The sequence below is a fragment of the Neomonachus schauinslandi genome, chromosome 3 (assembly GCF_002201575.2).
Source record: "Neomonachus schauinslandi chromosome 3, ASM220157v2, whole genome shotgun sequence".
In the NCBI taxonomy this organism is placed as follows: Eukaryota; Metazoa; Chordata; class Mammalia; order Carnivora; family Phocidae; genus Neomonachus; species Neomonachus schauinslandi.
In genome coordinates, this window is record NC_058405.1 from 158,706,382 (window position 1) to 158,850,560 (window position 144,179).

Sequence of the window (144,179 nt, forward strand, 5' to 3'; positions counted from 1 at the left end):
GGAGGAAAAGGCTCCCTTCCTCCAGCTGGCTGTGCCTGGGGAGTGAAGTGGGGCCTGGATTTCACCCCACTGCCTGGAAGCCCTTGTTCAGGAGTCAATCTGTACAGCCAGGCAGGATGGGAGACAATGAGTGCTGTCAACAGAGGACAGGGCCAATGAGTGTCCCTGACTCAGCTGAGCAGAGACCAGGTGCTGGGATGCTTAGATTTCATCCCGGAGAGGACCACAGGTAAAGAGGGGAGGTTGGGGATGAGGAAGCCAGACTCAGGATTGGGGAGGGGGGGAACTCAGGCAGTGGGAATGCCTTTACCATAGTAGGGGGTAGGCACAGAGGAGAAGCCTCCAGGGTGAGAGGAAGAGGTCAGTGAGGAACACCCATTCACAGGAAAAGGAGGACAGGGTGGGGACATCAGTGGCAACTGGCAAGGACAGAGAAACATATACCATCAGAATTAGAATAGGCCCCAGGGAAGCTCTAACCCAGAGACTCTCAATGGCAAGACCCACCCACCAAGGGGACACATTAAATCTCCAGGGAGGGGCATGTGTACCTGAAAAAGCATGGACTCGTTATTAGAGTACTCTATATTTTGGGAAAAGCTTTTTAAAGTCTATTACTTTCTGAATTTGAAGTACAGAAGATAAACCTCTGGCACTGGCCTGACTAGAAGTGTAATCAAAAAGCAAGAAGTTTCTAAACCTTCCATATCTTTTAAAAGCTCAGTTCCTGCTGTGGATAATCCCTGAAACTTTGGCCAGCTTTGCCAGCCCCACCCACACTATCCCCAGGGCATCTGCATGCTGGGCCTGATTGTCTCCTGACATTTGGCAAGCGGGGCCAGCTTCTGAATTGCTACCTGGGCCTACCCTCCTCCAGAATAGGGCTCCTTCAGGGCCCAGATGGTTCCCACAAGAAAAACCAAGCTCTGCTGCAGAGTTCAAAGCTGCCCGTGAATTGGTCACGGGGGACAGTTGAAAACGTCACCCTCTTAAAAAGAATGAGCCCAGGCAGGCAGTGATTTAGAAGAGGCCAGAGACTGTCAGCCAGGACTGACACATGGTTAATCAATGGTGTTATTTATTCGACAGACATTCTCGGAGCCCCCGCGTGGATCAGTGGCTGAGCCAGGCCAGAGGATACAGCAGTGAGCAAGACAGAGAGATCCACTCAGTGCCTTCCCAGTGGTCTGCCGGCTGGCTGCTCCAGGGATGGAAGGGAGGGGGGTCCCTTCAGATGCTTTTCTAAGCCAGGTCAGTGTGCCCACCCCGACATGGGTTCAGAGTCTCAGAGTATGTTTATTAAAACTCCTCCCTTTTAATTTTGTCTTCTCTGCCCCCAGGACCAGGGAGAGTCAGGAATGTATCTGGGGTTGTCTGTGGTCCTCACCTAACAGACACTAGGACTGCACCTGGCACGGAGAGGGGCCTGGCCCCGACTTGGACAACGAATAACCAATTCAAATGGCCTGTGTGGATGGTCTGCAGAGGTGGCATGGGGTCCCTCCTTGTCTTGTTAATTCTCTGCAACTCCTTCAGACATGCCTAATGTACATGAGGGCAGGGAACATATATTAGTTTAAAGGTAAATTCACAGAGGCTTCAACACCACCCCCCGAGCCCCCTGGCAGTTTATCTTCCGATATATCAACTCAGATTCACTTCTCCACACCTCCTGCCTTGCGAAGAAAAGTGGTCGCTTTTCTTTAAAGAACTTACCAAGGGCCGCCTGGGTGGCTCAGTTGTTAAGTGTGTCTGCCTTTGGCTCAGGTCATGATCCCAGGTCCTGGGATGGAGCCCCGCATCGGGATCCCTGCTCAGCGGGAAGCCTGCTTCTCCCTCTCCCACTCCCCCTGCTTGTGTTCCCTCTCTCCTGTCTCTCTCTCTGTCAAATAAATAAATAAAATCTTTAAAAAAAAAAAAAAAGATTTAAAGAACTTATCAAACTCAACACCCAAAAAACAAATAATCCAGTCAAGAAATGGGCAGAAGGTATGAGAAGACATTTCTCCAAAGAAGACATACAAATGGCCAACAGACACATGAAAAAAATGCTCAACATCACTCGACATAAGCGAAATATAAATCAAAACCACAGTGAGATACCACCTCATACCAGTCAGAATGGCTAAAATTAATCACTCAGGAAACAACAGTTGTTGGCGAGGATGTGGAGAAAGGGGAACCCTCCCACACTGTTGGTGGGAATGCAAGCTGGTACAACCACTCTGGAACACAGTATGAAAGTTCCTCAAAAAGCTGAAAGTAGAGCTACCCTACAACCCAGCAATTGCACTACTGGGTATTTACCCAAAAGATACAAATGTAGTGATCCAAAGGGGCACATGCGCCCCAATGTTTATAGCAGCAATGTCTGCAATAGCCAAACTATGGAAAGAGCCCAGATGTCCATTGGCAGATGAATGGATAAAGAAGATGTGGTATATATATATAATGGAATACTACTGAGCCATCAAAAAAAAAATGAAATCTTACCATTTGCAAAGATGTGGACAGAACTAGAGGGTATTATGCTAAGCAAAATAAGTCAATCAGAGAAAGACAATTATCATATGATCTCACTCATATGTGGAATTTAAGAAACAAAACAGAGGATCATAGGGGAAGGAAGGGAAAAATAAAATAAGATGAAATCAGAGAGGGAGACAAACCATAAGAGACTCTTAACTATAGGAAACAAACAGGATTGCTGGAGGAGAGGTGGGTGGGGGGATGGGGTAATTGGATGATGGGCATTAAGGAGGGCACGTGATATAATGAGCACTGGGTGTTATATATAATTGATGAATCACTGAACACTACCTCTGAAACTACTGTTATCTTGAGAGTTAGGAAGTTAGGATCTCAACACAAATTTGGGGAAGACAAAAACATTCAGTCTAGAACAACCTCTAAACCTCCTTCATCCCTCAAGTTGCTCTTCCTCCCTGAACCTTTCCAATTGTAGCAGGATTTCTTTTCCTTTGGTGCCCGAGGTTCTTGGTCACACCGCTTTGAAAAATGAAGAGGTCGATCCAAGAGTGGTGGGCAGCAAAGCAAGGTTTATTGAGTGATAGTAAAGCAAAGTTTATTGAGTGATGGTACAAAGCTCCCGAAGAGGGAGGGGACCCGAGAGGGTTGCCACCACAGTTTCCAAGTCTAGGGGGTCTTTATGGGCTTGTTGGCAGGCTGTTTTCATCTGATAAACCCTCCCTGTGCCTGTCACCCAATCAGGTTTTTGTCATCTACCTATCACATGGGAAAGGGGGGAGGGCTCCTTCCAGGGCAGTGTGAGGGTGGTTTCCCTGTAGGGCTGGAGGACCCTTGTCCCTGCCTGTCTTTCTTCCAACTATCCTTCATTACAATGACCCAGCCAAACCAAGCAGCCCACATCTGCCCCCCATTACATTTGTGTTCTGAACAACACCATTTCAGTTTGGTTCAGTTCCACAAACACAGTCTGTGTGCCTGCTCTGTGTGAGGTGCTGTGTTGGGCCAAGAGAACCATTCAGAGAACATAAGTCCCCACCCAAGGGAGGCCATAGTCTGGTGGAGAAACAGGGAAACAAGCAATCGCCATACAAGCTTTCCAGTGCCAGGGACTGCACACCAAGGGAGCGCCAAGGACTGAGAGATGTTTTCTCACTCAGAGTGCTTCTAATTCTTTGTCCCCAGCTATACAGACTGCAAGCTTTAGAACAGGCAGCATGTCTTATTTCTTCTGCTTCCATCACTGAGCTTTGATACTCACAAAATGCTAACTGACTGGAAAAGTTTTGAGTGACATGGTGGCTTTAAAACCAGATGACAGGGTTCAAATCCCAGCTCTGCCACTCAAACCAGTCATAAGTGGGACCTTGGGCAAGTTTTTGACCTATCTGTGGCTCAGCTTCCACATTTGTCAAACAAAGAAAATAGGGGACCTACCTATTAGAGTCCCTATATTAAATGAGTTTAACTGTACAAGTGTTTAACCCAGGATGGGGGCACATGTTAACAACTCAATAAATGTTAGTGATGATTATTATCATGATCTTCATGATGACGAGTATTACTCCTCAGCTAGTCCTTTATGCTTCCTCATGTCTTCTGCTTTTTCTAGCCCACAACCCCGTAATGCAGAAGTGAGCAAGGGACATTTGACTGAGTCACAGTGGCATAAGAAGATAGCTATCTGAGGTTTGGCAGAATGCTATAAACATTGGGGTGCACATGCCCCTTAGGATCACTACATTTGTATCGTTGGGGTTAAATACCCAGTAGTGCAATTGCTGGATCGTATGGTAGCTCTATTTTCAACTTTTTGAGGAACCTCCATATTATTTTCCAGAGTGGTTGCACCAGCTTACATTCCCACCAACAGTGGTAGGAGGGTTCCCCTTTCTCCAAGGAAATGTGACTTTGATTTTAGATTTATAGCCTGGTTGTCAGGATTTACCTGACATCCTAAGGGATTTACCCAATAGACAATTTGGGATTGGCAAGACGTCTGGGCTACAGAAAGATTTATGACTAATGCATGTAATTAGTAATCAGAGCCAGGAGACTGGATAAAACTCACCAAAGTGTGACACTGCAGAGAGGGAAGAAAAAAGGAAAACGTGGAAGGGAAGGAGAGAGAGGGAAATAGAAGAAAATAAAAAAGGAAGGAGAAAGAGAGGAAGGAGTGAGTCAAGGACGGCTCAGGGAAGGAGTACCTGAGGGTAGGAGTAGGGGCAGAAGCACTAAACGCCTCAAAACTAAGGATGGGGTGCTTGAGGCTCTGTGCCCACACTCACAGCAGTAACACACCCTCAGACACAGCCCACCTCCACCGGGGGGGGGGGGGGACGGGGGACGGTTAACATTAGCAAGATTTATTTTTTTTTTTTTTGACAGAGAGAGAGAGAGCACAAGTAGGCAGAGTGGCAGGCAGAGGGAGAGGGAGAAGCAGGCTCTCTGCTGAGCAGGGAGCTGGACGTGGGGCTCAATCCCAGGACCCCAGGATCATGACCTGAACTGAAGGCAGCCGCTTAACCAACTGAGCCACCCAGGCGCCCCACCATTAGCAAGATTTTAAAGGCCCCGAAAAGTCCCTTACTTAATGCCCCCACCCCACCCTCACACACACCTACTTAAAAAACCTCTCCTCTTTTGGCCTCAAACCACTCGATCATAATAACCCTAGAGTGGAGGAAGGCACTCCAAAGTGCGGGAAACCTCTGTTAATGTGCCCCCAAATCCAGGGGTGCTCAGGGGCTGGATGGAGCCTGGAAGCCCTCTCTCCTGGCTCTCACTGTCCCCTGGTCTTACCACACCCACAAGGCTACCCCAATGACCACTGGCTATTCTGACCCAGATCTTCCCGGTGCCCAAACCCCCCATCCTGCCCTTCAGTTGTAGCCCGCCAAGGCGGTGCACCTCGTGACCAGGCGGAATCCCCGCGCGCCTGGAAACGTTACCGCTCTGCTCAACTGACACTTGCAGCTGCCTCGCGGATCCGCCAGCGCTCTGCTCTTTCCGGTAGAGGCCGAGGAACGGCGGCCAGCCCCGCCCACCACGCCCACGCGGGAGGCGGACCCTCCGGGCCAACACAACCGCCCTGCACGTGGAGGCCCGGCCGCGCCCACGTGCCCCCGCGCCACGTGCGGAACCTGGGGCGGTTGCGTGCGCACGGCCCGCACCGTTGACCCCGCGGCGCCGCCTCCCCGCCGAGCTGGTCTGGGACCCGTACCCCGCCAGCCCTGCCCGCGCAGGGACCACGACCAGGTGACCACGACGGGGCCCAGCCGCGGCCACTCCTCAGTGCCGGCTCTGGGACCGCCGGGGAGAGCACCCCTGACAAGGATGGCGTTGATCCCTGTGCGAGGAGTCTTTAAGCTAAGTATGTTTAGGCCCTCCGGGCTGTTTTCTCTTGGAAAGCGTCTTGGTAGGAAACAGAAACGGAAAATGGTACGCAGCAGGGGCCAAAGGAATCCACTTTGTGAAGAAAAAGGTCCTGAAACAGCTTCAGACACCTTGATGTTTCTTGAACCCATTTGTCGAACTTTTCAGAAACTCAGAGAAATTCATTTGTGTTTTAGGGATGCAAGTGCAAATGGATGTATATCCTGCTTTCAAGAAATGGATTTTTCTTGTTCGTCTAGTGCCTGCTCGATTCCGGTCCAAGAATTTAATTGGAACGGATACCTGGTTCCCCAAGTGAAGGAAAGGTGTGAGAATTCGCTTGCCTTTAGACTGAGCAAGGACAGAAACGTGCCGGCGTTCATTTGAGGATTTTATTACCAGTGGTCTGGCCTCCCCGAGAATATTGGACAAAGTATTTAACTATTGCAGAAGGGATGTCCTCGTGTCCAGTGTACTGGTTTGCTCTGCCCTGGACAGAACGAGGTGGTGGGCGGGACCGAGGAAATCAGTAAAGAAGGCCCCGGAGGGAATGGCCCGAAGTGCCGGAGGAGTTGCCCAGGAGGGTGAGTACAGTTGGTGTGCGCAGCTTGAGCTAATTAGTCACTTAAATTGTGAGCTTTCTTTTTCGTAGCTCAAGACACTGAATGAACCACGTGGCAGGTCTGTCCGCTCACCACTGTTCACATTACATTCACCCTCTTTCCGTACCAGCACGTGTTCAACTTGCACAGCAAAATGCTGATCTTTGTGTGTCTCCTTAAAATTTTCTGTGTAGATCACCAGAAAAGAAACAGCAAATGATTGTCATGGACAAAATGTGGAAAGCTGAGAGGCTCATTAGCTGGAACTCTGCAAATTTGTTATGCCTGTTTTAAATGTAATGATCCCACCGAACTAAGTTAAGGTGCCTAACAGTGAAAAAGGCCCTCTCTGAATGACTTTCCTTTGTCATGCTCCTTTGCTTGATATATAAAGGAAAGATTTAAAGCCCAGAAAATGTCTTTTAAAACTATGCTATGAAGGGGCACCTGGGTGGCTCAGTCGGTTGAGCGTCTGCCTTTGGCTCAGGTCATGATCTCGGAGTCCTGGGATTGAGCCTGGCCTCAGGCTCCCTGCTCACTGGGGAGCCTGCTTCTCCTTCTCCCTCTGCCTGCTGCTCTCCCTGCTTGTGCTTGCTCTCTCACTCTCGCTCTATCTCAAATAAATAAAATCTTAAAAACAAAAACAAACAAACCTGCTACGAAGACATCATCTTGTGCTTTTGGTTTCTAATGAACAGACAAGTACTGAAAGAATTCAGGAAATTCTGTTCTGTGCAATAAATACAAATTTACTTTTTAGATAAATTTTGACCCTACCAGATATTAGTGAATTCTAGTTATCTGCAAATCTTCCCTTATTTAGATAAAAGATTGGTAAAGGAAGAACTTGATAGCCTAAATGTAAATTGTTTTACCTGTGTGTTCAGCTTTTTGCACCTGTTCCATACCGAATTCTTCTTCAGTTTCCATATCTCTCCAGTGACTACTTGGTTTTAAAGACTACATTAGTTTTTTGGTTTTTTGGAAACCAAAAAAAGATGAGCTCTTTTTAACTTAAGACAACTTTATGCTAATTTGACTTTGCTTTTACTTTATTTTACCTCTCCTTATAAGAAAAAAAATTTTTATTTTTTTAAAGATTTATTTTATTTATTTTTTAAATTTTATTTATTTATTTCTCAGAGCATAAAGCAGGGGGAGCGGCAGGCAGAGGGAGAAGCAGGCTCCCCACTGAGCAAGGAGCCCTATGCAGGGCTCAGTCCCAGGACCCTGGGATCATGACCTGAGCTGAAGGCAGATGTTTAAATCAACTGAGCCATCCAGGCATCCCAAGATTTATTTTAGAGAGGGAGAGCAAGAGAGAGACAGAGACAGAGAACACACTTGAGCAGTGGGTGTCTGGGAGGGGGCAGAGGGAGAGGGAGACAAGCAGACTCCCTGCTGAGCACAGAGGCCCACTTGAGGCTGATCTCATGACCCTGAGATCATGACCTGAGCCAAAACCAAGAGTCAGACACTTAACCAACTGAGCCACCCAAGCACCCCAAAATAATTGAATATTAAACTTGCAAACAAGCATACATGAGAAAAGAAAAATCACATGATTTTATGAGGCTTTTCCTTTGTTTTATATACTATTTATAAAACAAGCTATACACATTTTTTAATAATCAATATGGGTAAATATGCAACTGAAGAGTATTCTCTACCCTTCATAATTTTTTTCTTTGTTTCAATTTTGATGAAAGTCAAGATTTTTTTAAATTTTAAGAATTTAAGAAGTTAAACTCAAGAATTTTTGCTTCTGAAGTGATTGCAGTTGGCTCATGCTAATAAGAACCTCATACAAATTGATACTAATGTCAAAAGACCTAAAATAAAAGGTCAAACATAGAAGAGAATTTTTAAATAAATATATTTGTCATGATTTGAGCATGTTGATTCTCTATCTTTACTGCTATATTGAAAAACAATCTCTTCTTAGCTAGACTAAGTATTGTATTAATCTCTGCTGTATAGTATGTCAAAGAATTAAGAATCCTTTTAATTTATCCACAAAAATAATGAATACCTGTTTGGAAAGAGAAAATAAACTTATACAAGGTAAATAATTTTTGAGAAATAGATTAAGTATTTACAAAGAGAGAAATTTGGGGGCACGTGGGTGGCTCAGGTAGTTAAGCATCTGCCTTGGGCTCAGGTCATGATCCTGGAGTCCCTGAATGGAGCCCCACGTAAGGCTCCCTGCTGAGCGGGGAGCCTGCTTCTCCCTCTGCTCCTCCCCCCCTCTCTTGCTCTCTCTCACACTCTCTCTCTCAAATAAATAAAATCTTTTAAAATAAGTAAAAAGAAATTTTGCTGCTAATTAATTATAGTGGGTTGTTTTAAATTTTTTACTGCTTTTATTTTATTTTATTTTTTATTTATTTATTAAAGATTTTATTTATTTATTTATTTGACAGAGAGACAGCGAAAGAGGGAACACAAGCAGGGGGAGTGGGAGAGGGAGAAGCAGGCCTCCCGCAGAGCAGGGAGCCCGATGTGGGGCTCGATCCCAGGACCCCGGGATCATGACCTGAGCTGAAGGCAGATGCCCAACCAACTGAGCCACCCAGGTGCCCCTTTTTACTGCTTTTAAATCATATTCCTTGTTTTCTGAATTTTTCTTTTAGATTCCATGACTTGATTCTAAATGCTATTGCCTAATATTTGGGGCTCGAGAACAAAAGTTGATTTTCTGAATGACTTAAACACTGGACAGGTCATTAGTATAAACATCTTTATCTCAAATATACAGAAAATTAGGGCAACTCATAAATATTTGTTTTTCATATTTACACAATTTTTCACATTCACATATTTTAAAAATATGTAATCTTCAGTTATTATGTATTAGCAATTATGTTCCTGGAGCTTCAATGAAAACGTGGTGTTTAACATCAAACTTCTTTTTGTCCCAATTTTTATATATACAAACAAGCTGGTTTTGCAAATGGCATTGCCATACACCCACTCAACTCAGTAAGTCCTTTTTGAATTCCCACTCATTCCCTTTCACCTTTTTCTTTTGGGGGTGCTTCTTCTACACCCATCATTTTCAGCACTGGGGCAGCTCATAATGTGGGTTATACGAAGGGTGAAAAGGGTGGCAGGCTAAGCAGGAGTTTGAAATTAGGGAGGCAGTTTACATACTATGCAGGCTGTCAGGAGTTTTTGTTGGAACTATAACAAGGAAAATAACAACAAATAAAATAATTACCAGTATTTGCATGCCACTTTCCAGTTTACAAAGCATTTTCTGCTCCTCCTACCTGAAGCCTCAGAGCAAGTTTGCTTTGGGGTACTTAATAAAATCTTGCTTTGTCATTTTTACTGAATCATTATATGCAACTGTCAGCTTCTTGAGGGCATGGATTGTGTCTTGTATGTTATAAGCATACACACACATATAAAACCCTCAGAAATAAACATTCTTAAACTGACTGCCAGGTTGTTAAAAGTAGATTTGCTGGATTTGGTGATGAAGGAGCTATTAAAGCCATAAGGAGACTAAGGACACCATCAGAGAGGACCATAGGAAGATCTGTGGTGAAGGGGCCAAAGTCAGCAGGCTGGACACAGGGAGAGAAGACTCTAGGAATCCCCCTGGTCAGGGTTAATGCTGGGCCAGAGCCCTTCACATCTTGTATATAGAAATCTTCATTATTTTTTTAAATTTTTTTATTGTTATGTTAATCACCATACATTACATCATTAGTTTTAGATGTAGTGTTCCATGATTCATTGTTTGTGCATAACACCCAGTGCTCCATGCAGAAGGTGCCCCCTTTAATACCCATCACCAGGCTAACCCATCCTCCCACCCCCCTCCCCTCTAGAACCCTCAGTTTGTTTTTCAGAGTCCATCGTCTCTCATGGTTCGTCTCCCCCTCTGATTTCCCCCCCTTCATTCTTCCCATCCTGCTATCTTCTTCTTCTTTTTTTTTTTTCTTAACATATATTGCATTAATCTTCATTATTTTTAATGGCTAAATTGTTTTCCATAGTACCCTACATACCATAGTCATCTATTTTTTCCATTGAATTGCATTTGTCCTAAATTTTTGGTAGTATGAGCAATGCAAACTTTTGGCATAAAGTTGAACGTAATGGTTATATCCTGGTTCTTATTCCTAATTTTGTTTATTTGAATTTTCTCATTTTAAGCATACTTATTAGATATTTAAATTACTAGATTTTCAAAAAAAAAGTTTTGGTTTTATTTATCATTTCTACCCTTTTTTCATTTTCTAAATATTTTTTTCTGCTTTTGTCATTGTTATATACCTAGATCTACTTTCTTTTGATTTTTCTTTTCTACTTTCTTGAGATGAAAATTTAGTTCTTTTATTTTTAATCACTCTAGGTTAAAAATAAAAACATTTGAAGTTAAGAAATTTCCCCCTGAATATAGTCTTAGTTGCATCCCATAGATATTGATATATAACTTTTTCATTGCTGTTTATTGTTATGTCTGTATTTTCTGTTTTTATTCCTTGTTTGAAACTAAATATTTAAATATTATCTGTGGCCAGATGTCTTTTTTATCTTTAATTTCAAATTTGGTAACATTGTGATCACAAATGATTGTTTAAAGGGAAAATGAGTAGAAAATGAAATAAGGAACAAACTGGGAGGGGGGAGGACAAAAGCATGAGACATAGCATTAATGAGCAGAGAAAAATAAAATGGGCATAAATAAGAAGAGGAAGTTAAAGGGCCCAAGGCAGAGCAGAGGACTGAGTTTTGAGAGTTACTGGCATGGCAGTAGGTTTGGATTGTTGTATAGGGTACATGATACACAATCATGTCAGGAGACCAGAAAGATAGAGGAGAGCAAGTGTATGGGAAGAAATGCACAGGAAAGACAGTCCTCGGAGAAAATCCAGCTGCTCCTTGGTTGTGACATGGAAGCCTAGCAAGGAATGTCTGGGCACCACATGATATGCTCTGATGGTTTTAGTGTTAAGATTTAAGACATTAACCCTTTTCTGGCATCATTCCTTGATCTTTTAGCTTCTTGGGTGAATTTAATTATTTCTGTATCTTCCATTAAATTAGCAGAATGGACTTCAACACAGAAAATGAGCCAGGAACCCAAACTGAGGAACCCATCCCATTTGTGTTACTTTTTTCATTCAACAGTCTTTTTGAGTTCCTATTATGGCCAGTACTGTGCCATATGATAAACACAAAAGGTCATCATCAGCTTCTAAACATCTAACTTATTTTCAGCCCATATCTGTATGCCAGTTCTTTTTGCTGAGCAGAAAGCAGCTTCTCCCACTTGAGAAAGAGTGACTGGCCCAAGCAGCAATTACTTCCCAGCCAGAAGAAAATTCCATATATCCACCATCTACCTGCAGTACCGCAGTCACCAGGGGAGCAGGAGATGAGATGGGTTCCCTGAGCCACTCCCTAATGACTTCTTTCGTTGACAGGTTTGATTAATGAAGCTACCCAAAAATATCATAGCCTTCACAAGTCCCTAGAGACGCCCTGGTACTTAGCAGAGACCAGCCAGGACTCTCAAGCCAGGCGGCCTAGGTTTGAATCGTGGCCGTACTATTTATTAGAGTCTGACCTTGGGCAAGTTAGTTAAACTCTCATGCCTTGGTTTTTCTGATCTATAAATGGGCATTATAATAGTCCTTGCCTCATTAATTTGATTTGAAGATTAAATGGGCTAACACTTAGAACAGTGCCCAGCACATACTAATCACTCAATAAAAATGAATTCTTATTGTTATTCCAGAATGCAGATGCCCTCACCACTGTGCAGTCATAGAGACAGTGCTGGTCCTGCGGAGAGAATGAAGCTACCAAAGAGAACACAGATACAGGATGCTCAAGTTAAACAAAACCACGGCAGCACAAAGTCCTTCCCATTAGAAAGTTAAACAGACATCTGGAAAGCTGCAAAGCAAACTGGAGGGAGGCCAAGACTTCACTAGAAGTCACTGATGGGATTTCATACTTCATGGCTTTTCTTTGAGCAAGTGCAAAAGCAAAAAGCTGAAGAACTGTCTGTGATGAGCACTAAGAGTCCTGAAATAGAATGGGACTCATAGAAGGACAAGAACAACATAGATCACCCAGAAGAGGGTCCAGAAGGAATACAGATTATTCTCAGCCACACTGCATAGGTTTATCATCAGTTCTTTAGTGAGGAAGAACAAGAAATCAAGCAGACCCACTCTAAAATCTTTACTATAAAGATCTCATTATAGTATGGATTCAGTCATTCTTTAAAAAAAAATAAAAGTGCCAGACATTGGAGACAAATGGTTAACAAGACAAACATAGACCCTGCCCACATGGGCTTTATGATCCAATAGGAGAGACTGGTATTAACCAAGTAATCACACAAATGTCATTGCAAGCTTTGATAAGTGCTCCAAAGAAATACGAAGTGGTCAGTGAAGATAATATCAGGGGCTTTTAGATTTGGGAGTCAGACACCTTCCTGAGAGAACAACAGTTAGGCCATGCCCTGAGGGATGAGGTTTTACCGGGGAAGAAACTGCAGCAGATGGTGCCGAGGGAATAGCATGCTTGAAGGCCCTGGGATGGAAGATGAGGGGTGTGGTCCAAGAACTGGGACGTCTGTGCTAGGAGCATGTCAGTGGGATGGAGAGTCTGCATGGGGCAGGGCCAGACCCTCAGACCACGTGGGCCATGTTAGCATCTTTGTTTTTTTTTAAAACAGGGCAAGTCACGGAAAGACTTTAGGCCACACACAATTGACATTGACATATTCAGATTTGTGTTTTTAATGGATCATTCCAGCTGCATTGTGGAAAACAAGTTTGAGGGACTAGAATGGAAAAGGGAAGTCCATTTGGGAGGCTTTGGGCCTGGCCATTAGAGTCAAGGCTGTGGTGAGCACAACCACATACGAAGAGCCCTTTGCTGTGTGGAGTCCTGAAAGGCTCACATCTCTCTAGCTCTATATCCTACAGAGTGGCACCGAAATCATAGGAGTCCATATGAAGTAGAGTTCCTCAAGTAGTAAAACTTTTATTTAGATTAAATTCAGTTGAATGAAAAGGTGTCAGGAATAACATTTAGTCATATAGCAGTTTGTGAAAAGAATGGGTTTGACCCACTGAAATAAGCAGCTGGGAATGTGGGCAGAGAAATGATTGTGCTGATGTGCCAGAGTTTAAAGAGGTCACCTGGATGCAGGGCAATTGAGCAATAGATAGGGAAGTTACAGGAGGATCAAATTTCTGTACAGATTTTATTAAAAGCAAAGTTGGAGAATTTGGTTTAGGTCTGTGGACAAGGAGTGTTGCAAATATTTCAGCCCTGAATTCAACCTGCCCCAATAGACCAAAGTAGGCCCTGCAATCGGGGGAGATGGTGCAGGATAGAACCTGTTTTGGGGGCTTCTGCCTTTGTGGGCTCCTTCCTCCATAAATAGTGAAATTGTATTTTACAACTGCATCGGTACAAAAACACAATCCAGTTTCATTTATGTTCATTTTTTTCTTCTGATTTTAAAAGGAAAACATTTTCGTGGACCCCTAAACTGGGATACATCAGCCCACCAGAGGTCAGAATCCAGGAATTTCGGGTGGGTGGGTCCTGAGATACAGGAGGGGGACTTGAGCTGAAAAGTGCCAATAGTAGACAGTGTTGCTCTGATAGGGTCCACCCTCCACCAAAGTACAAGATCCAGATGTGTTCTGGTTCTGGATGATCAGATTTTCATACTGACAGATTCATGTTCCCAAGGATCTGTGTACCAGCAGCACTAAGAAATATAGTCTGGTAACCAAAAATAATGTTAATATGTTTTCCAATCTTTGTGTCTCTTGAAGAATGTTCATCGAAATCTGTAACTCATCACAACACTTCTAAAAATCCTATTTCCTCCTAATTCTCTCAAGCCCCCCAACTGGTCTTTCTCCAAAACCCACCAAATTCTCTCCCTAGTTGCAATTGTCTGTCTTCCCCAACTCCATCTTCGTTTTGTTTCTTCCCCACCATCACCCAGCTTGTTCTTACAAAGGAAAGCACAGAGACCAGTGAGGAGGAAGAATGCTCCTCCCTAGGAGAGGTAGATAGGAGGAAGGAAAGAGTGCTGAGGATACACCTACCTCGTCAGTCTTTGCCCTATCACAACTGCAAAAGCTAAAAGCCTTAAAAATGACCCGTTTCATTACAACATCAGTATGAAATGTACCAACAGAAATGCCCTTTGTGGAGACCGGCTGTCTGCAGAGATGCGGGAGAAGCGGGAGCATAGGGGTAGGTGAAGTGCCAGGAGAGGCCGCTCTATCTCTCGGCTCTGACACATCCACAGAGAATTGCTGCAGGAGTCCACTTTTTACAGGAAGAAGTAAATGTTAACCAGCCCTTCATGGGAAAGTTTTAGTTCCTGGAGTAGATAACTGCATGGCCGAAGAATACTATGGAGCTCTGGGCTAGCCACTCGGTGGCAGAACTGAGGGCTCCGTTTTATAGATTAACCAGAATTCAAAAACAAAATCAAGTACAGATTGTAAATTACAGACCAAAGCTACAGAAATGTTGGAGGAGAGCAGTACCTTTTACTGTCCCAAAGAGCCTTATTTCTGTCTGGGTGTTTGATTCGTTACTGGTACTTTCTGACTGGAGAGGGGGAATACAGGATGAGGTCTCCAGACCTGCAAGGTAGCTAAGCTCTGAACACGGCCTGCATTTCTGGGGAGAATGAGACTTCCCACCCAGACAATGAGATGTCCATAGTTTTATGTCTGAGCAAACAAATCCAAGCCTACTGATAATGCAGGTACTCAAGAGCTATCACTCCCATGTATAATTGTCCATTTTGACATAGTAGGAGTGACTGCATCACTATATTGTTACAAGCTTAAAGAACCCTAGGGCTCTGGAAGGATCTCTGTGCTATTAAATCTCTTAACAGCTGATATTCTATATATACACATTTCTAATCATCAGGGAGACACTGCAGGTCCATCTGCTTGGGAAAAAAAAAAGTCAAAATAGCCTGGACCTGGAATTGCCAATACACCTCAGGAGGGTCATACTGGGTCTTCCTACTAAGCATGTCCCATCAGTGATAAAACTAAGCTAAACCAGCTGGTGGCTGGAAGGCACCCAGAATCAGGCCTTAAGAGTTTTTGAAAATTTGATGGGGAAATTGCACTGACATTTAAAAGCTGCAGTTGTCTGCAGTGGAAACTTCATTACCCTGTTAGGGTAAAATATCTAGCATTCCAGGGAAATCAAATTATTCTCTGTCTCACCAGGGGGTTGAGGAAACAAGTGTGTGAAATTTTAGATAGAATTATTTGATAGGGTACAGACTCATGTACAAACATGACTGTATCCTTCTCTGAATGCTTCAGATCCCTCATTTGTAAAATGGAGATTTTATTCCTACCTCAGAGTTTATCATGAAGATTAAATGTGCTAATACAGGAAAGCATTTCCCTTGGCATATACATGAGTGCTAAGTGAGGTTGGCTATTACACAAATGTAAAACAATATAGAGATAGATGTATAGACACAGACTTAAGTTCTATCTCAAGCTCCATTCCACCTGGCAGCAGAAACTCGGTCCCACTCAATTAGAGGAAACCCCATAGTACAAAGTTCCTGTAGTAGATTCAGGACAGAAGCATGGGAAGAGGACACTTGCCTTTGGCATCCCCGTCCACAGCATCCCCTGCCTTTGTTTCTGGTGTCTCTGCCAAGAGTTTCAAGGGCCTTTTTTGAGCCTACATTAGATTTTTTTTTTTTTTTTTTTTTGCATTCCTGCCATAAGGATCCACTCTAAAGGCCAGGAGTGTGGAATGCCCTCACTTATACCTGAAGAATGGGGAAAGGAATGGCCAGGAGGAAGCACATCAACCAATATTTCAAAATATCTTGCCACAAGAAATGTGACTTTTTTTTTCTGGTACTTTACAGTTCCCACACAGTGTGTGCTTACATCATCTATGAGCTAATGATTCTTCAATTGGCTTCTTCAGTCTGGACTTCTCTGACCTCTGGGTCCCTGTATCCAACCGACACATGCACTTGGAAGTCCAATTAACTCAAAGTGAAGAGACCCCCTTGGTTCTCTCTCCAAAATTCATATCAAGCTGTTCCCTTCTCTCCACCTCTGCTTCTACCACCCTGCACCCTGGTTGATGCTCCCATCAACTTCTAACGGGAAACGGAGAAATGGCTTCGGAGCTCGTCTCCCAGCTACCCTCTTATGAGCAATAACTTGTTCTCTGTACAGTGGGATGATATAATACAAATCACACGATCTTACATCTTCGCTCAAAAGTCTCCAGTGGTATCCCTTCCCGCCTTAGAAATCTGCAAACCCCTTGTCCTGGCCCCTACCATCTCTCTGACCTCCCCTCACTCCCCCTTCGTCCTGCTGTTCACAGTCCACCACACTGGCCTTTTAACATGCCAACCTCAGTTCTTTCTCAGGGCCACGGGAGACTCTTATCCCATGCCATCTCCATGGGCTTGCCTTTAGTACTCAGGTCAAAAGCACTCCAGCACTGACTACCCAAAACTAAACTAGCCTCCTAAGTCTCTCTGTATCGCCTTAACCTTTGATCACGTTGCTCACCATCTCCTGAAGTTACCTTGTTTCTCTAATTTATTATCCACCACATTAGAAATACATGTCATTTTATCTAATGCCTTAAGGTTCCCACAGAACTCATGTATGCACACACACACCCCCCTAAGCTCCATGAGAAAAGTGATCTTGTCAGGCACACAAATATTTTTGAGTGAATGATCTTATTTGATAACTCATATTTCTGTCATTCGTTCCCATGCAATTCATATATAAGGATAAAACTACTTGTAAATCTCTGAAACATAATATGCAGTTTCAGACTTCCTTGACTTTACACAAATGGTTGCCTCTGCTAAACATGTCCTTTCTTTGTTCTGATAAACTCCTGTTGGTCCTTAAAACCCCTACTTGGGTAGGGAGCAATCAGAGAGAATGAGAATGGGAACTACGGAGGCATGAGGCAGGGGAGTATGTAGGCATACTGCTCAGTTGGTGAGGTCAGAACTTGGAACTTAAAGGAAGACTGGATTAGAGTCCAGTCTTTGGTGCAGAGGTGAAATTCTGCCCCAAATCTGGAGTCTTCTTTCTCCTCGAGCCAAAAAAAAACACCAGTTTTGAATATCCAGCAACCCACTCACCATCTCCATTTGCATGTTTTTTAGGCTTTCCAAACTTAACATGTCCAAATAGAACTTATGATGGATAGCCTCATCCAACTGCCCAACCCAAAATCTGCGGAGACATCCTTGACTCAGCACCCCCAACACCTCACATCCAGTCCACCGGCAAATCTGACCCCTCCTTACCCATCTCCCCACTGTCACCCTTGTCCTAGCCTCATCATCTCTTTACTGTGCCACTGTCTAAATTCTGATCATCTCTCTTCTTCCACTCTGGCTCCAACCTTTCATTTTCTGCAAAGCAGCCAAAGCAGTCTTTTTAAAACAATCAGATCCTGTCATCCCCTCCTCAAAACCCTCCAATGGCTTCCCATCATATTTAGAAGACTCAACATAACCCTTAATGGACCGACAAGACCTCCCTACATATTCTGGAGCACCTGCTCCTTCAGCCTCATTTCCTACCATGTTTCCATGTGGAGCACCGGACGGAGATTAAAGACACAGACTCTGGAGCACCTCTGCCACCTGTTGCCTGTGTGACACTGGGCAAGTTGTTTAATATCTCTGTGCTTCCATTCCTTTGTCTCCAAATCAAAGATGATAATACCTTACCAAGCTGTTGAAGGATGAAAGGAGTCCCAAGAAGAGACTGGAGCATGGCAAGCCTCTGTACATGTTTATGGTTTTAGGTAGTTTGATGTCATGAACCCTTAAATTTGAAGAAACAAGGTGAGTACAAAAAAAGATTAAGGAAGGAGAATATACTTGCAGGTTGTTATAGTTGAGTTTTAAAGACACATGAAGTCTTCAGTTACATGCATGGTGGAATCTTCCCTTTGCACGGGAAAAATCAAAGAAAGTTTTAGGAGTTTTAATAGCACTATGTTGATTGATGACTTGGCCAGATAACAGCCAGTTTAAAACTCACTTTTTATCTATTAGTCCTTGGCTTTAAACACATTCCCCTGGGGAAACCAGTCAGATTTCAAAAGGGGTGGGCAAAGACACTGACTTGATTTGTAAGAAAGGAGGAACAGGGCACTGCCAAGAACCATTCAAAGTCCCTGTGGGCAGAGTGGGCAGAGAGCCCTGGTTGGTGCTCCTCATGTGGCAGTGTGACTATAAATCACCCCATGCAGTGGGCAAGGCTGATAGTTACCCAGGTTTTTGCTCTAACATATCTGCTCTTTAGAACAAACAAACAAACAAACGTCTATTGTGGTGGAGGCATTCTTTTCCTGGTACGATGGCTTCTGTTCCCAATTCTGATGAACTGATTTTTTTTGTGAATGGAAGAAAGGTAAGTTTATGAGATGATTAATGTGAATTTTTGTATACCAGGGACAAAAGCCAAGCTAACTTTTTTTTCACTGCAATGCCGCTTGTTATGTCTTTATCCTTTCCTCTCTTTTTCAAGGCATATATAGTAGTATGAACCTGAACATTGATCATTAGTTCAAGGTTTGGTGCAGAGTATTAAGGCAATGGGGCCTTTGCTTGCTCTTTGCTTTTCTTTTGGAATCAGTAAGGAACTCTCATTTTCTTTGTTATATTACAACCAAAGTCAATTCTGACACAGGTATGAAAAATTGTCATTCCCCCTTTTTTTTTTTGGATATTAGCTCTACTTGAGTTCACCCATGCTATCTTAATAGAAGGCATATATGACATTAAGGGTAATAGTAGCAAAGAATGATTTTGTTTTGCCTTAATCATCTCACACTAATTAATTAACCTAGAGGCGGGAGCCTGTCTGTCTGAAACATGGAGGACTAATTAAGCTACCTTCTCCAGAACAGATGTGGCAGCTCTAATGCTTAGCCTGGGCCAGTTGTTCTCAACCCTGTACTTTAATGAGCAAAATGAATACATGGAAAGTTTGAGGTGCCTTGGGAAAATTAGAGAAAAAAACTAGTAAATTATTAAAATGAAAAATTATTTTGGACAGTCATTTGGTGCTCATGCTTTTGCTTCTCAAGCTTCAGTTGTTTTAGATTACTGATGTTCTTCCCTAAAGAAAGAAACACAACTTTAATCAAGGCAAAAATTCTTGGGATTTTTGCCTGTCAAATAGCAGGGAAACATCATTTTTAGGAGGCCTATGAACTAAACAACAGAAAGAAAAAATAAAGAACGAAGAAAAAGTCTGGGTTTAGCAATAATGTTTACCTGTAAGTCAGGATCTTGAATGACCTGAAGCCAACTGGAACATCAGAAGAATTATTGCTGAGCGACAATTTGTAGTAATTCAAAAGCTGAGAACTTACTCTGAGTGTGAGGAAAATGGGCTTTGCTGCTTTTCCTTTGTTGGGGAATAAAACCATTTCTCCCTTAATATCACATTAGAATGATTATTCCCTCTCCAGATCTTCAATCTTTTGAAATCACAGCTGATGTTTTGCTGTTTCTAACCTTCTCTGTCTTACAAATTTCTAAGACAAGTTACAGATGGCCAAAGGAGGGAAATTATACACCTCTTTGAAGAAATTGGTTTTGTTGTTATTTTTGTGGTTGTTTTTCCTTCCTTTAGACCCAGGGGCACAGAGTTGAGCAAAGCACACTCATCTCTGGCTGTGGCACACCATCATCACAGTCTGGACAAGGCTCCTCTTTTGTTTTATATTATTTCTTTTTTTTTCTTTTTATGTCCTATCTTTTCTTTATTTCCTTCTCCCATAAGCATCCACTCTTGTGCATTTTAAATATATGTCCTTCCCATCTTCTTTCCATATGGTCATTTAGAAATATAGATACATCTTTGAAATATACAGTGTTTGGCCTACAGAGTGTTGTGCACGAGTGTGTGTGTGTGTTCTTAACTTACACAAGTGGTATCGTGACTTATAAATTCCCGTTGTGACTCATCACTGTTCTTGAGATTTATCCATGTTGCTCTTTGAAAACCTGTGACTTCTTAGTTCTCCAGGCTCTGCACATCCTTCATTCTGCTTATCCAGGACCCTAGCAATAGACACATAGGATGCTTCCAATTCCCCACTACCCCAAGAAATGCTGCAGTGAACATCCTACGACGTGTCTCCTCACCAACACTGGCAAGAAAATTTCTAAGTGAGATTGTACCTTGCCGATTTCAGATGTCCTGCCAAGTGGCTTTCCAGAATCTTGCACAAGTTACTTCTCCCACAGTTCATTGCATGACAGATGCTGTTTCCTTGCCAAGAGATTATTTGCCAATCTTTAATGTGCCAAAACTTGTTATAATCAGACTTCCTAAGGTTTGCTAATCTAATGGGCGTGTTGTCTCGGGGGTTTCTGCTTGCATCTCTCCAATTACTGGTGAGCTTTCCCCTGTTTTCATATACTTGCTAAAAAGGGATTTATTTCCTAAGTGTCTATAAATTACTGGAGGAAACAGGATGTAGCTATATAATTTTGTGAGTGTGGCTATTGGTGTGACCAGTATTTCTCATATGATTACTGAAATATTTTTTTAAATGACTGGGAGTACCATATATTTGATATGTCAGAATTGCAGTTGGCAGCCTTTAATTAATTTCCCAAAGTCTGATCTTATCTTTTTCTTCGTTGGAACCTGAGGCCATGTCATGATTGAAGGAGACAGCATTAAATCAAGTGTTGCACTCATTGGGCAGCTAAAGTGGTTGGGGAAGGTTTACTATTTAACTGAAATGTTGTCTCAGGTGTATCGATGTCTTTATAACACAGAATAGGGTCGTCAGGCTGTGTTCCCCCATTATAGAGACAGGAAGACGTTATATTAGTCCTGGTTTGCACACCATCACTCCCTACCCCCTCTTTTGTTCCCACCTTTGGAAATAATTCCCATAGCCACACAATTAGGGTGTTAAAGCGAATCTAACTCTAATGCTTTGTTTCTGAGATGCCGCTGTACTTAGCCTCCTCCTCATGCTATGATTCTGAGTGGAGGGGTGATAAGCTCATCTCTGGCTGAGTAAATCTAATGAGGACTCAGAAGTTTTGGAAATAGGAGGCAGCATATGAAGAATAATGTGGCCTGTTGCCTTTTTCTGGGGTGATAAAAGTAAACACTTTTAATGGAACAATGTCCTCTGTTTCTGGGCTCATAGCTACACTTCCTTGTAAATTTCTCTCCCGTTCTCTCTAATCTTGCCTGACTACCCCTAGCAGAAGAACTGTCTGGACCAGTGAAAGCAGAGAGTTTTCATCTCATGTGCCAGCTTCTATCTATTGGCAGTAACAGCCAGGAGTGCGACACGAGAGGCAGAGCCAGATTCATGCTCCCTTCTGCTCTTCCTTTGCATAGTGGTGCCTCCACTTCACTAGGGGACTGGGAGCAGGGTATGGGAACAGGAGGGGCTCCCTTTATAACAGACACCCCATGGCTCCATTAAGAAATCTCTGGCTAACCTCTTCTATGACTTCCTATGGCCATGAGTTATCTGAGTCAGTTTTGGAATCTATGTATCTGTTTCCCTATTTGGGCCCTTTCTGGGTAACTATAAGGAAAAGCAATCCAGAATTTATAATTGTCATATATATTCAGAGACATTGAAATAATGCTCCATAATGTCTTTAAAATTGGTTCCAAGTCTTAGAAAGTTTTCCTTTGTTATTTTTTTCCCCTGTGAAGGTACCATCTGTCAAAAACATGCCCCCAAAACAATGGCTAGAATTGCCCTAACATGTTGGTATTATCTTCCTAAAATCCCTGTTCTCATTTCACAATGTAGGTCATAGAGAAGAATGCTGATCCTGAAGTAAACCTCCTGTACTACCTGAGGAAAGTCCATATCCTTTATATTTTACTATAATGAATCTGGACTGGGTGATAAAAAGTGAGCATGCTAAGACTTCTGAAGAAAGTCACCCTGTATTTGCTCAAGGTAAATACCCTTGTGTTCAATCTGTAGAGTCTAGTTGGAATTGACAAAATGCATCCAAAAGTGAGAGATCCATGCTTTATTTGTCATATTTTTCACCAGAACAAAACCAAAAGAATCATCCAGTGAGGCATGAGTGTGCTAACTTTCGAAATAACTTTATGACCCTTTGAGTCTCGTGGCCCCCTGACGACAGTTTTATATTCAAGAGTGTTAAAGTAAAAACATCCAGCCAGCTGCTCAGGGGTACATGGTACCAACAGTGGTCTCCCATGAGGACTTCCCTGACTTGTCACTTAACACCTTTTCATAAGTCTTATTGGAGAAAAAAAGGTTCAATAAACGTATTTCAAAATTCCAACATAGAGCTAATGTACTCTCAGCTCTCCACCTCTGATCTGGACCTTTTTTCACCCCCTACCCCTCCAATACCTTCAACAGACCTGTAATAAATAATTCAGAAAGAATGTCTTGGGTTTGGGGAAGCATGAGTAATTGTGGCAGTGGTGACAGAGCTCTGTCTGTGACATAAAATTGCCTAGAACTGTACATATATGGTATGCATGCATGTGTAAGTGGTGAAATCTGAGTAAGCTCCCCAGTCTGGTTATCAGTGTAATACCCTGGTCACGTTCCCGCTTTTGATGTACTATAGCTATGTGGGATGTCATCTTTGCGGGAAGCAAGGTGACAGGTATTGTCACTGTATTATTTTTGCAACTTCCAATGAAACTATAAATATTTCAAAATAATAAGTTAAAATATATATGCTTATTGAACACCTACTAAGAGCCAGGCACTGTGTTAGGCTCTGGAGATTCAATGGTATACAAGATAATGTTATCCCCTCTCTTCGGGATCTTCACTTCCTTCCCCCACTTCTGTCTTTTTGCCTCCCAACATACCCATCTAAAAACACTACTTTGTTTCTCCCTGTTATTTCCTTGCCAAATTTATCTAAGAGATTATGTATACCTGATGCCTCATTTTCTCTCCAGACTCTGTCTTTCACTACATAACCCCTTGCAGTCTGGTTTCCTAACCCATCATTCACTGCTCTAGCCGGTATTGTCCCTTAATGTCGCATTCAACTCACTATTCTGCCCAAACCAGTTATGACCTCCACCCATGAAATCCTTTTTAAACTCACCCAGAAAAGGCCCCAAGCAAATTTCAGTAGATTCTTATAGAACCTAAAGCAGGAGATTTAATATATTACTTGTTCTCTCTTTATGCAAACATGCAAACATCTTACAGGGAAAAGGTACACAGTGCTTGTTGACATTACCAGTTCAGGAGCCATGGTTATTTAAATTAATATTCTCTAATCCAATAAAAAGGTAGAAGCATACATTGGTGAACAGTGCAAGTTAAGCCTCCCAGAGACGGTTTTCCAAATTTTCCCATGCACTACTTCCCAGCACCTCGACAATGACCCATTGTCCACAACTCTGAATTCAAAAGCCTTTTTACACCTCATTTGGATGGTCTCTCACGAGGCCCTTGGTAGTCTTCCTGTTCCCCATTTAGTGTGAATATCCCTATGGTTCACTGCAGAAATATTAATGTGTTTGATTACAAGGTGCTGCCCTAGCCCCACTTGGGAACACTATCTTATTACCTTTGTAAAATATGGAGATTTTTACATTAGAAATGCATCCGGCCAGGGGAGTTTCAGATAAGGCAGTGTGAGTCTGTAAGGATTTCTTCTCATCTTTCATCATTGAGCTCATTTATATGCAAAATAATGGAACAGCTCTCTAAACAAGAAACCTCCGTGAGACTCAAGAAAACATATTAGTCGTTATCTGTATCCCAGGAAGAACAGCGTAAAAAGCAAGGTGGCCTGCACACCTCTTTTTCCTTGACTCCCTTCCTTCCAGTCTATCTCACAGGCACCAAGTACAGCTGTGGGGGAGGGGGCTGCGGTGCCTGCACCGTCATGGTGTCAAGATACAACCCCAAGACCAAGAAGATCCAGTATCCTTTGTGTTGGGCCAAGCCTGGCCCTAGGCACATCTGGGAAGGACGAAAAGCCTCCTCCTTTTCTTGCCCACAGGCACTCCCCTCTCTTCTTTCCAGGTGTTTATCGCACTCACACTACCTCCCAGCCTGCTCACCCCACAACTTCGTAAGCTCCAGATCTTTCCCATAGACTTTGTTTCCATCAGAGTGTATCTGTCCTGGGTGCCACTCTCTCAGGGCCATGCTCTCTATTGTTATACAAATACTTCTTTGCTTTCAAGCAAGAGATTTCAGAGTGGGGGGGTCAGGCAAGAATGGCTTAAACACAAAGTAGTGATACACTGTCCTGGTAGAAGATTTAGGGCTTTGACATACACTAAGAGGAATTCTTTGCCTGGAAGGGCTGAATGGGGTCTCAGATCACCTTGGCCTAAAATGCAGATTTGCTCACTATGATTGAAAGTGGTGGTGAAGGAGTTGTCTGGCATGATTCCAAGTTCTTGTCTTAAGTCACTGGGTGGTGCTGTCCACAAAGTAGGAAACTTGGGAGAGGAGGAGCAGAGGAAGGGAAAGCAGTAAATTTAGCTTTGGACACATTGCACGAGGGTAATTACGGGACACCTAAGAGGAATTGTCCACAGGCATCGAGATAGACAGTTCTCTCACTCAGAGAAGAGGTTGCATCTGGAGCTATAACTTCCTGGAAGCTATCAACGTAAATATCAACAATGGTAATAAAAATAGCTAACACTTTCTGAATGCTTATCATATATCAGGCAGTGTTCAAAGTAGCTTGCATATATTACCATATTTAGTCCCCAAAGCAACTTTGAGATAGGCCTTACTATCACTCACATTGAAAAAAGAGGAAGCCCAAGGCAAAGAAAGTTAAATAACTGGCTCAAGATCATGTGGGCCAGTTGGTGGTGAAGGCAGATGTTCAGCCCTGGGCCATCTGGAATGTAGCACACTGCAGAAGAACTTAAGAGAGTGCACGACACTGTAGAACAACGGCATCTCACAGCAAGGAAGAGGGAGTAGTCCGAGTTGAAGGAGGAACAACGAGAGGAGAACGTTCCAAGAAGGTAGAAGTGTTCTATAGTATGAGACACCAGGGAGTAACCCAATGCCATTAGATTGCTCCTGGAGCAAGGTCAGTGGAGAGATGAGGCTGGAGGATGAGGTACAGTTGGCACAGGAATGGCTGAAAGGCTGAGAAGTTGTGGACAGCTCTTGAAGAAACTTGACTAAGAAGGGAAAGAAAGATGGGCCAGTAGCTGGAGAGAGACATTGGGTTTGGTTTGGTTTGGTGTAGTGACAGCAAACACTTGAATTTACTTTTAAATTCGAGGGAATTGAGGGAACTGAGACTATAGAAAGGAAAGGTTAGGAGGACTATCGGTGATGGAGCAGGTCCATGGGGAGAGAAGAATAAATGAGAGCAGGAGCACAGGAGAGGAGGAGGAAGGATTCCTTCCCTCCTGGCTTAGAACGCAGGGGAGTGACTGCAACCCTGGGTGAGAAGTGGTGGGCTGGGAGTGGATGGGGCTCATGCTTCTATTTTCCAGATGACCTACAAGGGTAAGACTGAGGAGAGCAATGAACACTGGAAGAGCTGTTGAGAGAAAGGAGAGGGGAGGTTGAGATTAAGAGGGAGGAAGTTACATGTAATATGGGGAGAGGGGGTACTTAGAGGACACGAAAAACAAAAATTGATCCGTTGCACACTCTTTCTCTGTACACCAAGCACTCTCTCAGCGTCCCCCACCAGCCAGCTGGGTGGTTTCCAAACACCTCTGACCAAAAGGCTGGTGGAGCCAAGAGCAGCACTCTTTTTTTTTTTTTTTTAAGATTTATTTATTTATTTTTAGAGAGAGTGAGGGTGCAGGGGGTGGGGGGGGCAGACAGAGAATCTCAAGCAGACTCCTCCACACTGAGCACAGAGCCAGATGAAGGGTTCAACCTCATGGCCCTGAGATCATGACCTGAGCCAAAATTAAGAGTAGGCCACTTAACCAACTGAGCTTCCCAGGTGCCCCTGTCTTTTCTTCAGAACAGCTTACTGTCTTCCAGGGTAGGAGAATAAAGGAAAAATTCCCTAGGAGAAGGACAATACCCCATGACTGAAAGAGAATAGGACTTAGTCTGAGTGGGAATAAAGAGCTAAATTAGACTAATGAGGTCTGGACCCCATTCCCAACCAGTGAGATGAGAATCTGGTGCTAACCACACCCACTTCATCATTAACACAGACTCTACTGTGGGGAAGATGATCAAGGTAAGGGCATAAATGGGTGGCTTCCACACATGGCCGTACATTGGAATTGGCTGAGGAGCTTAAGTGGTGAAGTGATCTCGCCCCACAGATTCTGATTTAATTGGACCAGCATGCAAGCAGAGTGTCTGCATATTTAAAAGCTGCACGTGATTGAAAATAAAATGGGCTAAACTACCCCATGGTGGGGTTTATACAAGTCAGTGTGCTGTCTGAAGAATAAAAGGTTTCCTCTCTCTAGAATGAGAAATACTAAAGAATGAGGGTCTCTTGGAGGTCTTACACAAAACTCTTCATTATTCTTTTTCTCCATTTCTCTCTGCCATTTGATGCCAGCCATGTGTAAGTTCTTTCCTAGAAACTTCTAGAAATCTATGGGTTTTTATCTAGTATTCTCTGTACTCTCAGGGAAATAGAGTCCCTTGACTTCCCTGGACTCCCTGAATGACGGTATTCACTCCCTGTGATTCCAGTGTGTTCTCTTTACAAATGCCCATCGCAGTCACTCTCCAGTTACAGCGTGCCTGGTGCCCATCTGCTCTCTGTACGGCGCTGCTGTCACCACAGTGGAAGGTGTAGGAAGCATTAGCACCAGGATTCATCCCGTGCAGGTAAGATCGTAATGGGCCTGGAACCAGATGCTGGTATAGACATCCCACATAGTCTGTTGTACTCTCACCAACTTTGAAATCCTCTGTGCTTCTAAATTTTCATTTTGCCGTAATCAGTGCTTCCTAACTAAGGTTCTTCTTAGAGACTGGTGTGTAAATCAAGATTCCTTCTTTGGTTTTGATATATCTTTACTTCTAAGCCCCATCCTTCCCCTAAATTAAAACAAGGACACTTTATACTACTAAAATTGATAGAAGCTACAAATTAGACTTTCCCCAGAGATTCGGTTGCTAACCATTTACCATCACATTTACAGCCAGGTTTATATGCCTCATCCGAAGCAACTTGCCATCTAGCAATAAATCCAACACATTTCCCTCTAACATTAGAACAATCTCTGTCCTTTCAGTTGAGGTACAGATGAAGTGTTTGGCTTTCATCTTAGGGGTGAAACATTTGAAAAATGTTCATTTAAAAACATGTGAAGCACACTCAAGCCAGCCAGTTGAGTACCCTGTGAGAGACACATAGAAAAGAAACACAAGAGGGACCCACAGAGTCATGTTCCCCACCTGTTTTTATTGTTTTGTTGTTTAAATGCATTAAAGTTAAATGTGCATGAATTAAATATATGAATGGTACAACACTACTAAGTTACACTTGACAATTTTCAAAGCTTTTATATAGATTTTCTCATTTAGTCTGTCAAAAATTCTATAATATAGATAGAGAAGGCGATGAAAATGACTTGCCAGAGACTAAGTGATTTGCATATACTCGTTCATTTATTCTCACAACCATCCTGTAGGGTAGATATCATTATTATTCTAATTTTAAAGATGAAGAAAAGTCAAGTAAATCACCAAGGCACACAGTTAATGAGGTACAGTAGGGACTAAAACTCACAGGAGTGGGACTCCAAAGCATTTTACTTGTGCCCTAAGCTACACTTCTTATTTCACAGATGAAGAAATCAGTCGAGAGACTAAAGTCACTTAATTAATACCTGCCACTAGGCTTTTCTTGAGAGGAGAAAAAAAAGGCTTTTAAAAATAGAAATATTTTCAAGAAATAGAAATATTTTTCTTCCAGAGCGACATCTTTTCCCCTGCACTCATTTCTGGAAAGTTAAATAAATAAGCTGCACTCCTTTCTAGTGTCCAAGGTAGGGAAACAAGAGGTTTGAAGCATAAATAGTGTACTGTTTCCTCCTAGGAAAGACTTGCCAAGTGTCACGGCACACAGTGTGGCTTCTGCAGCCCAGGGATGGTGATGTCCATCTACACACTGCTGAGGAACCATCCAGAGCCAACCCTGGAGCAGATAACCAAAGCTCTTGGAGGTGAGCCTTCTTAGTCCTCTGTAGGCAGGGCCTAGGGTGGGAAGTGCCCAAGTAACTAGAAAAAGAAATCCCAGCCCATGGAGAGACATTGTGGCACACTTTGAGGTTCCAGGCACCTGGCTAACATGAAGGCCTCTTTAGTGCCTTTAATACTTTCCAGTAAGTATTGCCTTCCTTTTGTGAGCAGTGATGCCAAGAACTGGAGCAATATTGATTTCATTATAAATCTTTCTCCCTTAATGGACCCCAGTGTCCCTCTACAAAGGCATTCAAATAGGCTCTTCCTAACACTTATAATATTATCTTTTCCCAATGTGGAAATTTGGGTAGTGTGGAAGAATGAGATTTTGTGTTTATTTTTAAATTAATCTGTTAGAATCATTCATTAACTCTACTTACTGCAGTTAATTAAAAAAAATTTATAAAGAGGGTAGACTTTCAGATACTTTACTTTTTATGTTCTGGTTGGATTAGGAAGTCATGGGCAGCAACTACTTATCACAAATAAACTTAGTGAGAAATTCAGTCTCCTAAAATGAAATAACTATCAAATTTAATGGATAAACACAATTTTCTACAAAAACAAAACAAAAGCATGTAAACAAATGTAGTTTTCTATAACAAACATACCCACTTTCAAGGTAACTGGCCCCTAGTTCTTAGAAGAAAGCTGTGAAAGTAAACCTCTAAATATTATAAGAAAGCTTTTTGTCCCTTTCAGTAAATAGACCTAGACAGAAATTTAGTATTATGATAAAAAGATGTAGACTAAAACAAAGGGATGCAACTTAGATTTTATGGTAAGTGGTATATAAAATTTCTTTAATATTTTCCCTTGTTTCTCAACAACTTCTTCACTCGAAATTTTTCAGTTTCTTATAAAGTACTACTAAAACTTTGGCCTATGGTTTCAATTATAATTTTAACCCAACATGAATGGATAATCTTTATTCATTGAAATAATCCACACTAAAAGAAGTGTCAATGTTTAAACCTACCCAATCCACACATTTATATTGCTTCTGAAATTGTTAAACTGCATCTGAACATAATCACTTTAAATTAATTTTTACTATAAAAATAACACATTCCTATTATGAAAAATGCAAAAAAATAATTAAAAGGGAAAAAACTCATTCATATTTCTGCCCTCAGGAAACAACCACAGATACTTCTGTTCCCTTTCAGTCTTTTCTATGCATAGTTTTTGTTTTCTTATTTTAAATACTGTAGTTACTGTATATATGATTTTATATTGTATATACAATTTTAACAGTATAACATAAGAATTTTTTCATTTTATTAAAACCTTTTCATAAATATCATTTATACTGGCTACAAAATTTGAATATACTTTGTAAAAAGACAGTCATTTCCTCACCTTTTCCACCATGCTTTGGAAATATTGACTGATTAAAACAATACTAAGTACTTATTGAACACCCATTGTGCTGTACCGGGAGGGTTCATGAAATCTAAGGCACTCCTCGCCTTCTCCAGGAATGTAAGTTCCACTGAGGGAGATGAAGCATGTACATAAATGACTCTACTCTAGCACAGTTGATGATAGGCCTGCAAAAGGATCCAGACAGTGAGTGGTACAGCTCTGGCTGGGTGTTAGAGCAGATGCCATGGAAAAGGAGGCTGGGGCCCTGCAAATGGACATATTCTCCCTAAGAGAACATGTAAGAAAGAAAAGACTGTAAGAAAAGCTTACCAAAGAGACACATGAGATGTTATGGGAGTGGCAGGGTTACATGAGTTAGGACAGGGGTGGGAAATAAGGCAGGAAGAGTTGATTGGAAAAATTATGGAGACCTTTGTGATATTTCAGGAAGAAAATGTAATCACGATTTTTTTGAAGAACATCGCTGTTTCCAAGAGAAACAAAAAAGGAATCTGATTACTAACAGAGCTATTTCACTGAAAAAACGAAGCACAAATAAGGAATATATTTCATTACTATTCCTTAAAAATTGATCTCCTCTTTTTTTTTTTTAAAGATTTTATTTATTTATTTGAGAGAGTAAGCACAAGCCAGGGGGAGGGACGGAAGGAGAGGGAGAAGCAGGCCCCAGGATCATGACCTGAGCCAAAGATAGACGCTTAACCAACTGAGCCACCCAGGTGCCCCCAAATTGATCTCTTCTTAATCAGGTAATTTGTGCCGCTGTACTGGATACCGACCAATTGTAGAAAGTGGAAAACATTTCTGTGCGGTAAGTTAAAATAAAAAATTTTTTTCAGTTGATTTAATACATTAATGAACATTTACATAAAATCATCTATTGCATTCAGTTATTTCTAAAACACCCTCATGTTGGCCTTTCTGACATTGAAAGTTGTTGAATGCCACTGTTGGTATTTTTTAAATAAACCTTTAGCGTGTATCTTATTTATAGTCCTAAAATAGGCACTTTCCTAAGAAGTAAAATATATGGTACATGACTTCAAGAAATGCAAACTCTATTGAACTCTATTCCTTAGTCTGTATTATTTTAGACTAATAGACTAAGACTATAGACTTTTTAAAGAAAAAAATATATACTAAGAAATAATAAAAACATAATTAAAAAGCAAGTTATTAAAAGTTCAATATATCCTCTATACCATGTATATCAGTTTTGAAGGAACATGGATTAAAGAGAATTAATGAGTGGGAAAGGAAGACACAAAGGAAACATTGGAGAAGGGGAGTTTTGAGCTAGGTCTTAAAAGAAGTGATAGGAATGAATGGGTGAAGAGAGGCCAGCAGAAAGTTCCAAGTAAGAAAATGCAATGAAGTAGTAAAAAGAAAGATGTCCAAGGTTCAACTAGGAAACTGATGTAGCCAAAGCATGGGAGCAAAAAGATATTATTCTGGGCTAAGGAATTTAGACTTAAATTCCTTATATTCCTTAAATTCCTATAGGTGGTAACCAATATATAGTCATTGTCTGTTCTCATGCTAGGAGTAACATGGGAACAGTATTTCAAAGGGAAAAATTCTTGGCACCTGCTAGTAAGAAGGATAAGCCTGAAAAGGGATGGGGGCATGACTAGTGCAGTCCTCCATGAATGAGGGAATGAGAGCAGTGTGGTAGATACGGACCCAACAAGATAACTTTCAGGGAGGGGATTGCCAGAATCATAACCTCCAGACAATAAAGGATATAGTTAAGAAGAAATCCAAGTCATCCTCAAAGTTAAGAGATTAAAGAACCAGACAAGATGAAGGAAATTGGAAAAGAATGATTTAGTGTATGGCACGAGGTGGGGGAGGCTGTAGTTTTGAGATATATTAAGTTTTCAGAACGTTAAATATCAACGAGGTTTCAGTTAGGATGGATTTCTAGCACCCATTTTTTTTTTTTTTTAAGATTTTATTTATTTGCGAGAGAGACAATGAGAGATAGAGAGCATGAGAGGGAGGAGGGTCAGAGGGAGAAGCAGACTCCCCGCTGAGCAGGGAGCCCGATGCGGGACTCAATCCGGGACTCCAGGATCATGACCTGAGCCGAAGGCAGTCGCTTAACCAACTGAGCCACCCAGGTGCCCTCTAGCACCCATTTTTTATGGTAAAATTAATTTTATATAATTCTGGTTGACCAAAACCAATTCAAGTTACACAAGTTAATTCCAAATACCAAAAAGTCTTTGAAAAAAAATCTACTTTAAGGCCAGTAATGAAGAATCCGAAAAGCTTTATATACCACAGCTATTTTGAAATCCTGGGTAAGATACCATTCATGTTGAACCATATGAATTGTCAGTTTTCCACCATTTTGACTCACAAAAATAGCAACTTCGTAGGATTCAAGATTCAACCTAATGCTACATGATTATTGTCCTGGAGACCAAATCTACCTATGAAAAGATAGATATTTTTATCTCACTCACTTGGGTTCCCACATTCAGCTATTTGTCATTCGTTCCTTTATTGTGCACAGCATTGTCACAAAATCCAAATCCCTTCTTAAGTCTACAGAAAATTCCTCACAGGTAAAAGTATCAGCCCCCACTTCTGCGGCATTTCCTATGTGTCAGATACTGTGCATACCATTTGCATATTTAAATCGAAAAGACCTGTTTGGGAGGGGTTTTATTTTCCTAATTTAACAAACTCAACCCAGTTACTATGTGTTAAAGCAGGAACTAGAACCCAGGACTCTTTGACTCCATGTACAAAGTCAAACCATAGGTCTCCAAAGCACCCCAAAGCCTTGGGTTGTGTCTACACATGAAAAGGACAAACAAGAATGAAAACAATTAGCTAGAGTTGCAGTAACTGACCAGGGCATTCAGGCCAAAACCACTAGTTGGGGTCTGCATGAAGTGTCCTGAAAATTAAGGTAAAATAGTTTGGGACTTGAGTCACCCAAATAATTCAGAATAGTTCCAATAACACCCAAATAAAACTCAGGTTTTCAGTTTATTTTTCTTTGTGTATAGTAAGTCTTAAAAGCAGTTTGCCTTCCCAGGACTTTGTTAAAGATACATGCTGTATCACTCTTAGGATAAAGAAAAGCCATCTTTTTTGGGTTTTTTTGATGATCACCTTGTTAACTACTCCATTTACCTCACCCTAGTGGAAGCCTTAGCTGCTGACCCCACCTCCTCTGACCTCCTTCATGATCCTCTGGGATTTGAGTGACACATTAACAAGACCCTATCATAGCATGGTTACATGCTCCCTGTAATTTTCCCTAATTGTTCAGTGATGACTGGCTTGTTCTCTGCTCCACCCCATTACAGAGCCCTTGAAGGCAAGACATGCTCTGTTACTTCTTCCATCACTCCTGTGGGGCCTGGGGACTGCAAGTACTGCGGTTGATGTTTTAAGACCTGACCAATGAATTTATTTTAAATTCTTGCATTACTTCCTAAGGAATCAACTGTCTGTGGACTGAAAGGATCAGGAAAATGTTGCATGGATCAAGAAGAGAGGTCTTTTGTAAATAGACAGGAACAAGTAAGTATCTGGTGTTCTCCTTCAGTTGGGATTGACTGAAAAATACCCACATAAATGCAAATGTATTCATTTCCTTTCTTTTCGGTGAGTAAAGTAAAAGGAAGTGAATTCAGGAAGTAAAGAGTCTTAAAATGCTTCAAAAATTAGCAGGCCCATGACTTTCATGAGGCCAATCACCACAGAAGCATTTTCCTTCAGAAGCTTTACAATTTTCTGTGCCTTAATCTGGTTTACCAGCACCCTTCCCCTCAACAAGTACTATGAGAGATGTAAGCAATGCATCTTCATGCTCATGGCAAATAAGTATCTGTTAATAATACCTGAGACCCAGCATAGAAGCTTAAGACCTAATTCCTGATGCCAAATAAGGAAGTAAATCTGCCCAGGAAACCATTACAGTCCTCTGAGGGTGGGAAGAATTCCACTCAGGGATATTCTGTGACTCTGGCACCTCCATTTTGTGTCCGGGGTGTCAGAGGTATGGTCCTGACTCTGAAGTCTCACACTTAGAAATTCCTGTACATCTTTCAGTAACTCTGAAGTTCTATTTGTATTTTGTTTTGTTTTGTTGAGATGTGTACCAAACTGTATAATGAAGATGAATTCCAGCCCTTGGATCCATCCCAGGAACCTATATTCCCTCCTGAACTAACAGTAAGACGCTTTACTTTTGTTGTTTCATAACATGACGTGGTACAAGCCTTTTTGCAGTATGCTCTGGAATTACTGAGTTTTAGACATTAGAATTTGGAAGTGTGTCCAGTGTGATAACCCACGTTATGAATTCTTTGGTTCCACTATAAATAATTTCAAGCAGATAGCTTAGAAGATTGGTACTGCCAGGACCTCAGACATGCTTTGGTTCACCCCTTCAGTCAAAGATCCTGAGCTCAGAGAGTATAGGTAACTTATTCAAGGTCACACAGCTACACTGTGAGATATGTTAAAGATATTTTGTAAAATGATACTTATTATAATGGAATTACATTATTCTTACTATTAGCCTCTGTGATTTCAACTCAGTGGGGAGAAATAGAATAATATAAATAGTGTGTATGTTCATCATTGCATTCCATGACTATGCTCAGAAGAGAACATGAGATGGGGGATATGATTCTACTGGCTTCCCAGAGGGTCACAGTCCCCACACACCCCTCAGAGTGTGGAACTTGGACTCACTATTTATTTATTTATTTTTATTTTTTATTTTTTATTTTTTTTTATTTTTATTTTTTATTTTTTTAAAGATTTTATTTATTTATTTGACAGAGACAGAGATAGCGAGAGCAGGAACACAAGCAGCGGGAGGGGGAGAGGGAGAAGCAGGCTTCCCCCCGAGGAGGGAGCCCGATGTGGGACTCGATCCCAGGACCCTGGGATCATGACCTGAGCCGAAGGCAGACGCTTAATGACTGAGCCACCCAGGCGCCCTATTTTTTATTTTTTTTAAAGATTTTATTTATTCATTTGACAGAGAGAGACACAGCGAGAGAGGGAACACAAGCAGGGGGAGTGGGAGAGGCAGGCTTCCCACTGAGCGGGGAGCCCGACGCGGGACTCGATCCCAGGACCCTGGGACCACAACCCGAGCCGAAGGCAGACGCCTAACAACGGAGCCACCCAGGCGCCCCTGGACTCACTATTTAAAGAGTATACACACACACATGACATATATATGTGTGTATATATAAAGAGAGAGTTGTAAAAAAAAAAAAAAAAAAAAACAGTTTACACTATACCTGGTGAATGATTTAAGAGATTTTTCAAGGATAATTTTGCCTATAAGCAATTTTTGTCGTACCGAAACACCGAATCCCCAAAAATGAGGACCCTTTGAGTCACTGTTAGGGCAGACCTAGAACAAGAAGCCTGGCCCTTTAACTAAGACACTTTCATTTTCATTTTCCATGATGCCTCCTCTTCAGACACTCACTTCACAAATATAGATAGAGTTATATATAAACTCTATATATAGAGTTTGCTCTACTCTATATGTAGTTGTTGATGGAGAGATACCTATTATGATGTTTATTCAGTGGTGCCCACATGGATCTTATCAATCTAAGTAGTTTCAAACAGGCCATCCTTTCCTGATCAATACAAGGTAGGTCACCTCAGAAAACTAAAATGACCCATCAGACCATTTGGACAACCAGAGCAGTGGATATACTCATGGCATGTAGCTCAGCAGCCTTACGCAAAAGCCTGTTGGATTTGTTTCTCTGCAGAGAATGGCAGAAGATCCAAACAAGAGAAGGCTGACATTCCTGGGGGAGAGGACCACCTGGATTGCCCCAGTGACCCTCAATGACCTTCTGGAGCTGAAAGCCAATTTCCCTGAGGCCCCCCTCATTATGGGGAACACTGCAGTGGGTGGGTGGTTTTTAAGCATGTTCCTTAGTCTAGCTCAGGTAACCTAGACATCTGTCTCTCTTTTTAAACTCTTTGGAAATGTAGTTCATTTTAATTAATAGATACCTATGGTATCTATTAGAATGCTTTAGAATGCTACATTGTTTTCTTTTGCAAATGGTGTTGTTTGTGTCACAGTTTTCACTCTGGATTATCAGTGAGCAACATCTGTTAGCACCCATTGACTTCCTTTTCTAATTACTTTAAATGCTTTTCTCCTTAAGGACCCAGCATTAAATTCAGAGATGAATTCCATCCAATTTTCATATCTCCACTTGGCCTTCCAGAACTATATTTTGTGGACTACACAGATGATGGTATGAACCTTCTTTTTCCTTGGCTGTTGATAGGCTGTGAGTAATTATATGCACTGGGCTTATTTGAGCACTTCATAGAATATCCGACCTCATTTATTCATTCAGAAATATTTATTGAGCATCTACTATGTGTCCTCTATGAGTTTTATCAAACTGAATTATTTCAGCTATGCCACTGAGTACTACATGGTCCTAGGAGCCATAATGGTGGGAAGATGCCATGTTGGTTGTCCAGATATAGAGAGATTGACTGAATAAGGAGACTTAAGACATTGGCTGACCTGTAGGAAAGGTTCTTGCCAGATATTAGTGCCTGATTCATAAATTTGCTCAAGGCTCAGCTTATACCCACACATATTCAAAAAAAAATTCTGGGACACAAAATTTGAAAATTTAATTGTAACTATCTTATTTATTTTTATAGTCTTTTCACAATTTACCAAATGCTTTCACATCTCTTGTTTCTTTTAATCCTCATGACAGTCCTGGAAGGCAGAGATAGCAGGTGGTAGCCTTGGTATCTCCTTTCTCCTAAAGAAGATAAAAAATCAAAGGAGTTAAGTAAATTTCCCAACTTCACACAGCTAACACATGATCAAATCAGGACTAGACTCCAGGGTTTCTTACTTCTAGTCAAGTTCTCCTTCCACATAATACACTGAATAAAACTGAGAAACATATCCAAACTCAGCATTTGAATAGATAACAGGGTATAGGAGATAAAAATTTTCTTTTTTTTTTTTAAAGATTTTGTTTATTTATTTGACAGAGAGAGACACAGCAACAGAGGGAACACAAGCAGGGGGAGTGGGAGAGGGAGAAGCAGGCTTCCTACGGAGCAGGGAGCCCAATGCGGGGCTCGATCCCAGGACCCTGGGATCATGACCTGAGCCGAAGGCAGACGCTCAACAACTGAGCCACCCAGGTGCCACCTAGGAGATAAAAATTCTACTTTGAAGTAAGGTTCTCCCCAATGAGTAAATAGAAATCAAATGAGAAATTATCTGCTTTCCCCTCTGATCTGCCAATTTTAAGTCAATCTGCCCATTCATTTTTTTTTTAACCTGTTGGAATGTTCGTATCAGTGGACTCATAGGAAGAAATGGGGCACGGGGAGGCCAGGCTGATACAGCAGAGGGTTGGAAGTAAGGTGTGGAGGTACTTGGTTAGGGTGGGGTGGGAGTGAAGGGGCTGGGGAGGAGGGAGAGCCTATAACACTAAGTCAGTGTTTCTCAACCTTTTCATTATTGCCTCACTAGGGAGCAATAGACACTTTCCCCCTAATCATCCCTCCACGAAATTTTAACACCATAGATAGACCATGTATCTGTTTATGTACAGTATGTATATCAGGGCTTTATACATCAAAAGAGTAAGATTTTCTTCACCCCTTTTGGGCTGGTATTACCTTCCTTGAGAATGTATGAACTAGACGACATCACTACTCAAAGCATTCCCTGAAAGCACACTTGCAAGCAAAACTGACCCAAAGTACAGACAAGTGTCTATTCTTGTTGTTCTGTTAAGGGAACAATATGAAGAGATGGCTGTAGAAGAAGGGCAAATGGGCAATGCAAATGTGTAGGTCACTTCCCATTTAGACTTAATGATCTTTTAAAAGTCTTACAGAATCAGGGTGCTTTGGGTGGCTCAGTTGAGCATTGACTCTGAGTTTCGGCTCAGGTCATGATCTCAGTGTCATGGGATCAAGCCCCACATGGGACTCTGTGCTCAGCTCAGAGTCTGCGGGAGATTACGTCCCTCTCCCTCTCCCTCTGCTCCTCCCCCTGCTCGCTCGCTCTCTCTTTCTAAAATGAATAAATAAAATCTTAAAAAAATAAAACACAAAAGTCTTATAGAATCTTGACTGAAATTTTTATATTTGATCAATTTATTCAGGAAAACACTAAATTGGGAATTAACACAGTAATGAGTTTCAGATATCTGTGGTTGGTATGTCCTAAAATGTGTGGCACATGTGACTGTATGCATGACTGAGAAAAAGAATTTGGTACTTAATATTTGGGAATAAAGCAAATTGCCAGAAATATCTTTACCTTTCATTTTTCTAAGTTAATATAAAAAGAGAAGATATACTTGAAAGATTATTTCTATGTAGTCCATACATCTTGTTATAATTCACCTTCAGTTTATATCCCACTGTCTTATTTTCAGGAGTGACGATAGGTGCAGGTTGCAGCCTGGCCCAGTTGAATGATGCCTTACACCTTACTGTTTTGGAGCAACCAAAGGAGAAGACTAAGACTTACCGTGCTCTCCTGAAGCATCTGAGGACCCTTGCTGGAGCTCAGATAAGGAATATGGCGGTATGCACCCTAGTGTGATATGAAAGACACAGTTATAGACAGTCACACAGTGTGTTCAGTTTAGCAAATGTTACTCTGAAGAGGAATCCCCAATCAATGTCGAACAAGTCCCTACAATGTAAGTGTGAGTGTGTGTATGTGCCCAAAGTGAGAGTTACCACACTGCATGTATGTGTGTATCTTAAGTGAGAAATGGCATATTATATCACAAGATTATGGTACTGGAGTCTGAAGATGCCCAAATTCTAAACCCAGTCTCTCACCCATGAATGGTATGATCCTGGAGAAGCCACTTGACCTCTTTAAGCCACTGTTTTTTTCATTTTAAGAGTTAAGGTTCAGGGGCGCCTGGATGGCTCAGTTGGTTAAGCGACTGCCTCCGGCTCAGGTCATGATCCTGGAGTCCCAGGATCGAGTCCCGCATCGGGCTCCCTGCTCAGCGGGGAGTCTGCTTCTGCTTCTGACCCTCTCTCCTCTCATGTTGTCTCTCTCTATCTCATTCTCTCTCTCAAATAAATAAATAAAATCTTAAAAAAAAAAAAAGGGTTAAAGTTCAACCACATGGACTGTCCAGCCCTAACAGGCTATGAAATATGTCTTATCCAAGGTAGAGTAAGAAGAGCCTACATCTCGAAAATACTCTTTTATGGCTGTTTCTTGTCTTAAACCTTTGCACTGAGCTCAGTTTCTTAACATGTGCATCCCACATATCTATTCTTTGATGCCCCCCAGTTGTCTAGCTTATTGAGGTTTCCTTATTATTTAAGATCTAAGAGTAATTGGTTTGGACCACTGCCCATTCCACACATGACTTTGGTGTGGGGCATTTCTCCTGATTGTCTCTGCCCTTATTTCTGTTGGTTCTCAAAACTCACTATGTGTTTCCACCTTCTGCATCTTCTGTTCCTTTTTTGGACCAGGTTATTCCTCTCAACATCACCCCTTGCCCACCATCCCCTCAAAGTTTCTCATTCAAGCCTATGTCTGAAGCAACTCTGTTGATGGTTTGGAGTAACAGACGGATTCCACCCCACAGCAGCACAGCAAGCATTTTGAGTGAGAATGCTGCATATCCCGGTTCTTTAGAGTTCGCTCAGAGTCCAGTCCCCACTTCCCCGCATGTTATTGGACACTCATCCTAGGGTCAGCTCTCAAAGAAATTTTCTTCCAATAAGTTTGAACTGGGGTCAGGGGTGGGAATCTTGCACAATATGTGGCCTGACTCTATTTAGTTGCCCTAAAACCAGTACCAGATCATTCTATGAAACAAAGAAGAGAATTAAAAAATTAAAACTTACACAAGATCCCTGTACACATAATTCCTTATTTGTCAAGTAACTAGCTTAAAAAATGTTATCTTTTTTTATTTAGACTTTAGGAGGACATGTGGTGAGCAGACCTAATTTTTCTGACCTAAATCCCATTTTAGCAGCAGGAAACGCTACCATCAATCTGATATCTAAAGGTAAGAGATAAGCTTTAGGCATTCTGTTTTATAATTGTCACTGTCAGTTATGTAGCTCCTTTCATAAACCATGAATTAGGAACCCAAGTATATCTAACTTAGACTCACCAAATATATAGGCTATATCTATATTACCTCAAATGTAAGGATGAAATTGAGATCAATTATTCTGTTCTCAGATGTGTTATATCTTGTAGATCAGATAAGTTACTGCACCTGAGAATTTTTCTTAACTATTTGGCCACATTTATATACAGTCCAAATTGTAGTATCAAAGCATTTTTTAAATGAGATGTGTATCTGCAGTTTTAAAGCTTTATAGCACATTTCATTTCAAAGTTTTATAAAGATGGAAATTTTTCTTACAGGATTTTTCATTCTTTTTTTTAAGACTTTATTTTTAAGTAATCTTACACACAGTGTGTGGCTCAAACTCACAACCCCAAGATAAAGAGTCACATGTCTACCAAATGAGCCAGCAAGGCACCTCTAGGACTTTTCATTCTAAACAAAATCAAGTTTGTGGGGCATATTACTCATTACTTCTCTCTTTATTCAGAGACAGCTTGAGCTTTGCCAAGGGAAAATTATTTAAACTTAGTGAAATAACAATAAATGCATATTATTCATAGAGCTATTGATGTAAGATACCCCCTCTTTGATTAAAATCACATTTTTAGGGGCATCTGGGTGACTCAGTCAGTTGAGCATCCAGCTCTTGATTTCGGCTCAGGTCATGATCTCAGGATCATGGGATTGAACCCTGCCTCAGGCTCTGCACTGAGCAGGGAGCCTGCTTGGGTTTCTCTCTCTCCCTCTCCGCCCCCTCCCCCCCCAGCTCACATGCATGCTTGCTCTCCCTCTCTCTCAAAAAAAAAAAGAAAAAGAAAAAGAAAGAAGGAAAGTAAAGGAAAAAATCACATTTTAAAAAGTATAGTGGATCAAATAAGAGAGTATTGTAAACTGTTTAGGAAAAAAAAAGCTATATATCAGGCATTTCACCTCTGCCCCTTGTCCCATCTCTAGCACTTTGAACAGATCATTTAACCTCTCTGGATCTCTGGGCCTCAGTTTTCCCACTTGTGAAACACATTGTACTATGTTCTTTCCAAATAGCTTTAAAGCTCTTCAAGGCCAAAATTTGCGAGTGGTGTATAATGCGTGCTAAGAACCACAAAAGACTTTTCTTTTCTTTTTTTTTTTTTAGATTTTATTTATTTATTTGAGAGAGCAAGCACGGGTGGGGTTAGAGACAGAGGGAAAAGGAGAAGCAGACTCCCTGCTGAGCGGGGAGGCCAACACTGGGCTCGGTCCCAGGACCCCAAGAGAATGACCTGAGCTGAAAGCAGACGCTTAACCGACTGAGCCACCCAGGCGCCCCCAGAAAAGACTTTTCAGATTATCTGGTCCAGCCATGTCGTTCTACAGATGAGGAACCAGAAGCCCCAAAAGGATCTGTGACTTGCCTAAGGTGACCCAGGTTGGACTCTGAAACCAGAAACCACATCTTCTGGCTTCCAGCCTGCACTCTCTCTTTCCACCAGATGCATCATACCTATCCCTTGCTATGTATTCTCCTGTTCGATAAATTCATTCTAATCAAGGTCATTTTCTCTAATAGAAGGAGAACGGAAGATTCCTTTAAACGGCCATTTCCTTGAGAGATCGCCTGAGGCCTGCCTTAAATCGGAAGAGATTGTGTTATCTGTTTATATTCCCCACTCTACTCAGGTAAAGGCTTCCTGCTTACTGCCCACCCAGAGGGAGCTCAGCTTACCCTGCAGGGAGACTTTGGGGCTGCTCTTAGGAAGGGGCAAATTCTCAGAGAACCATTTGTTTTGCTTTCATATCAGGGCAACATTGTGACTTTCTTGGACCCTAGGCACTTCTGCCTTTGTGGCTCCCTTCCTCCATAAAAAGTAAAATAAAATTTTAAAAAATAAGACTTCTTCGTATAAAGATGAAAATAACCCAAATATCATTCAGTGTTATATACTCATTATTATTATATTCATTTTTTCTTTTGTTTTTAAAAGAACTTTAAAGGAAAAAATTTCTTGATATTCTAAGAATATTGTAGAGTGATAGATGGGAGCTACACTTGTGGTGAGCACAGCATAAAGTATAGAGATGCTGAATCACTATGTTGTACCCCTGAAACTAATGTAACATTGTGTGTCAACTATACTGAAATAAATTTTTTTTTTTTTTTTAAAGAATAACATTTCTGTGGGCCCTATCTCTCTGCAAACAGAGAGCCCTTTGTGTGAGGAGTTGAATTTTTGGTTTCAGATAAATATTCATCTTAGCCAAGATTGAGTAAATTTATAATCAGTTTCATCTATAGCAAGTTAAAGTTCATGATCATAAAGATACTTCCAAATCAACCAACATTTATTAACCACTTTAAATAAAAGTATTTATGTATTAACTACCTACCACTCGACATGCCAAGCACAGTGCTGAATCCAGAAGACGCTCCATGTATTCATAAGACATGGGTTCCTGTCCTCAAAGGTCTCTAGATCTGAGAAGAAGGGCTTGAAATTGGAAATAGCTAATCATCTCAGACAGGAAATAGGTGCACAAAGAGCCAGGGCAGTTCCAGTGACAGGGAGAAGTCCTCCTTTGGTGTTGCTCAAAAGGGAGGGAAAGCAGCTAGGGTAGAGCAGATCAGTAGAGAGAAGTGGGTGCTCATTCCAGGCGGGAGAACAACTTGGGGGTGGGGGCTAGGTGGAATGGCAGGTTGGAGGCCAGACAACAGGGCAAGGGGGCTGGGGCAGCCCTGTGAGATGTGGCTGGGAGGGAGGCTGGGGCTCCATCACCAAGCAGATCTATTGTTCCATCAAGGAGTTGGTTTGCACATGTTCTAGCAGACAGCCTTCTTTGAAGGCTTTAAAGCAAGGTAAAATCTTAATGAGAATGGTATTTTAGGAATGCCAATCTAAAATAGAAGATAAAAAAATAGAGGATAAGCTGGTTGGAGGAGAAACTGAAGGTTGAATGGCTAGTTAAGAGGCTAATGCAGTCATGCTGTAATTCAGGTGGGTGAGCATGAGGGTGGTGGCAACAGGAATAGGGAGGAAAGTCCCCACCAGTCAGTACAGTGGACTAAATAGAATCAAGTGTGTCTCAAGCATCTCTTTATCACTTTTGCTTTCTAAATCAAAAGTGTTTTATCTTTGGCAGGGTCCACAGTGGCACCCCTACCCCCAGCAAGATGCTGGCCACACAAAGAGGTTCCCCTACTTCGTGGCTCTAATATTTCACAGTAGTAATGAGATTAAGCCTAGAATGAGAGATTGAAATCTGGAAGGCACTTTGAAGACCATGTGATCCAGTGGTTTCCAACCTTTTTTTTTAAAAGTAAAATTCTTCATTCACATGAAATTTATGTAGAATGCCAAACTAAAACAGTTAAAAGTGGAGGTGTTGTAGTTCATCCTGAGAGGTACCACACCTCCTGATTTTCCCTTACCCCTCTCAGCAGCCCTGGAGGCACCATCTGATCAAACCCAACCTTCTCATTTTTAAAGAAAATTAAGACCCAAACAGTTCAAATCACTTGCCTGAGGCCACATGTGGTGACTCAGATTTGAAAGTAGGTGACCATCAACTCTGGAGCCAGACTGCTTAGATTTCAACCCCAATTCTGCCACTTACTGTATGACCTTGTACAAGTTACATAACCTCTCAGTTTCCTCAACAGTAAATTAGAAATGAGGACAGTTGCTCTGAGGATAAACTATTAGTACTTGTAAAGTATGGGGGCCAGTACTCACAGCCAACACTGTGGTAAAAAGCATTGTTTACAGGATCCTTTTCATTATAGCTGTTCATCAGAGTTATTGCTATACAGCAGACAGTGGAGAAGAACACTAAATATTCTGAGTGTTTTTCGGTTTCCAGTGGCACTTTGTGTCAGGACTCCGGCTGGCCCAACGTCAGGAGAATGCTTTTGCCATTGTCAATGCCGGCATGAGTGTGAAGTTTGAAGATGGTACAGACACGATTAAGGACCTTAAAATGTTCTATGGAAGCGTTGGCCCCACTGTTGTCTCTGCAAGCCAAACATGCAAGCAGCTCATTGGGAGGTATGTCCCAGCACATCTGGATATGAAACTCAGGACTTTGTATTTTAATATTTTAATGAAAATAACAGTTGGAGAATTTTTTTCTGATTACATACATATTACATAATCATATAGGAAATTTAAGCACTGTGGAAGAATTATAAAGAAAATAAAAGTCACCCAAAAGCCAACCTTCCTCAAGATACAATTCTTTTATTGCAGTTTCTATAATAAGATGAATGTACAAATTAATCTAAGTAGATAATATCATCAAATTTTCATTTTTAATTAACCAGCAAAATAAGTAAATGTTTCTAATACTGTACCCGAAGACATCTGAAAATGCCCTTACACCAGAGAAAGAAGATGAAATAGTCTAAAAGTTTAAATGGCCTTCCTCCTATCACTCTCATTGCTTCTAGTGTTTGGAAAGTAAGTTTTTAAAAATTCTTCCCACCAGTGCTTTTACAATAATTTTTATCTACCCATAATATTCATTGTCAACCATGCAATGCAACTTAATGCAGCTTTTTTTCTCGGATACTAAAATGAGTCGATGCTTTCGAAACATTTCTGTAAGAAACTTTCATTTGTGAAAATGTTACAACTGTCATCAATAATTGGGTCATGTGCTGGTCATTAGCCTGTATGTGAGTGCAAGGCATGGCCTGTTTGCTGGGGATGCAGCAATGAACAAGACAAAGTTCCAGATCTTGGGAAACTCTGATTTTAGTATTTTGTTACCCCAGCTCTCCGAGCTAAAGTCAACATTCCCAGGCCATGGAGTTACAGATAATAATAAAGGAGGATGGTTAGGAAATTGGAAACCGCTGCACCAGATTCTAAAGAAAGCTAGTGATATATCAGAGGGTATTTTGTCCAGACTTCAAAGATGAATACAGATTTTCTCCATCTTCCCTTGCTCTGTCAGTTTAGTCTGTCTTCCCCTCTCCTGTGACATGTGTTTACATTCTTTTCTTTTTTCTTTTTTTTAATTTTATAACTACATTTTTTAAAAATTTTTTAATTTTGCTACGAGGCTCTGGGATGACCACATGCTGAGTGATGCCTGCCGATGGGTCCTGGAGGAGATTCACATTCCGCCAGCAGCTGAGGGTGGTATGGTAGAGTACAGGCGAACCCTCATCATCAGCTTGCTCTTCAAATTCTACCTCAAAGTGAGGTGAGGACTGAATAAAATGGTAAGTGACTTCTCTGGGCCTCTGAGTGCCTTGACATTCTGAGCATGAGTCTGCACATGAAGGACTTCCCCTTTCCTGCCCTACTGCAGGAAGGGTATCAGGAAGGGATGGAGCCGCAGTGTGGTGCTTCCCAGCCTCCTCTGTCCCTCTCCCGCCCTCTCCCTTCTCCTCCTCTCCTGGGCTGGGAAGGGGACAATCTTGCTATTACATTTGTCCTCTAGGCTGTGTGACAATACTAATACACAATGTCAAGTTGATCTACAGGAATGAAAAGGTTTCAGTAATGAAATTATAACATCCTTTCCTATTTTAAAGAAAATTTTCTTGTTAAAACAATACCTTCTTTAATATTTAGAAAATGTGGATAAGCTAAAAAGGAAGAGAAAATCCTTTGTAATCCCATCACTTGTAGATAACCATTATTAACATTTTAGTGTGTATCCTTCTAGGCTCTTCTTTATGGATGTGTGTATATATATGTCACACATATACATCTATAGAACTGTTTAGCATAGCTTGCTTGTTTCACTTAGTAACAAACAGCTTTTGGTGTCATTAAATATTCTTCATGACAAAATGACATAATGGTTGCATGATGTGTCTATAGATAGCCATTATTTGATCTGTTCCTTATTTTTGGATATTTAGATTGCTTCTGGTTTTTTAACTGTTTTTTTCTTACCTAGCCTAGTTTAAAATGACCTTCACAGGCAGTGTTTCTCAGAATATGGTCCCTGACTATGAGTGTCCCCATGACAAGTCGTGAGCTGACCCAAAAATGGCAGATAAATGGCTACACACATTTCTTTTAAGGCTGAAAGCTTTACTCTGTTAGTTCAGCCAGTCCCTTTTTATCATTTTTATTAACATTATTTATTAGTAGCATTATCATAATATTCTTTATAAATTATTGTATATACTTATTTAGTACATATATTCAGTATATATGTATATAATCTGTGTATATCTAATGTTATTACATGTAATTTATTAAATATATGTCTCTTGTTTTCTATTCTTATATATTATCATTTGTTCTCTTACAGATTATGATTATATATTCTATCTTTATAGAAAATGCAAAAACAGAGAAGCAAAAATTTTAAAAATCAACTGTAAGCCAATAATCCTACCATAAAAACTGTTAACATTTGGAATACATACATATATATTTCTCTTTTCTTTTTTTAACAAGAAAAAGGGATCATACTGTACATAAATTTCTGTAATCCATTTTTTCACTTAATTATAATTCATGAGCGTTTTTAATGTCCATAAATACACTCCTATGAAATTATTTTTAATATCTGCAAAATATTATATCTTGTGGATGTTCCATAATTTGTTTAGTCAGTTCCCTCTTATTGGATATGTAGGTTAATTCTAGTTTCTTTTTTTTTTTTTTTTTTTTAAGGATTTTTTTTTTTTTAAAGATTTAATTTATTTATTTGACAGAGAGAGACACAGCGAGAGAGGAGTACCAGCAGGGGGAGGGGGAGAGGGAGAAGCAGGCTCCCCGCAGAGCAGGGAGCCCGATGTGGGACTTGATCCCAGGACCCTGGGATCATGACCTGAGCCGAAGGCAGTCGCTTAACCGACTGAGCCACCCAGGCGCCCGGTTAATTCTAGTTTCTTTACTATGACAAATGATCTGTAGCTGAACGTACTTGTAGATTAATCTTCGTCTGCTCCCTCAGTTGCTTCTTTGAGATACATGCCCAGAAGATTGGCCCAGACTTGAAAGCACAGCCTCTGTTTGGAAGTGCACATATTTCCACCCATTCGAAAGGAGAGCTGGTCATAAAGGAAGTCTCCACTTCCCAGAAATAGCATTCACTTTCCTGTGTGCATGAGCAGATATAGTCATGCTGCTGCTAGCCTAGGGAGCTCGAAGCTCAGGGCTCTCTCCCAGCAGGTCTGGGAGAATAAATGGGACAACCTGTTTCTTTTTTTTCTTTTTAAGATTTTATTGATTTGTTTGACGGAGAGAGACACAGCGAGAGAGGGAACACAGGCAGGGGGAGGGGGAGAGGGAGAAGCAGGCTTCCTGCCGAGCAGGGAACCCGATGCGGGCCCGACCCCAGGACCCTGGGACCATGACCCGAGCCGAAGGCAGACGCTTAACGACTGAGCCACCCAGGCGTCCGGATAACCTATTTCTACATGTGTTTCTCCAAGCTAGTGACTCAGAATGTAAAGTTAAATGTGAAATGATCTTCTTTTCAGGATCCCCAGAAGTTTTCTGATATCCCAGAAAGGTTCATGAGTGCTCTAGAAGATTTCCCCATAAAAACACCCCAAGGAATTCAGATGTTCCAGGTCAGTGGGGAGAGTTTTTTATTTTTTAATCTTTCTATGCATTCAGATGCATGCATTATGCATATATCTCCCTCTTTTCAATAGCTATATTTTTAATTATTTGTAAGGGTCATGTCTACCAAAGCCAGCCGACATTACCCATTGTCACTCACATACAATTTCACTATTTGCTTGGTTTAGCTTCTTTGCTTTTACTCTAGACTTCATAAGGAATTAGATTCTAAATGTCCCTCCTCAACTATTTCAGTTTTGTTGCTTAAAATGTTCTCCTTTTCTTAGTGAATGCCTGTCCTTTCTTCAAAACCTAACTCTACATTCACTACTTCTAGGAAGCCTTCCTTGCTTTAATAAAGCCATCCTAAATCCCCCAGGAACTTGTGTATTTTCTTTGCACCATATTAGCTGTATAAACTGTTCTTTATTGCTATATGAAGTTGATCATGTTATTTTAATGTGTGTTTGTGTGTATTATGATACCCTTACAAGCTTGTAGAATCTTTAAGGATGAGAACAGTGTCTTCCTTTTGGAGAGGTGAGGGGGTAGATTATAGCCAGAATATATCTCTTACCATGGTACTCAATGGACATTTATTAACTTTGACTCACAGATATGGATACCAACTGCCTATAATTTTTCTTGACATGTGAGTAAGCCAGATAGATCAGACCCAATTTTCAGTGCATGAGAATGTCTGGAAGTAAAATAACTGCTTTATTCATTGACAGTGTGTGGATCCCTACCAATCCCCACAAGACCCCGTCGGCCACCCAGTCATGCACCAATCAGCCATCAAACATGCCACAGGGGAGGCTGTATTTAGTGATGACATGCCCCCTATTGCCCAAGAACTCTTCCTGGCTGTAACCACCAGCACCAGAACTCATGCAAAGATCATGTAAGGAAATAAAAGATGTTTCTTTTTATTACTGGAATGCATTCACAATTTCACATTAAAATTGAGAACTTATGGGGCGCCTGGGTGGCTCAGTCGGTTAAGCATCTGCCTTCAGCTCAGATCATAATCCCACGGTTCTGGGATGGAGCCCTGCATCGGGCTTCTTGCTCAGTGGGGAGTCTGCTTCTCCCTCTCCCTCTGCCTGCCACTCCCCCTGCTTGTGCTCTCTCTCTGCCAAATAAATAAAATCTTTAAAAATAAATAAGTAAATAAATAAATAAAATTGAGACCTTATTATATATTTAAATCAACTAAGAATATTCATTTCCTCTTCTGAGTGGAAATCAGTCCTTTTTTAAGCAAATTCTTGAAAGAAACTAATGCCAAGAGTCCAAACACCTGCTAAACATCGGCACTTTTCAACATAGAATTTGGTCCCATGATTTAGTTATGACGTCCATTGTAGTTTTTCCCTGCATTTGAGGAATCATTTATATTGTACCCTGAACTCACCCCTGCAACTTTGATGTGCACTTTCGAATTTTCCCTCCTAGATCAATTGATGCTTCAGAAGCCCTGGCCCTTCCAGGTGTTGTTGATGTGATAACAGCAGAGGACGTTCCAGGAGATAATAACCATCGGGGAGAGGTCTTCTATGCGCAGAATGAGGTGTGTGATTTGTATGGGGCCTATTATTCAAATGCTCATTTGGAAACACCAAAATGACTATTGTTTATGCCTCTAATATCTGTGGATTCATGTTCACGTCACAAAGACTTACAGAGAACCAAGGACTCCATATCAGTGATTCTCAAATTCTCTCTTGAATTGTGGACCCTCTTGAGATTCTGATCATATGCCATAAGCCCTGTCAAAGACGGCTTCTTAAAAAAAATTGTGAAAACCATAGAAGCAATATAGAGCATAGGACATTAAAAGAACCAACAGAATTTCAGGATGACTGGATTAAAGTGTGCAAAATGGGAATAGTGAGGAATGCACCTAAAGATAGTCAGAAGCCAGGTAATTAAATTCTGTACCCAGTTTTTGTACCCTCTAAATCCCACTCAGTCCAGTGTTTTAAATTTATTCTCATAGGTAGGGGCGCCTGGGTGGCTCAGTCGTTAAGCATCTGCCTTCAGCTCAGGTCTTGATCCCAGAGTCCTGGGATTGAGTCCCACATCGGGCGGGCAGGGAGCCTGGTTCTCCCTCTCCCACTCCCCCTGCTTGTGTTCCCTCTCTTGCTGTGTCTCTCTCTGTCAAATAAATAAATAAAATCTTTTTAAAAATTTTATTCTCATAGGTAGAAAATAATCTTTCTTTTGGTCACAAGAACCCAGTGGGTAAATGTAAGAATGTGGGAACAGTAATTCCTTTTTTAATGATTCTGTGCCTTAGCTAATGGCGACATCTGCCTTTTCTGCAGGTGATTTGCGTGGGTCAGATTGTCTGCACTGTGGCTGCTGACACCTATGCTCATGCAAGAGAGGCGGCCAAAAAAGTGAAGATCACTTATGAAGACGTAGAACCAAGGATTATCACAATAGAGGTAGTCAGGCCACTTCGTGTCTTCTAGAATGCCTAGGATGGTATACTTCTGGCAGAATTCAACTGCTGGAGTCACAAAATAGTATAATTTGGGTTCCATCTATACTCAATGTTATCTATAGTTTCAGAGTGAAGGCTCTAGCAATATGCACCTAGAGACATAATTCTGAGAATTTCTCTGCTTGGATTTCCCCTTCCTTCCAGTGACCACTTCTTCTCCCATTGTCTCTTGCTAAGGCATGTCCTCTGAATACAGATAAGTAACACCAGAGGAATGTCCTTATGACTTCATGTAAAACTAGCCAGTGGGAAAATCCAGAGCACTGTGAACTGAGAACAGTTGTAACACTTACTGAATTACAGCCTGGGTCCTCTGTCTCTGGTCCACGTCCTCCAAGCTCTGGAGATGGAAAACCCAGGTTTGTACTCTGACTCCATCTTTTGGAGGCCTCTTAATAGCAAGGAAATTTTGGTAAGTTACTTAAATTCCTCTTACTTTCTCAGCTGTAAAATGGGAACTATAAAAGCACCTACAGAAAAGGTCACTGCAAGGGTTAGATGAGAAAACCCAAGTAAAATGCCTAGAACAGCACCTGGGAGACATGGAATGTATGCAGTAAATATTTGCTATTATTTTTATTTTAGTTGTTGTTATTAATGGGGGGATGGTGCTTTGCAGCCCCAGGGTTTGGCAAAGAGCTAAGCCCGTGGTGTGTCTTACTAAATTTGTGTGATGGAGGGAGAGAGAATAGGTGGGTACATGAGCAGTATGAAACCCAGCCAAGTAGGCTGCAGTCTTCAATATCCTCTGATTCCCCTCTGTTCTTCCCAAGAGTTGCCAAGTTCAAGTCTTTTCCAGTTATCTTTTAAATGCCTTTAAGTCTGCCCCTTTCTTTCCATCTCAGTTTCACCCCCATCATACCCTTCAGTCAAGATCTCACCATTTATTGTCAGACTTACTACAGTTACCACTTAAAGAGGCTCTTGTACTCCATTTCAAACTGTCTGCCCACCACATTAACTTTTCTAAGCCTCAGTGTTCATCAGGTCACCTTTCTTACCCGATCATGTCCCCCTCGATAAGGTTCTTAGCATAGAACTGAAGGTCTTTCATAGTCCAACCTCAATTTACCTTTGAAGCTCATCCAGCTGCTTCTTGATAGAAAACCTGCTCCCCAGCCAGCCTGACCTTGTTCTCTTTTTGGCCCCTCAGCTTGATTTCAACCTCAAACTAATGCTTTCTGAGGTGCCCTTGACTTCAAATGATTTCCTCTCCCATCTCTAACTGTCCTAATTCCATGCAATTCAGTGCCTAATTTAGGTCACCTACACAAGGCCATTTCTGAGCGTTTGCAGCTCCACCAGCCTCCTCCTTGGCCTCTCTCAACCCTCTTACCCCACTCCCCACTCATACCATAAAGTTGGCACCTGAATACCCAACTGCCTCAGGTCATCCCTCAGCAATCTAGAGGCCATGTTTCAGATATGTTTGTTTCCCCCTCAGCTCTTTCTCAGAGCCCTGAACAAAACTGAGTCACCAATGCCTGTAGTCCGTTGAATCCCAGTTTCTGCTGACTCTCCACACTGCTCAGATTGTCTGTTGTGGTGTGTGAATATCTGACAAAGCAAAAGCATAGCAGTTTGATGGATGAATGGCTTATTAGGATGTGAAAAAAACAAAACTTTTTATTGTTTTGGTTTATTTGTTTTTCCCTTGCAGCAAGCGCTAAAGCACAATTCATTTTTTTCCACTGAAAAGAAAGTTGAGCAAGGAAATGTAGAGGAAGCCTTTAAATACATTGATCAAATCATTGAAGGTAAGTGGTCTTGGGCCAGAAAAGTAACTCCTCTGAAGTTGAAGACTCTAAGTTCAGTCATCTGGTTTGAGAAATACTGAAACTTCAAGGCAGAGCTCTCAACCCTAGTGTGATTTTTAAATCAAAATTTAAAATGCACAAATAAGGGCGCCTGGGTGGCTCAGTTGGTTGGGCGACTGCCTTCGGCTCAGGTCATGATCCTGGAGTCCCGGGATCGAGTCCCACATCAGGCTCCCTGCTCAGCGGGGAGTCTGCTTCACCCTCTGACCCTCCTCCCTCTCATGCTCTCTGTCTCTCATTCTCTCTCTCAAATAAATAAATAAAATCTTAAAAAAAAAAAAAAGCACAAATAATAAGTTTACAGTTTGAAATTTTATGTATCTGTACAAATCTATGTAAACACTACCCACATCAAGATACAGAACACTTCCAGGGTATCTAGCTGGCTCAGTTGGAAGAGCATGCAACTCTTGATCTTGGGGTTGTAAGGTCGAGCCCCACGTTGGGTGCAGAGATTACTTAAAAATAAAATCTTTAGAAATATATATAGAGAACACTTCTAGCAGCCCAGAAAGGTTCCTCTTGCTCTCTCTCAATCAATAACTCTCCCAAAGGTCTTTATCACTACAGAAAAGTTTTACCTCTTTTGAACTTCATACAAATAAAATCTTACAGTATAACTTTCTTTATGCCTACTTCTTTTATTCAACATTGTGTATGGAAGATTCATCCACATTGTAGCATAGATCAGTAGTTCTTTTTCATCATTTAGGAGTATTCCATTGTATAAATAATTCCACAATTTATTTATCCATTCTATCATTGATGGACTGTTTAGCTATTTTCAACATGATGATGTTATGAATAAAGTTTCTATAATATTTTACATATCTTTTGGTGGACATAGCAGTCATTTCCACTGAAATATACCCAGGAGTAGAATTGCTAATTACCTTTAGTAGTTAATGCCAAACATTAAAAAAAAATTTTTGTTCCAAGTTGTACTCCTATTAGCAATTATAAGATTTCCATTTTTCTGTTGTTATCATCAGTCTTTTTAGTTTTATGTAATCTGGTGGAATACTATCTCATTGTGGTTTCCATTGAATTTCTTTGATGACTAATGATATTGAATCCTTTTCATACATGTATTGGCCATTTTTAGATCTGCTTTTGTAAAATATTTGTTCAAGTCTTTTGCCTGTTTTTTAATTAATTACAAGTGATAATTATAATTAATATTATGTTATATTGCCATAATTATATATAATTGATTTTAATATAATTAGTATAATAATTACTCGATTTACTTACAAATTTATAGAAGGTTTCTATGTTTTTGATATAAGTTCTTTGTTGGTTCTAAATATTGCACATATCTTATCCCAGCCTGTGGATTGCATGTTCAACGTCCTCATTATTCTTTTTCATGAACAAAAGTTCTTGATTTTAATGTAGAACAATTTGTCAGTCTTTTCTTTATGGTGCCCAATGTTGTTGAGCCCATGAAGAAATTCTTGCCTATCCAAAGGTCATGAAGATATTTTTCTATGTTTACTCCTAGAATCTTAATAAAATATTTTAGCCTTGACACTGAGGTCTATGATCCATCTCAAATTAATTTTTCTGTCTAGTATGACGCAGGGGTCAAGGTTCAGTTTTTTTCAAGTGGATATCCAGTTGACCCAGCACCATCTATTAAAAACTATCTTTTCCTTTAGTGAATTGCAGTGCAGCTTTTATGGTTTTCCAGGTGTCTACGTATCTATCTTTGTAATAGACCACACTGTCTTACTTGCTGTAACTCTATTTTGAGTTTTGAAATCTGAGAGTGTAATGTCCTTTTGCTAATTCTTTCTCAATATGACCTTAGCTATTATAGGTTCTTTGCATTTCCATATACATTTATCGTCAGCTCATCAATTTTCACTAAAAATAACTTGCTGGGATTTTGACTGGAATCGCATTGAAACAATATCAACTTAGAGAATGGAAATCTTAACAGTATTAAGTTCCAATCCATGAGCAGGATAGACGCTGCCTTTTATTTAGGTTTACTTTAATTTCTCTCAGTAACTGTAGTTTTCACTATAGAGATTTTGCACATCCTTCTTAATATTTATACCTAGTATTTGGTGTTTTATGATGCTGGTTTTTTTTTTTAAGATTTTATTTATTTATTTGACAGAGAGACACAGCGAGAGAGGGAACACAAGCAGGGGGACTGGGAGAGGGAGAAGTAGGCTTCCCGTGGAGCAGGGAGCCCGATGTGGTGCTTGATCCCAGGACCCTGGGACCATGACCTGAGCTGAAGGCAGACACTTAATGACTGAGCCACCTAGGTGTCCCTATGATGCTGTTTTAAATGACATTTATTTTTATTTAATTTTCTACTTGTTTATGTCTAGTATATAAAAAAAAATTAGCTTTTGTCTATTTAGTTTTTTAAATTTTTTATTTAAATTCAATTAGCCAACATACAGTACATCATTAGTTTCAGATGTAGTGTTCAGTAACACCCAGTGCTCATCACATCACGTGCCCTCTGCCACAATTAGCTTTTATATGTTGATCGTGTACCTAAGAACTTTACTAAATTCACTTACTATTTTAATAATTCTCTTGAATTTTATGTATATACAAACATACCATGACAGTTTTATTTCTTTTCCAATCTTGATACTATCATTTATTTGTTGGTTTATTTGTTTGTCTGCTTTGATTTACTGAACTGGCAAAGACCTAGTTAGTATGATTTTTTTTAAGTTTTTTTTAATTTATTAATTTGAGAGAGAGAGAGCACAAGCAGGGGGAGCAGCAGAAGGAAGCAGGCCCCCCCACTGAGCAAGGAGCCCGATGTGGGGCTCCATCCCAGGACTCTGGGATCATGACCTGAGCTGAAGGCAGACACTCAACTGACTGAGCCACCCAGGTGCCCCGATTTTTTTTTAATACCAGTGCCCAAATCCCACCCCATACCAATGAAATCAGAACTTTGAGTACAAGGTGAGAGCATCAGTATTTATCTAAAAGCTCCCCAGATGATCCTAAGGTATATCCAGGATTGAGAAACACAGCTCTTTAAAGAAAATTATTTCCAGTCTTGGGTAAGAGAAAATAGTAATTTTCACAGAATCTGTTACTTTCTTTTTTTTTTTTTTTTAAAGATTTTATTTATTTATTTGAGAGAGAGAGAATGAGAGAGAGCACATGAGAAGGGGGAGGGTCAGAGGGAGAAGCAGACTCCCTGCCGAGCAGGGAGCCCGATGTGGAACTCGATCCAGGACTCCAGGATCATGACCTGAGCCGAAGGCAGTCGCCCAAGCAACTGAGCCACCCAGGTGCCCTGAATCTATTACTTTCTTCTAAAGAGTTGGAAAAGAGTGTTCTGTAAGCTTTTAGTCTTTTATGAAAACCTGGAAGAGAGCTTTTTTTTTGGGGGGGGGGGACCTTTTTTGCATGACTTACATTTTGTTGTCCAAAGAAATAATTTCAAGAAATCCTTTGACTCCTGGCAAAAATAACTCCTCACTTATTTTAACAGCACAGAATCTTTTGGCTAATTTTTGTTGTTGCTGTTATTCTTAATTGAATTATAGTTGACATACATTAAAATAAAAATACTGAAGTATTTAGTATTTTATTTCATTTTAAAGTAAAAATGCCTTCCAAATACTGAAACTAGGGCCAAATGCCTCTTCTGGTATGACCTAGAAAATGATAAGGGTATACTGAGCCAGGCAAAAATCTCAGCTAAACCAGCAGGAGCAGGCTGGTTTTAGGGAAATAAACAACCTCAGCTCTGCCATTTTAAACCTTTGTGTCCTTTCACCAACTACTGATCTTCTGTGACTCAATAATCCTGACATCACCAGACTGAGATACATATTGTTATTACCCTCCCCCCCCCTCCCTGTTTTATAGAGGAGGAAATGAGCTTTTAATAACTTGGCCAAATTCACTAGAGGTGGCGGCACCTGGATGTGTGACCAGGTTAGTCTGTATGCTCAAGTCCAGCACATCATGGATCTCGCCACCCCACTCGACAGATGAGGAAACTGAGGCCAAGAGAGAGGAAGTGAATGACCCAGGGTCAGACAGCTGGTTGTGCACAATAAGTCTTAATTAGAAAATAGAAAAAAGTAGTTTACCAAATGATATAAAGTCCAGCTCTCCAGAAGCTAAAGCAACGCACTCCTCATAAACAAAATACCACTGAGATCCCCCAGCTTGGGACTTTCAACTAAGCATTGTCCTCTGTTTATGACTTACAGGTGAGGCCCATGTAGAAGGGCAGGAACATTTCTACATGGAAACACAAACTATCCTGGTTATCCCAAAACAGGAAGATAAAGAAATGGTGCTATACCTTGGAACGCAGTTTCCGAGTCATGTGCAGGTAACAGGATATTTTTGGAAAATGAGACTCCGGCTAACGGTGTGCTATAAGGCCCTACAACCAGGCACTCTGCTCTGGGGAACTTTGGATTCTTTCCACTCCCGTGACTCAAACTCTCTGTATATTTGACATAAGCTACAGTCCAGAATGAAGAAAATGGGGCAAATATTTCCCTAAAAGGGCAGACTTTTCAAAGAAATGAAAATTTTGCTACCTTTCAAAACATGTGCAAGATTTATCTTACCCTTATAACAATTGATAGTGTAAAACCTAATGTCAGGGAGGTCACAGCCTTAGTATTATATTTAAATTTCCCCTGTGGTTCATTGGTGTCGTTTCTCTGTCTTAATGTTTGCATGCATTGGTGATGCACATTTAAAGTGATTACATTTCCAGTGCAGTAGCAGGTGATTTCCAGGCCTATTCCAGTGGTTGAGATATAAGGCGTTGCTGCACCCAGGCAAGTAAAGGAAATCCTCTGACATCCCCCTCTTCTGAGATATAGAGATGTTGGTTCTAGAATAGTGTCTGGCACAGGGGATACTTAAACAGTTGTACTGGGAGGAGGAGTAATGACAAGCATCACTGAGGGGAAAGCTGAGGGCTTCCTGGTAGAGCAGAGTGAGTTGGTGCCTTGGGGTCCTGCAGGGGTGGATAGGCTCAGTGGGAAGAGGAAGCTGCTATTCAAGGCAAAATGAAAGTCTGAGGGCACTGATGTTGAGCTGGGGTGTGTTTGTGGCCTCCACGGTTGCAAGTTCTGAAGTGGACAGCAGAGGAATGAGGAGTTATGGTTTTGCCCCTAAAAAATTATGTGATCTCCCACAAGTGCCGGGCACCAGTATGTTTTTCTATAAATTGAGGGAGGTGATAAAGATCACCTCTGAGCTCTCTTTTGACAGAGAGTATGCAGCTATGGGCTCCAAATGGATAAAATGTATGTCTCAGGTTACCATTGCTATCTATCATCAATACCTTCTAAGGTACAATTAGTTAACTTCATGAGGCATTTCCCAGCGGTAAGGAGGGTACAGGGTACTCACAGCCCACAGCCCAGAACCCCGGGGCAATATCTAAAGCAGGCCGAATAAAGGATTTGAATAGATAAAGAAGGTCTATGAATGACTAATAAGCACACAAAAAGATGCTCACAGCTTTGTCACTAAGGAAATGTACATCAAAATCACAATGAGATACCACTCTACATCCACTAGAATGGCTGTAATCAAAAGACAGTAACAAATGTTGATGAGGATGTGGAGAAATTGAAACCTTCATACATTGCTGATGGGCATGAAAAATGGCACAGCCTGGAAAATAGCATGGCAGTTTCTAAGGATATTAAAGATAGTGACTACATAACCCAACAATTCCATGACTAGGTATCTACCTGAGAGAACTGAAGTCATCTACCCACACAAAAATTTATGCGTGAGTGTTCATAGCAGCATTGCTTACAATAGCCAAAAGTGGAAACAGTCCAAACGCCCATCAATTGATGAATGGGTGAACAAAACATGGTATATCCATACAGTGGAATATCATTCAGCCATGAAAAGAATGAAGTACAGTTACATGCTACAACATGGACAACATGCTTTCAACAACCTTGAAAACATTATGCCAAGTGAAAGAAGCCAGTCACAAAAGACCACATATTGTATGATTAAGTTTATATGAAATGTTTCAAACAGTAAATCTATGGAGACAAAAAGTAAATCAGTAGTTGCCTAGTGCTGGCGGGGCTGGAGGAAGATAAGGAGTGACTGCTCAGTAGATCCAGGGTTTCTTTGGGGACGCTTAAATGTTCTCAGATTATGGTGATGGCTGCACAACTCTAAAGATTCTAAGTTATGGAACTAAGTATGTTCTAAGTATTTGTTCTAAGTAAATGTTCTATTTGTTGAATTACGGGGCTTCTTCAACTAGGCAGAGGGGAAGCACACAGGTGAGGAAATAAACTATCAAATTGCACTGACGTGGCTTTGGGGACTTACCTCTTGCAGGAATTTGTGGCTGTAGCATTAAACATTCCAAGGAGTAGAATCGCCTGCCATGTGAAAAGAACTGGAGGAGGGTTTGGGGGAAAAGTGACCAAGCCTGCTGTGCTGGCAGCCATCAGTGCTGTAGCCGCCAACAAGTAAGAGTCGCAATAGCCGCTGTTAATGGCAGCCGTCCTGGCCCTGCAGAGACCATCGTGTCCTTCTGGTCCTGCACCCCAGCTTCCGTCCCACGGGTCACAGCCTTTCGTCTCTGGGGACGGGGTGGGGGGGGGCAGGTAGCAGGTCAGGGAAGGAACACTGGACCTGAGCCAGAGGATCTGTGTTCTAGTCCTGCTCTTGAACTGCCACTCACTCACAAGGTCACCTTGATAAGCCACTTCAGTTTCTTCACCCATAAATTGGTGAAAATAATATCTACTTGTCTTGTAAGATTATTGTGTAAAATAGATGTAATCACTGTGTGTCTTGACTCAGATGTAACCATGTATTGCTTTTTCATTGACTTTAACTCTTTAAAATGTTTATGTTTTAAATTGTTAAAGTAAATCAAACTGAGATTGCCTGAGTGGAAGGAGGGTCAAAACCCTAACCTTATAAGGGACATGTTTTGTCATGAAATAAACCAGGGTCTGCTGCTCCTGGGAATATTCACTTAGCCTCTGCATTATCCAGAGGGAATAGCCAGACACAGGAATAGCCATGACTTTTGTGAACCTTATAACTACTAAACCTCTCATAAATATTCAAGACAAACTTAACTTATCCTAGGCTACCACTACAAAAAGAAAAACTGTGAACGACCTTAGCTCATTGGCACTTTCCAACAATAGAAAAGGCTGTCTTATACATATGGGTGTGCAGGCACTGAGAACATTCCTTCAGAAGCCAGAGGAGTCCTCGATGGACATTTTATGAACATGGAGGCTGAATGAAAAGGAGCCTGAGCTCAACAGAGCATTGGTTCTCAACTTTTCCAGCCTCAACATCCCCCATGGCAGTTATTTTAATGCCCCATTTAATATCCCAAAGTAAAGTTCATAATAATATAACCTACTTATACACATAATAGCAAAATAATCATACAATGCCTTAATGTTATATTAAAAAAATTAAAGGAAAGTAACTTACAATGAAATAATGTAGCATTTCGATATATAAATTCTCAGACATGACTAAATCAGGATAATAATAGTAATCGTGTTTTTTTAATTTTAATGTTCCCACAAACTTCTGAAATGTTGTTTAAAGCATGTAACTTCCCTCATTAAAAACCACTAAGCCTGATTATCTCAAGCCCCCTTCCCCATCTCTTTGTCTCTACAATTTATGAAGCATCCAGCATATTAATAGAGTCATTTCCTATAGGACTGGCTGCCCAATCCGGTTTATTCTAGAGCGTGGTGACGACATGCTGATAACTGCTGGCCGCCACCCACTCCTGGGAAAATACAAAGTGAGTGAGATCAGAAATTTTAGGAAACGGCCTAAAACATTGTTCAGTGATAACCAACCAACCAACCAGCCAACCAACAGGAAGAACAATTACTAAATTCCATACCATCCAGGAATATTTGGATGCTGCCTACAACCGACCAGAACTTTCTGTTGGGATCCTAGTCAACTTGGGCATCAGCCTCAGTGTCCCTCTGGTGACTGTCACTTCGAACCATGTTCATAAATTAGGTAGACTGACAACTGTGATCACATGTGTTTGTGTAGTAATGTGGTTGTATTGAGAAAGTGGTTTTATTTATATCACTTTGCAGATTGGATTCATGAACAATGGTGTGATCAAAGCTGCTGATGTTGAATATTATATCAATGGTGGATGCACTCCTGATGAGTCTGAGTCGGTAAGAAATATGCTTTTCCCAGAGGCTACCAGTTGAGCTGTATGTGTCATACTTTATTTGCATGAATATTTGTCATATAAAACAGATAAGTTCTGTGAAGCATTCTAGTTAGAGATAAAATTAGGTTAAGTGGTTTTGAATATTTGATAGATGTGAATTCTTGTTTTGTTTTGCTTTAATTCAGGTAACGGAGTTCATTGTGCTGAAATCTGACAATGCATATTATATTCCTAATTTCCGGTGCCGGGGTAGGCCCTGCAAAACAAATTTGCCATCCAACACGGCCTTCCGAGGATATGGCTTCCCCCAGGCTGCAGTGGTAGTAGAAGCTTACATAACTGCTGTGGCATCTCAGTGTAACTTATCCCCTGAAGAGGTAATAAGTCAGAACCCCCTAAGGAAACAGCTTTGGTTCAAATATATCTTGAGTACCTACATATAACATTGTATCCGCTTCTAAGTAGATATAAAGAAATAAAGTACACCATCTGTGTATCAGTTAGCTTTTGATATGTAACAAGTCAACCACAAAATTTAATGGACTAAAATAACACAAAGTATTTCTTATGGTTCTCAGGGTCAGCTGGGTAGCTCTTCTGATCTGAGCCAGCTCAGCTGGAGTTTTATGGTTTAAGACAGCTTCATTTACGTGTCTGATAGTCACTGGGCCAATTAGTCTAGGGAGCATCTCAGCTGAGAAGGGTCATGTCCACTTCACAGAGTCTCATCCTCCAGCAGACTAGCCCAAATTAGTTCTCATGGTGGTGGTCACAGGGTTCCCAAGAGTGGCAGGAATGTGGCAAGCCCACAAGTGTCTGCCTGTATTAATATGTATTAATATGCCCCATGGGCCAGACCAAGTCATATGGCCAATCCCAGAGTCAGGGTGAAATCACCTAAGAGCATGAATACAGAGAATGAAATGATTGCCATTTGTGCAAACATTCCACCACAGCTCCAGATTTTGAGGAGCTAATTTGAACAGTTAAGAATAAGGAAATGTTGTGTAGGGGTAGAATAATTTTGAGTGGGGAGAATTTTGTCTCACCACTAACAAAACTTGTGACAGGGCTGCTATTTCTCAGGGTTATGGTGAAGTTAACTGAGATAATACACTTACCCTACAGCCTGGAGCAGATGAAGCGTTCACCAGTAGTTTCTATTGTTATTGTGGTTATTGTTGTTATTGTGATGTTTACATATGTATATTTGCACTTGCATATTTATAGCCATTTAAATAGTTTCCTTTTTTAGAAAGACTTTCTTCATATCAGGTATTTAACAAAAACCCATGCTCCGCTAATGGAATAAGCATATATCCTTAAAATCCATTTTATTGTCTTTCAGGTTAAAGAAATAAACATGTATAAGACAATTAATGAAACAACCTACAAGCAGACATTTAATCCAGAGCCCTTGCGAAGATGCTGGAAAGAATGTCTGGAGAAATCTTCATTCTCTGCTAGGAAACTGGCTGCAGAGGAATTTAACAAAAAGAACTACTGGAAGAAGAGGGGGCTTGCTGTGGTCCCCATGAAATTTACCGTTGGGTTCCCTGTGGCCTACTACAATCAGGTGAGGTTGAGAGAGGTGTCTGTCTTCTCACCAGAAGCCCTTTTCCACACGACTGGCTGTCTGAAAACAGCAATCTCGTGCAACTAGGGATGGTCCCTCTGGGGAGAAAGACGAAACCGGGGCAGATTCCTACAGCAGGGAACAAAGTGGGTTTAGGCAAGCGTTGGGCGCCACAGGTATCAGGGCAGATCGGGTGCGACATGGTACCAGGGGCTCAGAAAGCCATCAATGGGCAAAGTCTAGCTCAAGGGGCCTGACCTTGGGCAGGGCCCCAAACATAAGCATTGGGGCCTGGGGTCTCATTTCAAATCCATGAGAGAATCGGGAGAAATAAGAGGATCTCTTTCTCTCTTTCCTAAATTCTTAGTGGCAGCAGTGGGGTCATTTGAAGACAGAGCTTTCAAAAACTCACGAGAACAGACAGAGCCACCCCGTTGGTGCAGGAACTTGGAGTTACTGTGTGAAAGCTTGGTGACTGGTGTGCCTTGTTTTTAGTGTCACCTTGAACAGTGTTTCATGGGGCTCTGCTCTGGATGCTGTCTTATTTTTTGCTTCTATCCCCATCAACCTCTGAACTGTCCCCTTAACAAACCTATGCCGAGGAAGGAATAGAGGCCCCCTTCACAGTATGAATGTCTCTCACCCGATTATCTTCCGGATACACCTTTCCTCGGTGCCCACGAACAAGGCAGAGAGCAAAATGAGAGGGCAAGGGGGGAAGGCCAGCTGCTCCGCTTGGAGCAGCTGCTGTCTTGCCCCCCCGGGCGGCGGGGCGGGGAGGGCTTCTCAAGCTACAATAACATGCAAGACCCCCTTGAAAGGAAAAAAATTTCTGTGGACTCTCAATGATCACTTACATGATTTATTTTGATGTTATTTAACTGTGAATAATCTCAAAACAAGGAATAAGCTTCCTATAGCTCTTATGCCTTTATAAAATACAAACAAAACTGGAAGTTAAAAATTATATTATAAATGCCAGTAAGAAAATAGTAACATTACCTTAACGTAGTAGAAGATGTGGCTTCTTCTTCTTCTTTTTTTTTTTTTTAAGATTTTATTTATTTGGCAGAGAGAGACACAGTGAGAGAGAGAGCACAAGCAGGGGGAGAGGGAGAGGGAGAAGCAGGCTTCCCGCCGAGCGGGGAGCCCGATTCGGGGCTCGATCCCAGGACCCTGGGATCTTAACCTGAACCGAAGGCAGACGCTTAACGACTGAGCCACCGGGCCCCCCCAAGATGTGGCTTCTTTAAAACTCAATCCTCGCTCACAAAATGATGGTAGTTCTGGCTGCTGCTGTACAAGGCATTTTGAAATCTTTATCCTAAATGTCTACGTAGGGTGTGCTGACTCACCGTCCCACCACTTGTCTACGAGATGCCCCATTAATTAAAGTAGTCCTACTTAGTGGTTGTACAATCATCAACATAAAATGTAACATGGGATCTGAAAGCATGTGGCAATACTCATTGTTACATGGTTATCCATTACTCTCGTTAGATTATCATAAGGTGAAAACACAGAGTTTAAAAGTTCTTGTAGAGAACTTGACAGTCCTGAGAATACAGTCTCAGACTCAAGAGACCGGCATAGGTAAATTAGTTGATATTTTCCATACTTGGTAGCAGGGGCACAGGCCATCAGCACAGGGGTCGAGGTCCCAAGGAGGCACCTGCAGGATGCTGGGCCACATGCACCAGCACGAGAGAGGAATTGCTCTAAAGAAGAAGTCCAGCAACTTGCAAACCACCTAACGTAGGCCAGCCTCCTCCCTCCTAAAGCCTGGTTCCTGGAGCCATGTGCACAGACTGTGGGTTCTTCCACTGGAACAGTCAGCCCCAGAGAGAGACAACAGCAGTGAGTTTGAAGGAGACAGCCTGGCATGGGAGTGGAGGACACTGGGCTCAAGTTAGGAGTTGTGGGTTCCAGTGCTGACTCTGTCACAAACTAAGCACCTGGGTCTGGCCATTCTCCTCCTCTCCAGGCTTCTGTTCCCCCATGTGCAAAGTGAAAAATTTGGACCAAATCGGTGGATTCCAAACCTGGCCAATCATCAGAATCACCTGGGAGCTTAAAAAATACATGTTTAGGCTCCACCTCCAAACTTCTACTGAGTTGAAATTTCCAGAATGAGACCCATACTTTTTCCCTACCATGATGCTGAAGGTCAGCAACATTTGGAAACCATTAAAACATCTCAAGGTTCTCCCAGCTCCTCTAGGATCCCAGGCAGTTTGTGCCCAGAAATTTACTCATACAGGTTCTATTTGCTTTAAAATGAATTTTCATGCCTGGAGAGAAGAATAATAAACTACCGTACAAGTTGAGGCTTTGGAGTGGCCTCAAAGCAATGACACAAGGCCTCCAGAGGCCAGGGACTGGTAGGAGGGGAGATGAGCCACCATTCAGACATTGACATTGATGGTTCTCCAGTCTGGGGTTTCTTGACAGGGGTTGTCTTTTGCTACCTGTGAAGGCTTTCTTCCCTAGTGCAGATGGTGAGAGATTGGCTCAATAAAGCAAAACCGTTCATCTGGCAACCTCAGCTAAACTCTCAGCAACATTTGGCCTCATCGTTTTCCAAACTGGTGTAATTATTTCCCCTAGGCTGCTGCTCTAGTCCACATCTATCTTGATGGCTCCGTCTTGGTGGCTCATGGTGGCTGTGAAATGGGACAAGGCCTTCACACCAAAATGATTCAGGTGAGATAAGTGCCCGTCATCACCACTGTAGCAAAGTAGAGCCCCTTACCGTCAGCTGAGCAGGAGAAATACCATCACGCTACATGCATGGATCCACTGTAAGACTGTTCTTGATTTCAGGAATGCAGACAGCAGGGGGGTGAGGGAAGCAAGTGTTAGAACTGAGGAAATATGTGATCTTATTCTTCCTGAACAAAAAAAATCAGGTCTTCTGAAAAATGTGATTCCAGTTGTTTGTTTGTTTGAAGATTTTATTTATTTATTTGACAGAGAGAGACACAGCGAGAGAGGGAACACAAGCAGGGGGAGTGGGAGAGGGAGAAGCAGGCTTCCCGCGGAGCAGGGAGCCTGATGTGGGGCTCGATCCCAGGACCCTGGGACCATGACCTGAGCCGAAGGCAGACGCTTAATGACTGAGTCACCCAGGCACCCCGTGATTCCAGTTTCTAAAGATAAAATATTTTTCAGCTTTGTGGCACCTGCTCAAAGCAATACTATGTTAATTCAGATCTTCAGTTAAAAATGGATGTGTTTAAAAGGATGAGAAATTATGTTCATAGAATTCACAATCTACTTAGGAACGCCACATGACTGGCCATTCTGTGTACTAATTCAAAGACGTGTTTCTAATACTTTTTAAAGAGCAAGCGATTATTTGTAATAGGAAATTTTTCCTTCTTTTTTTAATATTAAATAAGAATTTGTTAAATATGACACCTGAATCAAATTTTGGGAGCAGGTATGTGTGGGGGAGGTGGAGGGAAACAAAGCTTCTCTCCCAATGAGAAATAGGGAGAAGATACTTTCCTTAAGGAAATAATATTATTTGAGTGCTTGGAATTAGGAAATTACAAAAATCCACAGGGCCTTCTTCGAACATATCTTGCTTCTTTACAACAAAATCCTTATGCCCGCAAAATGTCCCACAAAAGAACCATAATCTGCTAAATTATCTGTAAATCACAAGCAGATGAAGGTAAAACAATAAGACCAGGCCTCAACCTCGCCTGCTGCATGTGTCCTACTAAACTAGATGTCCAAGATGACTGTACCGCTCTTATGAAACTGGTATAAAAACCAAGCACAAAAGGATTCTTTGGTTGCTTCAAACTCATAATCTACATATAAAATCCAAGATGCTATCTTAAATATTTGTCCCAATAGGACAGTCAGGTTTTATACTCAGTTCAAAAAAAGAACTAAAAAGTTTTTAATATGGGGGGGTGCTTAAAGTCAATGAAACAAAGAATGTTCTTCTGCTTCCGGCAGGTGGCTAGTCGAGAACTGAACATCCCCCGGTCGTATATACACCTGTCTGAAACAAGCACCGTCACAGTGCCCAATGCTAGCTTCACGGCAGCGTCGATGGGGACAGACATCAACGGGAAGGCTGTACAGGTGACTTTTCTCTCAGTTGTCAGTCATCAGTGACAGTGCTGGAGGAGACCTTGTCCCACCCCTTCTTTTATGGAAGATGAAACTGAGTCCGAGAGAGGTCAAGTGGCTGGTTGCAGATCATCCCGCTAATTAGCTGCGGAGCCAGGGCTCCAAGGCCAGTTTTCTGAGGCTCCCATCTGGTGCTCTTTCTACTGTCCTGGGCTGCTTTTCATAATTAATGTTTGGTTGCATGTACAACCTGCAACTTTCAGCAGCCTCCCAATATATGAGAGAATCCCTCCCTGCTCTTACCCCAGCACACCAGAGAAGTGCAGAGTAATCGCATCACTAACAGGGCATCCTCATTCCAGGAAGGGCTTGACCTGTCTTTTAACCTCTCTAAGGATCAGTTTCTTCTTCTGCAAAACTTCACCCAAATACCACCCATCTCATAGAATCACTGGGTGGCTTGCAGAGATCATGCAACAAAGCCACCACCACCTCCTCCCTTCTCCCCACCCTCCAACCTCCAGAAAACCACTGATTGACCATTAGTCACCCACAAAAGACAAACACCAAATTTAAAGAGAAAATTTCAGCCTGTTGAATATGCCCATATATCATGTGAACCATGGATTCCCAAAGTATGTTCCTTGGAACAGTGGTCCCATGATGTTCTCAGTGGGAAAAAAGGATTCTGTAGTCAACAAGTTTGGAAAATGTTGCATAGTACATCCTACTCATAGAGGCTTATGATGCATATTAGCATAATAAATGCTCTGACAAGTCCTGCAGTATAGAAACCTCTTTAACTTTGTTTCACTGTTTTACCCAAGCTTGCTTACCCATGAAAACATTTTCATTCATAAAACCCCTCCTAATACCTATAGAATCAGCACCCAAGAAAAACTGTCCAGGAAATTCTAATTCAGTTAAAACATGTAGGTGACTGAGTCCATTTTTTACCTTTTATCTAGATTCTAGTTGCCTTGCAAGCACAGGTGGCACAAAGACACCCAGTGCATGGCTAGACATAGTCTCAGGCATTGATAAAGCAGACATACTAAAAAAAGAAAAAAAAAGGAAACTGAATATTTTTTAAAATATTTTTATATTTTATAATGAAGAATCATCGTAAAAAAGTCATCAATTTGTGTGACTTCTTCACACTTATTTTACTGATCCCACATTGATTTAACGAACATTTACAGAGGGCCTGCCATGTGCTAGGTAGTATAAGCACTAAGGGTCGGTAAAGCAGTAAGTGAAACAGGACAAAGTCCAAAGAGCTTGATCTCATAGAGCTTACATTTAAGCAGACAATCAATCAATCAATCAATCCTTGACCCAGGTTGTGAACACAGCAAGAAAAGAAGCCATGCAGGTTATTTGGGAGCAGAGGGAGCTAGCTTACTATGCTCGAGAAGCTGCAGCAGGCCTGGGGGACTGGAGCAGAGAGAGCAAAAGGGAGCAAGGTAGAAGAGCTAAGAAAGATAGTGGAGGAGTGAGATTGCGGTGTATATGTTTATTCTTGAAGCTGGATAAGGGGGCTAGCGCATTATTCTCTCGACATTTATCTATTTAAAATTTTTCTGTAATGCAAAAAAAGCTGGAAAATTTTGTATCTGGCATTTAGAGCTTCAATAGAGGGAAGTGACCCTACCAAGGTGAGAGAATTCTCCATACAAAGAAAGGAGTTTGGGAGGTCACAAAAGAATGAAATTGTTCTCTGCAATATCTCACTCTCTTAAAGGGAAGACTGTCAGACTGCTGAGTGTAAAGTTATGTGTAGGAGTACAAGGTCAGGACACAATTAGGAGAAGAATACCTGATATTTGGGCAGGCAGGAACCCTGTGACTTAGCTTTGCCTCAGTGTGGCCCTCTTTTGGAAGGCACCCATTTGTAATAAGGTCAGTGATTGAAAGCTGAATGAACCAGCAAAGAGATTTATGAAAACAAGGATCTCTGGGGTGCCTGGGTGGCTCAGTCAGTTAGGCGGCTGACTCTTGGCTCAAGTCATAATCTTAGGGTCCTGGGATCGAGCCCTGTGTCAGGCTCCCTGCTCAGTAGGGAGTCTGCTTCAGGATTCTCTTTCCCTCTGCCCTTCCCCCTACCCACTCTCTCTCTGTCTCTCTCTAAAATAAATAAATTTTAAAAAAAGAAAGAAAGAAAACAAGGATCTCCCTAACATGTGAGAAGCCAGAAACCATTTCCCAAAAAGAGGATGATAGAAAAGGAGCAGAAACTAAGAGGGGGCATGAGAGGTGATCTGAGGCTGAGGTGAGTACATAAGGGCAGGCATGAACAGATTCATGTTTGAATTAGGGGTGGAAGCCAAATTGGGGCCCACTGATACCAGGAGTCAGCAGGTGTAATCTCAAGGGTCCAAGATTTCACCTCAATCCTTCTTATTTTCATTTTACTGATGTTTTAAAAATTTAAAAAGCACACTTTGCATCATCAGAATGACCACTTTGTAAGTGGAGTGTTGCCATGAGATCTCTGCCCACATTTGGGACCAAGAAGTATACTTTGTGTTAAGGCAACAAGAAAAGAGCAGTGATGGACTTCATAGGTAAATGCTGTTTTTTCTTACCCAGTGAAGAGCTGATGATGGCAAGGTATAAAGTGCAGATGAAAATGTAGTGGCGATTTACATAAGAAGAACGGAGAGAAAATTGCTCTGTCGGCTGGCACGCCACAGGCACACTGAACTCCACCGTCCGTGGGCGAGAGCAGCCAATACGGCCGCATTCCAAGCAGCAGTTCAGCTTCAGAGAAACAGCATCATTACCCAACTAAATTAATGTTGTTATTTTGAATTTTACTGGTATATAGATTGGTTTATGTGCTTTGTCGTTTTATTTTTGCTTTGGAGGTACAAAAGAGCTAACTCTAAGGAGACTCAACCTAGCTTTATGTTAGCATATATTAAAACAACATTATAATAAAAATAATGGGTTAGCCTGGTGATGGGTATTAAAGAGGGCACGTACTGAATGGAGCACTGGGTATTATACTCAGACAATGAATCATGGAACACTACCTCAAAAACTAATGATGTACTGTATGGTGATCAACATAACATACTAAAATTAAAAACAAAACAAAACAAATAATAATGGGCATCAACATCTCAAGATCCACAAGAATATTTGTTTCCTTCAAAGGGGTTCCCTACATTACGCAACTTTAAGAATCTCTGCCTACAGGACTAGCAAGCAGGTTCACAAAACTGACAGATTCCCTTTGAATTGATTTGAATATTTAACATTTTGCTATTTCCTGTGCCTTTTATTTCCGATGTGATTTCAAATATTTATTTTTAGAATGCCTGCCAAATTCTTATGGCCCGTCTTCAGCCAATCATCAGAAAAAACCCTAAAGGAAGATGGGAGGAATGGGTGAGTATTCTCTTTATTACTCCTGCCAGGAAAAGTCAGATACATCCAGATGGGCAATGGCCCTAAGTGCCTGGGCTGATGGGTGGTGCCCATTCAAGAAACAAAGCATTTATTAACACTTACTTCTGCCTTTCTGAAAAAGCAAAAGCGATGTCTGGATTCACTGAAACTTGATTTTATTTCAGAGCCTGATTTCTCACAGAGCATGGTAAGAGCATGGGCTCTAAAGTAAAACACACATTAGGGTTACTGTCCCTGCTCTGTCACTACTAGCACTGGGAGACAAGTTCCACCCTCAGTGCCTCAGGACCTTGGTTTTCTCACCAGAGCAACAGAGATAATAGCAGTCCTACTATCAAAGGATTACTCTATTTTTAATAATAATTATTATCATTACCATTAGTATTCTTGTTCCTAGCTCTACCCAGGTTACTCCAGTAGGGAAGCTGACATAATATACTGAGACCGCCAGTGAAATTATTTGGGAAAAAAGCAGAGTAAAAGTACATACATATATAGACAGACACATACACATATAAACGTGTTGTATATATACGTATCTGTGTAGATACTTACATACAAAAGTACATGAATATGGTCTAGCCCTCTCCTTAATTTAAAAAGCCAGAAAGGGGGATACATCCTGGGTGGCTCAGATGGTTAAGCATCTGCCTTCAGCTCAGGTCATGATCCCAGGGTCCTGGGATCGAGTCCCGCATCGGGCTCCCTGCTCTGCGGGGAGCCTGCTTCTCCCTCTCCCTCTCCCTCTGCTTGTGCTCTCTCTCTCTCTCTCTCTCACAAATAAATAAATAAAATCTTAAAGATTTAAAAAAATAAAAAGCCAAAAAGGGTTAAAAAATAATAAACTTTACACTGTGCAACCCAAAACACTAAAGGGCCTCAGAGCATAGCTAGCAGCTGCCCCTACACACCTCTCTTGAAAAGCATAACCTGTGGCTTGTACAAGGCGTACATCTCAACTGAGGTGAATGTGCGTAGAAAGCTTGCTCCAAACAGGAGGAGGAAGGTATTTTTCATTACTTTCCCTAAATTTATATTTCTTTGTAACCAATCATCTCTTCCAGGTTGCAGAAGCCTTCGAAGAATCCATCAGTCTCTCGACTACTGGATATTTCAAGTAAAGGACATTTTTACTTTGGGTTAGATTACAGCTGGGCAGAGATGGTGCACACTCATCCGTCCAAACAGATGCCCGGAGAGCCCGGGAGCTCTGCTGTGTCCCCCCTGTCAGCCCTCAGTCCTGGGTCATGGCAGGGAGGTCTAGGGACTCCACCAGGAGGGACACCACAGCTGTTGACACACACTCGAAAACCCATTCCACTAACTGCCTGCTGGAGGGTAGGGGTCAGACAGTAGTGTGCCTTCTCCCCGTGCCTGTGGTGGAACTCTACAACTCTGATCACACACCCCCTTGCCGAAGAAGGGGAGGGAGGCCGGCAGCCGTGGGGTGGGTGCTCCGTTTATCTCCAGGCCCCACAGTACAGTGGCAATGAAACCACTAGTGGGGAAAGGGCCTGTCCTTTTCTCTGCTGATTTCTCTTCTCAGAGGCTACCAGACATATATGGACTGGGAGAAGGAGAAAGGTGACCCCTATCCATATTATGTTTATGGAGCATCCTGTTCTGAGGTTGAAGTTGACTGTCTGACTGGGGCTCATAAGGTAAAGAGCAACATTTGTGTTCACCATCTGCATAGTGTAAATACAAACACTGACGTGTTTTCCATGCTGTACGTGAGAATCAGCTTGATCCTCCAGGTGGAAGAACCAGGGACAGATATATAATTTTAGTAAAGATCTATTTTAAATAAATCATATTTTCCACTATATATTTTCTCTTGGAACAGCTCCTTAGGACTGACATCTTCATGGATGCTGCTTTCAGCATAAACCCAGCCGTGGACATTGGACAGGTGCGTGATACCAGGACCCTCTGACCACAGGAACTTTTGATCAGTTCCATTCAGAAAAGTATTTCCCAGAATCCTCCAAATGTTGTTTACACCTGGTGCAAGTACTCTGCAGTATATATTATATATTTTACATACACACACACAAATAGATAAAATATTAGAAGAAAATTCAAGAAAAAGTTAACAATCATTGTCTTTGTATGGCAGGAATATGTGTGACTTATCCTGCTTTATAATTCTCAGTGCCTTCTAATTTTTCTTCATGAATGTTCATAATTAGGGAACACTATGTAAATACATAATAATAAAGTTACATTAGTATTCATATTAATATTAAATTTAAACAGACTGCAATTTAGGGAAATATAAAAGAAAAAGAAATACTTAAACATAATTTTTTGCCTCCTGCCGAATTTAATTCTGATTTTGATCTTGCAAACAATAAAATTAACTCACCAAAAGTCTTTTTAAACTTTGAGTTAAAACCTTTCCAGCTGTTGGTATAGCTTTGCTTTTTTCTAGCCTTGTTACTGAAGGTGGAGCCAGTGGACCAGCCACATCAGTCCACCTCAGACCTACTAACCGGCCCCCAGGTGAGGCAGGGCAGCTGGTCCCCGGTGTCCACCTGAGTAGCATGCTGGAGCAGTTGAGCAGCTTGGCATCACACCTGACGGACACATGGTGCTTTCATCTGCCAACAGGTTCCCAGCATCCTAAGTCCTAAGAGATTGGTTTACCTGGGTTGGCCATTGGGCTTTATAAGGAACAATTTTATTGATCCCTCTGTGCTTCTCAAAATGTGGTCCTCAGACTCTGCAACAGAAGAACTTGTAAGTGTTTATTGGAAACATGGATTCCTGTACCCAGGAATTCAGCCCAGGCTTAGACTTATTCCATCTTAACTTTCCTGGGCTGAGACAGAAACCGGCACATTTAACCTGTACCTGAAATTCATCTTAAGTCTGTAAAGTTTGAGAACACAGCTCACCCAGTCCTTGCCTCCCCTTCCCTTTCTTACCCCCTCCTCCCAGCTCCTTTCTGCCTCTTTATTGTTTAAGCAAAGGCAGAAAGGGAGATGTCATGATGAGGAAAACCCTACATTTGTCTCATTAGAAAAGGAAAGAAAACTAGAAGTATGTTAGACTTGATCTCTTAGACTTCGATCTTTTCCTTTAGGGATAAGCAGTTGGAAATATCCAAATATAGAATTTAGATTTGTATACCTTATTCCTTAATTTTACATTTTCAATAAAATGCAAACTATAACTCTCCTTCAATTCTTTAACCTCCAGGCAGACACCCCTCAAGCCTTTTTCCTAGGGCATATTAGTTTGTAAATAGAACTCAACATGACTTTTAATAAAAAATATTTAATTTAATAAAAGTTTTTTCTATCCTATCTTGTTTAACATTTATCTACTCTCTATGGTAATTTATAAAGGGAAGTAAAGAAATCCAGATATTATAATAACCTACAGTGTTCCATTTATTCTAGTTCATGTTCCTTTAACGTTAGCTTCTTTTCCCTCTAATTCAACAGACATTTATTAAGAACCTATGTATCAGGCCTCATGCTAGTAACAGAATACAAGAAGGCCAAGGCCTCAAAATGCTCATAAACATGAGAGAGAGCAAGATTGAAGAGGTGAACAAGGAAAATACCCTCTGAGAGCCAACATGATGGATGAATGTGTTCAAGATGCAGTGAGCCTGGAGGAAGTAGTTTCTAAATCCACCATGGAGGTGGTAGGAGGATCCAAAAGGCTCCAAATAGGCAGGAACTTGGAGGATAAATAGGAATTCTCCAGGGGGACAAGCTGAGGTAGGGAGCAGTGAAGAGAGTCAGGGGAAACCACAATACAAAGACTTGGAGGTCTGAATGAAATCTGGTGGGCTTGAGAATTACCCGGAACTTGTCCAGTGTCAGGTACCTGGAGGGTGGGTCACCTGGGCAAGAAGAACTAGGGATGAGGCCAGGTAGGAAGGCAAACACCAGACCTTGAAGGACCCTTTGTAAGTCCACCCCCGGCTGTCAAGAATGACTCACTATGGTTCGGAGCTCCATTTTCAGTCACATTGGAATATTTATTCAATCAATATCATATACTTAATAAGTTGTGAAATTTTTGCCTGTAGATTGAAGGAGCGTTTATCCAAGGCATGGGGTTCTACACCACAGAGGAACTGAAATATTCCCCGGAAGGTGTGCTCCACTCTCGAAGCCCAGATGACTACAAAATCCCGACTGTCACTGAGATTCCAGAAGAGTTCTATGTCACTTTGGTGCATTCCCGAAATCCCACAGCCATCTACTCGTCCAAGGTAAGAAAACAAGACCTCTATATTAGTTTGTAGGGCTACCATAACAAAGTACCACACACTGAGTGGCCTAAACAACAGGGATATATTTTCTCACACTTCTGGAGGCTAGAAGTCCAAGATCAAGGTTTGATTTCTTCTAAGACCTCTCTTTGGCTTGCAGACAGCCACCTTCTCACCATGTCCTCCCATGGTTATCCCCTCTGTGGGCACATGTCTGATGTCTCTCTCTGTATGTCCTAATTTCCTTTTCTTATAAAGACACCAGTCATATTGGATTGGGGCCCACTCTAAAGACCTCATTTAATTTCACCTCTTTAAAGACCTTATCTCCAAATATGGTCACAGTCTGAGGTAGGGGGTTAGGACTTCAACATATGAATTTTGAGGGAGCGCAGTTCAGTCTATAACAACCTACTCTTTCAAGAAATAATGAAATAGTCCCCTGAATTTGCTTACTCCTTTGAATTGAAAATCCCAACAGGAAAAGGGAAAAGAAAAGCAAATTCATGGCAGCGTGGTGCTTACTGACTTCAGAAGACCGAGTAGACTCTTCCCTCATGAGAGAGATCATGAAACAAATTTAATCAAACAAGAAAGGTCAAGGAAGAGTCAAACATCTAGGGTCATTAGGCTAAGTGCTACCATGAGATAAAACTGAAATTGTAGGCAAATTTCACCAGCCCAGAACTTTCTTTTCTACACTGTTCTCGCATGTTCTCCAGACTCAATTCTTTCTTGTTTGTCTTCCTCTCTCCACACCTCCCCAAACTGGAACAGGCTTTCAAACAAGTTTCTCACTATTTGCTCTGAGCTGTTAATAGCTGCTGATATAAGAGGAATTGACCCTACGTTCCCTGGAGCATATGGGCTCTAACTGGCCCATAAAGACCTATGGTGAGGGTTCTTGAACACAAGTGCACAAAAAAACACAACTTCCCCCAACTTATGTTCTATTCTGAGCCCACATCTGGTCAGACAGATGGCAGGCTACCCTTAGATTTTTCAGGAAATTGCCTCTCCTTCTTAAAAGTAGGTCAAGATTGGGAGGAAGGCAAGACTTCCTGTCTGATTGGCCTCTATCTCTGCTTCTGCACCAGGAGCATCTCTAAAGACCATCCTGACACAGGGTGCAATCCTGCCTTTTAGGGTCTAGCCACCTCCCTGCCAGTTTGCTCCAAACAGCACATAAGACCTTTCTGCTCCCCTCCTCCTCACTTCAGAGGAAACCCCTCCTTCTACCAGCTCTACCTCTCCTTCTACATTTGCTTTAGAGTAAAAATCAAAGCCAGGGATAGGCTTTTGCTTGGAGATAAAGGCCAATCTCTCCACTACGGCCCTGAGCACAGACCACAGACCAGATTACTTTGAAGGAAGAAAGAAGAAAAATCAGTACAAGCAATCATTGGTGAATCATTCAAAATATAATGCCACTACACTGTTAATTCAGAAACATCCAAGACACACCAGGGAAGTTAGCACACATGCAACTTCAGCAGGTCACTCTTTTTTTTTTTTTTTTTTTAAAGATTTTATTTATTTTTTAGAGAGCGAGCGAGAGAGAAACAGCATGAGAGGGGAAAGGGTCAGAGGGAGAAGCAGGCTCCCCGCCGAGCCAGGAGCCCGATGTGGGACTCGATCCCAGGACTCTGGGATCATGACCCGAGCCGAAGGCAGACGCTTAACCATCTGAGCCACCCAGGCGCCCCAGCAGGTCACTCTTAAGAGTCAGCCACCTCACTGTCTTTTAGGCTCAGCTACAAAGATTGTGGTTGTTTTGTCTGGGTTTTGAGTTAAACAAAAATGGTCTGGAGCCCAAAGTGGAATATTCTAGAGTGCACCAAGGGCTTTGGTCTTTAGGATTTTACCTGGGCCAAGGAACAGGAGGTTTTAGCTGCCCCACTATCCTGATGTTCTGGGGCATTTTCATGAGCTACTTTGAGGAGGGCCCCACACACAAATCAACAAGGGGCCGGGGGGTGGGGGTCGGTTCTGGCAATTCAGACCTACTCCATTCTAAGGACTATACAGCCAGAAGAGGTGAGAGAGTGTGTGCGTGTGCGTGCGTGCATGTGTGCACGTGTATACGTGTTTATGCACACGGGTGCGTGCGTGCGTGTGCGCACATGTATACGTGTTTATGCACATGGGTGTGTGTGTGCGTGCGTGTGCGTGCGTGCATGTGCGCACGTGTATACGTGTTTACGCACACGGGTGCGTGTGTGCGTGCGTGCGTGCATGTGCGCACGTGTATACGTGTTTACGCACACGGGTGCGTGTGTGCGTGTGCGCACGTGTATACGTGTTTATGCACACGGGTGTGTGTGTGCACGCGTGTGCGCACGTGTATACGTGTTTATGCACACGGGTGCGTGTGTGCGCGTGTGTGCGTGCGTGCATGTGCGCACGTGTATACGTGTTTATGCACACGGGTGCGTGTGTGTGTGTGCGTGTGCACAAATTTGTCCCAAGAGAACCATGCATTTCTGACAGCCTTTTGCCCTCCTCTCAGGGCTTGGGTGAGGCTGGAATGTTCTTGGGATCCTCCGTGTTGTTCGCCATATTTGATGCAGTGACTGCTGCCCGCAAAGAGAGGGGTCTGACCACGACCTTCACCCTGAATAGCCCAGCAACTCCTGAGTTTATTAGGATGACTTGTGTGGATCAGTTTACTGACATGGTAAGGGTGGTGAGGAGAGGTCCTTGTTGTAATCACCGCTTACCTGGACTTTCAGGTTCTTAGTATGGATTTGGTAACCATGACAAAACCCCAGGGCAGGTTCATCTTTTCCAATGAAAATTCTCACTCTGCCTCTACCTGCTACTATCTATATACTTTAAAGTAACTGCAAAGTGAGTGAACCTCTTCACATGATGGCTTGTTTCAGACCCCAAAGAAAAGCAGACTCAACTGAGTCAGTGCTGGTAGCAAATCCACATGGTAGCTAACTTCTTGAAACATTTTATCAAAATGCAGTTGATGTGGTATTGTGATCACCTAAATAACTAAATTAGATGAAATAGATATCTGATCTGGTCAATTATTCAGAAAGCATTTGTTAAGCAAACTAGTAAAAATAATTTAAATTGAAATATCAAAGTCTGGGCACTCTTTGATATGCCTTGTAATGACACACTAATAGAACACAGGTTCATTTTCCAGCTGCTGAAAATACGTCTAGAACTATTATTAGAGACTCTTCCTACTATTGCTGCTTACTGCAGCCCTAACTGAAGGTCTAGTATAAAATTAGATTGCACTTTATGCCTTTGAAAGTACAGGGCTTCTGAATAAGATGCATCATATCCCAAGCATAAGTTTGTGAGGATAAAGAGATTTATGACTCAAGGATTGAAAGGAATAGGAAAACTATATATTTGTGATAAGAATAAAATGGACATTGGCTTGTTCTTTTTTAAAAAACAATTTTTCTTCTAAATTACAAGTTTTTCATATATAACATTTTATTAATAATTATCTTCCCTCTTTCGATTTTTTTTTTTTTAGATTCCTAGAGATGATCCTTCAACATTTACACCTTGGTCCATCCATGTGTCTTAATCCTTTGTTTCTCTTAGAAAATGAAAGAATACATGATTGACCTTAAAATTTTCAAACCAGAGCAAAGTATAGATTGGCTCCTGATTGTCAAGAATAATTTTAGTATCTTTTAGTTATTCTCTGTGGTGTAGGTCACTGCATGATTATGTTTTAGGACATAAATTTATACCAAAAGATATAATGAAGCTTAAAATCAAAAATTCTTCTTTTCATTTGTATTCTCTTGAAGATCTACAACATCATGATTTTAAAACGTGGTAGAGTTTTCATTACCATGGAACAACTCAAGAAACTACTCATGCTTTGTTCTTCAGAAATCTGATCATCCCTAAAATCATCCAACCCCAAAATTCTCAGGATTGGATCCCCAAAGCCAATGGTGTGATGGTGATAACCAGCTCACTTGGAAAAATCCATGACTGATTGTGTTTTGCCAATTTCTGTGGTGTAAAGACACCCACCTTGGCCAATTCCAAGCCACTAACAATGAGGTCTCTGAACATGAGGTTGGAAGAAATGTCCAAAATTGGCTTTTGGGATCTCCAGCACTTCAAGCCTACCACAATCCTCATGTAAACCATCCAAAGTCTCCAGCTGGTCCTCATCTGCCATGAGCTCTGCTCCTCGTACAGTGTCTTCCTCTCCTGGGAAACCACACAGTTAAACAATGATCTCAAATCATTCTGCAGTCCCTTGCTTTGGCTTAGTGTCTAAAAGATGAAATCAGCACTACCTTTCTTTTGCCATTTCAGAGGAACACAAAAATCCTGAGGGTTTTTTTTTTTTTTAGTTATTTCTTAGCTATTTTACATTGCATTTTCCTAAGGAAATGCAGGGTTATGCCAGAGAAGATGTTCAGTCCCTATGAGGTTTGAAACAAAATAAACAATCTAAATCACTTGTCGGAATCTGTGTGCTAGATATTAAAGCTCTGCATTTATTAATAGTAATTTTGTGGTGGAAGAATAAGCATGAATGACTGTTCGTGTGTGTTTGAGACCAGATTGGAGGAAGAGAAGGCTGGCAGTAGAAAGGAAAGGCTTCTTTCCAAACTAAAGTCTCACCAGTCAGTGTCTCTTATTCTAAGAGAAGTGTGTGTATATGTGTGTGTGTGTGTGTGTGTGTACATATATTTTTAAATGTCTGTTTGAATTCATCCAATAATTTAGTTTGCCTAGAACCCAACCCACACAAACTCATTGTGCCAGACAGAACAGCGAAAATAGGATTACTGATATATTTTTCTAGCGGTAAAATAGGAAGACATATTTATCACAGACCCAAATTAATTTAAAAAGTATTATACTTCACAGACCGTGTGGTCAAAACCTCTGAAAATGCAGAAACTGAATTTTTACAAAATAAGTCTGATCACTTCAGCAGTACTTAATTAACTTGAAGAATTGGGGTTTGGGATAAAGTATTTACAAAAATAGTACATTTTATAGGATAGCACTTTCCAAACATAGGATTAAAATTCTAATGCCCTTAAAATTTGACAGTTTTTATTATCTATTATATTAAAACTTAATCCTTAATACTAATTTAGATAAGTATCTTAAAATTTAATTATTGACTGTCTAATTTGAAAGTGTTATCACAGTGATAGTTGCACAGAAGTGTAAGATACGATCTTTCTAACCAGTGATCTGTAAATGGTCAAGAGCCCTCTCAATGATGAAAATGCATAATCATTATTAACTTTGGGCAAAACTGCCACTGCTTGTTACTTAGAAACCCATCATGGCTATTGCTTAATTGTGGGTTTAATAAAAGTCCATCAGAAGAGAAGTAACACGTGGCAGGTCTACACTTGCCGTGCTCCTCCTTGCTCTGTTGCACCTGTGAGGCCAAGGACGTCTTACTTCTCCTGGACCAAAAGCTTATGAAGGACTAGTCTTGTACCGTCTGACAAAAACACTGGGCAAATGGAGCTGAGTGAATAGTAGTAGGGAGGGATTTGATTTCTGTTCAGGGTCTTGAACCTGCCGACTCACATGCACTCAGGTTTTAGAAATGGGATTGGTCAAAAAGAGGGCTGGGACAGGAGGGCTGGGACATCTACGATGTTTCTTTTGAGGAAAAAATCTTTAAATCCTCTGTACTTGATGTTTTCAGTGGTGTACATTGGCCAAATTCCTCACAGTATCAGAACACCTGGAATCACAGGCTAAGTTTTCTGGAAGCAGATGCCGAGACAGAGTATGGGGAGCAGGGTTTTTCAGGGATCAACACCTGAGACAGGAAGGTAGGAGAAGCAGAATCGGGCAGAGGGAGAAATCAAGCAAGACCCTGGAGGCATCAGGAACTCAGTATGGAGCCTTGGAACAAGCGCTGCCCCCACGACTTGTCCCTGTTAGGCTGAAATGGACAGGCCTGTGTACCCCTCAGTCACTCAGTCATGGGTGGGGCTGCCCCAGGAAGGGCACAACCTTGAGGAAGGAGGCTCTCTGCCCCTGAGGCAGACCCTGAGGGAGCTCCCTTCTATTTGCTAGATGGGATGCTGCCCAATTCATGAATTGTTGCAGAAAGCCAATTAGATCCTTATATTTACTCAGTTGAATTTTATTTTTTAACAGTATCATGTATCAAATACATAATATAAAGTATCTTAAACTATGGTTTCCATCTTTTCATTATTTTGCTGGTTTGTTCATTATTTTTGCTGGTTTCAGGGATGAGTAATTTCATTTCTTCTCTTAATTTTGAGGTTCTACTATACCATTAGTTATGCATTTCCATTTACTTTAAGAAACAAACACATATTTGAAAACAAGATACCAGTATTCACCCATGAAAAGTTACTCTCCTGGCCTCCTGCTCTGTCCCCATATTTCCACCATTTGCCCCAGTGAAATAATACTTTCGTAACTTTTATTTTCCCCTCTCCCCAGCAACCCCCAACCCTTAAGTTGTTGAGGCTGTGGTCTAGTTTAGTCCCAGACTATTAATTGAATTTCCTTTACTATATGACTCTTTCACATTTATATTACACTTTACCTAATAACCTGCCCTATCCACTTAGACTTCCTCTCCCCTTTCCCTTTCCATCTGAATTACTTTATTGTTTGATCCTTTTCCTCCGATGGGGTGGTCTTTAGCCGGGAGGGAAGAGGTAAGAGGAAGTAATTTTGCTTCACCTTCATGGTCCCCATTGCCCTTCTTTCCTCCCAGAAACCTGCAGCTGCTAGTCTCCTGCCCTCTAGCAGTGACTGCGGCAGCCAGAAGCTCAATGCTGGGAAGCAGGTGCTCACCAGATGCAGAATCTGCAGGTGCATTGATCTAGAGCTAGGACCCGGGAGGAGAAGGTCAAAACAGTTGAGACTAGAGGGTCTGAATATAGGTGTTTAATGACCAACCCAGGAGTCCTAAAAGTGCTCCATTATCAGTCTGCTTGCCTGTGTTTTGCCTTTGGGTTTTGAAGAGCTCACCACAGAAGGCAACACTCTAGGGACACTGAAGTCATGGCCAGTACTTTTCCATTTACATCCGTGAGCAGGATTTGTTGCAGGTTTTCCAGAAATAGGTTTGTTTGGATTGTTGGGGAGGACAGTGTTACATCCAATATTAATTCTCCCATTGGGTAACGGGGACTTTTTGATGTAATTCTAAGACCTTTTCTTATAACAAACATAGAATCTCATTGGTCAATATATATCAAGTTTGTCTCACCAGAATAATCCATTTTAAAGTGAAGAAATTTAGCATTCCCTTTTCATAAAGGAAAAAAAGAAAAAAGCAGTGGTGGCTTTTTTTCCTTTGTCTTGACTAAGATCTGAGAATCAGAAAACCTTGGCAGAGACTGCATGCTACCTTCATACTGTGGGCAACCTTTTGTTCACTCTGAAGTGAGTCATTTTTACACTGAGTTCCCCAGAACCCTGGGGCCTTCTGAAGGAGAGAAAACCAGAGGACTTCAGGCCTTACCCCCAGCCCTCTGGGCGAAGCAGTAACCCTTTTGTTTAATTTGTTTACACTTTATAAGATTTCATTCGAACAAAAGTTCCCTGGCTGAAACAAGCTTGAAAAACACTTCTCTAAAGCCATTCAAGGTCAGATTTCAGTTTCCCAGCAATTAATGTATTTGGTTCCATAATTCAAACTACTTTTATATCTTCCAAATTTAATACCATAATCACACTTTAGTACTCTAAAACTGTTCTTCTATGTTAAATGCTTGTATTTTATGTTGACACTGAAGGATTTATTCCTATAAGTATTTTGAAACCCCGTGATCCATGCCTTTCATTGTCAGTGTGCGTGTTCCTGTTGATAGGAACCATGAGCTCTTGGTGTTCACTAGTTTCCCTCTTCTAGGGGCAGAGTCAGGTGGCGAATGGACTGTGGACCCTGAAAAACAATCCCTGTGTCAGTTTTCTCCTAAATGGAAGCAGCCATAAGAAGAGCCTCCTTCTCCCCAGGCTGCCTCCCCTCCATTCCTAGATCTCAGCTCCCACTCTTCTGTCAGGACTAGATGTCCCTTTCTCAGGCCTTCCCTGACTCCCCTCCCCAAAACAAAGCTAATTCCCCTGCTCTGTGCTTCTCACAATGATAAATATTTAATGGTATGTCAGTACCTACTGGGTGAAGGAATGAATGAATCACTGATTCCTCCTTCACTTAAAAGTATCTTAGGTAACCAATCAGGCATATATTCATTCCCTCAGTAAACAAGTTGTCATTCATGCTGAGCACTGTGGGGGACACAACCAGCTATTCTAACTTCCAAGAGCTTGCTACCTAATTGGGGAACATGAGATACAAACATCAAGTAGACAATGAACTATCAGTGGCAGATAAGAGGCTAGTTTCCCGGTTCCTGGTTTATTAAATGAAAAGTAAAGAGGCAGTTGGTTGGATCTGCAGGTGCTTTTAGAATTGACAGAAAGAAGAGAGAGTAAAAATGAAAACACAACTGTGCAAAACCTTTGGGATGCAGCAAAGGTGGTCCTAAGAGGGAAGTACATAGCAATACAAGCCTTTCTCAAGAAACAAGTAAAGTCTCAAATACACAACATAACCTTACACCTAAAGGAGCTGGAGAAAGAACAGCAAATAAAGCCTAAACCCAGCAGGAGAAGAGAAGTAATAAAGATTAGAGCAGAAATCAATGAAATAGAAACCAAAAGAACAGTAGAACAGATCAACGAAACTAGGAGCTGGTTCTTTGAAAGAATTAATAAGATTGATAAAACCCTAGCCAGACTTACCAAGATCAAGAAGAAAAGAGAAAGGACCCAAATTAATAAAATCATGAATGAAAGAGGAGAGATCACAACCAACACTGAAGAAATGCAAACAATTATAAGAGCATATTATGAGCAACTCTATGCCAACAAATTAAGCAACCTGGAAGAAATGGATGCATTCCTAGAGATGTATAAACTACCAAAATTGAACCAGGAAGAAATAGAAAACCTGAACAGACCCATAATGAGCAAGGAAATTGAAGCCTTAATCAAAAATCTCCCAACAAACAAGAGTCCAAGGCCAGATGGCTTCCCAGGGGAATTCTACCAAACATTTAAAGAAGACTTAATACCTATTCCTCTGAAGCTGTTTCAAAAAAATAGAAATGGAAGGAAAACTTCCCAACTCTTTCTATGAGGCCAGCATTACCTTGATCCCAAAGCCAGACAAAGATCCCATCAAAAAGGAGAATTACAGACAAATATCCCTGCTGAACATGGATGCAAAAATTCTCACCAAGATACTAGTCAATAGGATCCAACAGTACAGTAAAAGGATTACTCACCACAACCAAGTAGGATTTATTCCCGGGCTGCAAGGGTGGTTCAACATCTGCAGATCAATCAATGTGGTACACTACATAAATAAAAGAAAGGACAAGGACCATATAATCCTCTCAACAGATGCAGAAAAAGCATTTGACAGAGTACAGCATCCTTTCTTGATTAAAACACTTTACAGTGTAGGGATAGAGGGAACATACCTCAATATTATAAAAGCCATCTATGAAAAGCCCACAGTGACTATCATTCTCAATGGAGAAAAACTGAGAGCATTTCCCCTAAGGTTGGGAACACGGCAGGGATGTCCACTATCACCACTGCTGTTCAACATAGTACTAGAAGTCCTAGTCTCAGAAATCAGACAACAAAAAGAAATAAAAGGCATCCGAATAGGCAAAGAAGAAGTCAAACTTTCACTCTTTGCAGATGACATGGTACTCTATGTGGAAAACCCAAAAGACTCCACCCCAAAATTGCTAGAACTCCTACAGAAATTCAGCAAAGTGGCAGGATATAAAATCAATGCACAGAATCAGTTGCATTTCTATACACTAACAATGAGACGAAAGAGAAATTAAGGAATAGATCCCATTTACAATTGTACCAAAAACCATAAGATACCTGGGAATAAACCTAACGAAAGAGGTAAAGGATCTGTACTCTGAAAACTATAGAAGACTCATGAAAGAAATTGAGGAAGACACAAAGAAATGAAAAAACGTTCCATGCTCATGGATCAGAAGAACAAATATTGTTAAAATGTCTATGCTTCCCAGAGCAATCTTATCAAAATACTATCAACATTTTTCACAGAGCTGGAACAAATCCTAAAATTTGTATGGAACTAGAAAAGACCCCAAATGACCAAAGGAAAGTTGAAAAGGAAAACTAAACCTGGTAGCTTCACAATTCCAGACTTCAAGCTCTATTAAAAAGCTCTAATCATCAAGACAGTATGGTACTGGCACAAAAACAGACACATAGATCAATGGAACAGAGTAGAGGACTCAGAAATGGACCCTCAACTCTAAGGTCAACTAATCTTGGACAAAGCAGGAAAGAATGTCCAATGGAAAAAAGACAGTCTCTTCAACAAATGGTGTTGGGAAAATTGAACAGGCACATGCAGAAGAATGAAACTGGACCATTTTCTTAAATCATACACAAAAATAAACTGAAAATGGATGAAAGGCCTAAATGTGAGACAGGAATCCATCAAAATCCTAGAAGAGAACACAGGCAGCAACCTCTTTGATCTCGGCCACAGCAATTTCTGGCTAGACACATTTCCAAAGGCAAGGGAAACAAAGGCAAAAATGAACTATTGGGACTTCATCAAGATAAAAAGCTTTTGCACAGCAAAGGAAACAGTCCACAAAACCAAAAGACAGCCTACAGAATGGGAGAAGATATGCAAATGTTTTATCAGATAAAGGGTTAGTATCCAAAGTCTATAAAGAATTTATCAAACTCAACACCCAAAGAACAAATAATCCAGTCAAGAAATGGGCAGAAGACTAGGTGATGGACATTAAGGATGTCCTTAGTGTGTGAGGATCCTCTAGATGTGAAGAAGTAGGGACATAATGGATGTCCATCCATTACACATGATGTAATGAACACTGGGTGTTATATACAATTGATGAATTACTGAACTCTATCTCTGAAACTAATAATACACTATATGTTAATTAATTGAATGTAAATAAAATTAAATTTAAAAAAAGAAGGGAGAGGAAATTCAATGCTGCTTTTTGATGGTAGATGAAGAGGGAGGGAGGGCAATCATAGCAGGATAGGAACAGGGTTGTTCTGATTGTAGACATGGAAGAGCCTTCTTCAGTCATTTAACAAATACTTATTGGGCATTTATTCTGTGGGAATTTACTCATTCTAGGATACAGTGGTGAGTTGAAAGTAATACACAAACCCTCATGGAGATTATGTTCTAGTAGAGAAAGCAAATAGAAAGATGAACAAATATCCATGTCAGGTAGCAACAAGTGCTATGGAGAAAATGAATCAGCATGGTAGAAAAGAGAGTGCCAGAGATACTACTGCAGACTGAGTGATCAGGGAAGAGCTCAGACCCACATAGCAAGAAGGCACCAGCCATGCCAACGTCTAAGTGAAGAGAAGTTGAGGCCAAATGAATAACACGCACCAAGGTCTTGGGACAAGAAAGAATTCCACATGTTCAAGAAGCAGGGGAAGACCAAGATAGCAGGGATTACAGACAAGGGAGGAATCGTTTGAAGATGCACTTGGACAGGTGGGCAGGGCCAGTCCCATGGGGCCTCCATGGAAAGTATATGGGGTTGGGGCGCCTGGGTGGCTCAGTCGGCTCATGACGGCTCAGGTCATGATCCCAGGGTCCTGGGATCGAGCCCCGCATCGGGTTCCCTGCTCTGCGGGAAGCCTGCTTCTCCTTCTCCCACTCCCCCTGCTTGTGTTCCCGCTCTCGCTGTGTCTCTCTCTGTCAAATAAATAAAATCTTTGAAAAAAAAAAAAGAAAGTATATGGGGTTTTGCTAAGTGCTCTGGGAGGCCATTGGAAGGTTTTGAGTAGAGCAATGCCAGGTTTAAGCAGAAGAATGGCAATGAGAAGAGTAATTTGGCTGGAGCATGAGATTTTTTTTGAACAGCAAAAGTCTGAGGCCTGAAATAAGGACAGACTATGGAGGGCTTTGCATCCTGCACTAAGGAGTTAGGACCTTATGTTCCAGGCCTCGGAGAGCTACTGAGGGTATTTTTAGCAGGAGTGACATGATCAAAAACACTGACCTAAAGGTCATACCTAATTCACAGCATGCTCTCCAACATCTCCTCTCAGGACCTTGTTGTGGGTTTATTCAGCAACTTTTAACACATGTGAAACACCTGCATACACACTGAAACATGTGTGTAAACACTTGTCTCCACAAGTGTAGGAAGAGTGCCTGGAACCTCGGCATTAGAATTGTAAAGAAAATTGGAAGCTACCAACTCCATTCAATTAGGAGTGTTTCCGGACTAGCTCTGTGGTGGGCAGGATTCTGAAGCCACATGTGGACCAAGTAGGAAAGGGGATCGTCCTCAGTTAGCCAAGTCAGGATGATACTAGGTCTTTGCTGTCACTGGCTTGAGACCCTGTCACAAAGTGAGGTCATCTTAAGACAAAGGGTTGACTCTAGCAATGGTGTGCCAAGGCTCCATGCACTTGTGAAGAAGTGTTAGGGAGCAGAGAAGTCTGGCCTCCTCTCTTGAAACCAGTCCAGTTGAGCAGCTACCTGCTTTACTCTTATGTGAGGCCAAGTCCTGGGCATTACTTTAGCTGAAAGAACAAGAACTGCTTGATTTTATCTCCTCGTATCTAACTGGAGAGTTTCAGAAAAATAAAAAATTATATTTTTCTTTTTATTAAGGAATCTGTTGATACACTTAAGGTGTCTTAAGCCAGGAGATCTTGGTTTGGTTTCCTGCTTTGCCACTTAACTTTCTATGTGACCCTGAGCTACTGATCTCACATATCTGGGCCTCGTTTTATTCACCTGCAAAGTGGTTGCTTTGACTATATCACTCTTTTCCAGTGGAGCAATCCTCTAGGTGTGAGGAAGTAGGGAGGGGCTGGGTGGATGTGGCACCCCACCCCTCCACTTTAGGGCACAGAGTGCACTTATCCATATGTTTTCCTATGAGGACATTTCTGCAGCTAGAGTAAGAAAAAAGTTGGGAAAAGTGGGAGGTCTCAGAAGGCCCACTTCTAGCTCTCTTTGAGAAGAATGAAATCTGTCCAGAATATATTCCTGGGGCTAAGACAGTGTGCAGAGTGGGTTGAAGTTTAGGTGGTTGTTTATGGTTTTCACACTAAAGCACTCCAACTCACAAGAAAGCAAGAAGAGTGGGCTGTGCATGGAGGGAGCTGCGAAGCCAAGATTGGTGGGAAGCAGAGGAAGAGGCCAGGCCACACAGGCGCCCTAGACTTAAAAGGCCACAAAACAGGGAAGTCTCCACCCCTTGCCCTGCTCTCTGGGGCTCTAAGCTGCCTGCTTCTGCACAGTTGCTTGGCGCTAAATTTTCATTTCTCTGACTGGTGCCAAAGAACATCTGCACCTAGAGTTGTAAGGCAAAATTGATTTACAGGTGCAATGCCTTGCCCATCGAAATTGGACGACTTGGTTTTCTTTGTGAATGGGAGAAAGGTAAGTGTTGGGTGATACTACTGTGGCTTGCAGAGACAGCAGGAAACTACTAGCTTAAGGGCAGTTCTTGTCCAGTCAGGGACAGGAAACCAGGGACTAGGAACCCATACTAATTTGGCCTCTTGCCCACTCAGCCAAGGTCTAGCTTCTGAGAATATGGGGAGGTGGTAAAGCATCAGGGTTAATCACACATGCCTTGGCATCAGGCAGTCTGGTTCCAATCCAGCTCTGCCATTTACTGGATAACTTTATGCAAGTTACTTCAGCTCCCTGAGCCTCAGAGTACTCATCTCTGGAATCTACTTCCTAAAAAGATTAAAAGCGAGATGCTTCTTTCATCTAGTAGGAATCCCCTGGGTCCTTATAAAGCACTTAGCACTGGGCCTGATATCCTGGTAGCACTATATCTAGTAACATATCTTGATCCTCAAGCTCAGGGGGACAAGAAATAGAGCTTTGTTTATTTTTATATTTATCAACTTAATTTTTCTCTCAAGACTTCATTAATCAGAATTAGTTGAAATGTAATTGCCGTCAATTTTCAGTCCCCTTTCCCAGGTTGCAACTAAGTTCTAGGGGGAACCTGTGTGACAAGAAGAGTGGCTTCTGCCATTGTCACTCTCCCCTAGCATCCCCCTGTCAGTGCCCACCATCAGGCCGCACAGCTGCTGGTTGACCCTCAGTGCCCTCTGCCAGGCCCGCTCTGCTCATGAGCCTCTATCTCTCAGGGGAACCTTTCTGTAGTTCCCAAAGCATGTGGCTTCACTGCGATCTTGCCACCTCCTCCAAGGCCCCTCTGCACTCCAATCCCACAAACCTAACTGGGGTTTGGCCTTGTCCACCCTCCCACCCCAAGAGAGGAGATAGAACATAGAGTTTTCCTCATGTGCCTTATAACTCTGTCTCCTGTAACCAGCATCCACCAGTAGCCACCATACATTTTTCCAAACCTTCATTCATGAGCTGAGTCCTAACTCACTTGTTCCACCTGCCTAGGCTTTGGAGTCTCCTTTGTCTATTTTCTGTTCCAAATCCCTTCTGAATCATGAGCCCAAAATTATTTTGTAGGGGGAGGGTCTACACAAATTCATGTTTTTCTTCTAGGAAGAAAGGAAGACCCTAACATGAGTAGACCACTGTGTCTTCCTTTCCTGTGATGCCACAGAATGGCTGGAGGTGTTTACAGGACACCCTAAGATAAAGTCAAAGGAAATATCCCCAAATAAGCAAGTGGGAAAGAAGCACCAGAGAAGATCCCTCCAGGCTTCTGAGTGATAATCCTCCACTTTTCGAGGAGAGGGAGGGAGAGATTCTAGTGTACCACCAGAGATACCCTGAGTCCTGAGCTGGGACGAGTCTCACCATTAGCCGCTCTGCCATGAGAGGACTGGCACACTCAGGGACCCCTTCAGGATGACAGCAACTCTCCCCACCTCCCATTTCTGCCACCAACTCTGGAGGTCGCTCATACTATCACGTGTGCTCCCCACGGGAGGTGTCTCAGAAGTGCCAGATGAGCAACTTCCTATCTAGATGCCTTCCCTCCAGGACCCTGCATTGTACACACACACACACACACACACACACACAGCATCCAAGTCTCTCCCCCGTTTCAAATATTCCAAGAGTACAAAAGACTGAGTTGGAAGATTCCACACACACAGGTAATGGAGCAAACGTGAAGAACGTAACTCCCGTGGGGGCTTACCCAGCGGTGGGTAATCTAATCACATATAAAAGCATTGTTGTCACACTTGGTAAGTCTCCAGCTCTGTACACATATATGAAACTTGTTTGCCTTCAGAGCAAAAAAATAAATGGGCAAATGAAAGTATTATACCCGAGTGCCTAAATCAAGCAGGCCACGGCAGACATTACTGTGGGTCACCCTCTCGATCCCCATAATAAATCTCTTTTCTGTTTCCAATGCAGGTGATAGGAATGTGGACCCAGAAGTCACTCTGCTGACCTTCCTACGAAAGAACTGGATTCTTTTGATCAAAATCTGGGCAGTGTCTATGTTTGCCTTAAAACTTAAGCCTGCTATGATTATGATAACTAATCTAACTTCTCTGTCTCCAATCGGCCCCGTTGGCCCTTGCTGTCTCTGCTTTTGGCAGTGGTTTTAAGGATAGTAAGTTAATTGGGCTATTTGGAGAGGATGAAGTTTCCCCAGAGCTTCTTATATCTGGATTTAATAGCAATGAAATAGAAGCTAAGCTCTTTACTTCAGCACTAATTATTCCTTTAAGGGCTCTCCAAATCCCCAGGAGGGTGGTTATATAATCAAGGTTTATGTTGCATGTACCCTGTTCTGGCAGGAAACTAGATTCTCCAGATTCAGGAAGAGCATGTGTCATCAGAAAAGATAGTCTTTCCCTACATCCGTTCTCTTATGAGAGATTTTTCCCGACCATTTTATATTCTGAAATTGAGATCTTCATAATGACAAACATTTTAAGTGGTAGGTCTAATGTATCTCTCTGAGAAGCCAAAAGGTAAGTAAAGAAATGGCAGAAATTATAAATTGTTGGAGTCAGCCCATGGACAAGTTTTGCTTAAAAGTCCACATGGTGTTTAGTTAGTTATCAATGTTTGAAAATTAGGAAATCTCATATTTTAAGAACTCCAGATTTTTCAGCTTCTCATGAGAAACGAGAAAGTAGTCGTTGCTGCATGGCAGCCGTCTTGCTGAGCAGGGAGGGACTGCCCTAGCGCCCTATCTAGAATGGGCACAAGCTCTCCAGGTACACGCAGGCCACTCCACTCATTTACGTGCCTCTCTGATAAGCATCTGATGTTAGAACTTAGTTTAGATGAACAAGCCTTACGGCTTAAAAAAAAAAAAAAAGTCAGTGATTCTGAAATCTTCTGAACCAGTCGAATGAATTACATCCAATCTCATAAACTAAACTGGCTGGAAGTGGACCACAATTAGGAAGAAGGAGGAGTAAAGAGAGGGGGTGGAGTCTGAGCCTGGATTTGGGCTTCGACTCTGACCAAGCAAGAGCACAGGGACACGTTAGGTGAGATCTGAAAGTAAGGATGGGAATTTTTGCCAAAGGCTCAGTCACTTGTTTTCAAACCATAAGACTCTTAATCGTAGGAAACAAACTGAGGTTTCCTTGGAGGAGAGGGGGGTGAGGGAATGGGGTAGCTGGGTGATGGACATTCAGGAGGACTTGTGATGTAATAATGAGGGATGGGTATCATATAAGACTGATGAATCATTGACCTCTACCTCTGAAATTAATATTATATGTTAATTAATTGAATTTAAATTTTAAAAATTAAAAAGAAAAAATAAAATAATTAAAAAACAAAACCAATGCAATACAAATGGACAAAACTAGAATACATTGAACTGCTAAAAATAAGATCTTCTCTCCCAATTACACGATTGGGACCCAGAATACCTATAACGAAATAGGGCTTTTCAAAGGGCTTTTACAGCCATCGTCCTATAAGATGTTCATGATAAGCCTGTGAAGATAAAGTAGGTATTACTTTTCCCTCTTTGCAAGTGAGAAAACTGTTCAGTATCACACAACTAATAGGATCTAGAGTGGCCTTTACTGAGACCTGGCAGGCAAATGACTTCTCAGACCTACCCTTCACCCCCCAAAAGAAGACCTTCCTCACTAGTGACACCCCAGGGAGGCAGCTGTAAGGGGGTGACATGTGTGCCGTGCATCTTTTCCTTGAACAGCCTCTCTAGTACGCCTCACAGGAACCAAGTACGCCTGTGGAGGAGGAGGGTGTGGGGCCTGCACTGTGATGGTGTCGAAGCATGACCCTCTGTCCGCGAAGATCAGGTATCCTACCCAGAAGCCAGAGGCCAGGAGGGCTTTGTTTCTTTGCCAGGCTTGTATTCCCATCTGAGTGCAAAATGTCTCCAAGCCCTTGTGATTCTAACCCTCCTTAGATCTTCAACCCCTCTGAAAATTGGATAAAAGCTATGAGCTCTCTACTCAGAAAGTACATAAACTAATTATATTTTGCACATACTTTCAGGGAGATTACAGACCTCCTAAGGCCCATCTGTGTGGGAATTCATACTGCCTGTCTAGAGAAGATTTAATAAACACATGCCTCCCGGGGTGAGACCAGTTGAAAAGCAAAGAAGGAGTGTCCAGAAAACTGGGCCCCTTTAAGGTTTCTGGGCTAAAAACAGCCAGATCCTCATAGCAGCTCAATGTACTCATCCAGGGAGTAAATGCTTGACTTCGGAGAAACATTTATCTTTGGCGGTCATGTACTCCATGTACTTCCTGTCTGCACATGCGTCATGAGCACAGCTCGTTCTAATCACACAATACTCCCTATGCCATTGCCCTGATTTTTAAGGCTTCACAGTCCTTCCTGTTTTTCTTATTCCCTTGTTGTGTTGATAACATTCACAATAAAGGTGGGGGCAGACAGAAGCCAGCTTGGGACCTTTCGCAACTAGAGCTTCTGGTCCCCTCTCGCCTTCTCCTTTCTCCTACTAAGGTGTCTGGAGTAATCTTTTCATTCACCACCTCAGGGTTTGCCGGCCAAACCCAACACATCTATGCGTCCCATGTTAAGAAACCCCAATTTAGGCAAACCATTCATTTTACAGATGAGGAAACTGAGGCTTAAAGAGATGAAGTGACTTGTTCAAGATCACACAAGTTTCTAGAACAAGGACTTGAACCCCTACATGTTCTGGTTCTGAAGATAATGCCTTTTCTACTGCTGGGCTGAACCAACCCTGCAGAGCAGGGACCTGGGCCACAATTGCATCCTTTAATTAAGGGCCAGATTCCAGGACTTGGGCTGCTCCCAAATCCACTGGCCCAAGAAATCAAGAAATGGCCTCAGAACACATGTCATTCCACTGTTGAATGAACTTATCCAGAGATTTTAAAATTAACAAGCAAAAAAATTCTCAAATGTAAACATAAAAGACATAAGTGTACCTTTTACCTGTTATGGGGTCAATATCCTAATGAATACTAGTTGAGGTCCAATCATACTCCTGATGACATGAGTCCATTCCCATTGAGTCCAGACCCAAGTGGGTCTGTATGGGCTTAGAAAGTTTTTCTGAAGTTCAGAATGCCCAGGTTCCCTCTAAGGATCCTCAATTCTTACAGATAGTACAGTGTCAGCAGAGAGGACTCTAAATTCTCCTTCCCTGTCACCCCTCCCGTTCCCCATCCCCCAGGCTGAATGATAGGCTTGGGGAGTTTTCTGCTGCCCCTCTTGGTTCCCAGATTCCCCAAGAGGCAGGACTGTGTTACTCTCCTTGATTTTCCTGTATTGCTCATATGAAGACATTTCTCCATTACTGCGTGCTGGTGCCCATCTGCTCTCTGTACAGGGCTGCTGTCACCACCGTGGAAGGTGTTGGAAGCATCAACACCAGACTTCACCCAGTGCAGGTAAGAGCACACTGTAATTTTCTCACTTCTTAACTTTTTCTTTTTAACCAACACTGTGTTGACTGTGCTGCCTGGAGCTTCTAGGTTGTAATCAGGTAAGTAGAAGCTTTGGATGCATATTGATCAAGATAATAACACCTAGGTGATTTAAAGAAAGCTGGAAATCCATCCACATTTTATTAGACGATCATCTTTTTTTCTTACTTTTTCCACTTGAATGATAAGCAGGATTATCAAAACATTGATTGATGCCTATGTGACTATAGGCTGGAGTAAATATTGTACACAGGATATTATTCATAGGATAAAATGTCAGAGGCGAACAAGATAAAACTCAGCATCATTCCCTGTGGCATAGGAGGTCTTGAGAGTAAAATCAGAACTGAGGCTGACTGTACCAGAGCACATGGACAATCATTTCTCCAAATCTTAACTTGAAGCTGGAACACAGAGGCTGGTTTTAAGCGTTGGCAGAAAACACATCGACTCCTCTGTCATTGTCACAAAGAAGGGAGCTAGAGAACTGGAGAATCATAGGTCCAGATCCACCAGGACCGCAGGTGCTTCCAGCAGGAGGAACCCAGGGGGTCTCTGGGTTTCACAACATGAGAATCAATTCCAGGAAAGGTCAGCAAAGGCCAAGGATCCAGCAGAATTTACTAGAATGTCTGGGGAGATCAAAGAGGATAACACTCTGAAATCCAGAACAGGGCTTCCCAAATTTTAATGTGCTAAGAATCATCTGGGAGCTTGTTAAAAATACAGATTCTGAGTCAGGAGTTTTGGAGCAGAGGCCTGAGGTTTTGCACTTCCTGCAAGCTCCCAGGTAGAACCGACACCAATGGTCCATGGACTACACTTTAAATAGCAAGGATCTAGGACACAGACAAAAATCTTGGTTCTTTGAAAGTAGAATTCCTTTTGAGCCAACACAAAAGAATTTAAAGAAGGTAAAGTGAGGTCAACAGTAAATAGTCTCCAAATCAATCAAAAAGAGGTGGCCCCATCGTCAGAATTAAGCTGGACAAGACATGGAGGTATTCAAGAAAATCATTTCTGACACGTACATGTACTTTCCTTATAATTACTGATTTCCAGACAATTCTCTGGGAATAGAAGCTGCACACTGTTAACTCCCAGTTAGAAGGATCTGGGCATCTGAGCTTGAGAGATGATTATAATGATAGAATATGGCTTCTGGGTCACCTCCTCCAGAGCAGCATAGGAAAGGGGATGCTGGCCATCTCTGAGCCAGGGCAGGGGTGCACTGCTCAGGCACTGGGTTCCAGCATGATAAGGGAGGTGCCAGATGGGGACTCTGGTGAGGAGTGGTGACAACAGAAAGGCCTGTGATCATGCATGTGTCCTTCTAGGAGAGGATCGCCAAGAGCCACGGCACCCAGTGTGGGTTCTGCACCCCTGGGATGGTGATGTCCATGTACACGCCGCTTAGGAACCACCCACAGCCCTCAGAGGAACAGCTCGTGGAAGCCCTGGGAGGTAGGGCTGACATGGAAAAAACCACCACACGCTTCAGGCTGCTCCACCCCATTCACAAGGTCATCTCAGCCCCACTCAGGGGCCCCCTGGTTGTTTCTAAAGTAGCTACAGCTCACCCAGGAGCAGAGAAGAATGGCAGAGCACTTGCTGGAGAGGCCACACACACACATCTTGACACCTGAGTTCTCTATCCAGTGACTTACTTGGCTGCCTTCACTGGGGCTGTCATAACAGTGTCACCAACTAGGTCAGTTAAAACAACAGGAATTTATTCTTTCACAGCTGTGGAGGCTACAAGTCTGAAACCAAGGTGTCAGCAGGGCCGTGCTCCCTCTGAAAGCTCTAAAAGAGGACTCCTCCTTGCCTTTTCTTTGCCTCTGGTGCTTGACAACCAACCTGGCATTCCTTGACGCATCACCCTAGTCTCTGCCCCTGTCTTCTCATGGGCTTCCCCCCCTGTGTCTGTGTCCAAATTTTCCTCTTCTTATAAGGACACTAGTTCTTATAAGGATTAGGACGGACTCTAATCCAGTATGACCTCAATTTAACTTGAGTATATCTGCAGCAGTCCTATTTCCAAATAAGGTCACATTCATAGGTTCCAGGTGTCAGAACCTCACATATCTTTTTTGGAGGACACAGTTCAACCCACAACAGAGCCCTTCACATATTGAAAGGACGCTTTTAAATTTAAAAATGGGTTTAAGTTACTAGAGAGGAGTACCTACTCATATCCCTTTTGCAGGATCAATAAACACCATTCTCAGGTGTCAACAGTCTCTAAACAAGTCATCTGTTAAATACACAGATTCTTAGATTGAGACCTGAAGGGTGAGCACAGACACCCTCGTAATCTACCAGTTGCTTCCTTTGCTCTCTCTGCCCCATTACGGAGAATCATACCGTGCCTTAGAACTGGCCTACGGGGCGCCTGGGTGGCTCAGATGGTTAAGCGTCTGCCTTCGGCTCAGGTCATGATCCCAGGGTCCTGGGATCGAGTCCCGCATCAGGCTCTCTGCTCCTTGGGAGCCTGCTTCTCCCTCTGCCTCTCTCTCTCTCTCTCTGTCTCTCATGAATAAATAAATAAAAAAAAAATCTTAAAAAAAAAAAAAAGAGAGAGAACTGGCCTACGTTTTCTTGTTTTAGGATCCCCTGTATCTTACATAGACACATGTTGAATGAATGAATAAACTAATAGATGAATGCAAGTGAGCTCACCAGATGGATGATCATCTTCTTTAGGACAGAAAATAAAACTGGGATTGATGTGGTGGGAAGGTTCATGTGCTAAGAAGAGGAAAAAAGCATTGGACGGTCTGGCAGATATTTAAACACTCTGAAAAACAACAACAACAACAAAACCTAGGTCTGTTTTAACTTTGGAAAGAAACTAGTGAAAATAAAGCCTACTGATAAGCATGCTTCTTCTCTGATAAGGTAATCTGTGCCGCTGCACCGGGTATCGGCCAATTCTCGCGAGTGGAAGGACCTTCTGTGTGGTGAGTAGGTGACTGGGGACACCCTACAGAGCAAGAATGACAGTGACAGATGGTCAAGGCTGGGAATCCAGGGGTTGAACTGTTTAGATCATCTAAACAGACTATAAGGGAGTGAGTTAGTTTCAACGGGAGACCAAGTGAGTTAGTTTCAACTGACTCATGAGAATTTTAGCTATTTGTTGAGGATAGGGTGAAAGTTACAGCACCTCTGGTGTTCCACACCCCACCACAGAGGGCAGGCAGGGATCTAACCAGGCATCCAGATATCTTCCATCACTAGTTACACGAGGCACCAGGACAGCACAGGTAGGAGGGTTCCAGCAAACCCAAGGAGACAAGCAAAGGTGTGGAATTTGCTTTGGGGAGGCAAGGTGAGTTCCAAGAATTCAGACTGGCTGGAAAAGTTTAAGCAGGTAAAGAAACCAAATATGCAGAGTGGAATCCAAAATTCAACCCAAGTACAAGAGCACAGGGAGTTTCCGTCATAAAGTGGGGTGATGGACGCCTGGGTGGCTCAGTCAGTGAAGCATCTGCCTTCTGCTCAGGTCATGATCCCGGGGTCCTGGGATCGAGTCCCGCATAGGGCTTCCTGCTCCGCGGGAAGCCTGCTTCTCCCTCTGCCTGCTGCTCCCCCGTCTTGTGCTCGCTCTCTCTGACAAATAAATAAATAAAATCTTTTAAAATAATAAAATAAAATAAGATAAAATGGGGTGCTTCACTGGGCTGCTGTGAAGATCAAATGAGAAATCATTTGCAAAGCATGTAGCAAAGTTCTGGCTGGCACTTAGTTGCTACAGTTTCCTGACAATGCTGCTGAGGCAGGATGGATGTGTGCAGTACTGCCCTTATTCCCAAGCAAGGGGGACTCCACATTTGGAAAGGCCCCTTGCTGGTCCCTCCTCCAGCCATTCTCAGGAGACCATGGAGCCAAGGTGACTTGTTTAGCTGGACCCTTCACCCTTTTCTAGACCATGCTCCAGATTTGGTCTTGACCCCATTCCCAGGCCTAACACCAACCTCTTCCTGAGCCCATCTTCCTAGGGCAGATCATAACAGCCAGTGTGTGCCCCCCCTAGGTTAGAGGGCAGCCAACAACTGGCTGTTTCTGGAAAGAGTGGACGGAACTGAGGCATTCAGCCCGGGATGTTCACACAGGTGTTTGAGGCCCCTCAGTTCAGAACAGAGCCAGGGTGGGAAGAGGAGGGCCGCAGGCCAAGACCGGGGTATCCATTTATACTCTTGCCCTAGCTCCACAAATAGTAGAGGTGGGCCTGGAAGTGGACCAGCAGGTGTATCCCTCTCCCCAGAGCCAGGCAGCCCCCCGTAGGTGCATGTCCTAGACTTCTGCTGCCACACAGGGGAGCCAAAGTTGATAAGCTGAGAAATAAAATGAAAAGCTTGTAAACCCATTAAATTGCCAGTGTAAGTGAAGTACTTGTCAAATATGAATAAAGGAAGTTAAAGGAAACCTCTCTCCCTCTGGAATATGGATGTTATCCACCTTTCCAGGCACAGACTGGGGATAAAGGCAAAAATGTGGTCGGAGACCCACCTGCAGCCAGCTAGCCCCGGGGACTTTAATGGGTGAAAGAAACTGGGCCCCAGTGGAAATACCTGAGGCTCACATCTACTAGGTCAAGAGAAGATGGGCTGTTTCTGTTATAATTGATTCATGGCCCGTCATGGATGCTCTCAGAGCTCTGAGTAAGAGAGGAAGCTCTGGTCACTGGGCCCAGATGGTTTTGCTTCTTGGACAGTTAGGAAGATGACAGCCTGAGGCATTTGGGCAGAGAACTGGGGTATCGAAAGAAAGTATTTTACTAGATACTGAGGATAAATTATTTAAGGAAGAAGACACAAGAGGTAAATTTGGAGGAAATGGGAAATGAAAGAACCAGTAAATGGAAACCTGCTGTAAAATTCGATTGTCCATTCATTCTCAGTCAGTCCCATGAAGATCCCAAATGTCTAGAACACCTGGTTCCAAAATAGGTTTTTTTCTCCATCTTTCTTTATTTTTTTCTTTTCTTTTGTCTGAAAGGTCCTTATATAAATGATAACATTCAGTGTTGCTAGATCTTATATATTCTAGAGAATGATTAAGTCATCATTGCCCTAAAAGGTATCATATCAATTAATTCTACCACTAGGAATTCACCTATGAAAAAATTCAGAGACGTACACAAAGCTGTCCATGGAATGAACAGAAATGTTCATATGTTATTTATAGTTATACAATGAAGGGAAAAAACCTAAATATATAACAATAGCAAATGTTATGAATATATTATAGAATAGCCAGAAGATGGACTTTTATATGATCAGCAAAATTATATTTTAAAGACATTTTAGATGTATTATATGTTGACTAATTGAATTTAAATTAAAAAAAATAAAGACATTTTAATGATATGGAAAAAGATTCACAATATAAATGAATAAATAAACACATAAATGAACAAAATAATAGGCAAATAAATGAATAAAAAGGCAAAATAAAAAGTATATTGTACTATAAATATAGTACATATATATAATATATAAAAATATTATCAGTGGAATAGGGTAATTACAGTTTCTTTTATGCTTCTTTATATTCTTTATTATTATATAAATAATTATTATTATACTATATATTATATTTTTCTATATATTATACATCATATTTTATATTTCATATAGTCTATATTATCATTTTATTTTTTTTTAATTTATTTATTTATTTGAGGGAGAGAGAGAGTGAGCACATGCACGCAGAGGGAGAGGGAGAAGCAGACTCCCCTCTAAGCAGGGAGCCTGATGCAGGACTCAATCTCAGGACCCTGGGATCATGATCTGAGCCAAAGGCAGGCACTTAACCGACTGAGCCACCCAGACGCCCTAATCATTCTATTTTTGAAATAAAGCAAAAGATCTTGTGATTATCCCTGTTCCAACAGAAACCACTAAAAAAAGTCTGGAGTCACATTTAAATTGCCAAGCCTTTCGAGGCACACACCCATTTACCTATTAAAAAGTTTTTCATCTAAAGGCATTTCACTGTCCTAGGAGTCAAATGGCTGTCAACAGAAAGGAACAGGAAAATGCTGCTTGGATCCTGGAGGAAATGATTCTTCCTCACTCCGCAGGGAAAGTGACGTGAGTCCCTGTTTGTTTTGTCCTCTCCCTGAGAGTATTGCTTAATGCTGGCCCCATGTTAAAACTTTGCTTGTTAAGTGTTGATGGTCGTACGCTGCATTACTTTCAAATCTCCAGAGCACATGCATGAATAAAGCACTTTTCATTTGGAACCTGATAAGGGCGTGATTCAAAGCCAGCCTCTGATTTTCCCCTTCAGTCTCTGGAAGGATGAAACGAGAAAACATAAACCCACTCAGACAAGAGGAAAAGACCTGCCCCAACTCTGATGAGTCCCATCTTTGGGTGGGAAGGGGGTTTTGTGCCTGGTCCCACTCAGGCAGAGCTGTCCTCTATCACCACGTCCCCTCCTTTGCAGAGAGAGGGCACTGCAACCTCAGAAAGGGAGCCTGTCCAAGTCACGTGGCAAAGGCATGATCACCACAGCTGGGAAGTTTAGCCGGAAACATTGTGGTCTCTGGCTTTGCTCTCTGAGAGATAGTAGTTTCCAAAAAAGACCCACTGCCAAGTTCTTAAAGGAATTACTTAGAGAAGTTGGAATAAGGATAAAATAGGGTCCGCTCCCCGTAGACAAGGAAATCTGAGAGAACAGAGCTGCCCTTAGACAAAACCGAGCCCATCATCCCCCTGCTGTATCTATTTCTATCCTGCACACCTACCTTGTTCCCATTCTCGGCCTCCCACTGTCACCTCATTTTGGTCTGAAGATGTGCAGTGGAATAGAGGGTTATTGCCAAAGAAGGTAGGCTGCACCCTCCATGAACACTTCACAGAGGATCGGTGTGCCTCAGAGGGGTCAATACATTCAATTATCCTCAATTTTGTGGCCTCGGGAAGTCCATCTGGGCAATGACTGGGCTCTGGGGACCATCTGACTCACTTTAACCAAACTCAAAAGAACATGATATTTAAACTGGAATGTGCCCTAATATTCATTTACAGAAACCCAATTATAAAGTGGATCTTATGGTAACTGAGCTGCATGTCCTTTCCCTATAGGAAAACACACATAGGAAGCTCCATTATAATGAGATTGCTTGGTGAACATGGATGCAGAGCAATTGGATAATCTTAAGGGTAATACCACAGAAGACCCCTCTCTTCCATCAGGGTAGACCAGCTGGATGGCAGGGGTCTGCCCCATGACTGTTCCTTCTCTTAAAGCTATGTTAAGATCTTCTATTATTGGACCAGCTATTAAGCCCTGGCCTAACACCTGTTTGGGGAAACTTTAATTCCTCAGATCTGACTCTTTATGTTTTTTTTTACATTTTCATTCTCACACACCAGCTTATTCCTAGGTTTTAAAGACATACCACATTATTGCCCCCAGGTACCGCCTACATTTCTAATTCTAGCTAATGCAAAAACTGATCATTCAGACGTTGGCCTGTAATCCCTCAATCTGGGGTCTTACTGAGAGCCTTTATAAGGAACAGTTTCTCTTCTGGAACCTGGAAAGACCCCAGAGAAACAGAAAAAGAGGGGGAGTGTTGGACAAATGTCAATCCATTTCACCTAATTGTCACAAGTTACCCTTCAAAATATACATTATTTCCATTTATCTTTAGAAAGGTTAAGTACCTTTCTTTTGGGAGGGTGCCAAGTTGTGACAGAGCTAAGAATGAACCCAGATCTGCCCCTGATGTCTACCCATGTTCTTCTCCACTACACAGACCTCTAGCTCTGCTTCCCATGGTTCTCCCAGTTTGCTGCACCTTTTTAGGAATGTTTTCTGGGAATAAGTGTTTCCAAAGCTAAAACAGATCTCTTTCAGACAAGATTAGAGTTTGGGTAACTTTCCACTGTGCTTTAGTTTTCTAATTGGTAAAAATGGAGATGATAATTTACATTCTTTATATAATTGTTGTGAGGACTAAACAACAATTATACATGTAAAAGCACTTGGAATGTAACACTCCATAAATGTTAACTATTGTTATTAAAATTAGTGGGGGTAGTTTATGCATAGGCATGTATGTCTAGAGTCATTTTTATTTAAACTTCAGGACTTCTCAGAGCCTTTAGCATTTTGAATTCTGACCTGACTGGTGAGAGGACAGTGGCTGGGGCCCAGTGGAGTTGAGTCCCAGACTTACTGACCTCTGATAGTTTCTCATATAAGGTCTTGGTGTTTCACAGGGGACTCTTTGAACTATTTCAGAGAATACTCTTTTCCTTAGTATCATATCAGGGGCAAATCAGTATTTCTCTTACAACAAGATTCTTATTTAAAACTTTGATTTGGTTTGAACTATTTCCCATTACTCTCATATTAGGAGAGTAGGAGAATTATGACTATGTTCATTTTGCCTAATTAATGTAAAGAATTACAATGCTGTTTCTGGTTTAGCTGGGCTGACAAGACCATCTTCTGCCCTTTATAAAGATTTGCACAGAGTTATTTGCAGAAGACGAGTTCCAGCCCTTGGACCCTACCCAGGAGCTCATATTTCCCCCAGAACTCTTGGTAAGACAAGTTGGGTGCTTTATGTGTTTGTTCAAATGTCACTGGTTATAAACTAAGTTTTATAAAACCACCCTTTCCTTCCTGCGAAGTTGTCAAACTGTGGAAATATTTGATCACATCAAGAAGCCTGTCCCCACCCAGCTCAGCAAGCGCTCCCTGGCTGATGCCCTGGACACACTCCCTGAAGCCTCAGCTGAGGCTCTTTGTTGAATGACTTCGTCACTATGCTCACCGTTGTCATCTGCAGCATCTCTCTGTTGACTGTCCTAGCCATCCAGCTTTGCTCAGCTTCTAACTTGGTCTTCCAGCCACACTAGTACATGGACCCCCAGAAGCACTTCCAGGGCCCTCCCTATGACCTACCCTTCCCTCCATCAGCATCTCTCTCTCCTCTCTGGCATCTAGTGGTCCCATTCTATAAAATACCTATTTCTGAAGGGGTTCTGATGTGTTTATTCACTCATTCAACAAATATCAATCATCCACCAACATGCCAGGCACTGTTCTAGGTACTAAATATAGAGCAAGGAACAAAACTAACACAAAAACCTACCCACAGGGAGTTGTCATCTGGTAGGAGAGACAGGTAATAAGCAAGATGATAGATAAGAGATACAGCATGTTAGCTAATGAGAAGTGGTAAGAAGGAAAAAAATAAAACTGAGAAGGGGGCTGGAACACTGGCCAGAGAAGATTTCTCTGAGAAAGTAACATTTGAAAAAAGTTCACCAGAAGTGAGGGAGCAGCCTCGACCGTAGGGGAAAAGCAGTCCAGGCAGTGCACACAGCAGGTGCAAAGGGGTCAAGGGTAGGAGAGCACCTGCCCTGACCAAGGGGCAGAGCAAGGTGCAGCCTGGCTGGAGCACAGTGAATGAGGTCGGAAAGCCACTGGGGAACAGACCACAAGGACTTAGGCTGCTGACTTTTACCCCGTGAGAAATGAGAAATGATTAGGGAGGTTGGACAGGGGAGGGGCAGGTTCCTATTAATGTTGTAATGGGATCTGGGATAGTTCTGGCTGCTGGGATGGGAATAGCCTGGTGAGGGGCCCAGGAAGGAACAGCGAGCCTCGTCAGGGTGGTAGATCTATCCTGAGAGATGGTGGTGCTGGACCAGGCTGCCAGCATGTAGCTGAGAAGAGAGTGGATTCTGGATATATTTTGAAGGAGAACCAACAGGATTTGCTGCTGGATGTGGTGTGGGGTGTGGGAGAGAGAGAGATCAAGGCTGACTCTGGGACTTTGGACAGCTGGAAAGGGCAGTGGCCATTGACAGAGAAGAGGAAGACCTCAGGAAGAGCAGGGTATTTTTTTGGTGGGGGATCCTTTTGGGGGGCTTCAGAAAGGATGGGGTATGAGGAGCTCAGTTTGGGATATGTTAAATCTGAGATGTCTATTAAACATCTCAGAGGAGACACCAAGTTCTCATTCAGATCTATGAGTTTGGATTTCAGAGGAAAAGTCCAGGCTGATGATGTTAATTTAGGATTATTAGTATAATTATGATTTTTAAGACCATGATACTGAATTGTGTTCAGTTGATCTATAATGAAGTATCATTGACAGGTGCCAACCTATATCATCACTTGCCTGCCAAGAGCTACATATATTAACAAGTCTTAAGTTAAAGAAGTGAATATCTAATTATGGAAATACAGGCATTAGTCAATGAGTGTAGTGAGTCTTTTCAGTCAAGTGGACGCCGGGACTCCTGCAGTCTCTCTAGAGGAATATACCTCCCTTGGGGAACCTGGAAGGCAGGTGTGCCCATGTGCAGACACACTTGTCCTTTGCACTTAGAGAATGACAGAGAAGCCAGAAAAACAAACCCTGACCTTTTGTGGAGAGAGGGTTACCTGGATCTCCCCTGGCACCCTCAAGGATCTCCTGGAGCTGAAAGCCAAACATCCTGAAGCCCCTCTCATCTCAGGCAACACCTCAATGGGTGAGTGACTACAGCGTTTCTCGCACCACTGTGAGAGCCGAGCCCGACCTCCCATCCCCTACTTCGCTCTCAGTCTACAAACACTCCTTTTTAAGCCTCATCCTTTAGAATAAAAAGGTTATAATATAGTAGTGCATTATAAAAATTATCATAGAAATAATTAGATCATTATATCATATGATATATAATATAATAGTACACAATATGCTATTTTGGGTCATGAATATATGTGATATATATCATATGATATAATGATCCAATTATTTCTATAATTTTAGATATAAATAATATGTGTCAATTGTGTATATGATAATAATATAAAAGCACAATACAAATATTATATTATAATAAAGTGGTCTCCAAAGTTGGGGATACCTATACCCTGGGAGTGTGCAGCATGACCCCCTGAGGTGTGGAGAAAAAATATTAGAGGGTGTTTTTTATCATTTAATTTATTTTATCTTTTTTTATTTTGTTTTTGTTAAATAGTGAGTAGATATAAGAGAAGTTTTAAAATATGTATGGGTATGTTAACAGGGCACACCCAGTTATCACCTACACCCAGTTTAAGAATGAGAACTTTACCAAGAACTATGAAAGCCCCGTGAGCCCTCCTAACCACATCCCCCACCTTTACCTTCCTCTCAGAAGCACTCATTAGTCCAAATGTGGTGATGGTCAGTCACTTTCTTGTTTTTACAATTTTACCACATATATTTGAGTCTTTAAGCAATATGTCATTTACTTTAGCATATTTTTGAACTTCACATAAATAGACTGACACAGTATTCTTCTTCTTCAATTTGCTTTGTTTGTTCAACATTCTTGACCTGAAATACACTCATAATGTTGCAGATAACTGCTAGATTCCATTGTATGACTGTGTACAATTTGCTCATCCATTCTACTGTTGAACGACATGGAGTGCTTTCCAAGTTTTGGCTATATGAGTATTCTTTTTTTATTATTTTTTATTTTAATTCCAGTATAGTCAACACACAGTGTTATATTAGTTCCAGGTGTACAACATAGTGATTCAACAATTCTGTATATTGCTCAGTGCTCATCATGGTGAATGCAGTCTTTAATCCCCCTCACCTATTTCACCCATCCCCACCAACCTCCCCTCTGGTAACCATAAGTTTGTTCTCTGTTGTTAACAATCTGTTTCTTAGGTTGTCTCTCTCTCTCTTTTTGCCCTTGCTCATTTGTTTTATTTCTTAAATTCCACATATGAGTGAAATTACATAGTACTTGTCTTTTTCTGACTGACTTATTTCACTTAGCATAATACCCTCTAGTTCCATCCACGTCATTGCAAATGGCAAGATTTCATTCATTTTTATGGCTGAGTAATATTCCATTGTGTATATATATATCACATCTTCTTTATCCATTCATCTATTGATGGACACTTGGCCTGTTTCCATAATTTGGCTATTGTAGCTAATGCTGCAATAAACATAGGGTGCAATAAAAATAATTGGATTAGTATTTTTGTGTTTTGGGGGTAAATACCCAGTAGGGCAATAACTGGATCATAGAGCAGTTCTATTTTTAACTTTTTGAAGAAACACCATACTGTTTTCCACAGTGGCTGCACCAGTTTGCATTCCCACCAACAGTGCACAAAGGTTACTTTTTCTCCACATCCTCACCAACACCTGTTGTTTCTTGTGTTTATTTTAACCATTCTGACAGGTATAAAGTGATATCACACTGTAGTTTTTATTTGCATTTCCCTGATGATGAGTGATGTTGAGCATCTTTTCATGTGTCTGTCAGCCATCTGTATGTCTTGTTTGGAGAAATGTCTGTTCATGTCTTCTGCCCATTTTTAACTGGATTATTTGGTTTTTGGCTGTTGAGTTGTAGTTCTTTACACATTTTGGATACTAACCCTGTATTGAATATGTCATTTACAAATATCTTCTCCCATTGAGTAGGTTGCCTTTTTGTTGCTTGTTTCCTTTGCTGTGCAGAAACTTTTTATTTTGATGTAGTCCCAATAATTTATTTTTGCTTTTATTTCCCTTGTCTTGGGAGACATATCTAGAAAAATATTACTACAGATGATGTCAGAGAAATTACTGCCTGTGTTCTCTACTAGGATTTCTATGGTTTCAAATCTCACAATTAGGTTTTTAATCCATTTTGAGTTCATTTTTGTGTATGGTGTAAGAAAGTGGTCCAGTTTCATTCTTTTGCATGTTGCATGTTGCTGTCCAGTTTTCCCAACACCATTTGTTGAAGAAACCATCTTTCTCCCATTGTATATTTTTGCCTCCTTTGTCAAAGGTTAATTGACCAAATAATTGTGGGTTTATTTCTGGGTTTTCCATTCTGTTCCATTGATCTATGTGTCTATTTTTATGCCAATACCATACTATTTTGATTACTACAGCTTTGTAATATAATTTGAAGTCTAGAATTGTGATACCTGCATTTTTTTTTGTCTTGTTCAAGATTGCTTTGGCTAGGGCGCCTGGGTGGCTCAGTTGGTTAAGCGACTGCCTTCGGCTCAGGTCATGATCCTGGAGTCCCGGGATCGAGTCCCGCATCGGGCTCCCTGCTCGGCAGGGAGTCTGCTTCTCCCTCTGACCCTCCTCCCTCTCATGCTCTCTGTCTCTCATTCTCTCTGTCTCAAATAAATAAATAAAATCTTTTAAAAATAATAAAATAAAATAAATAAATAAAAGATTGCTTTGGCTATTCAGGGTCTCTCATGGTTCCATACAAACTTTAGGATTGTTTGCTCTAATTCTGTGAAAACTGCTGTTGGTATTTTGATAGGGATTGCATTAAATCTGTAGATTGCTTTGGGTAGTATAGACATTTTAACAATATTCTTCCAACTCATGAGCGTGGGATGTCTTTCCATTTCTTTGTGTCATCTTGAATTTGTTTCACAAGTGTTGTATAGTTTTCAGAGTACAGGTCTTTCATCTCTTTGTTTAAGTATATTCCTAAATATTTTGTGATTTTTGGTGCAATTGTAAATGGGATTGCTTTCTTAATTTCATTTTCTGCTGCTTCATTATTAGTGTATAGGAATGCAATGGATTTCTATACATTGATTTTATATCCTGCAATTTTACTGAATTCATTTATCAGTTCTATGTTGTTGTCATTTTTGGTGGAGTCTGTAGGGTTTTCTATATGTAGTATCATATCATCTGCAGATAGGGGAAGTTTGACTCCTTCCTCACCAATTTGGGTGCCTCTTATTTCTTTTTGTTGTCTAATTGCTGTGTTTAGGACTTCCAGTACTATGTTGAGTAAAAGTGGTGAGAGTGGACATCCTTGTCTCATTCCTGACTTTAGGGGGAAAGCTCTCAATTTTTCTCCATTCAGTATTGTTAGCTGTGGGGTTTTCATACAAGGCTTTTATTATGTTGAGGTATGTTCCCTCTAAGCCTACTTTGTCAAGGGTTTTTATGATGAATGGATGTTGTACTTTGTAAATGCCTTTTCTGCATCTATTGAAATATCATATGGTTTTTATCCTTTCTCTTATTGATGTGATGCATCATGTAGACTGATTTGTGAATATTGAGCTACCCTTGCATCCCAGGAATAAATCCCACTTGATGACGGTGAATGATTTTTTTAATGTATTGTTGGATTCGGTTTGCTAGTATTTTGTTGAGGATTTTTGCATCCATGTTCATCAGAGATATTGGCCTGTAGTTCTCTTTTTTAGTCATGTCTTTATCTGGTTTTGGTATCAGAGTGATACTGGCCTCACAGAAGGAATTTGGAAGTTCTTTTTTATATTTTTTTGAATAGTTTGAGAAGAATAGGTATTAACTCTTCTTTAAATGTTTGGTGGAGAGGCATCTGGGTGGCTCATTTGGTTAAGCATCTGCCTTCAGCTCAGGTCATGATCCCAGGGTCCTGGGATGGAGCCCTGCGTCAGGCTCCCTGCTCAGCCAGGGGCCTGCTTCTCCCTCTCCCTCTGCCGCTCCCCCTGCCGCTCCCCCTGCTTGTGCCCTCCTGCTCTCTGTCAAATAAATAAATAAAATATTTAAAAAATAAATAAATAATTCAATGTTTGAATTATTGAATTATTGAAGCTCTCTGGTCCTGGACTTTAGACTGTTGGGAGTTTTTTGATTATTGCTTCAAATTGCTAGTAATTGGTCTGTTCAAATTTTCTATTTCTTCCTGCTCCAGTTTTGGTAGGTTATATGTTTCTTATTATGAATATTCTTATATATGTCTCCTGGTTCCAATGTGTAAGAGCTTTCTAAGAACCTCCCATCCATTCTATTTTCTATTTTTATATACATATAGTAAACGTATAAATAAGTAAATACATGTACTGGGAGAGCATCCTTATAAATTTACTTTGCAGGACATATAGCTACTGCTTTTACATCTATATACATTTATTATCAATTTTTTAAAAATTAGTATCTGAGTATTTTTATGAGAAACTTTAAATGCCAAGAAAGGGCATTTTCTCTTTCCTAAATCTCTCTAAAATACATATATTTACTTTTCAGGACCTGCAATGAAATATCAAGGACACTTTCACCCAATTCTCCTCTCTCCTGCTAGGATTTCTGAGCTCAGTATGGTATCCAAAACAAGGGATGGTGAGTTCCTGGTATTCTTAGTAAAACATTAGTGAACAAATCCCTGCACAAAACTTACACTTACCAAGGAGCTTGGAACCTACTTACACATTGTCTTGTCTGGCCTATTTCTAACTCTTCATCATTTTTCTGATGTGATATAATATCCCTACCATAAAACCTTACTATCAAAAGCTTTGCACAGAATATGAGGTATTCAGATGACATCATTTAAGACCTTGTAGTCACTTGCAGGATTCTTGCCTATAAAATGCCATGGTGACCCAAAGACAGTAAATTTGCAGTGTAATTTTGATGGGAAGACAGCAAGAGAACTAGTGCTATCCATCAGTTGAATAGTCAATTTCTAGGAGAGAGGATGTTTGCAAGGAGAAAGTAGGAGAAATATTGTCTGGCGCTCAAATGCTACTTATTTCATGTGGACAATGGCAAGAGGTAAAATGAGACAAAGACCTGCCCAGGCAAGCACCCCAGTCACTTACAATGTCCTTAAGGGACATTGTGGCCCACTACATGTAAATACTACTACATCAGGCAAGGTGGTACTCACAAAGTAGGAAGAAAACCTGCAAGACTTTGCCTTCAAGATGCACAGCAAACCCTTTGATAAAAGGAATCTTATTTTACCCTTTTCCTCATCCCCCAGAGCTCCTAACATGTAAGCACATGCATATAAGTACTATACATGCATATAAGTGCTCAGTTCAATGACTGACGAATGAGTTAATGGGAAAAAATGAATGAATGAGTGGGTCAGGAACTTGAATTTATGATACAGTGGTAATGATGACTTTCTTAACTTAGGCAACAAGGAGGTGGACTGAACTGAAAGCTGAGTCAAGACTGACTTGTAGGCCATTGTGTGCTTGTGGGCATCAGTGGTAGGCAGGGGAGGGGACCTGCCTTGGCTGTATCACTGCCATCCAGGAGTCCCACCTTCCTGGCTCCTAACCAGCATCAGCTGAAGTCAGACTGTGCGGCAGACCAGCAAGCATACCTTTCCCCAGCATCACCCTACTCATTTGCGAGGGAAGGGACCCTTCCTGGTTTCACCCAGCACTGGGGCTTTGCAGCTCCAGCCTCGGGATGACTCAGGTAGCACACCTGAGTGTCACTCAGAAAACAAGGGGAATGTGCTTAGATTCACTCAAAATCTTGGTGAGAACAGAAGGGAGAGAAGAGGGAGTGGTAGAATGGGTGGATTGGGAGCAAAGGTAACCAATATGAGCAGGAGGTTAAGGCAGGAAAAACTTTCCCTAATCTTCAACCCAGGTATTATTTAGCCCAGTTTTCAGACTTCTCTAGCACCCCAACCCTGCCTTCAAAAAAACCCCCTTAAACAGAATAAATAAATGAAAATAAGCTGCTCTGTTCAAAGGAGAGGGGAGACTTTTCACCATCCCCCTATCACTGAGCCCCCTTATGTCTGTGCCTGAGAGGACCCTTCCGAGCACAAATCAGATTCCTCAGGGTTACCCAAATCCCTCATTTTTAGGAATTCCTCATGAGGAAGCCAAGATGCAAAAGGAGAGTAGACTTGCCGAAGGTCCGCAAACTGGCTAGTGGCCAGGCCACCAAGCCACACATCTCCCGTTTCCACTTGAGAACTCTTTTCCTTACTTGATGAGCCTTTCCCCATCCCCCAGGCTCACCCTGTGGCCTGCCCAGCTGGTGGTTGGAATGGACTGCTCAGTTTGGATCTGCAAAGTAGAGCCAGATTCTGAAATCTGAGGAAGCTGTAGGCCTTCCTCAGGCCCTCTTAAAATTAAAGTGTGAGTACCCTCTAGTGGCAGAATGTTCCTCCAGGAACTTTTCCCAAGATTCCCAAATTTTTCCTAAGGCCCAGAAGAATGCCAACATTGGTGGGGGAGGGGTACATCGGAGCCAAATGTGTGTGTTCCCCCCTCCCAGGACCCCTCCCACGGGAAATAAATTTCTGTGAAGGTTTATATTTGTTTAAATTTTGAATGCTGATCCAAATCACGTACATGTTTGACTCAGTGTACATTTTTTCCCCTCAAAATCTTTAGTATAGTAAGTGCTCCAGAAAGTCCCCACCTCTTTTTTTTTTTTTTAAGATTTTATTTATTTATCTGAGAATGAGAGAGAGAACACGAGAGGAGAGAGGGTCAGAAGCAGAAGCAGACTCCCTGCTGAGCAGGAAGTCCAATGCGGGACTCAATCCGGGGACTCCAGGATCATGACCTGAGCCGAAGGCAGTCACTCAACCAACTGAGCCACCCAGGTGCCCCAGTCCCCACCTCTTTATCCCATAGACCCATGCACTCTGAAAAACATGAAGTTAAAACAAAACCCACATTCTGAGAATAAAAAAAGTCGAAACTCTTTCCAATTATACAGGCTAGGTTTTGCGACCAAAGATGGAATAAAATGTGAATAGGAATACAGTAAGTAGAATTTTCTCAGTACAGCCATGTCAAGCCTAACACAAAGTCAGGGGGTAATGTGAGCAATGGAAATAGAGCAGAGCAGACAGCCAGCATTTTACTCTCCCCTGGGGCTGAAATGCCCTATTTTACCTGTGTCAAATAAGAGACAGGCTGGTCTGTACGATGCTTCTGACCTTAAAATAACAACAACAACAACAACATCTTTTTGTTTCTGAATTCTTCCCTACTAATAAGGCTCTGGGTCTATAAGGTAGGAGGGATTGCATGACAGGAAACAAGCTTGGACTTCCCAGTGCTCCTGAGAGCAAAAGTATGGCCAGGATTTTTGCAGAAGTTAAAGACCAAGCTCCGATGGACCCTGTGGTGATAGGAAGCAATGAACCATCGCTGATGGGTCTGGGATGGGCTCCTATGTTACAGGGGCCTTTTATGAAACACTGGGCAGCAACAGGGTGAGGACTCTAGGTTGAGACATTCCAGGGGGAGGAGAAGTTGAGTTATCTTTAGGCAAGATTTGCTTCATATAAGGATAATAAGGAACAGACAGTGGTTTCCCTTATCAATTCGGTTAGCTGTGATTATTGAAGCTGCAGGTATGTTATGTGTTATATGGGTATGTTGGCAGGGGTGGGAGAAGCATTGTGCCAAGTATATTCTTAATATTGAGAAAAGATAAAGCTATGCGGGAGGGTAAAATATTCTCAAAGATTAATCCACAAGAGAAAAATCAAAGCCTAGCCTGCAACCTGATGAAAACAGACTAACTAAAGTTAGAACCCAGCCCTGGAAGTGATGTCAAATCAGACTCTATGTGTGGGCAATTCATTCTACAAATGCAAAGAAGTCAAGGATTAATTTTAAAAGGCCAACTAAGTGATCCCTTGACAGTTTGGGTGACTTCTTCACTTTCAAAGATTGATCTGAACGCTTTTCATCTCTTTTGTAGGGAAACCCCAAAGCTGGTGCTAATAGCCTGCCAATATGCACAAGTATGCCTGCAACACCTGTTCATTTTTAATTACTTCCTTGTCAGGTAGCAAATAGCATTGCCCCAATCCTCCTGGATGCTCTCCGATCACTCCCACTTCCCTGGACACTCCCTGGGGACCCCCGATGTCCTCACACCCAGTAATACCCAACATAATATCTGGGGAAGCTCCTCAGGAGCTGTGTTCATTCTGATGGGCTGGCGCCCTCGTGGGACTGGTTGTCAGGGATTTGAGTATCAACCCTACCTGTAGAGGTGCCAATCGGCAGTTCAAAGCATTATTGATTATAGACAATGATCTAAGTGATTGAAAATCCTTGGGCATTATTTTAATGCCATCAGATTTATTCCCCTTAGGCACAAACAGCTTTGCATAGTTTCACCGTGGCCAGTCAGGAGAGTTCTAGTAAGGTCTGCCACCTGCTAGTTGTCACTCTCATTCCTTCTTTCTAGCCTCTACTTCCTTGCATTTGTCTAAAGAAGAGTATAGACCAGCCCAGGGATTGCTCCTGGCTGCACAGAACTACCTGGGGAGCCTTTGAAAAAGCCCCGGGTCTGGAAATTCCAACTGAAGTGATTTGGGAGTAAGGTATCTGTGCTGTTTTGAGTTCCCAGTGATTCTCTGTGCAGCCAGTGTCGGGAGCCAATGCACCAGCTGAACACGACGGCCCCGGCACCATGATTATAATTCAGTTGCTCCTCCCATGTCACCTATAAAAACAATTTGCTTCCTAGGACTGACAATAGGTGCTGGCTGCAGTCTGGCCCAAGTAAAAGACATTTTGGCTGAGCGAGTTTCCGAGCTTCCAGAGGAGAAAACTCAGACATACCGAGCCCTCCTGAAGCACCTGAAGAGTCTGGCATGCCAGCAGATCCGGAATATGGCAGTACGTTCTAGGGGCCAATCATCAGACACACTGGACCTATTTCTTAATTTCACTACAGTGTTGAAATAAGCATTGGCAGAATCAGTATGCAAAAAGTTCTCAGCAGATTGAAACAACAGGCACAATAAATAAATACTTAATATTTAACAAACATTATTAAAAATATATTTAAAAGAGGACTCTAAGTCAAGTTCAACATAATAGCCAAGTAGCAATGTAGGTCATAGTTTTGCTAATTTCATGATAAGACGATCAAAGAACGTATAATCATGGAACACTACATCTGAAACTAATGATGTAATGTATGGGGATTAACATAGCAATAAAAAATTTTAAAAAAAGACTATCAAAGAACGTAATTTAGTTTTAGGCTGCATTAACAGAAGTGTAGTACCTAAAATAAGGAGGGTAGCCTTCTCTACTCCATACTGCTCAGACTGCAGCCGGAGAATAATGCTCAGATCGGAGAGTCACACTTTAAAGTCTGGCTGTTTCTGAAGAAGAAGAAACAGAAGAGACATGGGTTTTCAAAATAGGCATGCTCCCTCGCTACATACCGCCAAATGGTATGTTAGAAATCCTTGGGATATGGGGAATTAAGGGAGGACGTATTTCTTTTGAAAATGCTCTTCCAGTGATTCCTCCTGTCAAGAACTCTAACACCTTGCAGCCTGGTGAGGAGATGGTGGCAGGAGAGTGCGGGGTTGGAAACCACATCAGAAAGAGGAATGGTGGGGGTCAGAGGGATCATGAGCGCTGCCTTCAAATATGTATAGATTCACAAGGGCAGATGTGATTGACTTCATATAATCACAAAGGGTAGAAGTGTGACTGATAGGGGAAAATCCAGGGAGGCAAATTCAGCTCAGTGGAAACAAGAACTGGAACATCAAGCTGTTCCTAGAGGAATGGGGGTTCCCTGTCCTCACCCATGTTCCAGCCCAGACCACAGCAACCCAAGGTGGTCACTGGAGGCGCCATCACTATGTGGAGAGGAGAGTATGAAGTAGAATGGCCAGTCATTTCCCTCCCAAGTTCTGAGATGCTATAGGTTCAACCAGACCCCAGAAGAGGAAAAGGGCGGCTCTCCCTCAGTGGTGTAGGAGCCCAGAGCCCCAACACACCCACGTGGGTGCTGGCCATGTTGCAGGCAGTGTTAGATGCGGGACAGCAGCTCTGTAGGCAGTACCGAGCCACCTGTGCTGTGGCCAAGGCTGAGCAGGGGGTGGTTCACCATGGGCCACAGAGTCCTGCTACCTGGGTTTGAATCCCAGTCCTGCCCCTTCCTAGCTGGGAGACCAGGCTCAAGTTTCATAATTCCTCTGTGCCCAGGGTCTTCATCTGAAAAATGGCATCAATTTCACTGGGTTGTCGAGAGAAGTGAGTGAATGTGTGTGAAGAGGTAGAACAGGCCGAATGCTGTGTGAGTGACAGTTACCATCAGTTCCTCTCCCGATCCAAAGGAGTGGGCAGGAGGGGCCTCCCAGATGCTCGGAATGGAGTCCCTCTGCCAAGAAGAACAAGACTCCTTGTGACTGCGAGAGGACCTTAAGCAGGCGCCCGTGGGGCATAGGATCTGAGGGATAGAATGACCCAGGTTATAACTATCTCCTCTTAGTCCTTAGGGGGGCATATTATAAGCTGGCACTGCTATTCGGATCTGAATCCAATTTTGGCTGTGGGCAACGCTACCCTCAATCTGCTATCAGAAGGTAAGCTGCCCCAGAACATTCTGAACAGCACCGAAAACTTTCTTTCTTTCTAGGGAATGGCTGTAAGTGAAAGCCCTGGTCTGGGGCTCTTAGTCCACGCGGGGAACTCGGGCTCCTGGAGGAAGGCACACGGATGCGAGGGAGTGGCTAGCGCTTGTGGCTGGCACCACAGCCCACACCCACACGACACTCCCCCCACAGCTGCGTGACAGCCAGGGGAGGTGAGCAGAGCCCCGGCCGAAAGCGCTCTGCTGCCTGAGGGCCGCTCCCTCCTCCGTTTCATGCCCACCCCTCTCAGTTGCTGTGTGTGAAGCCACGAGGCCAGGGAGGACACACTGCAGACACCACGGGCCCTCTGGGGACAGGAGGAAGGGAATGACTCATTCTACATGCTGGCTGAGAACATCATTCCCTTGGGGCCGTTCCATGCGAAACTACCCTTGTCTCCCTGGAAACGCTCATCTCCCTTGGTGCCTCCGCTGCCAGGCCGATGCCGACACGCCCATTTCCTGGGCGCTAACCATGGCCCAGGCTGTGCCGGACATCGGACACACAGCCTGTCTAGTCCATCCAACCGCCCCGCTGAGGCCACCTGGGCAGACAGACACGGATGGGAACCGTTGCCTGCAATGGGCTGCCTCCCCGGGGTTCTGCTTCTCCCTGTGATCACTCCTGCCCGTCCCTCACCCACAACCCAGCAGATACCCACTCCTTCCACCCACCCCACTTGGCCGGCCAGTCATTCACCCCTCCTATGGGCGGCGGGACCCAGGGGCTAGGCTGCAGGGACGCAATCACAATCTGCTCCCCACGTGAACTTTGGGGTGAGGTAAGCCTCTCCAGGGGTTTGTTGGCCATAATATGAGCCCATCCCTAACTGGTGGGAAGTGTTGGGGGAGGCTTTGTGCAGAGGAAAAGTTCTCGGTGTCCCTATTCAACTTTGCATGGGGCCCACCCAGGAGGGAGGAGCCGAAGGGCCTCACCCTGGCCTGGCCGTCACCCATTTTTCTCAGCCCTCCCCGCCTATGGTCCAAGACAACCACAGCCTGACCCCCAAAGAGCAGGAAAGAAGAAGCAAGACTCTGGAGCATCAGGATAGCAAGGAGAGCCCGGCCCCCGTGCAGGGCCTTCTGCTTCTCCAGTGGTAGTAGTGCTAGCCGTGGTGTTCTCCTACTGGGGTGTTGGTCATTACCTTTGGCTTAAGGTCTCTGTTTGCCCAGCTTTGCCCAAGCCACCTCCACCCTGAGCGCAGCCTCGCTCCGGCAAGGCTGGTAGATGAGCTCGCTCACCCCAGCAGCAGCACAGGCCAGCAAAGGTCAGCAGGGGCTCCTTTGGGGCGCTCCTGCCTCCTTCGGGACCCCCCTACGTTCCAGTCAGCGTCTTGCCGCCTTTGTCAGGCACAGAACCCAGCTCAGACTCTCTGGGCTGCAGTTTGATCTCCTCATGGCCCTGCTGTGCAGCCACAAACCACGTTTTATAACGGGGGGCGGGGGGGGGGGTACTGCTCTGACCGCTAAATTGTAACACTTGGGCTGAAAGGAGGTTTTGTGAATTGCTCACTTCATTTTAAGGGTGTAGGTATCCAGCAGCAGCAGCAAGAACAAAAAGCAAATGCAATGATTTGAGCTCTGCTGCTAGTGGAAATAAACCCTGTCTCTGCCGAAGCTACGCCCTTATCTTGATCATAGCGTTGAACGAGTTAGGTTTAGGCAACCAGCCTCTGCCTAAAGATGAAAACGGCACAGGCCTGACCGGCCTTGGCGGGGGCAGGAGCCCCAGCTCACAGAGCACGTGAATGCCCAGGGGCCTCCGCCACCCGCTCTGGGCGGAGGAACGGGGGAGCCCTGGACTGTCACGCACGCAGATGGCTGCCTCACTCGGGGCAGAGGAAGGTGACCTTTACCTCTTTGCTGCTGACATTTAAGAGTACAGAATACTCTGGCATTCCTGTCGCAACTATGCAGAAATGTCATTTTCTTCAACAGAAGGTACGTGCCAGATTCCTCTAAACGAACATTTTCTTGCCGGGTTGGCAAGTGCAGACCTTAATTAAGCCAGAGGAAATTTTGGAATCTGTGTACATCCCTCACTCTCAAAAGGTAAGAATTCTGCTGGCTGCTTCTGAGAGTTGTTTTTCCCTTTCTGTAACTGAATGCAGTCATCTTTAGAAATCTGAAAACAGATGGAAGGAAAATAACTCTGCCCTGAAAATCTGTTTCCTGTCCACTGTGGGCTGGCCCAGCACCAGAGCTCTCAGACACCCTCGGGTGAGCAGCTCTGGGGTGTGGATTTGGGGTTGTTGCTTCAGCTGTGGGGTGGGGCCCGCTCAGGGCATGCGGTTGTGTTTCCACACCCCTTTCTGTCTACAGATCAACTCTGGGAGGTGGAAATTAAAGCTCTCCAGCTATGGAATGAGCTTCTCTGCCTCACCCACAAAGAGGTGGACGCTAGGGCTGGGCCTCCCCACTTCCCACTCTAGCTAACTCCAACAGCTCAGAGAAACACGAGGGCCTCCAGAAGTTTGCTAACACAGGATATCTGGGGTTGATGTGACCACCCAGCTGGCTGTGGCATGGGTCCTCTGTCCTCACTCAGTGTTCCGTGTCTCTCCCCAAAACTGTACCTGAGTCCAGTCTTCCCAGAGAGAGGCAATTCAACACACACACACACACACACACACACACAATTATCAAAAGCCAGGAGTTAGCTTGGTTATGCAGGAAGTCTTATATTAAGTCATGTTTTCAGCCATGTATGACCTTCATTTATTTTTCCTTTGCAATGGAAACTTTGAGATGTATTCTAGTCAAATGTGCATCTGCCTAAAGGCTCCAGACAGAAAACCAGGCCAACTCAAGCACAGTGCCCTCAGTGGCCATACAGTTGGAAACACACTTGAAACACAGGTCATCGCCATTAACCCCCTGTCAAAACATCCACAGTCACGGTGCCAAAGAGCCCAGTGAGGCAGCCGTCACCCTCCTGACTCTTGTTCCTGATACAAGAGTCCCTAGTCCACTGTCAGAAAGTTCTAGTCGACTCCTTTGTGACCTTTGCAAAGTGGAAACATAGTCATTTCTACAAACCAAGAAATGTGGTGGGTCTCTTTCACACTGTAAGCAAATTGCATTTAAAAACACAAATTGTTGGGGTGCCTGGGTGGCTCAGTCGTTAAGCGTCTGCTTTCGGCTCAGGTCATGGTCCCAGGGTTCTGGGATCGAGCCCCGCATCGGGCTCCCTGCTCCATGGGAAGCCTGCTTCTCCCTCTCCCACTCCCGCTGCTTGTGTTCCTGCTCTTGCTATCTCTCTCTGTCAAGTGAATAAATAAAATCTTAAAAAAAAAATACATACATACATACATACGTACATACATACATACAATAAAAGTAAGAACTGGGGGGTGCCTGGATGGCTCAGTTGGTTAAGCTTCTGACTCCTGGTTTTGGTTCAGGTCATGATCTCATGGGTTATGGGATGGAGCCCTGCATCAGGCTCAGCGCGGAATCTGCTCTAAGATTCTCTCCCCCTGTCCCTGCCCCCACTCACTCTCATGCATGCTTTCTCTCTAAAAATAAATAGGGGCACCTGGGTGGCTCAATCGCTAAGCGTCTGCCTTCGGCCCAGGTCATGATCCCAGGGTCCTGGGATCGAGCCCCACATCGGGCTCCCTGCTCCGGGAAGCCTGCTTCTCCCTCTCTCACTATTGTGTTCCCTCTCTCGCTGTGTCTCTCTCTGTCAAATAAATAAATAAAATCTTAAAAAACAAACAAACAAACAAAAAAACCACCTGTGCTGGGAGGGCTCCTCCAGCCTCATGAAGATGGAGGCATCTGGAGACTAGAGGGAAGAGCCCCTGGAAACAGAGCACATGGACATGATCCAGGCATCTTAGCCTCGGGAAAAGTGCACAGTGATCCCTGTTCCTTGAGGGCGCCGGGCACTGGGGATGGGCCCTCGGGAGGGCGCCATTCTCACTTTGAGTGAGAAGGCAACCGACTTGCCCCCTAGCTGTGCCAAATGTCTTTTGTGTCCTCTTAGATTGAGTCTACGTGATGAATTAGTAGCACCAAGAAGCAGAAGCCATGCTCTTAGTTTCCACATGTCAAACAACCCCAAATGGTTCTTGTCCCCACAGTGGGAATTTGTGTCAGCCTTCCGACAGGCTCAGGGCCAGCACAATGCCTTGGCCGACGTGAGTGCTGGCATGCGGGTCCTCCTCAAGGAAGGCACAGACACCATTGAGGACCTGAGCGTCTCCTACGGAGGGGTTGGGGCAGCCACGGTCAGCGCACAGAAATCCTGCCAGCAGCTTGTGGGGAGGTAGGCAGCGAACCCTGCACCCCAAAGGTGAAACCTGGTGTCAAAAAAGAAAAAAAAAAGGAGGAGATTTGGCTCTGGCCAATGTTGTTAAAAGCCCTGGGAAGATGGAAACTCCTGTACGTAGAACACACTGCTTGTTCTCTCTGTAATTTTGCTAATGAATCAAACCTCACTTGACTTTGGTTAACGAGGGGCCGCGCCGTGGGTGCGGGATACAACAAAACTGGCCCGGGACCGCATTCAGCCCCCGTCCTCACGCGCACACCAGCACGCCAGCAAACCCACACCAGCCGGTGTCCGAGGGCACCTATTGCTGCACCTGCTGCTCGGGAACACTTGATTTCTTCCTCAGTAAGGGCCTGTCCAGTTCCCAGTGGAATTGTCCCTAATGGGCTCTTTGTCTAATGCCTGGTTCCAGCGTGGTCTGGCTCTCGGACATGCTTGGTTCATGCTGCAATGAAAGGGTCCCATCCTCACCCTGCCATGACCCTCAGGCCCTCGGTGCCTGGATTTTCCTGAAGGCCTTGGTTAGGGGATTTCTAAGTTCCCTTCCAACTCATAAAAGGAGACCGGGGGTTCTCTAAATTGTCACTATCCAATATCTAGTACATGCTGTGCTGTTGAAACTGCCCTTGAACTCGTCCCTTCCCCGCCTCCAACCCCACCAGGCCCTGGAATGAGCTGACGCTAGAGGAAGCTTGCAGGCTGCTTCTGGAAGAAGTCTCCCTCCCAGGCTGGGCTCCAGGGGGGAAAGTGGAATTCAAGAGGACTCTGGTGGTCAGTTTCTTCTCCAAATTTTCCTGGAAGTTCTGCAGGAACTGAAGAAGCTAGGAAAGCTGATGCCTGTAAGTGCTCTGGCGTTCCTGTGCTCCTTGCAGCCAAAAGCTCCCAGCTTTTCCACTCCTTGTGTGACCTGTCTTGTGGGCAGCCTGGGCCGTTACCTGTCACCTGTTCTGAGGCGGGTCTTGTCAGCTCCCAGCCATCCCCCCTTCGGGGATTCAGCCCTAGAGGGCTGCTACATGAGGCTCAGGATGCCAGGCTGTCTGCATTTCTTAGACGTTCACTGCGTGTCCTGAGCCGCACAGCCTCACGGGGCCCCTGCCTGCAGTGTGCAATTTCTTTTTCTTTTCAACTCAGCTTTACTGCAGTATAATTACATATAACAAAATGCACCTATTTAAACCCAATGAGTTTTAACAAATGTGCAAACCCACATAGCCACCGTCAAACAAGGTATAGAGCATTTTCATCACCCCCAAAAGTCCCTTCTGGCCCCTTAGCAGTCAATCCTCCCAGCCCTGCCTCCAGGCAAACTCTGATCCACTTCATGGCACTAGGGATTAGGTTTGCCTGTTCTGAAATTTTATATTCAATATAAAATGTAAGATAAAACTTTATTTTTCAAAAAAAATACTAAAATTTATTTGTATGCAAATATTTAAGTGGCTTCTTTCTAGACTTTCTGATTGTAAATTTCTGGAATAAGTTAAGCAAAGCAAAACGTTCTCTCACTCTCTATTTCTTTCCCTGACTATGAATATAACTCTCACCCTACCTTGTACCCCCTGTTTCCAACCACACCCCACCCCAACACTCCTCATGTCACCCAAGGTGCCCAATTTTCATTTACTCAGAGGTAGACCCTCACCAACCACATTCACCAGGGCAGTCATCCTGCCATTTAATTTCTGAATCAAAACACTTGGTGTGTTTCAGACATCCAGAGAGCTTTCCCAATTTTACTGCTGAATTGCTGCGTTGTTGAGAAAAGCAATCAGGATGTGGGCTCTTTTGTGTACAGTGAACTCCATTTCATTCTGGGATGGCTGATCCAGTCCCCAATTTTCTTTCATCTCCTGCCTTTACCCAGCTCACTGACAGGTCTCTCCATCCTCAGGGTGACTGGAGGATCAGATTCAAATCAGTCAGTCCAGTTCTTCTTTATGTGGAAAGGAAGGGAGATCCTGGGAGGTAATGTGGATTTTGGTCCTCCAGGTTACCCCGGGCTTGTAATTTCTTGGATACTGTAGGCAAGTCATTTTCACACACATCAAAGCCCAGTTTAATCAAAAGCTAATCGGTTCATCTTTATTGTTTTGAATTGTCTCTCAGGACAGCCATCATTATCCTGAAATTTCAGACCAATTCCTAAGTGCTCTAGAAGATTTCCCTGTCACAGGAACCCAGGGAGTCCAAAGGTACCAGGTCAGTGAGTATAATTTAATGGGAACCTAGGAACTAAGAGATAAGCTATAGCTACGTGAGCTAAGCAAGCACTTCAGAGTTATGATTTACAGTTCTGACTTTCTAGTTTTTGCTGGTACATTTCCCTCTGTTTAGGCCAAGTCAGGGAGCCACTGTATCTAGAATCAGGCCTGAGCTACCACTATGCATACTCAAGGCTGAACCAACCTGGAATGGTTTGACCATCTGACTAATAATTGATAATCTCCTCCGACTGATGTTCTTTGGGCATTTGTTTGAAGAGCACCTAAGCCAGGTGTGGGGGAAGGACTGAGTAAGACAGCAGCACGGTTCAGCCTCCAGCCCTGATTGCAAATGTCTGATCTCCAGTCAGCAAAGCAAGAGCCCTGCCAGTACCTGAACCCACCCTTCTTGAAGGACAATTTAGAAAGTATCTATTATTATCTGTTAGCACCCAACCCCTCCCCGCCACCCCATCTACACACACACAGATCATCCCTGAGAAGCATTCCAGAGTAAACACCTCCATCTCCTTATCCTCCCAGTGATGTTTTTGGGCCACTTACAGGGGCAGCCAACGCACCTTGGTCTGGTTCTGGGTGGACTCCACTCCATTAGCTCTTCTCCCCTCTCCCCTCCCCCAGGCCCCGTTCAAGTTGATGCTCAAGGTTTTGGCTTAGATTTTGGTCCCCTACCATCGGGATTTATATCACTTTAGGCTTCATCATCATGATCAGTTTAGTTGTGAACAGTTTGGTCATGAGACAGGTAAGAAAGCAGGACATAGAGGCCCTCTGAATTCCAGAATAAAGCAGTACAGAGGCATGACTTGGAAAAAGAAGATGCCAAAAGGAAAACCTAGGGTCCCCCTTCACCTACTTCACAATTCTGCCAAAAGGTCGGCATTACCACATAACTGACAGGACAATTCCCCAGTCTAGTTACATCATTAAATCGTCACATTTATCATCTGACCCACTCCAGTGTTTGTTGCCTGAGGGCAACTCATTTCTTAATCCTGAATCAGGAGTGTTGGTAATTGGCCAGGCCGCTTGCGGAGATTCAGGTTTTCCAGGGCAACTCTTATCTCCCTCTGCAGAGTGTGGATTCTCACCAATCCCTCCAAGACCCAGTTGGACGTCCCATCATGCACCTATCAGGTCTTAAACATGCTACGGGTGAAGCCATATTTTGTGATGACATTCCAATGGTGGATAGAGAACTTTTCATGGTGTTGGTGACCAGTACCAGAGCCCATGCAAAAATCATGTAAGTAAATGGAAAGCTTTCAAAAAATTTTTTAAAAGCACACCTGCAGTTTCCCTCAGAAGAATGTGCCTGTTCTGCTGTGTCCTAAACCCAAAGAACCTAAAATTGAAAGAATAAAGAAAAGGTCACCATCCCCAGGAGCAGAAAGGGAGGGTATCTGGAAATGACCATTAAGAAAGAGAGAACAAAAATAGTAGCTGTGGGCTCCTTGCTTCTATTCTAACTTCACAATACCTCAGCTCTCTGCTGGAGCCTCAGGCCTGGCTCCCAGGAGTAACTCAGAGTAGGGCGATACTCAGCTGGTGATAAAACCCTGAAATACTGCATTTCTGAATGGTAAATGCCCAGTGTCCTAAGCTTCCTAGGAAAGTCCCTTGCCACAGCCACATGGGCCCTGACCCTCGCTCCCGTCCAGTAGCTGAAGTGTTACCCTAACCCAGCAGGGAACTTCCTAGATCCTGGGGCAGGTCAGCTCTTATTGGTCAGGACCTAAGCCGTTGTAATTTTTATTTTCAACAATGTTCTATCTTTCCCTTAGGTCTGGGGCCCTCGAGGCTTGCTGATTTCTACTTCTTAAATATTTATCTTTTTTCAGATCAATTGATGGGTCTGAGGCCCTTGAACTACCTGGGGTGGTTGAAGTGATAACAGCTGAGGACATTCCAGGCACCAATGGGACTGAGGATGACAAGCTGATGGCTGTAGATGAGGTACAGAGCACGCGTTCTCAGGCGACTTTGTGCAGATAATCACCAAGGTCCGACCTCGAGCTGGTTTTCAATTGCCCCCCTCCACCCACCCCCCACTGGGGGAGAGAAGTGCCAATTCTTCCAGCTTCTCTCTATACCTAACATCTTTATTCAGACAGACTTAGAAATTATGTAGTGAAAAGGACATTTATTGGGGCGCCTGGGTGGCTCAGTTGGTTAAGCGACTGCCTTTAGCTCAGGTCATGATCCTGGAGTCCCTGGATCGAGTCCCGCATCGGGCTCCCTGCTCGGCAGGGAGCCTGCTTCTCCCTCTGACCCTCCCCCCTCTCATGTGCTCTCTCTCTCTCTCTCATTCTCTCTGGCTCGAATGGATAAATAAAATCTTTAAAAAAAAAAAAAAAAGGACATTTATTGCAGAAAAACAAGTCCTAGTTTTCCCACTGTGTGCTCTTGAGTCAATTTACCCTTGTCTGAAGAATAAATGTAGGAGCTGACTGTATCAGGATAGAATGAATACCCTAGAAAAACCTAAAAAGGAGAGTACAAAAAATACAGCTACTCCCTGTTATCTATACTAAATTCCTCCCTTCCTGGACCAACCCCACATACACACCCCCACCCCCACGGACTCTTACACAGGCCATTTTTTATAAAGTTGCCCTTGCCATCCTTGACCTTTTAATTCAATTCCACGATGATTCATTGAATACTTGCTTTTGGAACCAGGCTACCTTGGTTCATGTTCCAGCTCCACCCTCACTAGCTATGTGCCTTTGGGCATCATTATCTGTAAAATGGGAATCATCATAGCACCAACACCGTTGTGTTACTGTGAGATTTAAATGAGCTAATGCATGTAAAATTCTTACAACAGTGCTTGGCACCCGAAGGCTCTCAGCAGGTGTTAGCTAGTACTGTCAAGTCTCAATGAGTCACACAGACTATTTCTCCAACCATGAAACGAATCACTGTTCTTTTGGTTGCACTCCGGAGGAAGAGGTCAGCTGTTACTTAAGAGCTCTATTATCTGCTCAGGAGGCCATAACAAAATACCACAGCCTGGGTCACTTTAACAAAACTGAAACTTATTTTCTCACAGTTCTGGTGGCTGATCAACCAAGATCAAGGTGTTGGCAGGTTTGGTTCCTCCCGAGGCCTTTCTTCTTGCTTTGCAGGTAGTCATTCTCTCAGTGAGTCCCCACACGACCTCCTGTCTGTAGATGAGCCTCCCTGGTAGCTTCCTCTTCTTGTAAGAACATCAGTCCTTTTGGGTTAGAGCTCCACCCTGATGACCTCACTTAAGTTTAATTACCCCTTTAAAGGCCCTGTCTCCAAATACCATCACATTGGAGGTTAGAGCTTCAACATAGGAGTTTGGGAAGAAGGAGGGGATTCAGTGTAGTTCGTAACAGGAATCACACTATACAAAAAACACTTTTCCTTCTCTTTAAATTCTACGATGATAACTCATACCATGAAGATGACACGTGTGAACCAGGCTTGACAGAGGACACAACAGATTCCAGTCACAGCCAATCTCACATCCACTCTGGGGCTGACATTCATTTAGTAAAATGGCCAATGGAATCATCTGTATTATTTAAATTATTTTTTAAATTAATTTTCTTAACCAAGCACATGTGGTTGAATGTGACCTCCAGTACGGTTATTATTGCTAAACAAGAATAAATAAGACACCAGCCACTGTTGAGTAAGACTATTTCTACAGATATTTTTCTACCTGCTTCATGCATATACTTTCTGCAGGTGCTTTGCGTGGGCCACATCATCTGTGCTGTGGTTGCAGAGACAGATGTACAGGCAAAGAGTGCAATTGAAAAGATAAAGATCACCTATGAAGATCTGGAGCCAGTAATCTTGACCATCAACGTAAGCAGGGGAGGCTGGTTTCTTTCCTGTAAGGTTGTAGAATCAAAAGCACCTTTGTAAATTTCTTTTTTTATTTTTTTTAAAGATTTGATTTATTCATTTGAGAGAGAGAGAGAGGGAGAAAGCATGTGCAGGGGGAGGGGCAGAGAAAGAGGAAGAAGCAGGCTCTCCACTGAGCAGGGAGCCTGATATGGGGCTCGATCCAGGACCCTGAGATCAGGACCTGAGCCAAAGGCAGACGCTTAGCTGACTGAGCCACCCAGGCGCCCCACCTTTGTAAATTTCTTAATGCAAGACTAATTCTAACTTTTTCTTGTCACTGACTCGTTCTGGAAAAATCAGCTTTCTCTAGAAGGTATTACTTGTATGAATTAAAATTAGCTTTGGCTCTAAGAAATGAGGGGGAAAAAACACACCAAGAATTGAAGTTTCTTTCTCGCTCACATTCAGAAAATCTAGAAGTAGTCAGTCCAGGGCTTATTTGGGGTTTTAGGTTTCAGGGATCTGGGCTCCTTCTATCTAGTTGCTGCATCATGCATGGTTTCTATACTCCACGTCACACTTTGGTCCACAATGGCTGCTGAAGCTTTGGGCATTAAGTCCACATTCCAGACAGCAGAGAGAATGAGATGATGAAGAAGGGCATATCCCCTCCCTTTAAGGACACTTCCCATATCTCATTGGTTAACACCTAGTCAGATGTCGCACCTACATGCAAGGGGAGCTGGGCAATGTAGACTTTATGCCAGGTGACTACATATCCACTAAAAATTGGGTAAGATGATGAGAATGGATATTGGGAATGATCATGTTTTCAAGGTGGGGTCAAAAAAACAGAGTGACTTTCATGATAGAATTCCACAGAAATTTCCCCTCTTATTTTTGGGTCTAGCTGATGGAATACAAATGCTATTTCCAAAGCAGAAAGAATGAAGTTAGAACAGAAAATTCAGATATAGACTGGGATTTGCAGGTTCTAACTCAATGAAGGACAAGTTCAGAGTAATTGAGCTGAGAAAAGCTTTCTTATTTGTGCACTTGTGACAGAAAATAGAATTTTTTCAAAGGCCCCAGTGAACCACTTGACATTTTTTAAATGTGCCTAAAAGGTACAACTTGCTCAATATTCAAAGTGTTAAAAAGGTCATGTTTCTTGATCTTTCTAAACCAAATCAATTCCGTTCCAAATTCCCATTTTGCCAAGTTTGCAAGAAGTCCAGACCCTTTTTCTTGGCTCACTCTCCATCCCTGGGTTGTACTAGGATTCTAATATCAGTTTTTGAAATCTCAGTTATAATCCCATTTCCTCAAGGGGCAAATAGCACCCAGAAGAAAAACCATGAAATATCCTGGGACTCAGAATGGTTAGAGATCTAGAGTTCTCTCAGAATGGGACTGTCCAGAGTCAGCTAAAAATTTCTTTTGTGAATGAAAGTAGGTAACAAAATAGTCCTACATACCAACACTTACTCACCCATCCACCCATTCATTCACTTCAATGCTGTATATATGAGAGGCAGTGGAGGGTCGTGGCTAAAAGCAAAGGTTCTAGAACCAAACTGCTGGGTTTGAGCCCTGGATGCGCACCTGACTAACCGTGTCACCTTCAGTGAGTTAAGGTGTCATGGTTTCTTCACCTGTAAAATGGAGCTAATAATAATACCTACCTCATCAAGCTGTTACGAGACTAAATGAGTTAATACATGGAAAGCACTTAGCACAGTGCCTGGCACATACTCAATTCTCACTAAATAAAGCACATATTACAACAAGATTATATGATCTCATGACGCATTTCCAGTATGGCAATAAACATAACTTCCTTCCACATGAACTCGGGTGGCTCAGTGAGATCTTGGTGTAGAAGAAAATGAAAAAGTCCACTATCTGGTACACGTTTTCTGCTGCTTTAAGAAATCAAATATTCTTCACCAGGCAAGAGGCTTCTGAAAGCTAAGCTGGGGCTTGAACGCTGCCTCCATCTCTTATTTGCAGCATGACTTTAAGAAAGGCATTTAAGGGCGCCTGGGTGGCTCAGTTGGTTAAGCGACTGCCTTCGGCTCAGGTCATGATCCTGGAGTCCCGGGATCGAGTCCCACTTCGGGCTCCCTGCTCGGCAGGGAGCCTGCTTCTGCCTCTGACCCTCCCCCCTCTCATGTGCTCTCTCTCTCTCATTCTCTCTGTCTCAAATAAATAAATAAAATCTTTAAAAAAAAAAAAAAAGAAAGAAAGGCATTTAACCTCTCTAAGCCCAGTCTCTGCATCTGGAAAAAAGAGAGATCATAATGGAATTAATGTGAGAATGCATATACATGTGCTGTGTGTTGTGCAGTGCTTGAACAAAGCGAGCACTCGGTAAATATTGGCAGCTCTCATCATTATCATAATGAGCAAGATAGATGATGAACTCTAAGGCTGTTGGAGAGTAAGAATGCAGGAAACGGGTGCCATTCTGAAGTATGGAAAATCACGTTGGGCCAAAAGGCTCAGCAAGGATCAGCTGTTAATAGGTGAATCCACAGAGCCTCAGAGTGGGATGGCTTCCAGTCTTCACGTGTAGTCAGTTCACGCTATTGTCAGAAAGAAAACATAGAAGAAAGGGCTAGAAAGGCCCTTACGAGATATGCCAAATACCCAAAGAAACAAACAAACTTCCTACAGTGTCTATTGGGCTTTCTTGCCCAGAGATGTGTTAGGACTTGAGTCTTCTCCCTCAACTTGGCCTCAGTTCTTTAGATCCCTGAGTTAGCGGTTCTTGTACGTGAGCTACCTAAGTCTTACACAAGTATTTTTCTTCAAGGAGAGGTTAAAGAGGGAGGGCCTAGAACCTCACCCGTACTGCGGTTAGACCTATCACCTGTTCCCTGGACATCCACACTGAAGATGAGAAATGAGCATTTATCATCCTGGGCCATCATAGCATCCCCAGATCTCAATTCTTCGCCTTTCCCTAATCCTTCTTGTCGGTTTTCCCTGCAATCTAGAAGACGTCCTTCTGACATCCATCTCATCTCTACCACGAGCCCACTACTCTAGTACTTCCTTGCTTGATGATTCCCTTCGTGGCTATTTTAGGGAGTTTACTGGCCTTTGATTAAGGGGAAAAAATGCCATTGGAAGAAAAAAAAATTTTTTTTAAAGATTTTATTTATTTATTTGAGAGAGAGAGAATGAGAGAGAGCACATGAGAGGGGGGAGGGTCAGAGGGAGAAGCAGACTCCCTGCCGAGCAGGGAGCCCGAAGCGGGACTCGATCCAGGGACTCCAGGATCATGACCTGAGCCGAAGGCAGTCGCTTAACCAACTGAGCCACCCAGGGGCCCGAAAAAAATTTTTTTAATTGGCTTGTGTGTTTTTTTCCTATCATTTAGGATGCCATAAAGCACAACTCATTCCTATGCCCTGAAAAAAAACTTGAACAAGGAAACGTTGAGGAGGCATTTGAAAAAGCTGATCAAATTATTGAAGGTAAGTGATTCAGGATATTTAATAGAATCTTTGCACGATTTCTATTTCAAAGCAGATACTGAGAACATGTGATTTTCTCGCAGAAAGGGTATCCTCTAAAGACTCAGAACTTTGACAAATTTCTCTTATAGCTCTTCCTCTCAGATTATGTGTGTGAGAGAGAGAGAGAGAGGAAGTGTGTGTGTGTGTGTGTGTGTTGCCTTTAGAGGTGGGGGGTGGGGAGCAACAGAATATATAGAAGAAAAATCCCTAGCACTTTGATTAGTCAAGGACAGAGGAATAGAACCAGACACTTTGAACTTGTTATCCAAAACTGTAGTCTCAGAAACAGATTACCCTCTGTTGCCACAGGACAAATGCCTGATCCATCAGTTCCTTGGTCTGAACAAATCCAGACTGGTCAGTCCACATCTTACTTGCTTTTGAATTCCTCAACATAGTAGTTTCCAACTAGCACACGCTTTCAAGAATTTCTCTATCTTGCACTTAACAAGAATTTCCCTATCTTGTACTTAACAGGAGAGGTCCATGTTGGAGGACAGGAACATTTTTACATGGAAACACAAAGTGTGCTTGTTATTCCGAAGGCAGAGGACGAAGAACTGGACATTTATGTGTCAACACAGGATCAAGCCCATGTGCAGGTAAGGCCCAGGATTGCCTTTACCTTCCCAAATTCCTAATTCCATCATGGCCTTTGATGCCCGCAGCCTCACAGTTGGCAGCCATTTTACCTGTAGAAACTTGATGTCCAGGTACTAGACCCCAGTGGAGCAGCTAAGATACCAGAACACTTTTATTTTGTCTGGTCTTGTCAAGTAAATAAAAGAACAGTCGAGGTGAAGGAGATTAAGAGTACACTTATCATGATGAGCACTGAGTAATGTAGAGAATTGTTGACTCACCATATTGTACACCTGAAACTAATATAATATGTATGCTAACTATACTGGAATTAAAATTAAATAAAATAAATTAAATCAAATTTAAAAAAAAGAACAGCCACAGTCACTTGAGATTTAAAGAGAGCATTCATTTGCAGCATGCTTAAATGAGCTCTATGATTGGATAACAACACTAAATAATATCCCATACGTGGTTTTTCTCCAAAGTAATCATTACAGATAACCTTTGGAGTGAACACATCACTTTGTAGCACATTTTCATATCCCAGTTGCAAAGTGCCCTAGGGTTTAGCTGCAAACATCTTCTTTAGCAAGTTGTCCTGAGTTTGCTGATTTTCACCTTGTTGGGACTTCAGGTCTAGGCATTTGGCTATGATTCCAGCTTCTGACAGGAATCTAGGACTCAGACAGTTTCCCTTCTGGAAAATACCATTTTTCTGCTGGAAAGGCTGTTCTGTAAGATTAACGATGTTTATGAACTCAATAGAGCTCTGCAAGACAGATTTAGACTATCTTAGTTTTTTTGTTGTTGTTTTTCTGATAGTAGGTATGGATGAATATTGCTATGATGTTGTTTCAGAAAACAAAAGGCTTCTTTGCCATTTCTCGGAAAACTTTTCCATTATCTAACTTTTACAGAAAACAGTGTCCTTTACTTTAAACATCCCCATCAATAGGATCACCTGTCACGTCAAGCGGGTGGGTGGAGGTTTTGGTGGGAAAATAGGAAGACCAGCTGTATTTGGAGCTATTGCAGCTGTGGGCGCTATCAAGTAAGTGCACTAGGGGATATGGGAGGGTATAAAATGTACAGAGCTAAGGGTAAATCAGTGAGTCACTGAGGGTCACTTGGACTGCTGTCACAACCACCTGAGTGTCCTTGGGCAATTCAGGCTCCTGTCTCTTTTTCTTTATAATTATAGATAAGAGTACCCACCCTCCTAGAGTTATTTGAAAAGTCGAATGGACACAGGACTTCAAATAGGCTAATTTGCTATAAAAAGGAAAAGTGATATTATTAGTTAAATAGTTCCAAGGCTGAGGCTGCCCTGTCCTTGAGTTTCAAGGAAAGTGACCCATTTAGGGGTGGGACAAGTATCCTACCCAAGTGGAACACCAAGGGGGTGGGTCCTCCCCCACTTTTCCTTCCTACTCTAGCTGCAGACAGGGTGGAGTGAGGAAAGAAAGGCTCCCACCCTCTGCCCCTCTGCACCTGGGAAGGGCTGGCTATTCAATGTTGGTTTAATGATAGATGACATCCTCAAAGAAAGTTCCCGGGCTAACCTCAACCAGAAAGCTTGCTCTTTTGCTGTTTACGCTATTCCAGTTGCTGGCTTTTCAGATCCTTGTTCATTTTCTACGACTGTTTCTTGGTAGTAACAAAGTACTGTCAGAGCCCCAGTCAGCCCACAAAGTTCAAAGGTCCTGCTTCCTTTGACAAACTCTGTGTAGTTCAGAGCTAGCTCCCAAAGCACTCAGATGTATGTCTTGTTCTGCAGTGAGAGGTGGAAAATCACAAGATCTGAATCCCATCTCTAGTTCTTTCCGTGATGAACCTCTCTATTCACACCCACCAAGAACCCAGCAAGGGATAATCAGTTCGTCATGCTCCCACTAGGCGTTGTGCCTTTAAGACTATTCAAGCATTACCGCACACTTGAATCATCCAGGGAGCACTTAAGTCCCAGTGCCTAGGCTGCCCCATAAAGATCCAGGCATCACTATGTCTGAAATTACCCCAGTGGTGCCACCGTGCTGCCAAGTGTGGGAACCAGCGCCTTGAGCTACAACCCTGCCTTAGCACCCATCTGCATGCATTTAGTAGTTCCCAGAGTAGGGTTCCCAAACTGTTGATAATAAGACTCTCCCAGGCTCATAGAAATCCCTGCCTCCCCATCCCAGACCCACCAAATCAGAATCGCCAGGGGGTGGACCCAGAAACTTTACATTTCACTGATGCTCCAGGTAGTCTTCACCATTAAAAAAACAAAAACACGGGCACCTGGGTGGCTGAGTTGGTTAAGCAACTGCCTTCGGCTCAGGTCATGATCCTGGAGTCCCGGGATCGAGTCCCGCATCGGGCTCCCTGCTTGGCGGGGAGCCTGCTTCTCCCTCTGACCCTCCCCACTCTCATGCTCTCTCTCTCTCTCTCTCATTCTCTCTCTCAAATAAATAAATTTTAAAAAATCTTAAAAAAAAAGTTTAAAAAAAAAACAAAAACACAAACTCAAAAAAGCAAAAAAAAAAAAAAAGAAACCTCGTGCCAGAATTATAGTTTTCAACACGTACCTGAAAATACCTGCATAAGAATCACGGAGAAAAATGCCAGTTCTGGGGCCCTTCCCCAATGTATTGAATGACAGTCCTAGTGCTAAGGCTCAGGAATCTGAATTTTCACCAAAATACCAGATGATTCTTTTGCACTCCAAAGAGTCCAGAACCACTGCCCTAGAGATACAGAAAGGCTAACGCTCCAAATACTGAGGGCCCAACTTGGCCAACAGGGTAGCATTCATGGGTAGAAATGAAGATGCTAACCCAGCATCTAAGGACAAGTACTTGGCCTTGTTTTTGCAGTTGTGTTGTTAAGTTTGCATTTATCTATTTGCACTCTTTCTCTTTTGTAACTAGTGGTGGGGATATGCAAAATGGCTGGATCTGGGTGAACATCAAATCTGAAGCCATAAGAACGCAAGTTAGGGACGCCTGGGTGGCTCAGTCGATTAAGCATCTGCCTTCAGCTCAGGTCATGATCCCAGGGTCCTGGGATCGAGTCCCACATCAGGGTCCCTGCTCAACGGAGAGCCTGCTTCTCCCTCTGCCTGCTGCCCCTGCTGCTTGTGCTGTTTCTCTCTCTCTGACAAATAAATAAATAAAATCTTAAAAAAAAAAAAAGAACACAAGTTAACTGGCATGTGACATTAATTGCTTTAGCTAGATCTCCAACCATTGAGTTATAGGCTACAGCGACAGTAGTAATTTGGTCACATTCTAAAAACAATAATCTTACGTAAAATATTAAATGAAAATGCTGTGTACTTGAATACTCATAAATTTTATGAGGAAATTTTAGTAAATCTAGTATAGATTATGAAGAAATTGAATGATAACACAATTTCAAATGATAAAAAAATTATTGAAGGAGTAAGATTTTTATTGGTGGTTCCTCAAAGACAAAAAATGAAAGAAGCTACAAGAACTTGTTATACCCAAACTTCCTGACTATAAAAATATTTTGTGTAGCGGCACCTACACAAAAGTGTGGCTCAGTCGGTTAAACATCTGCCTTTGGCTCAGGTCATGATCCTGGAGTCCCAGGATCAGCCCCGCATCGGGCTCCCTGCTCGGCTGGGAGTCTGCTTCTCCCTCTGCCTGCCCCTCCCTCTAACCGCCCTCCCCGCCCCCCTCACTCATGTTCACGTGTGCACTCTCTCTCTCTCTTTCTCTCGCTCACTCTCTCAAATAAATAAATAAAATCTTAAAGAAGAAAAAAAAAGAAAAATATTAAAAAGAAAATATTTTGCAGTTGAAATGTTTGGAAACAATTTTACCACTGTAACTACAAAATCATTTTTACAAGTGTTTCCACTAAGTTGTTATGAAAGTGTCACAACAGTTCTTTGCAAATAGGAAAAGCAGAATCCACTAACTAATGAAATAATTTTATGTTTTTTCAAACCACACTCATTGCGTTTTATACAACTATGGCATAAGCACCATTAAAAATACTGTTAACATCTAGGGGCGCCTGGGTGGCTCAGTCAGTTAAGCGGCTGCCTTCAGCTCAGGTCATGATCCTGGGGTCCTGGGATCGAGCCCCGCGACGGGCTCCCTGCTCAGCGGGGAGCCTGCTTCTCCCTCTGCCTGCCGCTCTGCCTACTTGTGCTCTCCCTCTATCTCTGTCAAATAAATAAATAAAATCTTTAAAAAAATAAATAAATAAATACTGTTAACATCTAGTTGACAACAACAGTACTTTTCACATTTGTGACTGAGTTTTTAGGATAGTTCTAATGTAATGTTTCTATATCAAAGATGTTTTATCTGGGAATTGCTTAGAGCATACACATAGCTAGATATTCTACCTGATGTCATTGCCTTAGATTACTAAAGTACTATATTTCCTGGATTACTAAAGCCAAACCACGGCACCATTTTATTTCTTCCATTGGCATTAGTAATTTTTATAATTTGGGAGAAAAGGACCACACTTGGCCATTAAATTTTTTATTTGCCTTCAAATGCACAGAGATGAATACAACTACTATTATCTTCCAGCACCAAGAATAATGTAGAGGCACATTCTAGGATTATGGCAGTGTGTTTTGTTATGGTGGTTGTTGAGTTCTTTGGTTTTGGCCTGAGTTATAAGTCAGACTTTATTTATATTGCATTATGAGACTGTTTTAGTACTAGTCTTTATTAAGAAGGTTCTAGACTGTAAATATTTTGGTAATTATAGTAATATAAAATATAATTAAAATGAGGGAAATAGACTTTAGAAAATCCAAATTTTATTTTATTTTTAAAGAAATATAATTTTACTTCCAATATAGTAAGATGTGGGTGTGAGAGAGATGTGTGTCAGTATGTGTATATATAGAGAGAGAGAGTGAGATCCTCATTCAAACCTAGCTAACCAAGTTTTGCTGGGTTATTCAGAGCTATTTGTAAATTAGCATAATAGGTGTTTATGTGTAAATAGGTTCTTCTGAAATTCTTGAAAAGTTTAAGAATTCTCTCTACTACCTTACTTATTATACTGTTTTGCTTAGCAGTCCTTTCTTCATGAAAAGTCACAGGTAAACTTCAGCCTAACATTTGTCAAAATTACCATAAATTCTGAATTTGTGGATTTTTCTACACGTGCTAAGTGCTCTGCTTTGTTATCCAACATCTCCATAGATGATAATAGCCATACGGTTGTACCTCAAAAAGGCACAGGTACCAGGACCAATCCTTTTCTGGCGGAACTACACCCGGAAGTGGGAAATTTTCAATCTGGCCTGTGCAGACCAACAGGTCTAGGTGGGTGGGAGGGGAGTGGCAACTTCAGAAAAATGCAAGGTGCTTATTTGAGTCCCAGTAAGAACAGTAGCACTAGCTCACATTTGTTACATCCTTAATCACAAAGCACTTCATCAGCTCCCTAAAATGAGAGCAGCCGTTCTCATGTCCCTTCCCTAGCTTCAGCTTCCAAGGCTTTCCCATAATGAGATGCACTCTGGAATTCCAGAGACTTTTCCACAAGGGGGAGAAACTACAGACTAAATTAGAAGGAAAACTAACAAAAAGTGAAGGAGATTTGGGGCACCTGGGTGGCTCAGTTGGTGAAGCATCTGACTTTAGCTCAGGTCATGATCTCAGGGTCCTGGGATCGAGCCCCCGTGATGAGCCCACCGTGGGGCTCCTTGCTCAGCAGGGAATCTGCTTATCCCTCTCCCTCTGCCCCTCCCCCCACTCGTGCTCAAGCTCTCTCTCTCTCTCTTTCAAATAAATAAATAAAATCTTAAAAAAAAAAAAAACAGTGAAGGAGATTCTTCCAGGAATAAAGAAGAAGAGGGTAGCAATTATACACCAGGAGGCAAGCAAGGACTTTGGAATTCCATACTGACTGTGAAGCCAGAAAATGATGCCTCAAAAGGATAGGGCTCAGCAAAATTCAGGTCAGGAGGCCTTTGTCAGCCAGGCAATGAAAAAAAGGGGCTGGCCAGGAGTGGTACACCACCAAGCAAATGGGAGCAGAGTCTGCCTTCAGTCGTGCCCAATCCTAGAGCTGGGTTGTGACTTAAACTTGGCTTGTAAATTTTAAACAGATAATAATATGTCCTTCATTTGGTGACAGGTGGGATTCATGAACAACGGGCGAATCAAAGCTCTGGATATTGAGCGCTTCATTAATGGAGGATGCATGCTGGATGACTCTGAGCTGGTATGTGCATCAGAAACCAGCACCATCTTTAATCCTGAATAGAAAGCAGAATTTCTAGATGAATCTTTATAGAGCATTTTTCTTCAAGTACTTACCCAAGTTCCACAAGCAGTTAGACTCTGTACTTGACTTTTACAGAAAAAAAAACAAAGTATTGTCCAATATATATTAATATCTGCTTTCACTTTAGGTAACAGAATTTCTCATATTAAAGCTGGAAAATGCATATAAAATCCGCCACCTCAGGTTCCGGGGCCGTGCATGCATGACAAATCTACCATCTAATACAGCCTTTCGTGGATTTGGCTTCCCACAAGGAACCCTGATAACAGAATCTTGCATCACAGCTGTGGCAGCCAAATGTGGCCTTCTGTCAGAAAAGGTAAGGTTGTAATCAAGGTCGTAACCAAGGTTGGTGAAGAATCAGATGAGGTAGGAAACTAGCTACCCAAGGAAAGACCCTAGAAGAACCACTCAAATTAGCCCCAGCTCAGAATTTGAGGTAAATTAAGTGCTACCTGAAAGAAATGACTTTCCGCTATCTTCCTACATCCTTATGCAAACAACTTTCTGTTTCTTTCTTTCTTTTTTCTAATTTGTACAAAAATAATTGCTCCTTTTAAAATTCTAACCACACTGAGGGAATTAAAATAAAAAGTGAATGTCCCCTTTTTCATCCCATCATCCCTATTGATCAAGGGTAACCATTGTTAAGAATTCTATGTTTATTGTTCCAGGCCTCTAGATTCATACACACATATGTAAACATTGATGTATTATGTGTGTGTGTGTGTGTGTGTGTGTGTACATAGAGAATTAGTTACCAAAATGGGACCATGATAAGCATATCATACTTTTTCTGCTTGAGTAGGCCACGGTTATCTTCCTGTGTCAATAGAATGATCCACTTCATTCTTTTTCATAACTGAATAGCATTATGTAATAGGGACTTACCATAATTTATTTAGCCACTCCACTATGATACACATTTATGTTGTTACCCATTTTGGGCTATTAAAATGATGTTGCAAGAAACATCTTGGTACAGATAGACCAAAATATAGATGTATTTTTGCCCTATTGTATATATCTGAAGGATAAATTTATAGAAGTGAAATTGCCAGTATACTTGGAAATTTTTGAGAGATATACTGCCAAAAGATGCCCTCCAAAAATGTTATTTTGTACAGTATCCTGGAAGGTGCACAGTATAGACAGGATGCTAGGCCAGAGAGAGGCAGGCCACTGGCAACTGAGATAATTATTAATAACAACTTTCTAGCCTTCACACATTTCAATTAGGCCCTAGCCTACTTTTTACACTTCTCTTCCCTGTTTCCCCAGTATAGTCTCTCTGCTCCAGAAGCCACACTTAATATATTGCCCTTTGAACCCCTTGACCCCCAAGTTCAACAGATAGGACCAGCAGGTTTGTGATTGTCAGGGTACTTCCTACACACAGGAGAACACCTACATATGGTACCAGGAAGAACATAGTTATCCTAGAGAAGTCACATAAAGTGTTCTATGAGTACAAGGGAGAAAGACATCACTTTGGCTTGTGGGGAGGAGAGTCAGCAAGAACTTTCTGGAGAAGATGACACTTAAGATAGGCCTTGAAGAATAATAGGCACAGATAATAGGAAGGTAATCCAGGCAAATGGAGCGGCTCCAGCAAGGAGAGGCAACCTCTTTGTGGTTCAGTTTCCTTATCTATGAAACAAGGATGATATGACTCACCACACAGGGTTCCTGCAAGAATCAAATGAGCTAGCACTTGTTAAAACATTTGTTTCCATAAACTGGATGGTATTATTCCAATGTTACTGCTGATAATGATAATTATTTAATGTTACTAGAGCGAAATGGGGAGAATGAAGACTTCCTGAGCACATCTCAGTGGGCTCTCCTTCTTTATCAAATCTTGCATGCTTTCAGGACATACAACACCCCATATTCAAATACATTTTTAAAAAGATTTGACCACACATTCCAGAGGCAATCAGAAGGCTTAGAGTAGATCTGCTACTTGTTACTAGCTGCAATGCTATTCCTCTGTATCAGAACAAATCTTCAGTTATGACAACAAACCCTTGCTTTTATATACAATCTACCAGCTCTTCCTCATCCTCTGAACCTTGTAGGAAAGAAGGAGTATCTGCTTCCCTCAGCCTCTCCATCCTGCTTCCCTCCAGGGACCAGTTACTACCGCTACCCTCCACTTGAGGAGGGAGAAACCCTGATTGGTACATTGAAGAAGAGATGAAAAATAACTACCGTTATTTTTTTTTAAAGATTTTATCTATTTATTTGAGAGAGAGAGAGCACAATCGGGGAGGGCAGGGGAGGGACAGAGGCAGAGGGAGAAGCAGGCTCACCGTTGAGCAGGGAGCTGCCATGGGACTCGATCCCAGGACTCTGGGATCATGACCTGAGCTGAAGGCGAATGCTTAACCGACTGAGCCACCCAGGCACCCCTAACTCCCATTATTTTTACAAAAGCATATGCTGTTCAAAGAAAGAAGCAGCACCCTGTCTTCTCCCCACCAAAGTTTGTGTTTTAATGGGGAAGCTTTTCAAGTCTCTCTTTTGCAGTCAGTTTCTGTCTTACCATAAACTATCAACTCAACTTCTCACCCATTTCAGATTAGGGAGAAAAACATGTACAAAATAGTTGATAAAACCATCTACAAACAAGCGTTCAGCCCTGAGACCCTGATCAGATGTTGGAATGAGTGTCTGGACAAGTCTTCCTTTCACAACAGGAGAATGCAAGTGGAAGAGTTTAACAAGAAGAATTACTGGAAGAAGAAAGGCATGGCAATCATCCCCATGAAGTTTTCAGTCGGTTTTGCTGCAACAAGCTATCATCAGGTAAGGCTTTTCTACGTGGTGAATAACCCTCACATCAGATGCACTTCTCGCCCTGTCAGCTCACGTTGACTTTGGGAGAGGGTCACATTTCCCAGGCACCAAGCCCCTCCCTCCCCCAGCACCTGGGAGAAATGTAAGAACTCTCCTGAGCAGCATCCCCATCTACAAGCTCGTTCAACACAGTGCAGTAGAAAAAATGTCTTGGTGTCAGAAAATGGCATCAGCAAGCCTGCTAGCAGCATGGCTGCCAGGACGCAGCAGTGACCACAACCCCCACCCCACCCCAAATCATCCCTGTGCCAAAGGGAATGAGAGCCCACAAGGCCTGGGGTGCTGAGCTCTCTGAGCCCAGGGGTTACGGCTTGGGCAGGGAGTGGGGCCTCTCCCGGTCTGTGCCCCAGACCCCTCAGCTCTCCTCGGTGCCCCAAAGTCTAGGCAGAGAGGTCACTGCATGTTGTCCTGACAAGCTGGCTGTTTCCAGCCACCTCTCCCAGGAATCTGTGTCAATTCTAGTGGGGAAACAGGGGTGCATGGTCCAAAAATCCTTCCAGGTAGATTGCAAAAGGAAGAGGCAAGTCACTCAGAGGCCACATCCAGAAGGGAGGAGGAAAGGTGCAAATAGATGAGTCCATTAAATAACACAGGACTGGTACAGACAAGTGTTCGCAGCAATCCCAATGGGTCCCATATGGGAAAGCTGTTTACAAAACAGGGAAGTGGTATTGCCTCCCCATTATTGTCCACCAGAAGCAGAGACTCCGCAACTGGAAATATCTTATGTGCATTAGATCTAAATCTAAATCTAAAAATACATTAGATCTCCCTGTGCGTATACCATTGAAAGCATTTTCCCACTTACACCCAACTACCAGCAGCCAATAGACACATGTGCGTGCTCACACCACAGAAGCTGCCCTATCCAAGGAAATCCTTCTTAGGGAGTAAAGCAGTTGCCCCCAAGCCCTAAGCAACTGGAGTCAGGTGGACCTAAGAAATCCTTGGCCCTGCCACTTACTAGCTGTGTAATATTGAGCAAGTTATTTAACCTCTCTGAGTCTCAGCTTCCTCAATTATAAAATGAGAATAATAATCCTTTCTCTTAGGATTGATGAGGACTCAACAAGCTAATAAATGTAAAGCACTTGGCAGGGTTACCGGAGCACTGTGTAGTTATCCAAGGCAGCCCACACCCCTTCCCCAGGAGATCTCAGATGCACCTCGCAGGGCTGTGGCTCCTCCAGCAGGTAGGATGAGACTCCCCGGTCTCCTGAGTCACACTCCTGTTCAGGTCTAGCATGCCTGTTCTGCACAGAGGTGCAGGCAGGTTGACCGTTACACCTACAGGCCTGGACTAATTCAACAGCTGGAGCATAAGTTATTCTAGATATCTGCCTCTGTGGGTTTTTTTCTCTGACACCAAATGTTGTGTTTTTTTCTGCACCAATCCTCCAACACCAACTGAGTGTGCAACAGAGTTCAATTCAATTCTGACGCTAACTACCCGGAGTTAGCACAGACCGCACAGATCAAGGGCTAAGTCCCACAAGACTGCCTCCATTTCCGATACCAGCAAAAGTAGGGTGCCCAAGCTATTCACACTTCTGTCCAAGCAACTACAAATTCAGGGGTTTCCACTACCCACCTCACTTAGGTTTGATATTTGCTAGAGCAACTCGCAGAACTCAGGAAAGCACTCTACTTACTATTATGACCTAGCTTGTTATAAAGGATACCACCCAAGAATAGCCACATGGTAGACATGCATGGGGCAAGTTCTGTGAGAGGCAAATGGGGCTCTCATGCCCTTCCCCTCCAGCTTGTGGCTGTGGTCACCAACCCAGAAGCTCCCAGAACCCAGTTGATCGCGGGTTTTATGAAAGTTTCATTACATAGTCACAGTTGATTAAATCATTGGCCATTGGTGACTGAACTCAATCTCTAGTCCCTCTCCCCTCCCTGAAGTTCAGAGGGTGGGGCTGAAAGCTGGAACCCTCTAACCTTGTGTTTGGTTTTTCTGGCAACAATTCCCACCCCCTAGAAGCTGTCTAGGCTTCTCCCAAGAATGATCTGAATAGCAGACAAAAGACAGTAAATTCCCAGGATTTTTGGACCTCTGTGCCAAAAATCAGGGACAAAGAACATATATTTATTTTTTTATTATACAACACTTCCCCTCACCTGGATGGCTGCCCCTCACGTAAACCACAGTCTACTCTCTGCCATCATCCATGTGAGCCAACTTCCTTACCTCGCCACACACACACACACACACACACACACACACACACATCCTTAAATCAAGCAACGACTTTAAAGCTCTATTTGAAAGGCCTCCAGCTTCTTCACAGAGTTCCAAATTGATGCATCCAAGAATCACCAGGCTAAGAGTTGAAATGTATTATTTCAGGGCAGCTGATGACTCACAAAGCTGGAACACCTACTCTCCAAACTAGGCATGGGGAGCACTGTCAGAGGGAGTCAAAAGGCCCACGATGATAAATACTATTATTAACATCTATAAGCCTGGATGCCCCAAAGCTCCTCTAAGCCATTCTGAGACAGAATAGACTAAAATCCTAATTCCTCCCCCTTTTTCCCTCCTCCTCCTGGAATGAAAAATAACACATTTCCATTTGTTTAATGTTTCTGTGATTCAGACTTGCTCTAAGTTCTCTACAGGACACAAAACTGAACGAGACCAAGTGCACTTCCTCCCTGAGACTCTCACAGAAGAGCTGGTCACCCCCTGTATTCATTTCCTGTGGCTGCCATAAGAAAGTACCACAAACTGGGTGGCTTACAACAAATTTATGCTCTCCCAGTTCTGGAGGCTTGGAGTTCAAAATCAAAGTGTCAGCAGGGTAATGCTCCTCAGAAGCCCCCAGAGGAGAACACTTCCTTGTCTCTTCCAGCTTCTGGTGTCTCCTAGTATTCCTTGGCTTGTGGCCATGTCACTCCAATCTCTGCCTCCATCTTCATGTGGCTTTCTTTGTTGTGTGTCTTCACACAGTCTCGTATAAGAACACCAGTCACTGAATTTAGAGCCCACCCTAATCCACTATGACCTCCTCTTAACAATTTTATCTACAAAAACTCTATTTCCAAAAAAGGTTGCGTTCTGAGGTTCCAGGTGGACAGGAATTTGCAGGGGACACTAATCATCCCAGTTCACCCCTGTAAGAGGAAGTGCAGAGAAGCAGGTAACTGATCCTTCCCAGATGGGAATGAGAAGTGTTTGGGAAGCTTTCACAGAACGGAGATCATAGGTGTGGGTCTGACGGCTGGGGAGCAGGCCAGGAAGGGAGAACAGCATAAGCGTGAGCCCAGGTCAGGAAGGAGCAGCAGTAAGGCAAAGCAGGAAAAGACAGCGATGGAACTGGAAAAGTACACTAGACCAAATCCTAAAAGACCTCATATTGTAAAAAGGAGCTAGGCTTTCGCATACATACAATGGGGGATTTGGGCCCACCTTGCCCAGTGGTGAGCCCTTCTTCCCTTTTATGATTCCATTCAGTTGTCTCTTTGGGGAACCCCTCCCCAAGCTTCTCAAAAGCAGTTCGATCTGTCCTCCCAGGTCCCTAGGGCCCCTTATACCATGCCCATTGCCTCACAAATCATTCTGCATTATGACTTGCTCTCTATCCTGTCCCCCCATTACAGTGGGAGCTACTAAATGTTGAGGAAGAACCACATCTTGTTCATCTGTGTATATCCAGAGCTGAGCGCAGGTTGGAACATAACATGTGTCAAGTACTTAACAAATGTTTAATTAGTTAGCTGAACGGTCAGCCAGAGACTTTAAGAAGGGGAGTAACTTTCAAATAGTTGGAACCAATACTCATAACTCCTGAGTATCCAAAGGGGCGCCTATTAAAACCAGGTTCCTGGGACACCTAGGTGGCTCAGTCAGTTAAGCATCCAACTCTTGGTTTCAGCTCATGTTCTGATCTCAGGGTCGTGAGATTGAGCCCCATATTGGGAGATCGAACCCCATGTCGGTCTCCGCGCTCAGTGTGGGGTCTGCTTGAGATTCTTTCCCTCTCCCTCTCCCTCTCCCTTCCCTCCCCCACTCACGCTTGCTCATGTATGCTCTCTCTCTCAAATAAAAAAATAAAATCTTTAATAATTTTTTAAATAAAAAATAAAAATAAATAAATAAAACCAGATTCCTAAAAGGAATGTTCTTTACAGGTGACTTCTGCACAGAACAGAACTAAACGTCAGAATCCCACCAGGAAAGCTTGCTTCTCTGACCCTCTGACGGGGGTCTCACTACCTCATTTGTTTATATTCAATCTCACTAAACTTGCACTGAGTGGTGCCTTCTGGGTTGTTTTACTAGGCAGCTGCTCTCGTTCATATCTACACAGATGGCTCTGTACTGGTCACACATGGAGGCAACGAACTGGGACAAGGTATTCACACCAAAATGCTGCAGGTAAGCTACATAAAATTAAGTCGTTGTTCTCTCAATACATTATTGACATGCCTGACATTTGGCACTAATTTTAGGGGAGATGATCAAACCCTAAGATCTTGACTATTTGATTGAAAAACTTCTTCCGTATCAAATGGAATGTCTGAGGTAGCAGAAATCCCACGTATGTACAAATAGTCCTAGAGCGTGGCCAGGCTTTATGGGTGGAGGTGGTTGTTAGTGAAAACACCACTAATGAGCCCCTGGAGCACTGTGGTAGGTGCCCCACACAGACTTTACCTAGAGTAGGAGTTTCTCAGCTTTTCTATTTTGAGACCAGTATGCATGATTTCTAAAGTTTGGACAACAACATTAGGTTGCTAATATACATTTTGGACAAGTAAGGACAAGTAAGTCGTCAACTGTTATCATGCTATAATTTTTAAAGTATATTTTAACACACACACATACATATACATGAAGTAGGAAGATATCTCAAGAGGAAAAAAAAAAGAAGAATCCTTTAAATTGAATAAATTTCACTATGACAAATTTATTAGATTATTATAGTACACATCTGCAGCTTTGGACTATCCAGCCCCTTAGCTCCTTTGGAATGCACCCCCTACATTCCATAGAGTCCTAAAGGACTCCTCAATTCTGGTACCTTTTAGCCCCATTTCCCTCCTTTCCCCAACTCCTGCCACAGATAGAGGCACAGGTGCCAGGCCTAGCTGGTCATGGCTCCCGAGCCCACTAGCTGCAGGGATGGGTCCAGGGGGAAGGCACAGGACCAAGATCCTTTCCTGGGACTGATGCGTAGATGCTGACAGAGAAGAACTAGCATGCCCTTGTGGTTGCTGAACTCCTCTGCTCTAAGTCAGGGGATGTCAGAGGCAATTTTCCTGTGCCATCGAGGAAGCATGCCTATTCTTGGAAATAACATAGCCATCGTGGGAAGAAAAGCAAACGTGAGAGGCAGCGAGAGGTCACTGATAATACCAGAAAGACTTAGATGCATATATATGTGACACAGTCTCCACTTGTCCTTCCCATGTAGGGGACCCAATACATTCCCTTTGGCTCTTCATCACCAAGAACCAATAAAATTGTCCTTTTTTTTTTTTTTTCATTTTGCCTCTTGCTGGGGAAACTTAATCTTACAACAGCATTACTCTCTAGATTAGCACTTGGGAACAAGTCCATAACCGTAGACGTCTGGAGAAAGTGTTCTTGCCAAAACTAAAAGACAAAAGAAACCAAAATAATGCTTTTTCTCTTCCTTCCTTCCTTCCCTCCCTTTCTTTCTCTTTTTTATTCTTTGTGATTAAATATCTTTCTTTCCACATGTCTGCTAGAGAGACTGGAAGAAAAAGAACAGAAAAGAAAACAGTGAACAGCAAATACTAGAGGAGTATAAACAGGAGGGAACAAATAGAAGACAAGGGGGAGAATCGAAAGATAAGGTGGGATGAGGGCAAGAGAGAAGATAGGCCCTCAGGGTCATTTGAAATTCATCGGATGCTCATACCAACAGATTTAAGACCAACCTTTGAACCAGTCAGTCCGATCTCTCTCTTCCTGCCAATGCCACCAAATAAAACTCAGAAACAAAGGAAATCCTTCACATCCTAAACACACTACGTTTGAATGGAAGAACCATTATGGAATCCTACCAAGAAAACACTTTAAAAATCAGCGTGAGGCTCTACTAAGAAGTGGTTTTCATTTTTTTAAGACATTATTTTAGGCTTTCAAGGATTTCATGGATGTAATAAAAATGGTAGTGTTTTTTAATTAAAAAAAAAAAAAAAGACTCAACTCTTCCTAGAAAACTTTGCCGGACTTGAAAATATTTATTTTTCACATAGGTGGCCAGCCGTGAATTAAAAATACCCATGTCTTCTATGCACATCTATGAAAAAAGTATGGCCACGGTGCCCAACACGATTACTACCGCAGCTTCCATTGGTTCGGATGTCAATGGCAGAGCCATGCAGGTGCTGTCCCCTGTCTTCCCTTCCAAACTTTTTCCACATTGCTGGTTTGCTTAGCTGGATACAGACACAAGCAGTTGGCTTCAGAGAAGTCATCTGTGGCAGTAAACAGTCTCGGGATAACCAAAATGTCAGGAGAGTGGGCTAGTTTGAGTAGGCTAAACTGAGGTGACACACAGACACATAGTATACAGTGCCTCAAACACGACAAAAGTCCCTTCCTTGCACACGTAACGGTCCAGAGGGAGCTTTCGTCACTGGAGTACCCTGAGATTAATGGCAATTCCTCCACCTTCAACATGTGGCTTTCAAGCCTGCCCTGAGCATCATCATCAGGGAAAAAGCATGGAGGTCAGACCCGGAAGTGATGCAAGTCACTTCCCCTAATCATCCACCAGCAGAACAAGTCTCGGGCCATGTCTAAGTGCAAGGGAGGTTGGGGAAATGTGGAGGAGTACACCATAGGCCCAGCTACTATGGAACAAGGGGAGAATGGAGTTTGGTGAATAAACAGTCTCTGTCGCGGGGAGAAACAAAGAAGAAATCTGGGTACTGAGTAATGCAGAGCTGGGCAAGTCTCT

General features: G+C 42.5%; 2 protein-coding genes across 2 annotated transcripts in view; both read left to right on the forward strand.

Annotated features, from left to right (window-relative positions):
* Positions 1-18,797: 18,797 nt before the first annotated feature.
* LOC110591947 (aldehyde oxidase 4-like) lies at positions 18,798-77,444 on the forward strand. The gene is given in 35 exon segments (XM_021702938.1): positions 18,798-18,931; positions 22,326-22,383; positions 24,359-24,455; positions 27,218-27,326; positions 28,543-28,669; positions 30,827-30,888; positions 33,537-33,620; positions 34,194-34,274; positions 35,849-35,993; positions 36,257-36,349; positions 38,525-38,676; positions 40,048-40,141; positions 41,763-41,872; positions 44,051-44,235; positions 45,254-45,416; positions 47,643-47,735; positions 48,462-48,631; positions 49,186-49,300; positions 50,058-50,180; positions 51,900-51,996; positions 56,271-56,395; positions 58,399-58,532; positions 59,761-59,848; positions 60,162-60,248; positions 60,433-60,624; positions 61,596-61,823; positions 64,431-64,526; positions 65,796-65,924; positions 69,234-69,308; positions 70,394-70,446; positions 70,876-70,990; positions 71,176-71,241; positions 73,378-73,563; positions 76,073-76,240; positions 77,069-77,444. Coding segments are annotated over 35 exon segments (4,008 nt in total). The 5' UTR covers positions 18,798-18,877; the 3' UTR covers positions 77,123-77,444.
* A 9,557-nt stretch (positions 77,445-87,001) lies between these two features.
* LOC110592050 (aldehyde oxidase 2-like) overlaps positions 87,002-144,179 on the forward strand; it is a 67,920-nt gene continuing 10,742 nt past the window's right edge. Inside the window, 31 exon segments of the mRNA XM_021703015.2 lie at positions 87,002-87,059; positions 88,988-89,041; positions 90,774-90,870; positions 92,356-92,375; positions 92,378-92,463; positions 93,837-93,963; positions 95,401-95,462; positions 98,511-98,600; positions 100,990-101,070; positions 102,869-103,013; positions 107,522-107,614; positions 111,749-111,900; positions 113,519-113,612; positions 115,598-115,659; positions 115,661-115,711; positions 117,748-117,932; positions 118,601-118,728; positions 118,731-118,777; positions 120,045-120,137; positions 121,237-121,406; positions 122,002-122,116; positions 123,884-124,006; positions 127,377-127,473; positions 127,996-128,117; positions 129,018-129,151; positions 131,010-131,073; positions 134,224-134,310; positions 134,501-134,692; positions 136,957-137,184; positions 141,527-141,622; positions 143,473-143,601. Of these exon segments, the coding sequence (XP_021558690.2) occupies positions 87,002-87,059; positions 88,988-89,041; positions 90,774-90,870; positions 92,356-92,375; positions 92,378-92,463; positions 93,837-93,963; positions 95,401-95,462; positions 98,511-98,600; positions 100,990-101,070; positions 102,869-103,013; positions 107,522-107,614; positions 111,749-111,900; positions 113,519-113,612; positions 115,598-115,659; positions 115,661-115,711; positions 117,748-117,932; positions 118,601-118,728; positions 118,731-118,777; positions 120,045-120,137; positions 121,237-121,406; positions 122,002-122,116; positions 123,884-124,006; positions 127,377-127,473; positions 127,996-128,117; positions 129,018-129,151; positions 131,010-131,073; positions 134,224-134,310; positions 134,501-134,692; positions 136,957-137,184; positions 141,527-141,622; positions 143,473-143,601 (3,282 nt within the window).